Here is a 144,179-nt window from a genome sequence, read left to right as displayed (position 1 = left end):
TAAGAATATGTATTATGATTGCCAAGAGACTTAATGACACAGAAATTAACAACTATAGGTCATCATAATGCCCTCAATAATGAGAAAAGCCCCCGCATAGTCAGCTATAAAAGAGGGACGAAAGATACCAGAGGGAGAGTCCCCGACATGACAGCTGTTTAATAATTTAATTCAAACGAGTGAAAATAACGGTTTTAATAATGTACAAACAAAGACCGAAAAACGAATATGTAACACAGCAACAAATGACAATTCCACTGAATTACAGACTCCTGACCGCTATGTGATAATAACGGCAACCTTATAGTTTAACTTTTCACTTTTTGATGCGATAGGCATTTCAAAATGGTTGTCAGTAAAGGCAAAGTTTGTAGCGGAAAGAAATTCATCTTTTTTTTTTAGAATAATGAACACTATATGCAATCAAGCTTAATTAAAGTTATTCACTTGCACCTCAGACTTGCACATACTAGAACTTTGTTTATAATCAAGTCAAATGAGACCCAGTTGAATAGGGGAGCAATTCAAACTCCTTGGAGCCTCTAATTATGTTTGACATGTACAGATTTGTGTAAATTATGAAGTCCTGCATTTCCATTGCAAGTTCTGAATAAGATGAATTTAAGCTTTTCCCAATAAAGACTATGTTAAACTTTGTACTCATAGTGCTCAGACCCACGGATCTCTGTACCTTCATTTGTACACACTTGAATCTTAATGTACAGTAACTACTGAGGCTTGATGCAAATTATTACTGCATTGCTATTGTTGGTTCTTAATGAGATTCTTCAAGCGTCCTCCCCATTGAAGACCTATTAAAACTTTGTACCCCAAGTCCTTTTAACCACTGTTCCCCAGGGCAACTATTCCTACAAACTTAAGGGGAGGGTTAGGATCCCGCTAACATGTTTAACCCCGCCACATTCTTTATGTATGTGTATGTCCCAAGTCTTTAATTTACACATTTGTTTTTCGTTTATTTTTGTACATAAAATAGGCCGCTAGTTTTTTTCGTTTGAATTGTATTACATTTGTCATTTCGGGGACTTTTATAGCTGACTATGCGATATGGCTGTGATCATTGTTGAAGGCCGTACGGTGACCTTTAATTGTAAATTTCTGTGTCATTTGGTTTCTTGTTGAGAGTTGCGTTTTTGAACAAACCAGCGTATCCCAAGGCCTTGATAACCTCTGTAGGCCCCAAATAAGACGAAAAAAACATCAAAATTGGAGAGAAAACTGAAAAAAAATGGTTTCTAACCTCAGGGATATTAACCCTTGGCTATCTTAGATTTAATGCAATCAGTATGCATCAGCATCAGGGTACAGCTCATTTGCATATCATTTGCATATTTTTACAAATACTCGAAATTTAGACAATTTCTGATAACAATTCAGCATGCCAAGGGTTAATATCCCTGAGGTTAGAAACCATTTATTTTCAGTTTTCTCTCCAATTTTGATGTTTTTTCGTCTTATTTGGGGCCTACAGAGGTTATCAAGGCTTTGGGATACGCTGGTTTGTTAAAAAACGCAGCTCTCCACAAGAAACCAAATGACACAGAAATTAACAGTTATAGGTCACCGTACGGACTTCAACAATGATCACAGCCCATACCGCATAGTCAGCTATAAAAGGCCCCGAAATGACAAATGTAATACAATTCAAACGAGAAAAACTAGCGGCCTATTTTATGTACAAAAATAAACGAAAAACAAATATGTAAATTAAAGACTTGGGACAGACACATACATTAAGAATGTGGCGGGGTTAAACATGTTAGCGGGATCCCAATCCTCCCTCTAAGTTTGTAGGAATAGTTGCCCTGGGGAACAGTGGTTAAAAGAACTTGGGATGCAAAGTTTTAATAGGGCTTCAATAGGGAGGACGCTTGAAGAATCTCATTAAGAACCAACAATAGCAATGCAGTTATAATTTGCATCAAGCCTCAGTAGTACATTAAGATTCAAGTGTGTACAAATGAAGGTACAGAGATCCGTGGGTCTGAGCACTATGAGTCCAAAGTTTAACATAGTCTTTATTGGACAAAGCTTAAAATTCATCTTATTCATAACCTGCAATGCCAAACATAATTAGAGGCTCCAGGGAGCTTGAATTGCTCCCCTATTCAACTGGGTCTCATTTGACTTGATTATAAATAAAGTTCTAGTATGTGCAAGTCTGAGGTGCTAGTGAATAACTTTAATTAAGCTTGATTGCATAAAGTGTTCAATATTCTCAAAAAAAAGATGAATTTGTTTACGCTACAAACTTTGCCTTTACTGGCGACCATTTTGAAATTCCTATCGAATCAAAAAGTGAAAAGTTAACCTATAAGGTTGTCGTTATTATCAGATAGCGGTCAGGAGTCTGTAATTCAGTGGTTGTCATTTGTTGCTGGGTTACATATTCGTGTTTCGGTCTTTGTTTATCCATTATTAAAACCGTTATTTTCACTCGTTTGAATTAAATTGTTAAACAGCTGTCATTTCGGGGACTCTCCCTCTGGTATCTTTCGTCCCTCTTTTATAGCTGACTATGCGGGGGCTTTTCTCATTATTGAAGGCATTATGATGACCTTTAGTTGTTAATTTCTGTGTCATTTAGTCTCTTGGCAATCATAATACATATTCTTTTATATATATAGCGATGTCGTTATTACGACATAGCTATGTCGTAATTACGACATAGTGATGTCGTAATTACGACTTGTTATGTCGAAATTACGACATAGCGATGTCGTTATAACGACATGCTATGTCGAAATTACGACATAGTGATGTCGTTATTACGACATGTTACGACATAATTCTTTTTTTTTGAATGGCCCTTATCGGCTTCCGTATATTTTGCTTTCCATTCATATAATTTTACATTTTGAAAACAACTTCGAAACAAGCCAGTTTCACATGACTTACTAAACACACAGTTATAAATCAATACAGTTTACATAAATGTCGATCAGAGAAAAGGCGTGCCTAATAATTGTGAGTATCTTTTGATCAGATTGTCATACTGACATTGAATTTTGATCTGATGATTTCATAAAGGTTTAAAATATATGTATGAGACAAGCAGAAAATGTAGAAATGTAGAAATGAAACGAAAACATATTTTTTTCAACAAAATTTTTTTCAACAAAATTTTTTTTCAACAAGATTTTTTTTCAACAAGATTTTTTTCAACAAACATGTTTGTCTTTCTTTCTATCAATCTGTCAGTCACACTTGTGAGCGCGACGTTCACAGAAAAAAAATCATGGATGATTTGGAGAGATTTAATAAGTGATGGAAACATATGTTCTTAATTCTTCCATCTGACAAAGCACATAACATTCTTGAGCAACTGAGTTCAATTCTGTTTTTGGTAGCATTCGTGTCGCCCAACATTTAATTATATTTTTAGTGTTTTGTGGACTGCCATTTTATTTCTTGTCGTTTTCCATTTTGACCAAAGTGTTGTGTTTTAGTTGTTGTAGACATGAAAGAGTGTCCAGAGCACACTTTTGAAAATATTGCTATTATATTTTATTTTCATTTTTCTGTATTTTACTGATAAATGAACAAAGTTTTTTTGCAGTAATGAAATTTAGATACAGTGTAATTCTAAAGTTTTTCATACATCAATAACTCTGTCAAACCGTCTCATAAATTTAGGAAACTTAGACAAAAGTGATAAAAGTGCCAAAGTTTAGGATTACCAACACTGTTATTTGAAACAAATGTAAGTTCTACTGAAAAGAACTGTGTTTTTTTTTCTGTTTCCAAAACAATTTCATGAATAATTGTCAATGTTTAAAAAGTAAAATAACAAAAATACCGAACTCCGAGAAAGATTCAAAACGGAAAGTCCATAATCAAATGGCAAAATCAAAAGCTCAAACTCTTCAAACGAATGGATAACAACTGTCATATTCCTGACTTGGTACATATATTTTTTTATGTAGAAAATGGTGAATTAAACCTGGTTTTATAGTTAGCTTAACCTCTCACTTGTATGACAGTCGTATAAAATTTAAAGTCATTTCTCCATTGTATACGTACGTCCGCGTCAATAAATTCGCGTTTAATGCAAAGTTGATCTTAGATAAAAGTTGTTTTTTTTTCGTTTTGTGTACATTTTGGTAAAACAGTATTTAAGCATTGATGCATCTTTGGCTTTCACATTTTATTGGTTATTCCTGATGAAGATAAATCAAGAAATCGCTTTGAAAATAGCAGATGTATAATATGTTCAATTTTGTTCCATTTTGATTTACAACAGACAGGACTAAATGACAAAAGTGCAGCTTGTACGGATAAAAAGAAAAACTGACACGTGCTGTAGGAAATAATAAGAGATAATATGAACCAGAAAATTAAAAACTGCTCATAAGTTTGAAACTTGCTAAAATTCCTGAGTTATAAGAAGATTGAAAATTTTATAAAAATTACTTACCAAATTTACCTAAGACTTTTTTGAAACCTGAATGCATGTGTTTGCGAGTGTTCGAATGTGCGACATCACTAGGTCAGAAAAAGAATTCAAGGAACATCAATCATTCACCATTGATCGAATAAAGCTTTTCAAGTGATAAATCCAATTATGTTTGAACAAGGGTTTCTCTTTTTGCTTGCATCTTCAATACGCACGGTAACAGCTGGTTTCCCAATAACTCAAATGTCTTTTTTCAAATGCATTATAAAATTATTGTACTGCTTTAGCTTATTAATCGAATTCGAGGAACGTATAAAGGAATTTGCTGCTTAATTAACCTTGACTATTTGTTTTGGAACTTGTAAACTGCCAAATTATGTACCGTGTCTGCATCCACTCTGTGAGACCTGTATACATGTCTTTTTTGTTTCAACTGTAAAAGGCGAAAAAAAAAACTAGAGGGATTCGAGTGCCCAGTATGCGGAGGCATTGTATCGTGTGGATACAGTACGGAGAAACCTGAGGTGTGGTCTAGAAACTGACTTTAAAAACATTTGATTGACAGGAGGGCTATGAAGAAAGCAAAGAAAGTTTGCGATGCTTGTAGCAATTAGAACATCTCTCACAAAGCAGTTTCATGGTGCACTGTTTGTGTCGAAGCGTATAGTGGACCATGTGAAGTCATTCATGAAAGATTCAAAAGTACTCGGAACCACAAGTTAGTAGTCATTACAGATATAAATGTATGCTCCAAATATGTTTGCTTCTATTTCTTGCGATGAACATCTAGATAAGACTATCGAAATATACTGCAAGTCTCTCACAACAATGTTGTGCCGATTGTGTTACAGTACACCACAGAAAATTGAACACGTTGTTACGATAGATAAAGCTGTATCTGTGTGAAGGAATCCACAAAAGCAAAGGAGATTAGGAAGAATAAAAACGAAATAAGTGACAAACTAGAAGTAATTATTCAAACCCGAAAGCAAACTGTGATAAATTTCGAAAGATAAATAGATGTTGTGTTAGTAGAAATAACAAGTTTACAGTAGAAAATAAAGACAAAGTTAGATAAACAAGAAAATAAAACTTAAAAAAGAAGTAAGTACTAGGAAAAACATTTTGGTTTCTATTAACATTTCATTATAACGTTCCAGTATACGTATGTGAAATTGAATAAAACGAAATAAATAAGTTACTATATGTATGTAGATATTCAGCTCCTCAAGTATTTGAACCCTTACACATTCTTGTTTTTCAAAGTTTTTGGTTTTAGCATTCCTGGTAAAAATAAATAATGAAAAACACACGCACCAAATTTATAAAACAAAATTGTTATTTTTCTTTATTCAGTTCTTAATTTTTTTAAATTAATAAAATTCTACAAATAAAGAATTCAAGGAAACGAAAAGTATACACGTAAACTTGGTTTTAACTTTAGTACATTTTGTGCCTGTATTAAGTCATGTTATCTGTATATTGCGTTGATCGTTGCTGTTTATCTTTCTTTGTGAATATAAAAAAGGAAGATGTGGTATGGTTGCTAATGAGACAACTCTCCACGAGAGACCAAATGACACAGAAATCAACAGCTATAGGTCACCGTACGACCTTCAACAATGAGCGAAGCCGATACCGCATAGTCAGCTATAAAAGGCCCCGAAATCATAAATGTAAAACAATTCAAACGAGAAAACTAACGGCCTAATAAGTGTACAAAAAAAATGTAACACAGCAACAAACGACAAATACTGAATTACAGGCTCCTGACTTGGGACAGGCACATACATACAGAATGTGTCGGAAGTTAAATATGTTAGCGAGATCCCAACCCTTCCTTTCACCTGGGACAGTGATTTAACAGTACAGCATAACAACGAACTATAAAAATCAGTTGAAAAAGGCTTAACTCATCAGATGGATAGATAGAAGTACATAAAAGAAAAACACAGATTGGACGTGGGTGGAATCTTGTACATCCAAACAACAAAAAGACACTAAGTACAGATCTGAGTGTACTCGCACTTAATGACAGCTAGTTCAAAGCCAATAACAACTAATAAAACAATTCATGTATCTAAGACTAATTTATCAATCAGTACACATCCAACATCCCATGGATTTTGTGTAAAGACGCCATAAACAGTCAGCGAAAAACATGACTTTTGTGCAATGCCAAGATACAGGATCCATGAAAGTGCATATGTTTATAACAATAATGTTTAGTTTGCTTTTAATTTACTGATAACAAAATCAATATTAAATGTGGTAGGATTTTCAATGAGACACTTATCCACCAGAGACCAAGAAAGACAAAAACTAACGATAAACACAAGATCTAGATAGCCTTACTTGATACCGGCACAACATGTACTACAAAAGATATTTTGTATCTTTAGTTATATCAAAACTATTGATATGTTAACTTTGTGGTATTTTTTAACAGAGCAGCCATATTGTACCGCGATACGTCAGCTAATCCAATTACATTAACTAATGAACGAATCGAATGATATAACGGAGGTATAAGACAACTTGTTGACATTCGATTACTACTGTCGTTTTTAGCATATTCTTAGGTTGGTTTTTTCATTCACGTAAATTTGAAGCTCGTCCCACACCTCTTTTTATTTATATTGTGTAATGATTGGCGAAATTTCAGTTGTGGATTTTGATTGCTTACATATGAAAACACAATATGATTTGACCTGGAATTTGTCGGAATTTATGCGTTTTAAAAACCACTGATTTATAAAGTTGTAAATGTATGATTAAGGTTTGAATTTCTGTGTAGCACACATTTTCTCGGTTGTTATCAGATTTTTAATTGTTACTTTAAAACAAATTGCATAACTTATAAATACTTTTCTTGTTGAAGGTGTGATAAGGAAAAATGCACCATCACTTTTTCTTATAGATCTTTTACTTATTTTTACTATAGTTTTAATAGAAATGAGTTTTAATTTATTTTATAAATAAAAAGAATTTCACTGTCGTCATGTCACCCGAATTTATAAGTTAATTTTTAAAGAGATTATATAAAATACCAGAATTAGACAAAGAAATAAAATAGCTATAAATTGTCATTTTTCTACAAAAGATTTACAAAAGCTATAAATTAGAGTTTATTATATTATCTATTAGCGATAGCAAATATTATGTAACCTTTGACTATATGTTGGATTAGCGTGTCCGGATTAAGACCACGCTATCATAGATTTTAGCTCTTAGGTGACATGGGGCCAGTGACAGGGTTTATGAGATATTTTCCTTTGTGTATATAATTATTTTACCTAATTGGGCCTCACCTGGGAATGAAACAAAATTTGTATTTTATGAAATTGTGGTCACTTGAACATTGACCAGCAATTAATAAAGATCTATTATTTTACAAATTGGTAGAGGACTGACTCTTTCCTGTTACCTCGCTCTACTGTCTACATGCCATACAGAAACACAGCTGGTGCCAAGTCAACGACAGGGGCAACACCGTCCAATTATAACACAAGGGCCAAAGCACAAGTCGCAGAGGACATATACTCCACAGATCTAGAGGAAATTCTGGTAAACATAACCGAACAACAACCAGGTGACGATCAAACAGAGATTGTCAACATAACTGAACAGGAACCAGTAGCAAATAACCAGATAAATTTGCAAGACACAGAACAAGCAGAAGAAGAAATAGAAATAGAACCAGAAGCTGAACAACAGATAGTGCAAATTATTCCAATAGGTTTGACAAATAATACAAAACGAGTAATGTCACATATAAATTTAGCTCATTTTCATGATGAAACAAGCCAGGTTCCTGCCATTTGGTGGACCATGTTTGAAAATTACATTAAACTACAAAATTATCAGAATGAGGCAGCTTTAGCTGCATTTTCATTTCATGTGGAGGGACAAGCCTCAACATGGTATCATTCCTTACCTACAGAAACACGTGATGATCTGACAAATTTGAAAGCTGCTTTTCTGGACAGATTTAAACACCATAACACAAACAATGAGTTGTACCGCCTTAAACAACATCCGCATGAGACCGGGATACAGTACTTAACTAGAGTGCAAAACCTAGCAAGTGGTGCACAGAACATTAGTGAGCAGACAATTGTGGGTTTATGTAAAAATGGGCTTAACCCAGATATCAAACCGTTTGTGGTAGGGAAAGATCCCAAAACAATAAATGAATTAAGAGAAGCAATTTACCTTGCAACTAGTGTAGCAGAATGTAAAGCTAGTGATGTTAACACGAACAATACAAACATAACTACACAAAATGTTCAAAAATTAAATGTAGAAAGTGTAAACAATGTACATTCAATTAATGATTTATGTTCTTCTTTAGTAGAGGGTATTAGATCAGTTTTTAAAGAACAAGTGATGGCAGTGGGTGTACCTCATCATGATCAAAACAAGCCAAATTACAGTCAAAATTATAGAGGATCAAGGCAGCAGTCACTGACCAAATGCAAGTTTTGTGGTAAGTCACATGTATTTGATAGGAGAAAATGCCCAGCATACAATGTTGAATGTTTTTATTGTCACAAGTTTGGTCATTTTAAAGAGGTATGTGATAAGAAAGAATTTGATGAGCGAAAGGCAAATTCACAAAACTGGCAACCAAGACAACAATCTAATTCACAAAACTGGCAACCAAGACAATCTAATTATAGGGTAGATTATTGACACACAAAACAAAGGCAAGAGAGACAACACCAAAACAGAAATTTCAAAAACAGAAAAGAAACACATAAAAATGAAAATTTAAAATTACCAGAAATTGCACAGTTGTCAAAATTAAATGGCAATACAGTTCACGTTACAATAAAAGGTAACAACGTAAAAAGTTTGGTTGACACAGGAGCAGCTATTAGCTGCTGCTCAGTAAATTTACTCAAATCTTTAAACTTTGATCTTAAACAAATTCAGCGAACAAGAGTTCAAGATGCTGTAGGTGTTGGGGGTGAACACCATCCCATTTTAGGACTTATCCTTTTGCCTTTTACTATAGGAAATATTTCTTTTGTCTATCGTTTTCATGTCTTTTCCAAAATGCAACAAAGTATGATTTTAGGATTTGATTTTCTAACTGAAAATGGAGCAATCATTGATTGTCCCTCTAACACTCTGTTTATCCCAGAGCCAGACACTGATGAAAAACTTGTCCATTCTGTAGAGTTAAACAATGGATTAGCTCGCACAAAGAGACACATTCACATCAAAGGGTTACATCAAGTTGACATTCCAGTCAAAGTGTCCAATTTAAGAAACCAAACTGCTCTTTTAGAACCCTTGCACACATTACCAAGTCAATCATTAGCTGGGGCAAAGTCCATTGTTCAACTAGATGACACTGGCAATTCTTTCATGAGAGTGATGAATCCTACAGAAAAAACTATTCATTTGCCAGCTAACTTTGTTGTTGCTTCAGTTTCTGCAGTTGACTCTAAATCTATCATTTCTTTAACAGACACTCAAGTTGATAAGAAAACTCAGAATTCTAAATCTGATGATCAGTGTGACATCTTAGACTTTGATTTTAGTGACTCAGATCTGTCTGAAGATCAAAAAACTATTCTCCAAGCATTTCTTTCTAAAAATAGACGAGTTTTTGCCAAAGATCTTAGTGAACTAGGAAATACAAATCTATACAAACATACAATTGACACTGGTGATGCGCCACCAATACGAAAAAGGTTTTACAGACAATCTCCACCAGTTCTAGAAGAAATGAACAAACAAATTGACAAAATGCTTGAACACGGTATCATAGAAGAGTCCACCAGTGAATGGGCTGCACCTGTAGTCATGTGCAAAAAGAAATCGGGAGAACTAAGGTTCTGTTGTGATTTTCGCTCCCTTAATAAGGTGTCACGTCCCAAGTTTTTTCCTTTGCCTCGCATTGAGGATGTTCTTGACTCCTTAGGGCGCTCACAAGCGCAGATATTCACAACTTTAGATCTTTTGTCCGGATATTGGCAATGTCAGTTAGACCCAGCCACGGCTCATAAATCTGCTTTTGTCACTCCTAGTGGAGTTTATCAGTGGAAAAGGCTTCCTTTTGGTTTATCAGCAGCACCATCTTCTTTTCAACATCTTTTGACTCAGGTTCTTCATCGTCTCAATTACCAGATTGCTCTAGTCTATGTAGATGACATACTTGTCTTTAGCAGAACATTTGAAGAACATTTAAAACATCTTCAGCTTGTTTTTGACAGATTGAAAGCTGCAAATCTCACACTTAAACCAAGCAAATGTCAGTTTGCACGAAAAGAAGTCATTTATCTAGGCCATAAAGTTTCTAAGAAAGGTGTTGAAGTTGACAAATCTAAAATTGAAACTGTAGAATCTTTTCCTGTGCCTAAAACTGAAAAACAGGTCAGAAGTTTCTTAGGTCTCTGTAACTATTACAGAAAATTTGTTCAAGGGTATAGCCACATTGCAGGTCCATTGCATAATCTGACTAAGGACAATGTACCTTTTGAATGGACAGAGGATTGTCAAGTTGCTTTTGATAAACTCAAAAAGACTCTGATTTCATCTCCTATTCTTGCTTATCCTGACATGTCGAAAGACTTTATTCTTACCACTGATGCCAGCGGCACAGCTATTGGTTATTTTCTTGCTCAATTAGATTCTGAAGGCCAAGAGAAAGTTATAGCTTATGGTGGTCGAAGTTTAACGGAAGCAGAGAGGAAATGGTCAGCTAGTGAGCATGAATGTCTAGCTATATTGGAAGGTGTCAAAACATATCATGTTTACCTAGCATACAAACATTTTAAAGTGTATACAGATCACAATGCTCTAAAATTTCTGAACAACATCAAACAATCTACTGGTCGCTTGGCCAGATGGTCAGTTTTGTTACAAGGTTATGACATGGAAATTTTATACAGACAAGGTAAAACAAATGTTGTTGCTGATTGTCTTTCTAGACGTGAATATCCAGTCACAAAAGAATCTGATATTTCTGAACCTGAAGATGTCATTCCTTCAATTCATACTATTGACCAATCTGAAAATCCTTTTCTTGAAGTTACTTTTGTCTATTCTGATCAGCCTAAAAGCAAATCACCTTTAGTTGCAGAATTAACAACATCTGATATCATACCCATAGAAATAGGCAAACTTCAGAGTGAATGTCCAGATTTTAGTCTCATATATGAATATGTTAAAAACAACACACTACCAGATGACAAGAAAATAGCACAAAAGGTTGTCCTAGAGGCAAGCCAATATATCATGCAAGATGATGTCCTGTATCATCAGTACCAACCAAGACAAAAAGGTTTAAGAAAAATCAAAAGGTTCATTAAACAACTTGCATTGCCACGTACACTTAGAAATGATCTAATGAAGGCATACCATGATCACGGACACTTTGGTTTTGATCGGACATACCAGTCTATTCAAGAAAAGTACTATTTTCCACGCATGTACCAAGTAGTTACAGAATACATTAGAGGTTGTGAACCATGTCAAAAAGCAAAATATCCACCACATTCCAAAAGAGTTCCAATGACACCAATGCCAATTACAGATACATTTGCTCGATGGCACATGGACTTTATTGGTCCTTTTAAGAGAGAGACAAGCGAAGGACATCGCTTCATCTTGATCATAGTCGATTCCTTCAGTAAATGGGTAGAATGTTTTCCAGTTAAGTCAGAAAGTGCAGCAGAAATTGCCTCTGTATTACACAAGGAGATATTTACAAGATTTGGAAGCCCAGTTTCCATCTGTACAGATCGTGGTCAAGGATTCATGAGCAAGCTTGTTGCAGCAGTTAACCACATTTTTAATGTCAAACATTCCTTCACAAGCTCTTACCATCCTCAAACAAATTCAATTGCTGAGCGTACCAACAAAACCATCATACAATGCATTAGAACTGTCATTAATGAACAACAGTCAAATTGGCCAGAACTACTGCCTGGTATTCTAATGGCTTTTCGCATGACTCCATCTGCTTCTTCAGAGTACTCTCCATTCTATCTTGTTTTTAGCAAAGACATGAACCTTCCTTTTGATGTCAACCTTATCCCAAGGGAAGATCTTAACAAAAACCTGAAAACACATATTGATAATATATTGGACAACTTGAAAATAGCTAAGGCAATAGCTACAGAAAACTTAAACCATGCTCAACAAAAGCAGAAAACAAATTATGACAAACGTACAGAATTGCCAAAGTTTGAAGTAAACGACCAAGTTTTAGTATTTACTCCAAAAGTACCAGTTGGATATTCTTCCAAACTTTACAAGAAACAAGATGGACCATTCTACATTGTTGACAAAGGTTCGAATTACACATACAAATTGCGCAGATGTAGCGACCATAAATTACTCAAAAGTATGATCAATGCAAACAGGCTAAAACTATACCACCCACCTGATCACAGACAAAATTTAAACGCACCTCCCATGGATGTGCCTCGTCCAGATTTACCAATGCCAGTTCAGCCACAAGTACAACCTCAACAGGAGGCACAACAAGCACCTATTGTTGATGATGATGACAATGATGCAGATCCAAAGGATCAAAATGATGACCAGGAGTACCCAATAGAAAGAATTATTAGGTCAAGGACAATTGACGGTCAAAAACAATATTTAATAAAGTGGAAAGGTTACAGAGGACTTACATGGCAACTTGCCAAAGATTTAAGTGATGACATTATCAATAATTTCCATGCTACGAAAACACAACAGGGGAGAAGACGCAAACGCCCACAAAGGAATCCATGTTTTGTATAGCAATTTTGAAAATTTTTCTTACAATTGACTTTCATGAGATAGATTATTACATATATATATATAACTTTTACGGTAGTGGTTTTTACAATTTTACATATATATCTAAAACTTCATACATTGGTCACCTATCTATCTGTGAAACATTATATGAGGATGTTGGCATAACTGAACACTCTTACTATAAAATTCTTTCTTTGCTTTCTGTGTAATGTTTGTTAAAAATTATGAGCCTATGCTCATGTTACTTAGTGCTAAAAGAGGCATGCAACCTCTTACCCAACAAACATTTCACATTCTATCAATTTCCTTTTTCTTTGTTTTCTATAGGAGTTATAAGTCTTGCCAGGATTTTTATATGGTTGTGGATAATGATATATGTGTCAGCTGACAAGGTGCACCAGATACAGCGTATCAATTATGGAGTAGTGTTTGAGAGACAACCAAATTTACTTTCGGGTCGTGAAAATTGGCTTCACACTTTCAAGATTCCCCTTCCTAGCAAACAAACTGATGATCACTTTGAACAATGTGATATTACACATCAACATTGTTACATTTTAAACCAAGTCTTATCACAACTTACTGCAATTAGAACTCAAGTATCATCAAATGTGAATCACACAGTCGATGTTATTCATAAACTTATTCCACATATTGATATTGAAGACAAATCCAATACAGAATCTAGACTAAAGCGTGGACTATTTGACTTTATTGGTTCAATTTCCAAATCTTTATTTGGCACAGCAACTACTGAGGATGTAAATAGACTAGCAAAACATGTAAACATTTTAATCAGAAGAAATAATCAATTTGCAAAAGATATTACACATCACGATAAATTGTTATCATCATATATGTCAAAAACAAATAAGAGATTTGATAATATCATAGTTGGTATAAAAAACAATTATGAAGGTATTCAAAATATCACTAAAGAAACTGCAAAATTCATCTCACAATTTGAGAAACTAAGCATCAAATTGTCAAAATTTTTACTCAAACAAATGAATGAAACAGCTGAAATTAATAAGTATCTAGAAGAACTCAAAATAGCTGTCCATGAGTTAGTTAAAGGCAAATTATCACCATTTTTAATTTCACCACAAAATCTCAAACGTACAATTCAGCATATTCAATCTATCTTAAATGACAAATTCAAAGGTTTTTACTTAAATAATGTGAACCCATCATATTATTATTCACAAGCTAACATTTTATATACTAGACATCACAAAAATTTATTCATTAGCATCAAATTTCCAATTACTACATTTGTGAATCCACTCACTCTATACAAAATAAACTCATACCCTGTACCTATAAATACAACCAGCAATCACGCAACTCAATTATTAGATCTCCCACAGTACTTAGTAATCACATCTGATAACAGACAGTATGCAGAATTATCAGATGAATTTGTAAAAACATGTTCAGGAATAGATACACTGTACTGCACAAAAACTTTTCCTTTACTTTCATCTGTTTCACCAAGTTGTTCCTTTGCACTACTGTTCAATGACAAAGAAAGCGTACATTCAAATTGCAATTTCCGATTCCTTACAAATATCATACAGCCAGCAGTCAAAGAAATAACTGACACAAGTTTACTTATATACAAAACCAAAACACTTGCTTTTGACTGTCCATCAGGTCATAAAATTGAAAAAGGATGTTCCTTTTGTATTATACATGTTCCATGTCTTTGTTCTGTAAAAACAGATTCGTTATTTATACCTGCAAAAAAAGGATTGTGCGATAACAGTACAAATACAGTGACTATAGTACATCCAGTAAATTTAGCACTTATTCAACACTTTTTCTCATCAGAAACTTATAATTCGATATTAGGTGACACAACTTTTACAGACCCAGCAGACATTACACTTCCCAACCTTCATTTTTATAACCATACATTTAACTCAGTCATTGCACAAGACAATAATTTACACTTAAGCCTGAAAAGAATAGCAAAAGCAGCAAAAGCAGACAGAAAAATATTTACCTCATTGTCAGAACCATTACTTGATGGTGAAATTGATATCGACGATTCTTGGCCAAACACAAATGAGATGATCTCGCTAATATCTCTTGTGTTATCAATACTTTTGACGATTGCTTGCATTGCACTATTTAACAAAGTTCGTGCCTTGACAACAGCACTTATACTGTTACAAAAAGCTCCATCATCAGCTGCATTTGTGACACCACAAACACCACCAACATTTCATTACATGCAATCACCTATATCAACAACTCAAAATTATGATTCATTATTATCACCACAGTTAAATCAGTGGCCATCAATTGTGTTGGCAGCAATCACAATTATCTCATTTGTTGGAGTATTGCATTATTTATATAAACAAGTATGCACAAGACATCACACTAAAATCATACTTGAAATCAGCAATGGTTTAACATGCTTGACAATACCAGTTGTCAATTTACCATTATGTCCATCAGATTGGGATATTGCAACACCAAATAACATAACAAACATGAGAATATCTGGTACTTTTTATAAAAAACTACATGTTGAAATGTCAGGCTTAAGCATAGTAAATGTTCACACAAAACAACAAATCAAGGTACCTGACACGTTTACAGTCAATCCATTAAAGCAAAAATGTTGAGAAACATTTTTAAATCACCATTCACATCATACATTTTAGTTGTACACAACAATTTTTTCAAGGTTGTTTATTGATTGCCATAGTAATGTGAATTGCCTCAATATGAACACTGGTACGATACAATTCTTTCACAGATATACCTATTTATTCAAATTTTACATTGTGTGACATAAAACATTAATATTTGAATTGTATGCGTGTATGCTGAAAAAGGGCACAATATCCTATTGTATTCATGTGACTTGTTGCAAATATGTATTTCAGAAGTGTATGTTGACTTGATCCCAGAGGGAAACTTTTAGATATTTGGATTTTTTTACTTTATTTCTTATGTTCTTTGAGGACAAAGAATCTTTAATGACGGGGATATTTGTGATAAGGAAAAATGCACCATCACTTTTTCTTATAGATCTTTTACTTATTTTTACTATAGTTTTAATAGAAATGAGTTTTAATTTATTTTATAAATAAAAAGAATTTCACTGTCGTCATGTCACCCGAATTTATAAGTTAATTTTTAAAGAGATTATATAAAATACCAGAATTAGACAAAGAAATAAAATAGCTATAAATTGTCATTTTTCTACAAAAGATTTACAAAAGCTATAAATTAGAGTTTATTATATTATCTATTAGCGATAGCAAATATTATGTAACCTTTGACTATATGTTGGATTAGCATGTCCGGATTAAGACCACGCTATCATAGATTTTAGCTCTTAGGTGACATGGGGCCAGTGACAGGGTTTATGAGATATTTTCCTTTGTGTATATAATTATTTTACCTAATTGGGCCTCACCTGGGAATGAAACAAAATTTGTATTTTATGAAATTGTGGTCACTTGAACATTGACCAGCAATTAATAAAGATCTATTATTTTCCAAAGAATTGGTTTTTCATTCCAGGTGAGTGTAACTTTAAGTTTTATAAGTTGATATTTTTAAATGAATATTTTCATGTTTTATGCATTGATATTTTAAATGATAATTCTCTAGATGTTAAGATATTAGAAACTAAAAAGGGTATAGTTGCAGTCGTAACAGCTTATTTGAAGTTAAAAGTATTTTTACAATTACAGAATTTTCTAATGTAAATAGTCATGTTTTAGAGACAAAGTCTTTATGTTTCCTATTATTGAATTTAGCATTTTTTATCCTTCTTTTTAATAATTAGATAATTGCAATGTTTAAATAACGCGACTTTGTCACATATTTTGATATTTCATAATGTTTAAGTATTTGAAAGAAAAGACTTACTTATTTTAGTCATTTGCTTTATCGTGTAAATATTCTTTAGCGTCGGTATTTTTATTGAGTTATTTAGTAGTTAATTTGAATCTGATCATAAAGCGCAAGTAGTTATGGTACGTTTCATTCCATTTTTTATGTTGAAAAACAGAGCGATATTAAGCTGTATTTAACAGAGTTATCTCCACTTTTAAGAATAAAATAAACACTGCGTCAAATGCAAAATTATTAAGAATGTGCATTTTATTCACTATGAAGGCTCAAAGGTAACAACCAGAGTTGTGTATATTGATTTAGTAATTAAGACAGTTTAAGTATGCATTCGAATCATGTATAAATGGTTGTTTTAAAGTCAGAACTAGAAATGAAAATAAAGCGCAATTCTCTCCTTGTAGCCATATACATTTTTATTGTTCAGATTTCATTGTTGTATATAAGTATAATGTTTTATACTCTTGTGTTTAAATTAATAATGTTCTGTTTACACTTCATTAATTTAACTTAGTTCTAAAGTAAATTATTTGGTTACCATGGCAACACTTATCAAAATTCAAAAAGAGGCCCTTGTCTCACTCATGTTGACATTATTTGGCATCAGCACATTAATTTAATTGAGCTAGTTAGCTCCCCCATTTTATCTTTATTGTTTTACAATGCGAATATATATGTTCCATCTTTATATTATTATGCATTCAGTTTAAATAATTAATGTTATTTCAATTATATATGTATGAACTTATTATGTATTGTTTATCATGTATGCACTTGAACATTGACCAGCAATTAATAAAGATCTATTATTTTACAAAGAATTGGTTTTTCATTCCAGCTATTATAGCCATATACCAACAAACAAACCAAAACGAACTATTCCACGTTCACAAAGGCCCTACGATGACACATTATAGTTGCTTACATGCATGCCATTATTTTGACTCTTTTGGATATTTTCTCATTGTCAATCATACTACATCTCCTTGTTATTTAGAGGCGTCGGTTGGTAGTGGTCGTTTTCGTCTATTGTTGTTACGCGAGTGCTAACGCCATCGCAAAAAAGAAAGACGACGAAAAGAAAAACAAACAAGAAAATAAATAATGTGGTAGGATTGTAAATGAGACACTTATCCACCAGAGACCAAGAAAGACAAAAACCAACGATAAACACAAGATCTAGATAGCCTTACTTCATACAGGCACAACATGTACTACAGAAGATATTTTGTATCTCTGGTATTTAGGCCAGATTAAAAAAAACATCCAATTCTCAAGGCCACTTTTAAAGCTTCGTGAATCTACTCATTTGTTCATATGTCTATTAAACGCTACGTTTGCAGTAGACATTTTTACGCAAAAGTAGCTCTGCGCAATATTGCACTGCCCATTCAAATATATATAACAAAACTATAAAAGGCGTAGAATGAACACGACGACGATGTATTTGTCCCTTCAACGACCTTAACGCAAACAAATCTCGACGTGAAAATAACCTGATAAACAGTATCTCATATTGTTTGTTCTGATAAAATTGTTGTGTAAATGTATATGTAATAATGTGTAAACTGATTTATAGAAATGACAGTGCAGTTAAACTATCATGACTGATTGTCGTAATTCTCAACAATAGTGCAATAGAATATATAAGTATGTATATTTTCAAATTGTTTATTTTAATCAATATGATCACTGTCTGAAGACCTAAATACTGATTATTTCATAAAGACTAGATTTTTTTCATTAGTTATTATTGGCTTTTGACTAGCTGTCAGTAACTGCGAGTACTCTCAGATCTATACTTTGTGTCTTTTTTGTTGTTAGAGATATATAAATATCCTGCCACGTCTGGTCTGTGTTTTGTTTGATGTTATTCTTCTTTGTATCGATCTAATGAGTCAAGCCCTTTTCAACTGTTGTTTATACTTTGTTCTTCTGTGCTGTAAAACCACTGTCCCAGGTTGAGGGGAGGGTTGAGCGCTCACCAACATTTTTAACCCCGCCACATTCTTTATATTCCTGTCCCAAATCAGGAGCCTGAAGTTCAGTGGTTGTCTTTGGTTCGTGTCATTTTTGTTTTCCGTAAATTGTTTTGTTATAAATAATGCCGTTAGTTTTCTCAACTGAATTGTTTCATATTTTTCATGTTGGTGCCTTTTATAGCCGACTATACGGTATGGGTTTTTTCTAATTGTTGAAGGCCGTACGGTTGCCTTTAATTGCTTACATCCACTTCTTTTGAACTCTTGTGGATAGTTGTCTTATTGGCAATCATACCACATCTCCTTCTGTAAATTGCCATCATCCGTCATTTGAGCAGAAAAGTCACATAATGTCAATTTACTTCAAATCACAACCCGTCTTTCAACGCGATCTATATATTGTCATCACCTGGTGTCTTGAATGAATCAATTGATTAATATTTTTTCTAATTAACACCACGTTCCTCAGGTCATTATAATATCATATGGGTCCGTTTAGTATTATTGTCATAGACCAGCTGATATCTTTGATAAGGTTTTTTTAAAGGCGGCAAAGGGCGCGAAAGTGCCAGAGGAACCAATCAAAAAACTTTTGATGAACCGTCTTACATACATTGCAGTTCATGCATGCAAAGCCATTTTATCATTCACAAAACCGTATTTGAACTCAAACCGAGCAGTCATATGGTACTCCGATCCGTCAGCTAATCCAATTACTAGTACCTAAACCATCGAACGATATAACAAAGGTATAGGACAACTTGTTGACATTCGATTACTATTGTCGTTTTTAGCATATTCTTGGGTTGGTTTTTTCATTCACGTAAATTTGAAGCTCGTCCCACACCTCTTTTTATTTATATTGCGTAATGATTGGCAAAATTTTAGTTGTGGATTTTGTTTTCTTACATATGAAAACACAATATGATTTGACCTGGAATTTGTCAGAATTTATGCGTTTGAAAAACCACTGATTTATAAAGTTGTATATGTATGATTAAGGTTTGAATTTCTGTGTAGTACACATTTTCTCGGTTGTTGTCAGATTTTTAATTGTTTCTGTTAAACAAATTGCACAACTTTCAAATACTTTTTTTTTATTGTTGAAGGCCCTATGATGACACATTATAGTTGCTTAAGTGCACGTCATTAGTTTTGACTCTGGTTGATATTTGTCTCATTGTTAATCATACTACATCTCCTTTACAGAGGTATCACGCTTACTTCTAATGTTTAAAAAGTATATGCAAAAATTTTGGAAGAATCTGTAATGTCCCATTTGGAAGAAAATAATATTTTAGGCGAGGTCCAGGGAGCATTTCGAAAAAACAGAAGAACCGAGGACCATATTTTTACACTGCAAGGTATTTGTTCTATTCGTAAAGCTAAAAAAACATAAAACGTTTCTCGCTTTCCTAGACCTGTCCAAGGCTTTTGATAGAGTCTGGCGAGATGGCCTTTTCTATCTATAATTGTGGAAAAATGGCATTCAAGGCAAGTGCTGAAAATTGCTCAAATCTCTTTATAGCAATGTATCAAATAAAGTCTTGATTGATGCTAGTGAAACAGGTTTCTTCGACCAAGAACTTGGCTTGAAACAAGGCTGTGTTTTGTCTCCAACATTTTTTTCTGTTTTAATGAATGACCTCATAGGTATGCTTGAAACCAGTAATTTGGGCGTCGAGCTCTCTTCACAAATTTTGAACTGTTTGATGTTTGCTGATGATATGGTTCTTATCGGGAAGTCAAAGAAGGAACTGCAGTGTCTGCTAGATATAACAGCAAAATTTGCATCAAAGTGGAATTTAAAGTTTAACCCAAACAAATCTAAGATTATGATAGTAGGCAAACGCTGAGATAAAACTAAGAAATGGTACCTAGGAAACGAGCATTTGGACGAGACTAATGAATATAAATATCTTGGAGTTTATTTTACCCGCTCTTTGACCTTTGCTTACCATATCAATCATTTCTTAAAAGATATTTTCGAGCGCAAACTGAATTATATGACTTAGCTACTTAATGAGCATGCACGGATCTTTTAATCGCATATCTTTTAGGGATGCTCTCTGGAACTCGGTCATCCGACCGTCTCTAGCACACGGATATGCCGTATGGCTACCGTCATCTGCTTCAAGTCAACAAATACTTGAAACATGGCAATATAAAACGGCGAAACTGATTTTTAATACTAAGATGAATATCCCAAAAGCTGCCCTTTTCCTAGACTTGGGATGGGAGCCTATAAACGTTTTTCTTGATAGACAAAGGGTGTCTTATTTTGCTAGGATTCAAGGTCTTGGCACACGTACATTGTGTCGACTTGTATTTGAAGAACTTAAGTCCCTAACGTTTCAAAGGGGGTGGAATTATCCGCAACATATGATAAATTTATTTAATATGGTTGGTCTGGATCACTTTTACAACTCGAATGTTAACTCTAATATATTTAAACAGTTTCTTAGAAGGTTTGTTCGTAGAAGGGAATATCAAGAAATAAATGATAAAAGCAGTCTAGATATTTTCTCCAAATTTAATTTTGCACAAGGAAGGCAACCCTATCTGTCGAACTTGCTGGACTTTAAGTCTGCAAGACTAAAATTGTTAACACGTACAAATTGTTTACCTGTGAACCAAGTCTTGTATAGGATGAATCTTAGCGAGAGTCACACTTGCCAAATATGTTTATGTAATTCTGACGAGTCTATTGAACATTGCCTTCTAGAGTGTTCTGATATAAATGAATATCTAAGTTTTACTTTCCCGGGCCTCTGCTTCACAGAGTTATCGTCCTACGATAAAATACAAATACTTATTGGTGATTATTTTTATCAGATTGATCCTTACATCAGTAATACTTTGGACAGTTTAAGTAAGAAAATGTTGAGCGAAATGCACACTCAGAGATCTTTGGTTTTGGAACCTAAACTTTAAATGTTTTTTGTTTATGTAATATGTTTACGTAACTCTTAGTTTAGTTCATATTTTAATATTGTACATAATGTGTATTTTTCTTATGTAAGATGTCTTATTTTATAATGTACCAATTTTTAGCTCTGAAAATGACATATGAGTGTCCCCCGTTGTAAAGGGGTAGTTTCTAAATAAATAAATATATATATGTATTGATTTATGTAAGTACTCAGATGAATATTAAACCCTGCCCAGTATGTTTGGAAATTTCTGTTATCCATTTTCGTTCTATTATTATGTCCGAGAATTTTCCGTTAATTTAAGTTTCTGATCATCAATCAAATGTGTTGAATTTATTAAATTTTTGCATAAATATGAGAAAACATTTATACGATATAGCGGGGATTAATTGCTCTTTATGTTTTTGACAAGAATTGGCTTTTTCATTTTTTAGATAAAAAGAGATGGAACAGTGGACGTTGATACAAGAGGTAAAAGAAAACTTGAAGTTATGTTAAAATGTCTGAGAAAACCGTGGAAATCACAAACAAAACTAAACAGAAATAATATAATGTATAAATAAACTGTTTTTGCATTTTATCAATATTCATGTACACACTAATTATAGCAAATAGGGAAATAAATAGAACAAATATGTTCCCACTTCAGATTTTTAATAACTCAACTTGAAAATAGATAGCTTTATCCTTGATAAGTAAAGTATTTTCATTGAATAATTCGTCAATTGTGTTCATCAGATAAGTGTAGACGGAATCAAACACACCTCCAATCGCATTGCTTCATGTAATAACATGTATACGGACCCACACGCTATAAAATGGAACCTATTATTTTACAGAACAATAAACATGGCCTTACAGTTTGGACGACGTCTGTTTTTATCGTAGGAAATATAGCAGGTGGTGGCGTATTAGCCCTACCAAAAGCTGTTGAAGATACAGGTAATATATTATTGAATTACAGTTTATAAGAGTTTTTGGAAGTTTAAGACAAAAATTGCGTTTTTATCTTGTCAATTCATAAATAGTCCACAAGAAAAATGAATTAAAAGATACCGTTAACCCACCCTAATCTTTATCCTGAAATTGTAGTCTGTATTCCATTGTTATCAACGGAATTTATTTGCAAAAAATCTAAATCAATAATTTTTAGATAGAGGAGTAATAAAAACATTCCTTAATACCTCGTCAGTTAGTCTCTGGCTGACAGCAGTCTCATTGGCAACTGTACCATATCTTGTCATTTCTATAAATAAATATTTGTTAATTCTAAGAAATCTTTAGACCATTTATCTAACTCATAAAATTTTTTAACCATCATCTAATCTTTTGATGAGTTTTTCTAAGACATCAATTTTACATGTTTTTGGAATAATTTGTTTCATGTATATTATTTTCTATTTACATAATGATTTTCAGTATAATATTATACAGGTTGGATCGGGTTCATTTTGATTATTGTCTTTGGAATATTTTCTACATACACTGCCACATTAATTGGTGAATCGTGGGTAATCATTCAAGAACGGTATCCAGAATATCGATCACATGTGCCAGATCCTTATCCAGTAATTGGGGAGAAAGCATATGGCAGAAGAGGAAGGTAATATTGTTATATAGGTAAATTTTAACTAAAATCTATATACTAGTATACGGATTACTACATGTAATTAAAGGGTAGTATAATATTCTTCATTAAAGTCCACACATCTCAAACAAGGATATTTGTACATTTTAGATATATCATGTTAAATAGCAACATTCATACAGCGCCTGCATAGTGAGCATATATCTCCCGGGGTATGCAGATTTGTCGTTTCCGAACAGGTTTTTTTTTTGCCGGAAAATTGCAACATACTAGAATTTATTGAACCAAATGTTCTTATTTTTAAAGTTTGGGTCATCTCTTCTCAAGTTTGACAGACCCAAAATTAATTTGACCATTATGATTGATTGATTGATTGTTGGTTGCTTAACGTCCAGTGGCAAATATTTCATGCATATTCAGGACGAGAACAAATTAACAATAAATACAATAGGTAGGTTCTGTAATAGGGGCTTCCGGGATTAAGGTCGGAGAAATTTAGACTGCCACAGGAAATGAGGGTATATTGGATAGGACAGAAATTTAGCCTTGCAACAGGCCACCTACGGACCCCTCAAAGAGTTGTTGCAAGGGTTCTTAACGTGCAAAGAGCGTGGCACTCTCTTTACACGAGGCATCGGATTTAACGTCCCCATTCTGACCGGACGTGACTGCGAACTTGTACATCCCGCACAGCCAAACGGACGCCCCACTTTAGCGAGGGTTTTACCGCCGGTCGGAGGAAGACCAATGGTGACCATATTTCTATTCCCCAGTCACCCTTGGGGGTTTGACCATTATGTAATATCTTGTCACAGAGGGCCATGGGTACGTTCCAATTGTCGTAGCCAGAATTCCGTCCTCTTACCGAATACGACTTAAATGACATCAAAAATAAAATCAACAGACGCAAAATAGAGCAGACAAAACCTTAAAAACTAATCTTTAGTATTATAATAATTAACTCATGGCATGATGCTAATAAACAAGAAATTGCCCAAGCGCTCATTAAAATGATTTGTTTATAAACCTTCACAAGGAAATTATTCAAAAATATTCAGGTCGAGATCATATTAAATTTTTTAAAATTATTAGAACCCTGTTTTGTACGTTCGGATAAGCTGATATGCTTATCTGCTAACTTTCAAAGATAAATTTCTCCAGGAATAAGATCAACCCTATAAAACACTTTATTCTATGTCGTCAAACGTCTGCTATTATTCGAAGCTTGACAAAAAGCCAACAGACTACATGTACTTTGCTTTTCGTTTTAGTTTGACGCAACCTTTGAATTTTTTTTTAATTTGTTTATAAATGTTGTTCAACTTCGTAATTCATTTTTGGCCTTTTAGCTGTTTAGATTCGAGCGCTACTAGTTAAGTATATGCGTACGAAACGCGCGTCTGGTGTTGTGAATTATTAGCGCAGTATCATTGGTGATTCCCGCGCCTTTTGCAATTACGATGCCACGGGAATATCGACATGATTTCAAGCATATGCGAACCATATGTGTAAGAGAATAATTTTGAGTTATCTGTTTTATTATCCAATTATTATAGAAACATTGTGAACGTTGTGATGAACATCTACAACTATGGCAGTGCTGTGGTATATATGGTGTTAGCTGCTGGAAACATCGAGACGTTGTTGGCAAAAGTGACAAAAGATATATCTTTGTGCTATTGGCTAATCATATTAGCCGGAGTCCTAGCACCACTTATATGTTTTGGAACACCAACAGATTTCTGGTAAAATAATATTTATGTTTAGTATTATTAACTGATTTTTAGTGCAATAGGTAGATTGTTTAATCAAGAAAGGGACAGCCATGACGCACTATTTTATGATTCCTTGTTAAAAAGATATACACTCGAAACCAACTGTTTGACCCCACCACCTCCACCAAACAAAAAAAAAAAAGAAAATGTAAGTTTTATATTAATCTAAACATACTGTGAAGGGAACTACGAAACTATTTCCGTGATGTTTTTCTCCACGAAATGCTACTAGTAATTAATTTTCATTTTTTATGGAATTCACTAAACAACCATTATTGCATCCTTTTATTACAGGCCGATAGGCGTGGGAGCCACGTTTACCACCGGTATAGCGTGTATTTTGATAATTATCCAGTCACTAAACGACAAGGACCAACACAAGCCTGTTTCCCATTCAACTACAGACCCGCTTAAGTTTTCTACATCATTCGGAACAATGGTGTTTGCTGTTAGTGGTCATTCGGTACTGCCTACCATAATAAATGACATGAAGAAAAAGGAAGATTTCAAAAAAGCAGCTTTCCTTGGATATGCAAGTAAATTTGTAAGCTTTGTTATCTCCATGGTAAATAGTTCGAGCTTTAGTGGTGATCTATCGGATAAGGCACTTACCATAGTAAATTAAACCGTTTTCATTTTAAATTTTCAAATTTGGTCAAGCTATCAGCTAGAAAATTTATAAGACAGATGATGTATACATATTGACGTAGTGTTAGAAAAGCCAATCCACTGTTTTATAATGTATAATCCCGTGGCTTTTAACGGGAATAACATGGCGGTTGTTACTAATGAAGCAGATCCGAATATCCATCCACAGCATCACCGCGGGTTAAAGAGTGGTTGGTTTGTGTCGCTTTGTCTTAGTTTTCTGTTTGTTATGCTAACTGTCGTTTCTATTTGTTCAAAGATGTTCTCTGATTTTGTCTTTAACACATTGTTTTCGATTTCCCCCTTGTGTTACATGTATATAAGTGTTGGGTGTTAGTGGGTGTAAAATAATTTGCTTCCCAAAGTTTGGTGAAGAAAGTTTGATCTGTCATTAGAAGGGGTGAATCTTCAAACTAGCTTGTTTGATTAAAAGTAACTGCGATTGGTACATTATTTTTCACGCTTTATTATTAATTTTTTTCAATTATCATGAAATCTCGTATCGACAATGTTGTACATTATGCTTTACATGCGGTAAATTTCTACAACGACAATCTCAAAGAAGAAAGAAAAAAAATCAAACATCTTATTTACTTTTTATATGTGAAAACTGAGGCAGTTGTTCGAGGGAATTTCTTTTCTAATTCTGACCCATTTCCCAAATCGGGGGTGTTTAGTGAATTCAACTACCCATTAAACATACCTCAGTGTTGCAAATTTGCTAAATATGATCCTGTGAAGCGTTAAAAAAGAGGGACGAAAGATACCAGAGGGACAGTCAAACTCATAGATCGAAAACAAACTGACAACGCCAAGGCCAAAAATAAAAAGACAAACAGACAAATAATAGTACAGATGGCACAACATAGAAAACTAAAGACTAGGCAACACGAACCCCACAAAAAACTGGGGGTGATCTCAGGTGCTCTTGCTTTCGCCTTTTTGGAGCATTTAAATCTTATGGTATTTAGCCAAAATCATGGCATTTTTTTCCCCATTAAACATACCTCAGTGTTGCAAATTTGCTAAATATGATCTTGTGAAGCGTACTCCGGAAGGGTAAGCAGATCCTGCTCCACATGTGGCACCCGTCGTGTTGCTTATGTTATTACAAATCCGGTAAATAGTCTAATTCGGTAGGTCACATTCGTGAAAAGGGAAGGGTATTGTAGTTAATCGTCTATTTGCAGTTGTGTTAATGATGTATATGCCAACAGCAGTTGTAGGATACATGGTGTATGGAGAGAATCTCAATGAAAATATTATAAAGAGTGTGTCAGCTGGTCCATGTGCCTATACGGTAGAGGTTTTGGTTACGTTACACTTGTTGTTGGGTTTCATTATCTTGATGAACCCTGTCTGTCAACAGTTAGAAGCTAAACTTGGAGTTTCACCAGGTACGTATACAGTTATCTCCATAGATCATGATTATTTTTTATATATGTAGTTTACAAATGTGCATGTCTTAAGCGGAAGAGAATGGATATGGTATATGAGGTAATAACACAGAATTACTCGGAAAAAAAATAGAGAGAGAACATTTTCATTGCTGTTCTTCATCTCAAAGCCACAGTGAGGCATTTGATATTTGTTGTGGCATTGACTCCATTTCAAGCTTGAAAAAGAAGGTATGCTTACACGCATTCAGTCAAATCAGTGTTTTCGTGAGATTAGATTTAGATGCTGACATGTGCTGTAAGAAAAATATGAATCAACTACAATAAAATATTGAAAAAAAACTAATAACCTGATAGGAAAAAAATACATCTGTATAAAAGGTAATTCAGCAAGGAAATGTAATTTTAACCGACATCGTTAATTTTAAAGTGAAAACAAATAATACTTTTATTCTTTTGTGCAAAAGAGAATAGCATCAAGCAAGTTTTGGTGCCATAACGTCAATATAACAAAACATTTTGCCATTTTTTTTAACTTTTAGCATTCACCTGGAAAAGATGCGTGGTCAGACCTTTAATTGTCATATCAGTATTGTTCATTGCCGAGTCTATACCACATTTTGGTTCGATTTTATCACTTGTTGGTGGTTTGACAACAACACTTCTATCGTATGTCTTTCCATGCATATTTTATACGAAACTATGCAAGAATGATCACGTAACTGAGAGAAATACAATTAAGAGTAAAACTGACATACAAAAACAATCGGAATCACAATCGCTATTGGAAAGTATAGATAACACAGGCTCATGGCAAATAAGAGAACAGTCCAGCACTCCTATAGAAGACGCAGCATTAGTGGGAAGAAGAGAACATTCCATCACTCCAGTTGATGTTCGACGAGCTATTTTGCATAATACAAGGAATTCTTCTGAAATGTGAGTATTGTAAAAAAACAATGAATATATATCATGTATATGTAAAAGAAAATTACGCAAAGTCGACATTTATGTAAAAATTTCGAAATGAATATAAAGAGAAGTAAATTTTGCAAAAGCAGGTTAATCTTAAAAGAGAATTGAATATAACTGCTATGATTGGCATAGTCATAAAACTGGCTAACTGCCAATTTTGTAAATTTCTTGACAATTGAATTATACATGAAACTAAAAAAAAATTACCTTTAATTTAACCCGATATCGGAAAATTCAAACTCAAAAAGCTTGTTCAGAAATAGGAAATAAAGAGAAAATAGATTTTCCGAAGAACCAACGTAAACTTATTAATAAATTTACCTCTAATCTCGTTCAATCAATCTAATCCAAATCATATTGATTTCACTTATACAATTTTGATTTTCATATCAGATGTTGTAAAATCTTGATTTTCATACTTGTCGTTCGGAAATCGTAATTTTATTTCATAAAAACTGTGAATTTTATCAGATACATAAAAATAGTGTAATATGATACAATTAACTATTTTCAAGTTGTGCTTCTACTGTTGAAAAGAATAGTTTTGATAAACGTCAATGAGACAGCTACACATCGATACTAGTAACAAAAAGAAATCTAGAGTTCTTAGACTATATGTACATGTACAGTCTTCTTTCAGGAATCTTAATATATAGTCTTTCAGCCTTGGCTTTCATACGAGCCAACCCCATAAAAATTACAACTAGCGCAATATATCTTCAATTGATTAAGAAATGCAAAGCACTTTTATACTGAAGCTGTGCTTTACATTTTACGGTAACCGTATTGATAATTATTGTTATATTAGAGAATATCTTGAATGTTGTACTTTACTTCTATATATCAAAACTGATATAGTTTCTAATATTTTCGAGAAATAAGTCAACATATCCCTTGCAGTGTAAAACTTACATGTACATGTATCATTTGTTAGATATTTAGACGCAGGTGCACATGCGCATTGCATAAATAATTTCATAAATATCCGAGAGATTGTCCATTTATAAGTTCCTCTTACCTTAAGGCGACAAAACAATTATTTGATACGAAGAAATTGCAACAGCAAAGAATTTGCGTAGATATATCTTGCAAAAAGTCTGATTAATACTTAACGTTTTAAAGCAAATAGTCTTTCTCTTTCAGATATATTCCACTGTGGCAGAGAGTTTTCAGTTTAGAGATTATATTTATTGGAATCATAGGTGGCGTTGCGGCGACTGTGTCTGCCATTATTGCCATAGCTAGTCCAAATAGTTTATCTGTACCGTGCTATGTTCATCTACAAGGAACGTAAAGATTGGCAATAGATAATGTTTAATTGCATACAATGCAAATTTTTCAGTGTTTTAAACATCTTTAATAAAGTGTAAAAAATATCATGATAAATGTGGTGAACAATGGTACCCTTTTCGTAGTGGACGATTTATTTTGAATGCTTTTGTAAAATTGTCAAAGGATACATTTTTTTTAATTAACAAAAAGTTTGTTTATAGATAACCTTCGATAATTTGTATCCACATGTAATCTGTTTTAAGTTTATACGTGTTTTACATGTTTTTATACGTATTTTACTGTCTAACTTGTTGACTCTGAACAATCTTAATAGATGTTATTTATTAGATCTTGACTTAAAGTATTATTATAATAGACACTTGTTTACTATCTGAAGTTTTTGATAGGTATATAGTTTTGCTACGTGTTGAAGGTCTCACTGTGACTTTGAGCTGAAGAACAGCAAGAAAAGCGCAGTTCCTTTTCTTGTTGTGCTATTTGCTGTGTATGTACTGATTTTGTGTCATGGAGGATACCCCATATCCTTTCTTTTCTAGTAACACTGTTATATTTAGAATCATTAGGAATCAGAATCACGAGTATATAAAAACAAATTAATCGATGACATGATTTTCAGTGCGCACAACACGTGTGTCTGGGATGACATGTATCCAGTACGCTCGAGACACGTGTGTCTAGAATAACTTCCATTCGATACACTCGAGACACATGTTCCTTAAATAACCTTTATCCGGTACGCTCGAGACACATGTTCCTTAAATAACCTTTATCCGGTACGCTCGAGACACGTGCGTCTGGAATAACTTTCATTCGATACCCTTGGGACACGTGTGTATGGAATAACTTTCATTCGATACACTCGAGACGCCTGTGTCTGGAATACGATTCATCAGGTTCCCTTGACTCGATACCAAACGAAAGTTTTAAAAGCTTAAAAATATACAAGAGTGCAGATAATGTCTCGCCTGTTTATATGATCATAATTGAAATTTATGTTGAAAGTCTTCAACGTATACTACAAGTATCACACAACCTTAACAAGGTCAGAAGAACCCTATCAGACGAACATGTACACCTTATAATCATTCCATACACAAAATAAAGTTGACCTATTGTTTACCGTATATCTGAGAAATAGACCCAACCACAAAAAACAACGATGACCAATATACCATTTAAAAGTAGGTTAAGGTCAGATTAACATTGGCAGGCAAACATGTAAAACTTTACATTCATTCCATACACAAGTATAGTTGATAAATTGTTTATAGTATCTTAAACTTAACCTTGAACACTGATCCATGAAATAAGCTCAAGGTCAAGCGAACCCTGCTTAGCGTAAATACACGAACATGTATTACCCTTGCAGTGATCTTATAATGAGTGAGAAAAAAGCATTTCGTAAGCAGTTGATGAACCGTGAAAATTAGGCCAGGGACGGTAGTCATTTTACAGACAGAAACTTCATAACATAAGGCATCTGTTGTTTCCCCGGTTTCTAACATCTTAAAAATAAAGCTTTATACAAATATATTTATGCCACCTACTGCTGAGCATCACTCTTTCTCTAATGTTCATGCTTTTTTCACATGTCTCGATCGGTGTGAGAAATACATTTCTCATCTCTAGAGAAAACTTTGTTCTCGGCAGATGATTGGTCGAAATTTCAATTATGACGTCAAATTTTCTTGATTTCATCTTCATTTTCTATTGTGACGTCATGGAAAAAAGGCGACTATGCCTGATGACGTCACATATAAAGAACATGTAAATTAGAGAAACAGATTCCATCGCTATATCTCGTGTATTACGATATTTCTCCGCTCTCAACAGTTAAATTGTAAATATTAAAAAAAAAATCGTCAAGCCTCGCGTTTTAAATTTTAAAATTTAACTGTTGAGAGTGGAGGAATATCGTTACACACTTGATGCAGTGGTGGAATCTATATTTTTTGCATTAAACAAAGCGATGAATTTAAACGTGTTTGATCATAAATGGAAAACGAACAAAACAGAGCGTAAACGTTGAGTGTCAAATTGCTCTGAGGGAGTTGCAATCATGCAATTAAAAAAAATTACTTTATCGACTAGAAGTTTACGGACAAAATACTTCACATGTGTATCTCAATTAAGTGATGCCAATAGAGAAAAGTAAAATCACAAAAATACCGAACTCTGGGGAAAATTCAAAACGGAAAGTCGCTAATCAAATGGCAAAATCAAAAAACACACTTCTTTGAGTTAAGCTTTTTTTTTCTTCAGTATGAAGTAATACAGTTCTTTCATCGGTATTTAATCCTTTGTAGTTTGAACAGAATAAAATGAAAAACTCATCAAAGATACCAGGCTTATATTTTTTCTTATTTCTTGTTTTCTTAACGTCCAGTGGAAAACATCTGAGGGTTAGAACAGATTAAACAATAGATCAATGAGGTAAGAAAAATATTTTTGGTCGATTAAAAGAGAGGCGAATGATACCACAGGGACATTCAATCTCATAAGAACGACATTTTGGGATATCAACTATATTGACCTTTGTACAAGTTGTGATTAAAAGCACAACATCTTCTTTCATTCATACCAATCAATGGCCGGGATCTATTGATACCTGATTGCTTAATGCCCAGTGACAAATATTTCATGCATGTTGTGGATGACCAATCTGATTGAGAGTATTTGCCATTAAACTTAATGTTAAGTTCTTTTAAAATTCAAATAATTTGATGCTTGAGAGGTACGAAAAAAATTTCAGAATGAAACAAAAAAAAATAATACTCCTCCCCTCAAAGTTAAATGGTTTTCTTTTACATAGATATATTTTCTCATTTTCTATTATTCAGTAATGTTTTCCTTGACATGATTATGATATATATATGAAATAAAATCCACATGCGGCAATTAAAGTTAGTATAAAAAACGTTACTGATTAAATGGTTATTTTTATAATTTAGTTGTGTCAGAAATTAAATGACATTTAGTACATTTATATACATATATATATCGTTGATTATTTATTTTGATATAAATTGATCATGCAAATAAAGTTGTTCGTAATATATAGACATTGTGTAATGTTATATACAGTTATATAGTCAAGGGTGACTGACTTTTACACAAAGAGAAGTAAAGGGTATATTGGTAAGTATGTTTTTATACTATATTCAATGTAAAAAAAAATAATGTTGACGTGGGATAGATACGTACAATTTGCACAGACACAAATCTAAAAGAACTTGAATATTCACAGCCGAGAGATTCGAATGGTTTTTTACTTCGTCAAAAGGAATGACAACTAGAAAATGGAGTAATAACGAAACTATAACATATACATGTAGGTAAGCTGTCACTGAGAAATATGAAATATTTCAATATAAATTGTTGATAGAAACAAATATATTCCTTTTTTTTTATAATTTTGATGTTTGTTTGTTCGTTTTTTTTAAATTTATTTTAAAGGCATTAACACGAGGAGCTTTGTATATATACAATTACTGTACCTTATTCTAAAAATACTTAGAATAACAGGTAGTTAAACAGGGAAGTGTAATAAACACGATAAAATAGTAAAGTTACGACTCCGTCTAGTACAGTTCAGACTCGGTCTTGTACAGTGTATACTCTTTCTAGTACAACTTATAATCGGTCTAGTTCAGTTTAGATTCTTACTTGTACAGCTTCTCGGTTTTAATTTATGTTAAGACTCATGTACAAGAAAAATTAAGGCTCGGTCTGGAATATCTAAAGCTCAGTCTAGTACTGAATAGACTTGCTCTAGTAGAGTTAAGACTCTAGATCTGTTGGGTACGGTTCAGTTCTGGTCGATTTCAAACAATTGGAGAAGTTATCTGAAAATCTTGTTCTAGCATTATTTCCTCCGGGTTTGTACTAACATGAGAAAAACGACGGGTGCCACATGTGGAGCAGAATCTGATCACCCTTCCGGAGCTCCTGAGATCACCCCCAGGTTTTGGTGGGGTTCGTCATGTTCGTGTTGCCCAGTCTTTAGTTTTCTGTGTTGTGTTTTATGTACTGTTGTTTGTCTGTTTGTCCTTTTTTGCCATGGCGTTGTTAGTTTATTTTCGACTTACGAGTTTGAATGTCCCTTTGGTATCTTTCTCCTCTCTTTTAAAATTAATTACTACTGGTTTTTTTTATTCAGGGCGAATGGAAACCGAAAATATTATAAGTATAGGATCAAGTCAATTTGTTCGTGAATTTTGAAGTTTGGTTGCTGTCTATTCTTATGTATATTCCATAGTTCCTTTTATATATAACGATAAAATTGAGAATGGAAATGGGGAATGTGTCAAAGAGACAACAACCCGACCACAGAACAGACAACAGCAGAAGGCCACCAACAGGTCTTCAATGCAGCGAGAAATTCCCGCACCCGGAGGCGTCCTTCAGCTGGCCCCTAAACAAATATATATACTAGTTCAGTGATAATGAACGCCATTCTAAACTCCAAATTGTACACAAGAAACTAAAATTAAAAATAATACAAGACTAACAAAGGCTAGAGGCTCCTGACTTGGGACAGGCGCAAAAATGCGGCGGGGTTAAACATGTTTATGAGATCTCAACCCTCCCCCTATACCTCTAGCCAATGTAGAAAAGTAAACGCATAACAATACGCACATTAAAATTCAGTTCAAGAGAAGTCCGAGTCTGATGTCAGAAGATGTAACCAAAGAAAATAAACAAAATGACAATAATACATAAATAACAACAGACTACTAGCAGTTAACTGACATGCCAGCTCCAGACTTCAATTAAACTGATTGAAAGATTATGTCTTCATCATATGAATATCAGGCACAATCCTTCCCGTTAGGGGTTTAGTATCATACCATCATAACATATATGAGAAGAACATAACCCGTGTCATGCCAACAACTGGTTTTTAAATAAATGTGTTTAGTGCCGATGCAAAGACCCTATAAGTGAATCAATATTAACGCCAAAATATGCAATCTTTAATGACCTGACAACAGTATCGTAACTATATCCCTTCTTAATAAGCCTATTTAAAGGTTTTGTTAGTTTCAGAGGTAAATACTGACATTTTTGTGCTTTATAAAGAATATTTCCATAAAAAATTGGATGTGAAATACCTGAACGTATAAGAAGTCTGCATGTTGAGCTATATTTACGAATGATGTCCTTATACCGATGATAAAATTTAGTAAATGTTTTGACTAGTTTGTGATATCGAAAACCCTGGTGTAATAATTTTTCAGTAATACATAAATTTCTCTCGTTAAAATCTAAAACATTGTTACATACACGAGCGAATCGTACAAGTTGAGATATAAAACCGTAAGATGGTGACAAGGGAACGTCACCATCTAAAAATGGATAATTAACGATAGGAAATGAAAAATCATCTCTTTTATCATATATTTTAGTATTAAGCTTTCCGTTAATGATATAGATATCAAGATCGAGGAAAGGGCAGTGGTCATTGTTAGTATTAGCTTTATTTAAAGTAAGTTCAACAGGATAAATTTCTTTAGTATACATACTGAAGTCGTCATTATTGAGAGCCAAAATATCATCCAAATATCTAAAAGTATTATTAAATTTGTGTATCAGATGTTGTTTCGATGGGTCTTTACTGATTTTTGTCATAAATTGTAACTCATAGCAATACAAAAAAAGGTCCGCAATAAGTGGTGCACAGTTAGTCCCCATTGGAATTCCGATAACCTGACGATATACGGAATCTCCAAAGCGAACAAAAATGTTATCTAGTAAAAATTCAAGGGCATATATAGTATCAAAGCATGTCCAATTGACATAGTTTTTTTGTTTATTGCTACTAAAAAATGACCTAAAAGAGTTTGAACATATATATTCACATTCTGACTTTTTAAATGCCCATTTAATTAGGTGTGTGAATTTTTTCTTAATGAGAATGTGAGGCAATGTGGTATATAGGGTAGAAAAATCAAAACTTTGAACAGATTCAAAATCACCAATATATGCATGCAATTTATCAAGTACTTCCAACGAGTTCTTGACACTCCAAAAGTAATTAATTCCACTATTTTCGAAGGCCTTATTTGAACAATTTATTATCAGAATTTTTGATTGTACCAAGTGTACTGGTAAGAAGAATAGACAATTTAGTAGTGGAACAATGGCTTGAAGACGAAATGAATCTATATTTTGTAAGGTGTTTTGTGTAGCTTCGGAAGCCAATACATAGTTGGGACTTTCATTGTATTTGGTTCTGCTTGTAAAGCGGTAGCTAAAAGTTTATGTTTGTTACAGATGTCGTTTTCTGAAAATGGAGTCAGTTGGAATGTTGGTGAATTGGTGATTTCTTTTTTCAGAACCTCAATGTAAAATTTACGTCAAACAATAATAATATTATTAGCAGCTTTATCGGCCGGGACAAAAACAAATTCCTTGGCTAGTTCTTTTAGTTTATGTTTGATACGAGAAATAGGTTTATTGTGGTTATTGTTAAGAGTAAAATGTTCTTTAAAATGTTGAATACGTATATCAACTATATTCATTACTGATTTAAAAAAAGAGTCCAAAGATTTTTTGTCAGCTTTTTCCCGTTTTATCCATTTCAAACAGTAAGTATGGAGTGAGTCGTGGATGATATTACGACACTCATTCCAATTAATAATTGACGGGGGACGATATTTAGGTCCTTTACTGAGGAATGATTTTAACTCTCGGTCTTGAACGATGTTAAGATCTCCTGTTATAACATGGGAAATGGGTCCATAAATGTATTCGGAATTACTGCAATTACATGAAGTAGGTGTATTTTCACTGATATTAACATCTTTACACAATTGGCTATAATTAAACACAAATTTCCGGGTAGATTTCTTGTAAATATAACAAATAAGAGGGAGCTAAGTATTATCAAAATATCAGGGAATTTGTTCTTTAACAGAATGGTCGTTAAAATACCGGCAATATTTACAAAATCAAAACCTTTATTGACATACTGGTTGAGAAAATGCAATCCAATCAAAGGCCAAAATCACAAATAAATAACACAAAAAAAAAACCAAAAAAAAAACTAACGTTAACAAATTGACCTTAGAAAATTCCTGGTCTAAGTCCAAAAGGGGGATATCAACAAAACGTTTAGCAGGAGTGTTTTTATCGAATAAATATATTTTAATGATATACATGTGGCTGAGAATTTAATTTGCTATTTAGTGTATTCATTTTGATATACATTTTTTTCAAAATTTGCCGAAGTTACTGTTCAAGGGGAGATAACAAAAGGTTTTTTTTATCAACTTTTGTCGATGAACGCAAGGCCGTATCTAGGCATATTATTTTAGTGAGGCAAAACTGATCGCCACGAAAAAAATTAGGTGGGGGGTCTTGGATAAATGGTGTAAAATCCTGCATTTCCAGAGAGCTTGACATCGTTGGATAGATTGAAGATGTCATGGTTTGATTTCAAACCGTTACAATGCAGACAGAGCCATAATATCACTTTTCAGTTTTAAGCCTTGCAACGGATATATTGGAATCTACTTTGCCATTTCACATTCAGGAATATCGGATAATCATAACTTTGTCATCTGGATTCAGAGATATGGGGTGTAAACCCTATGCCACTTTATGTTGTTTTAGGAATATTATTTTGGTTCTTCTTTTTGCCAAAAGCTACCTTTTTATGTTATGGATACGAGAAATCGAATATAACAATACCGTTTTATGTTATTCTAGGATTTTTTTTTTATGGACACGGGGAAATTGGACTGAAGTTTTCGCCGTTTTTAGATTATTTCTGGAAAGAGTCAGTGGTAAGATATTTTAGATCAACAATCGCATAACGAGGGGGTAGGAAGGGGTCCGATCCCGAAATTCCTAATTGAAAGACACGAAATCCCGGTCCCAAATTATTAAACACGAAATCCCGTTTTCAAGGTCCTACCGTTTCTCAATAATGTCAAAATTGGATTATGGGATGTTCTTTCAAATTTTAAGAACGCATAAAGTTTGGGAAAACGGGGAAATGAATACTCAGACAGGACTGCTCCCATGTGGTACCCCAGTACTTGATTTGTCAGTCTATTTATATTTTGGATTAGTTCCAATGAATATATATTCAATACTGGAACCCTTAACACCTGTTGTGATCACAAATAACATCCAATAGTTTTCCATCCTCACCTTCGGTATTGCTTTTCCTTTTTCTGCAAGAGCCTGTTTTTAACAGAGACCCATGATGATTAGCGGTTACTAGGTTAATGTAATCGAGAAACATCAAGCGGTGACTGAGAGTTATATGCGGGAAGAATAATTTATAAGGAACGATGTCAAGTTGTAGGAATCAAGGTTGAGACAGAAAAACAAATGATGAAAAACAAAACTGATGTTCAGTGGTTGTCATTTGTTTATGTGGTTCATAAGTGTTTCTCGTTTCTCGTATTTTATATAGATTAGACCGTTGGTTTTCCTGTTGGAATTGTTTTCCACTAGTCATTTTTGGGGCCTTTTATAGCTTGCTGTTCGGTGTGAGCCAAGGCTGCGTGTTGAAGGCATTAACCTATAATGGTTTACTTTTACAAATTGTGACTTGGATGGAGAGTTGTCTCATTGGCACTCATACCACATCTTCTTATATCTAACAAATGACTATATTTCGTATTTGATTACCATAAACAAATACACAAAAAAAAATATTTCACTGTCGAAATTTTAGTGAGGCAATTGCCTCACTTGCCTCAATGGTAGTTACGGCCTTGGAAAGTTCCTATAATTTGTACTTCCTGTCACATATCAGTATTCATTATTATATACTATAATTATTGCACCTTTGTTTACCATGTTGTTCTAGTGTAAATACGTTTACGCTTTTATTGTTTGTTAAAATGTTGTACTAACATACCCCATGTGAAATAAAATGTCTTATGTCTTATATGAAAATTAAAATAAGTTTCTCTCTCTCTCTCTCTCTCTCTCTCTCTCTATATATATATATATATATTGCATACATAATCAGTTTTGATGTAATACAACTTAACCATATGTAACGTTCGTGACAATCAATCAAAATATTCGACAATATTTTTGCAAACCACTCATCGTCTCACCACTAAAAAGGTCAGTGACAGATATACATGGAAAATAATTTATATATTACATCACAATTCTTTCTTTAGTCAATCTCCGTGTGCAAGATATAAACAGTTTCGTCATTTGTCTAGATTACCGTTGAGTATGATTTTCGAGTCTTTTGATCGGTAAGGCATGCACGGGAAATGCCTTCTTTTTAGTGTACCTAACGGAATTCATTTTATTTTCACTAAAGGTTTTCTGTCTGTATTTTAGTTTATTTCTAAGGCCACACCAATTTGATTTGTAGTTCTTCGGACAAAAGCTCCAAAAAATATGGGGCGAGCGAGCGAAATGTTTTTGATTGTATTTTTTTCTTGAAAATGAGTTTTTTTGAGGCGGGTGCTCTTCAAGTGAAGCGGGCGGTATATTTTTTTTTTTTAATTGTGCGATTTGGAATTTATGTTCATGTTAAAACTGGGTGACTTCATAGAAAAAGGAGGAGACACATGCTCTTGTGCATATAATTTGATGTATTGGTGCCTGTAGCATACCAAACTTTCTTGTTTGGCTGTGGTTTTGTTAATTTTGATTATTTTCGTCAATTAGCTTTTTCTGCGTGAATTTTTAGTTTAAATTCATACATGTGTATATATTAATGAAGCATATCATATGCAGTTTAACAAGAGGGATTATGTTAGTTAGGTAAATGACATATGTTGAATAAAATTAAAATATGTGTATGTATCCCAAAAAGTGCCCCTGAAAAATATTAAATATTTTTTTATATAGTTGTTTTCATTATATGGTAATGATTGTTTATTGGCTGCTTGACATCCAATTGGAACTATTTATCCATACTAAGGATCAACATAATGAATGAGGTGAATATTTCAACAACATCCTGAGTAAGATAGTTATATTGCTATTGTGACGATATGGGCCTCGTCTTTTAACTTTAGTTTTTGTAGTTTGGGAACGAGCTCATAAGAAATACGTCTTACATCAACGACATTTATTACCCGAGAGAGAGAGTTAACAAAAAGTCGTTTCCGGACATCACTTATACAATTCCGTATAAGCATAGGAAACTGAATTACACATATAATATATATATATATATAAATATATAACACTATGCATGTAGATCTCAATGTATTAAAATATTCCCTTACAATACCTGTCACCACATTTGCATGCATTATCATGACTGACCAAAATACTCTTTCCTTTTGCCCCTAAAACCTGCAATGTATTTTAAACTCTTTAGCTTGACTAGAAGTGGTTTGACCAATTACACATCCCTAATTATCATGAGCATACCAATAACAATTCCACCACTTTGGTCTCGAACGTTGGAACTCTTAAATTTTTCCTTACAAAAGAGGTCTGATTGCATGTCAATAGACTAACAAGGGGATATGAAGTTTTCATCGAAATAAGATAAATCTGTGATTTTTAAAAAATTCATGTAAGTTTAAAATTAATTTCATCCAAGATAGATAATATGTCTATGTCTGTTGAAACAATGATCGGTGATGACGATGGTTATTACAAATATTGATGTGGTCGTGGTCATCTAAGGAAAGATTTTTATTTTTTGTCTCCTAGAACAGGTCTTCATAGGTAAAACGAGATGCATTTCGGATAACTGTGTATTCAATAACTACTTGTCCACGGCAATTCAGCTGACACAACTTCATGTTGGCATCCCGATTTTTGACCTTTTATTTACAAATCGATTTATCACACGTGCGTTTGAATCGATCGGAGCAATATAAGCACAAGAAAAACTAACTCGAATAATTCAAGCCCTTTTCGTGTCCGATTTTCTCCCACACGAGCCTTCGTAGATCAGCGGAATATAACGACTGAATTATTCGGGTTAAAGAAAAACGTCTATGTGAAAAAAAAATTTCAAGGAGAAACTAATTTTGGAGCGGCATGCGGCCCAAAAATTTGCGGAAGCGGTAATTATTTTTTTTTATTGAAAAGTCAATTTTCTCCAAAACAGGAGCGGGAAAATCCAAAGAACTATTAATCAAATTGGTGTGGCCTAATGGTATTCTTTTTTCCTATTTAACATGTGGTTTTCCTAAGTTTGTTTTTCTTTGGAACTTCTTCGTGTTCTATTCCGTTTACTCCTTATATTTATCAAACGGCAGTTGTTTCCCTTTTATTTAAGTGTTGCAATTTTATTCTATACTCTACGTTTGAAAATGATATGAATTTGGTCAATTTGGGGTCGAGGTCAAGACGGCAGTACATCAGCAACGCACAAAAAACATCAAGTAGTCTGCATACTAATTTCTAGGCTAATGCGTGATGCCTAATCACTTTATATAACTTCTCAACATATTTCAAGGAGTTAATCTGCGGGTGTCACATGTGCGGCAGGATCTGCCTACCCCTCCGGAGCACTTGAGATCACACCCGATGTTTGATGGGGTTCGTGTTGCTCAGTCTCTAGTTTTCTGTTGTGTTTTGTATACTGTTATAAGTCTTTTGATCGTTTTTCTTTTCTTGCCATGACATTGTCAGTATATTTTCGACTTACGAGTTTATATATTCTTTTGGTATCTTTCGGCTCTCTTTTATTTTCTGTATCTCTGCATTTTTGTAATTTTATTGAAGTGAAATATCCCAAAGAAAGAGGATTCGTTCAGTATACATAGAATTGTACGAAATGTAAGCATAAGAATTACATCTTTTGGAAGAAAATCACCCTGATGTGTATGTACCACGTAAAAGACTCTCGTATTTGCTCCTTTCTTCCTAAAATATTCCTGATTTGTTCTTTAAAAAATATTGCTTATCCCATGCAATTTTTTATATCTAAATAAAGGTTGGGTATACTTAAATCTGGTTACTTTATTTATGATATAGATATCTGGGTGCAGAGAGTTTCAAAGTATCAGATAAAATCAAAGTTATCTACTATTAAAATTAGATTTATTATCTATAATGTTTAGTATATTGTAGACGTGTGAAATATGTACGATAAGTCATGTGATTTGGATTCAGATGACATGTGATATAAAAACTGAAGGTAAGAACAATAAATTATTCGAGTAATTTACATTTACACTTACATACCTTAGTCATGTTAGTTTTAAAACAGTATGAAAAAACCGTAATTTCGATTGTACAACGTGTGACTCATGTATAAATCAAATATTCTCTATATTTGCCAGGGGGTATTATAATAACTTTTGCACAACTGCGTTCACAATAACAGAATAAAAACAGAAACAATAAAAAACGAAACGAAACGAAACAAAAATAATTTTAAACAAATCAAGAATAAAACGAACAAAAAATTTAACGAAACAAAACGAAACAAGTCAATATATTCTGAAAAAGTAGAGCTTATGCCATAACTTAAAATGATGAACTTTATAAATCCACATGTTTCCGTAATCCTCTAGTTTTGAGAGTGCATTTTAAAATGTTGATTTTATTTTACAGATACTCCATATAAAATGAAACCTACTTAAGAAACTTAACCGAAATTTACACAAATTTGTGATGTCATCTGATGTTTCTTATGAGATCAATCAGGTAACTAGTTCTTCGTAACTTACCTATTTTTACATTCTTATAAATAAAATGGATTTGATATGTAAAACATTTACATCAAACATAGAACACACACTATTAAATAAATGTAACTTTCCTCATTTTCCAACATCGAATAGATCTTTGGCGCGGTGTTACAAGTTGAATGAAAGCTGTATAAAATGTCTAAAACGAACGATTTTTTAGATTGGGTTGTAACCCATTGTAAAAAACTACATTTTAACAAACCAAATCTCAACTGGGTCAAAGGTGACAGTCCGTAATGACTGTAGAAGATCATGGTTAAGTAATTGAGAAAACAACAAGATTGCTTCCTTTTTCAAAAAGAGTAAAAAAAAAAAAAACAGGTACTAAATGTAGCATTTATAGATCGTACAAACACATGTTAAATTTGAAGGATACTCTATTATGATTTTTATATGTTGAAGCCGACTCATGGGTTGACAATATGGAGTACCTCTGTATTTATCGTTGGTGAGATAGCAGGATCTGGTGTCCTAGCATTACCGAAAGCAGTCGACAGTTCAGGTTAGTCATAAATATGAAATAGCAACCTATTTCGAAAGTAAAAGGTTTCCAAACTAATATTATGACTTACTTTTTAAATCACTATGGGAAATTCTTGTCAAAATTCACAAAATATTTACAGCATTTTATCGAAGGAAAATGTAGTTCAAGTCTATCTACATACAATTTCTTTTGTCTTTTTTTTTATATTGAGTGCTCTGTTAGTTTTATTAAGAAAAGAAAAAAAATTCGCCGCTACCGCTGCCGTCTCCAAAACAGATAATTGCACCACTCTTCGTTTCATAGAAAACACTCATGTCAAACTTTATAGGACCAACTTTGCTTCTGTTATTTCCACATGACTCCAATGTTCGTAGTCCTTCCAAGGATTTTTTCCTGGTCCTACATTTCATATAATTTCCATTATATTTTTCCTTAACTGAAGATTTATTTTTTATGTATCTAGGATGGATTGGTCTGGTATTAATAGTTGTATGCGCCATCGCCTCGGCGTATACTGGTGCCATATTAGGAAGAGCTTGGCTGATAGTCCAAAGTAGAAATCCCCAGTACCAGTCACATGTTGTTGATCCTTATCCAATCATAGGCGAGCAAGCATTCGGAAAATTTGGAAGGTATTTTTATTAGACAATTCATCGCGTATTGCCCTCTGATTTGTCAAGGGAATGTTGTTGTTTTTTTAAACAGAAGGTGGTGTCAAACGCAATATGTACACATATTATTTGGAATATTTTCGGTGTTTAAAAGATCTCTCTTATAACCTTTTCACAATAGTTTTTTCAGTCAGGAACAGGAACATATTTCTTTGGATTGGTGTTTGACGTCATGAAAAAGTTGTGTAAATTATTTTTTTTATGTGGATTAACTTCCGACTGCAAACTCGTCGTGGGGATCATTTTTATCACGTTCACAGGTGGCTTTTGAGATATATATATATTTATTTTTCCGTATAACTATATTTTCATTAAATGCTTTTTGCAGTTTGTAGTAAATAGTTATTCCAAAATTCTCTATTCTCCTTGGACATCTTGTTTTTCATTCCCTCACATTTAACTGTAAAAAAGAGGTAAATTTGTCTCTCACTTTTAAAAGATAGGCAATCAAATTTGCTGCTCACATTGGACGAAATCTCCATTTTTGATAGAATTTAAAGATAAATGTGGGTAAATACTGTTGTAAATAATGAGAACGGAACATTAATTTAAAGAGATATTAAAGATACAATCTGAAAGTCACTTCACTAAGAAATACATCTATGAAAACAAACTTCCTGGCATGTCAGTAACTGCTAGTAGTCTGTTGTTATTTATGTATTATTGTCATTTTGTTTATTTTCTTTTGTATTCTATTCTGACATCGGACTCGGACTTCTCTTATACTGAGTTTTACTGTGCGTACTGTTGTGCGTTTGTTTTTTCTACATTGGCTAGAGGTATAGGGGGAGGGTTGAGATCTCAAAAAACATGTTTAACCCCGCCGCATTTTTGCGCCTGTCCCAAGTCAGGAGCCTCTGGCCTTTGTGAGTCTTGTATCATTTTTAATTTTAGTTTCCTGTGTATAATTTGGAGTTTAGTATGACGTCCATTATCACTGAACTAGTATACTTATTTGTTTAGGGGCCATCTGAAGGACGCCTCCGGGTGCGGGAGTTTCTCGCTGCATTGAAGACCCATTGGTGGCCTTCGGCTGTTGTCTGCTCTATGGTAGGGTTGTTGTCTCTTTGACACATTCCCCATTTCCATTCTCAATTTTACTCCTTTAGTTTATATATACAACTCGTCTCCGCCTAAAACCGGATGAATTCGGTTTCTCTGGATAGATAATCAGTTTACCGCCTTTTGATATATATTTTTTTTTTATATTCATTATCCATTATGTTACATTGTACCTAGTGTCCATTTTATATTGGTAATTATATATTATCTTTTTATTTACATGTGTCTGTTATGAATATATTTATCGTGTTCTATTTACCCTATTTCGTATGTTTATAGTATATCTAATTTTATTGTAGATATTTAGTTTCGTTTTCTATAAATTTCACCCTGTTTGGTGTGTCTGTAGTATTTCTGATTCTGGCAGCCGAGAATCTACAAGATCTGATCAGTCATGCCACAAAAGAAGTATCGTTCTGTTACTTTATAATCATACTAGCAGTGGTATTGATGCCTGTTGTGTGTCTGGGAACACCAAAAGATTTCTGGTATGTAAGGCAACGCTAAAATACGCCGTTTTAAAATCTAAAGATTTATGGGTAATTTTATTGTTCTGACACCAAAACGAAATTAATGTCTTGCTATTGGTTAAATGCTAAATTGTACTAGTTTTTTTTTCTCTGAGAGTGAGAAATTTAGAGAATGAGCAGCAGAAACTCCACAATAACTTGAAGATGAGCTCATGCACTCCGGAAGGGAATGCATTAACTTAGTTATACAACCAATTTGTTTTGAAATGTACAATCACTTTATTTTGGATCCGCACTATATTTGATCATTTTCTTCTTTCGGAATCGATATACAGAAAGTAAACTAACAGATGTGTTTGCCTCTTGAAAATCAACAGAATTTAGCAATAAATTGGTGTAATTAATAAATCGAAAGGATGTACAATATATTTGTATCTTTTCCTTAAGATATCTAAGGATATAAAATAAATTAAAAAATATTGATATATTGAATAATATTTGCTCAACGTCCGGCGGTAAATGTTACATGTGTAGTCCTTTGGACGATACCATATTCGTGAGATATGCATATACCCTGCTTGATACTAGACAGACACTGTTCGTATTATTTGGAACTTAATTATAGTATCCGACATTTCTTTCCAAATGAAATATAATTTTGAAGTCATAAAACATCACAAATTTGATACAACGAGACATGCTAATTGATAAGACAATACATCTCAACGCTCCAGGAGCAGGATATCTGCTTGTTTTTATATCTTGAAAATATTTATTTGCTATTATTACACAATTGATACTTGAAACTCCACTATCATAAAATTGACAATGAATCAAGATCGAGTAAAAATAGGAAACCAAGAAACGATCTTCAATAATAGAAATGTTAAGGCTCTAGAGAAGTTGCTTGTTTACCAAATGTCCACAAGTAGCTTAGTAAAAACTTGTAGAAAATACAAACAAAAAAATCAATACCCATATCGAAACGATCTTGAAAATCGATCCAAAGTGAGCGAAAGAGAAAACACGTTGTCCCCTCGTTACCGAAGCTAGACGATTTCTCCCCAGTTTAGTTTTATATATTATACTTCATGCCATCCGAACATTTTGCTTTTAGCTGGTCAATAATTATGAGAGATCTTGTATTTTAGGCCAATAGCAGTTGGAGCAACATTAGCCACAGGATTGGCATGTATCTTATTGCTAGCAAGAATCATTCAAGACAAAGACAAGCACGGAACGACAGTAGAACACTCAAAACAAGAATTCACTTCATTTTTCACAGCTTTTGGCACAATAGTGTTTGCATTTGGTGGACATCCAGCTTTTCCTACATTTCAAGCGGATATGAGAAATAAGGCAGACTTTAAATGGGCTGTGTTGCTCGGATACATGAGTAGGTTGTTAGGTTATAAAATTTCGAATGTGACAAATAAAAAAATATATACTATAAAATCAAAAAGGCAATGATAATTATGCATATTGCTCAAATAACTATAAAAGGCGATCTTGGTAAATAAAGAGATGTATGTTTTAAATGGCCAATACTATACATTTATCGATGGTATTTGTATAGTAGAAAAGTCGATTCCAGGAAATATAGATATATTCTATGCATGATAACAAAATAATTGAATTTTATTTATTTTTGATAAATTATTTCAAATAGAATAGAGGATGGAAATGGGGAATTGGAAATGGGGAATGTGTCAAAGAGACAACAACCCAACCAAAGAGCAAAACAAACCAAAAAGACAGCCCAAGGCCACCAATGGGTCTTCAATGCATTGAAAAAATCGCGCAACGACTGATTGCATTCGATTGAACTAGGGATTTTCATTCGAAAGACATTCTACATAATAGAAAACACATGATTTGCAGTGGCAATAATTACAATGTGATTTTAATGTAATAATCGCATTCTTCTTCTGTGTTTACAGTTGTCTTGGCAATGTATCTTCCAACATCGACGTCTGCGTTTTTCATCTATGGCAACACAGTAAAGGATAACATTTTACTAACAACTACAGACGGTCCTATCACCTACATTGTTCAGACTCTTATAACGCTTCATCTGTTATTTGGATTTGTGATAGTCATCAACCCATTTTGTCAGGAAATAGAGTCAAAATTTGGAGTTCCAACAGGTAGGAAAAACCTCCAATTATGATGAGTATTGCTTTTTGCCTAACGTTCCGTGGCAAGTATTTCATGAACATTCAGGACGCTGGATTCTTTTTTTTTATCAGTGCAGATTGGAGAATATTGAATTTATTCGGTGTCTTACTTGACGTAACTTTAATACAGCAATGTATTCTGATCTCGCTGGCAATATTTTGGTCTACTAGTATTTATTTTACAGTGGCTGTCTTTTTTATGAAGATTTTGATGCAAAATTTTGATGCAAAATATTAAAAAAGAGTTATACATGTATCTTCATTGGCGACATATGAAATCTTCTATTTCATTTAATGATTGCTTTACAAACCAAACGTGGTGATTGAACTTTTAAAATTATATGAAAAACTGAGGGAAAATTTACAGTTCCTATGGGAAAAATCAGGACATCATTAATTGCTAGCAGTTATGATATAAAACCAAGAAATGCTAAGTCTTTTAATTATGTTTTATTTGAGGTTATTGCTTTTTGGGCTCAATTTGATTTGAATATTTAAAGTAATTTAACACATTTATGAATCTTATCAAGCGCTATAGATAGGTACAGTATAAATAAATAACAAAATATGTTGGTACATGTTAGGCGATCATGTTAGGTAATTAAAACAATATGTGAAAATTCACATTCAAGTGTTGTAACTATTTCCCCAGTGGGTTTTATGATCTTTTATTGTTTTTTTTTTGTCTTTTTTGTCCGTTTCAGAATTCACATGGAAACGATGTGTTGCTAGGCCAGTGATGGTGCTATGTGCATTGTTTGTAGCAGAATCAATACCACGTTTTGGCGCCATTTTAGCATTAGTTGGTGGTTCAACAACAACTCTATTAGCCTACATTTGTCCTTCAGTATTTTACCTTAAACTTTGTCGGAAACCACGTGATGACACAGCGCCATTTGTCAGAGATGAATTCATTGAAAACGAAGAAAGTCTTCAAAAGCTTGACACGGACTTTATGTAAATATATTTCACTAAGATAAAGAAGTTTATATATGATAAATACATACTTTGAAAATATCAATATAATGAATATTATCAAGATTTCGATGTCAAATTTTGAAAATATTGAAAGAGCAAAAAAGTCTAAAATCTGTATTTTTGCGGGTTTAAACTCTTTTTTTTTTACTTTTCATGCCTCTCCTGATGTAAGGTCCCTTTATATTATTCTTTGTATAACGCTGCAAGAATAAAATTGGCTGTAATTGGCAAAATATTGAATAGAAGAGATCCTAGTTTTATAGCAGGAACATTAGAGGTCCAAAACGTTACCAATTGGGATTACCGATTGATTAGCATATAATGTTGATTCCTTTTCTCAATTTGAGAAAGACTGTTGTTTTCTAGTTGACCACGACCCTCCCCAACTTTTATGCCAAAGTTATTTATAAAAATAAGAAGATGTGGTATAATTGCCAATGAGACCACTCTCTTGTTTACTTTAATTAGTAATATTGTGTGTGGAACAATGTCAAATGCTTAACCGTGAAATTACCTTCAGGTTGGGGTTCGATATTTTGTTAATTTCTGTTAATACATTTTTTACTGAAGTCTAGAACTAGTAGATGAACTAGTTGGTGTTTTTGTCGAGGTATCGTGCAATCTCTTTTATTGTAACGTTTAGTTGTAATTTGCGGAAACTTCCCAATCGAAATCCATCTTCAAAATTAGAAAGTGTGGGATTTTGACAGAAATGCTGTAATATGGGGCATGTACTAGCCAATAGGCTTGCAAAGTTTTTGATGAATGTTTGTTTTATTTATCATCATACTTTTTAGATATACAATTTTTCGGGAAATCGAATGCTCCTCCGATACAATTTTAAGGGAAATCGTATGTTTCTTAATGATGATTTAGGAAAAATTCTGTAAATGCATGAAAAAGCGGAAAGGTTCTTGTAGAGTTTTGTTTAACAGTTCTGTCTTCATCCGCTATGACGTCTGAAATACTAGTGTTAAAATCTGCCAATGTACCTTTTGGTTATGTCTTGCTGTTCTAGAGTGTATTTAATGAACGATCTTAAGTGTTCTAATGCTTGTTTTGTGGATTATGAAATCCGCTTGTGTACAAGGGCTTATTACTTTCAACCTGTATTTTGTGTATGCAATCTTCGGTGGACAAAATGTTCAAAAAAATTCAGGAACAATGCAAAGAAGAAAAAAGTACGTCTTAATTTTGATGTGAAAAAATTGAGGATTACTTTTTTCCCCTTAGCCCCTTAAAATCAAATGGTTGCTTTCCAAATACTAATGAATATTCATGTTTATATTTTTCAGAGAGGTACCATTATGGGAGAAAATTTTAAACTATGAGATTATATTTATCGGATTAATAGCAGGAATAGCTTCGACAGCATCCGCCATTAAAGACATAGCAAGTCCGTCGAGTTTTACAGTGCCATGTTACGTCAACCCGAACAAAGCAGCATAATTACAAGATCGGCAAATATCGGCAGATTCCGTAACCCTACAACAAACACTACCAAGATGTGCTGAACGAATAATTACTGTGGACATGTTCATATATCTGTGATGCATATTTGTGAATGTTTATGTTTGGAAAATATTATATTTAAAAATTGTCATTTTAGAAATGACATCGGTGCCAAGATTTTATACCTGAATTAAAAAATGTAAAAATCATATTTACAGATTCAAGCTAAATTAGCATAAAGTTAGAACTTTTAAAGAGTATTATCAAAAACTGATAAATTAAATATTTCGAACGTTATTTTTTTCATTCGACATTTGTTGATTTTTAATGCGTTTTTGTGATGTTAATTGGTTATAAACTATACTATCATTGCATTTCGTGTCGTTTAATTAAATAATTATTTTGTTCCTTACATGTTTCGTAAAAAAAATCGACATATTTCTCAAGTCTTAATTTTTTTGTATTTTTTTTCTTAGGGTTATTGCGCTTATATTGGTTCTTATTTTACCTACCTTTTAAAAGTTATATCGTCTTGTTTACAAACTGAGAGTGAAATGTTTCTATTATACTGCATTACAAAGATGAAACCACATCTTTCAAACCTTCGGAATGCTATGTATGACTAAAACTGCAAGTGATTGCATAAAAAAAAGACGAATGAGTAAAAAGCAATCTTTTGTGATTTATTGTAACATTTGTAGGTTGTACATGAAAATAAGATTAAATTATTAACTAAAGTCCAATATAAATATATTTTTAACTGTTCTGATCATACTCTACGGTAGATAACTCGCGTTCATTACAAATATTTAACAACCCTTTCTTTGGAAGATGTCTAATTACTCCGTCATCCAAGATGAGCAAACACTTTTGAAATAGCAGACTTTATAAAAATATAGAATTTCTATTTTCTTATTTTGAAGTTCGTTAATTCGTTGCTAGATATTTACGACTTTTAGCGAATGAATAAAAATAGTATATAACCGCATACACATCTCCAATGGACATCTTTACCATAAGCCGTAAGCTAAACCGAAACTGAAATCGAAACCAAGGTTTAATAATGCAACTCTTATCTGAATTAAATGAATTTAATGAAAAAAATTTGTGTGCTTTCGGCAAAACAACTTTCAGGAAGTTATTGAACGTTTCATATTTTCTTATCTATCTACTTTTTTTTCACTTCACTTCAGGTAGATGTTGTTTATATCCATTTCCATTCTCAATTTTACATCCTATGTTTTGCTGTTGGCAATTTCCGTTTTGGCATGATAGGTGATGGCGTAAATAGACTTTCTGGTTTATTCATATACTCAACTGTAAAAATGCGTAAGAATAGGTATGGGCTTCGATCATTGCTGAAGGCCGTATGTTGACATATAGTTACTTAAATCTACGTCATTTGGTCTCTTAGACTAGTAGATAGTTGTCTCATAGGCCATGATACCATATCTGAGATGCATTGAATTATTGTGTTTATGTACATACCAGTGACATCAGTGTCATTGCTTAGAGATGTTTTACCTCCGAATATTAAACAACGCATATCGATATATCAACATTTCAATTGTTATTTTAAAAGACATACATTGTAATTGTATTTTTTTTTTAATTCATGATGAACATAGTGTTGAATTCCAATCTAATTAAAAGCATAATAAAAATGAAATTCTGTAGAGATGTGTCCATACAAATACTTTAATCAAAAATAAATCCCAAGAAGAAAACGGCAGCATAAGGCACAGACAGCATACACATACGTTGTGCTGACAGAACAATTTGGAAAACTGTTACAGAGAATAATTGTTCACAAAAAAACTTCATACTTGCGACCCCCTCGGTCCGATTATTACGGACATCATTCATAGTATTGAGACTTTTAGTAGATACTTTTCTAGTAATTTCTTCTTTGGAATTCAATGTTTTGTTGCTTACGATTTTCTGCATCTTGCACATATCTTTGACTATATATCTAGAACTTTATAGAAATGCAGAAGTTGCTTTTCAGATTTATTATGAAATAATGTAAGGATGGATTTAAAATATAAATGCTTTTTTTATTAACAAAAAAAAATATTTAGGTTTTGGTGAGGTCAAGTTATGTTTAATTAATATCTATGGGTGGACAGTTCTGTAGTGTATCTAGGTTTTGGTGAGGCCAAGTTATGTTTAATTAATATCTATTGGTGGACAGTTCTGTAGTGTATCTAAACACTTACAGTTTTGTCGATGAATGCATATGTAATGCTCTGTGTCTGATATTGATATATATTTCTCAATGAAGAACAATTTTTGTATTACTTATGGAATTATCTTTAAAACCAAAAATGTATTTTGATACCTTACTTAATCATCGTGAATTTAACTGTTTTTGGAGGGCATCAGAAAACGTGACCTCTCAATCTGTCTTTCGAATGAAAAGAAAATTATATTTTTATATAAATTTCGACCCATCCTGCAAAGCGTTTTCATGATTTCAGCTTGTTTTTATGAGTTTTAAGGTAGATTTTATTTGCATGGTATCAAATTTACAGATAGTAGTACTCCATAAATTTCACGACATTATGATTGTAAAATCATACCTACATGTTAACATGCATTAAAAACTTACGGATTATTTTTTATTTCTGATAAGCATAACCTAAAGTGACACAAAGACTATAACATTAATAGTAACATGAATGGTACTTTTTCCTTTGGTTCTCGATTGAGTTAAATTCTGTTATTTTTAAAAGAATGCTGAATGATTTTTTAGTTATTGCACTCTCCGGTCCCGCCATGTATAGTCCAGGAAATATAAGAAAAACCCTGCACAATGTGGTAAAAGCATCAAACTTGGTATATAAGCTCCTAATACCATTCTAAGCAAATTAAGATATGGAGCCAACCTGAAAAAATCAACTTCCGGTTTTTTCCAAGATGGCGGACAAAATTGCAAAAATTCTAAGCTAAATATCAAAGAAACCATACACAAGGTGGTAAAACAATGAAACTTTATATATTATCTCTTTAGACCCTTCTTAACAAATAAAGATATGAAACCAATATGAAAAACTATCAACTTCCGGTTTTTTCTAAGATGGTGGCTGAAATAAAAAAAAAAAAAAATAAAACAAGTCAATAGGACGTTGCAATATTTTCAAAAAAAATATATCAGATGAGTACAATTGAAAGTAATATATATACAGTAACTGTTATATGCAATAACACGTTCGTTCATCTTGTTTGTGTCGGTAAACCCTATACTCTGCAGTCCATCAGGCACAATCTCCACCACACTTGCCTAAAGCTGTATTCTGAAGGGCGGATTTGAAACCCTTGCATTGTCCTCGACAACCTTTCTTGCATCCACAGTGAACAAATACCTGTAGTGAAGAGGTTGCCACTGTCAATATTGTCCAGAACGGGTTCTTACATGCCGTTGTCTTGCTTCTTCCAACCATACAAGTCTGGGGATGGAAGAACAGGCTGTAAAAGCAAACACTATATCCAAATCAATCCAGCTTGGTACACAGAACGTTTGGCATGTTGGTAAAGTGCCTCTCGTGTTGGTGGTACAGACTTGATTGATCTACCTTTATGTGGAGTATTTTTCTAGCTTCATTTACACTGTTGGATTCACTTGTTCGATGGTACAAAATAACAACTTATCACTCCAGCAATGGTAGAATTGAATCAGGCATATTGTACTTGGTTGGTCTGTCATCTGTCTAAAAGCAGCTGATACCTCGGGGAAAGTATTCCTTGTATCCCATGCTGTTTTCTTTCCTCGTCCTGCAAATGAAGATACAATGTCACAACCTGTAAAGGCGTGGAATATTGGTAAAAGCAGGGATTGAAGAGGACCCAAAGATTGTGCAATATGATGAATAGGAATGTAACGGAAATGTTTCCCGGTTGAAAATGCTATCCATATCTCATCAGCTTCTGTGTCCTTAAATACAGATATAGCGATCATAATTAGGTCTGTATCCACAGTTTTAATGCTGATCTTTTTAAAACCATCCCTGACTGCATCTGCAACGTGAATCATAACTATTGTATCTGCTTCTTCGTGTTTGCACGGTTGCAGTTTTGACTTTTCTATGTGTGCCTGATTTGAAATCCCATTCGTTCCAACTGTACAGATAACGTTCTTTTCAGTATTTGCTACTTCTGCCAACTTTTCCGATAGAAACTGAAACAGCTCCCTTTTATTCTCATCAACTCGTAGAACGTCATACCAATTCTAAGGGATATTTGTTTAAGCTTGAACTCGCCTTCGAATTCCCTTCCCTCTCTTTTCTCTGATTGCACTTTTGAGGCTGTTTTCTACATATGTGTCCCATACTACATCAACGCGTCCAACATCGCTATTTCTGTTTACTATGTAGGGAACAAACAATTTTACTGCATAAAAGAAATAGCATTGGTCCAACCTGACGCTTTCAGCCTATCGCCAATAGTTTTTTTAAAATGGCCATCTCGATATGAAGACCTTCAAACAAAATGAAGAGTTTATCTTCGCCGTAACCAGAAGAATCCGCCATCATGAATCAAAATGGGACCATACGTCAGTGTGATAAGTCAGATCTATCAAAAAAATGTCTTAAGCCGTTAATATCTAAAACAATAGTTAACCCTCAAGTGAATGCAACAATAATTGACGGTGCAGCAGTAGTCAATATGCTCAAGCCTGGTGCAGCATATCATTTCATGATTATGCGATAAAAGTGTTCTTCACTACATAGTAAACCGAAATAGCGATGTTGGACGCGTTGATGTAGTATGGGACACATATGTAGAAAACAGCCTCAAAAGTGCAACCAGAGAAAATAGAGGGAAGGGAATTCGAAGGCGAGTTCAAGCTCAAACAAATATCCCTAAGAACTGGCATGGCTTTCTACGGGTTGATGAGAATAAAAGGGAGCTGTTTCAGTTTCTATCGAAAAAGGTTGACAGAAGCAGCAAATACTGAAAAGAAAGTTATCTGTACAGTTGGAGAGAATTTAATTTCAATCCAGGCACACATAGACAAGTCCTAACTAAAACCGTGCAAACACGAAGAAACTGTTACAAGAGTTATGCTTTACGTTGCAGATGCATTTAGGGACGGTTTTAAAAAGATCAGCATTAAAACTGTGGATACAGACGTAATTGTGATCGCTTTATCTGTATTTAAGGACACAGAAGCTGATGAGTGAGATATGGATAACATTTGCAACCGGGAAACATTTCCATTACATTCCTATTCATGATATTGCACAATCTTTGGGTCCTCTTGAATCCCTGCTTTTACCAATATTCCACGCCTTTACAGGTTGCGACATTGTATCTTCATTTGCAGGACGAGAAAAGAAACAGCATGGGATACATGGAATACTTTCCCCGAGATATCAGCTGCTTTTAGACAGATGGCAGACCAACCAAGGACAATATGCGGTGATTCAATTCTACCATTGCTGGAGCAATATGTTGTTCTTTTTGTACCATCGGATAAGTGAATCAAACAGTGTAAATGAAGCTAGAAAAGTGCTCTTTGCACATAAAGGTAGATCAATCGAGTTTGTACCACCAAAACGAGAGGCATTTTCCCCACATGCAAAACGTTCTGTGTACCAAGCTGGATTGATATGGAAACAGTGTTTGCTTTTACAGCCTGTTCTTCAATCCCCAGACTTGTATGGTTGGAAAAAGCAAGACAACGGCATGTAAGAACCCGTTCTAGACAATATTGGCAGAGGCAACCCCTTCACTACAGGAGCTTGTTCACTGTGGCAGCAAGAAAGGTTGTCGAAGACAATGCAAAGGTTTCAAATCCGCCCTTCAGAATACAGCTTTAGGCAAGTGTGGTGGAGATTGTGCCTGATGGACTGCAGCGAGTATAGGGTTTACCGACACAAACAAGATGAATGAACGTGTTATTGCATATAACAGCTACTGTATATATATATATTACTTTCAATTGTACTCATCTGATATATTTTTTTTGTAAATATTGCAACGTCCTATTGACTTGTTTTATTTTTTTTTTGTTATTTCAGCCGCCATCTTACAAAAAACCGGAAGTTGATAGTTTTTTATATTGGTTTCATATCTTTATATGTTTAGAAGGGTCTAAAGAGATAATATACAAAGTTTCATTGTTTTACCATCTTGTGAACGGTTTCTTTAATATTTAGTTTAGAATTTTTGCAATTTTGTCCGCCATCTTGGAAAAAACCGGAAGTTGTTTTTTTCAGGTTGGCTCCATATCTTATTTTGCTTAGAATGGTGCTAGGAGCGTATATACCAAGTTTGATGCTTTTACCACATTTTGCAGAATTCTGATGAAAAATTGGACATAGCTGCTTGACTAGTATCGCTTGTCACAGGAAAAGCAAATAATAGGAGGAGCTTAGACCAGTGCTCTGACTTCCATCTCAGAAGTTGTTATTTCACTCTCTAGCTCCGCCGCCTTGGTCAATAAACAATGACTGAAATCAATGACGACCATAAAATGTCCTAATAAATTTAAACAAAAAGCATACACAACAATATATCAAAAATAAATTCGGGAAGGGGTGTTACCCCTAACTCTAGCAAAACTTGTAAACCTAACCCTAAATTAAAAATCATTCCCTATACTTGAAACAATTGAATGCCCGAAGAGAGCTACAAAAAGGAATAACATGGTCTATAAACGAAGAGGCGATAGTGATAAATTGGTGGATATTTGTTTTTATCGTGTCAAATATAGATATTCCAAAAAAAAAATTCACTGGATTTTTAGTCGTCTCAATTTGTGACGGTATATCTCCGTGAATTAAGCAAGCTTATAATATCTATCTCTGGACCTTACGCAATCAACAGCCCATCTATTAATTGATAATTTTCACGGTGTTGGGAAAGGCAGAATACTTTCACAATAAGTTTAAACAACGTTTCTTTCTTTTACCTCTTCTAAAACTACACGTTCCTATTGGGTTTGAAAGCAGGCAGCATGGTTTACATCTATATACCAAGATTTTGCATCCATCCCCTCAAGAATTTTCGCCCGGGAGGGGGCACTTCAATAACACATAAATCGCTCCCTGGTCTTTAAACAATAATGAAAGTATCACGGCAACAATTATTTTACATGTACATCTAACATTAAATCAAATCCTACTAAAAAAACCGATCTATGAGTTCATTTTCTTGTTGGTCTCATTGGGGTCTAAGCGTGACCCGGGATAGCCGATTTTTTGTAAGCGTGACACGTGAAAGTCAAATTATTGTGACGTGAAAACGGGAAATGAAGTCTAGCGGGACACGGGAAATGAAGTCTAGCGGGACTCGGGAAATTACAAAAAAATGAGAATTGCTTACGTACATAGTGTAAGCGGGATACGGGAATCTGACAAAACAGTAAGCGGGATCCGGGATCAGAACCCCCCAATGAGACCCCCTTTCTGAAAATAAGAGACGTTTTGTCATAGAAAGCGCCACTACTTGAGTGACATATTTAACTCGTGAAAAGTACAGTTAAGTTTAACCTTTGACATGTGTTATCGGCCATTAATGTTACAAATCATATGGCCACGCCTGATACTGATTAACATATTTAATCCACTCAAAGCTATGCTTTTCATGAATTAAATACGTTAATTCGTAAAAGGCGTGCTATATATATATATATATAACTTAACGTTCATTCTTAAAATGATAGGAATGTTTGAAAGTAAGAAAATCTCCTAATAACCTTTATTCCTTAATCGACTGAATAAGCAAAATGTAGAAGAATATCGATAGATATGGTCATAAAAATTTTCATTAATAAAAGTTATGTCGTATTTATAAAACATAACTTGTACGTTTACGCTATGTTGATGTGTGATGTAATCTGCTACATTATTAACATGTGTTACACAACAATAACAGAAAATTATCCCGTATTAACAAAGTTTACACTATGTTTATTACTGATGTAATCTGCTACTTTGTTAACATGTGTTACACAACAATTACAGTAAAAACCAGCAATAAAATGAAAATAACATTGTATGAATAGTGCGTCCGAACTGTTTCTTGATTTACCTTCACCAAGAACGCACAAACTCAACACTTTGGAAGCGAACAAAACTCAACACTTTGGAAGCGAACAAAACCCAACACTTTGGAAGCGAACAAAACCCAACACTTCGGAAGCGAACAAAGCCCAACACTTCGGAAGCGAACAAAACCCAACACTTTGGAAGCGAACAAAGCCCAACACTTTGAAAGCGAACAAAACCCAACACTTTGGAAGCGAACAAAGCCCAAAACTTTGGAAGCGAACAAAACCCAACACTTTGGAAGCGAACAAAGCCCAACACTTTTGAAGCGAAGATGTATAAATACCTAAATACGCGGGAAGCTATATGACCAAGGATCTCTAAAAAGAATAGCCAACTTCATTTTAAGTTGATGAGTCAAAGTTTTGAATACGAAATGCGAATCTGGAGTGCAAAATTATAAGCAAGGTTGCGTTCAATATCGTAGCAGCCAGTATAACCGCTTTGTCTTAGATATCTATTTGTTTTGAACGATATGCTACTAGCTAGGCTATCCAATTGACATCGTTGATAATAACCTATCCGACGCTATTTTGGATTCTCTAGATAGCATGAATTGTTTGGGCTATCTAGATCTATTTAGCGTCTAGGCTATACGTTCAGTAGTCGATCTACATAGCCCTAAGTAGCAGCTATGATATTGAACACACCCCAGGCAACTTTGATGAGTTTTATTAGCATAAAAAAGTTGGTTTACTGTTGGAATTTTAATTTTCGACTGATATTTGCAATTCTAAATGTAAGATTGATTTAAACCTGTGTTATGGTTGATATAATATATCCTTTGTATTATTCACGCGAATTGGCATATCAATAACACAAGGTATTTTTTTATCAATAAACACATTTTTCCATTAATGAAAAAAAAACTTCACTTTCCTAACAATACCATTGCATTTTATCATATTTTGAAGACTTCTTCCATATCAGAAAATTATTTTAAGCACGATTAAAAGGGTAGCATTAACGTTCTGTTTCGTTTAATGATACTCCTATTTCATCAAATCATTGATTATGAAATAAAGTTGTACAAAATATATAATTGCAAACAGTACTTTATATAGATATGTAAAACATATTTGCAAGTAAACCTTTTGACACTATTCTCAAAGAAAATGGAACTTGTAAAATAATAATATTGAATAAAACAAAAGCAACACTTTTCTATATATTAGAATACTAACTCCAAAGTTGTTTAACTTACAATACAGCAATTTGTTCATTTAAATTGTGTCATGTTTATATTCCTGACTACAACAGAAGAGGAGCATGACATAATCAATGTCTGTCCGTCCGTCCGTCCCTTAACAAGTTATGGTTTTGGTATATGATAGGCTAAAGAAGCCGAATATATCAAGCGGGCGTTTAAAACTCATAGGTCGAAAAAATAAACTAAGCCATTAAAAAAAAAGAACAAAAAGATGACGAAAAGACAATCAAATTGAAAAAAAAACTGAATATTTCTGGTTTACGATAGTTTATGGTCCTAATAACCTAAACTTTGTACACATGACAAAGTCATCTCTTTATTTTATGTTCAAAGGAAAAGGAGGGATTTGACCAAGACTCCATGGATCACTGAATACGAAAGAAAAGAATATGAGGTGGACTTGCTGTGATATAGACACATATTCTTGTTTTCAACTGTTGTATTTTCGTATATAGTTTTTTTCTTTTCATTATGGTATCTGTCCTTTTTTCTCTTCTCTATGGTATGTGTACTTTTTTCTTTTAACTATGGTATGTCTCCTTTTTTTTCTTTTCACTGTGGCATTTGTCCTTTTTTCTTTTCACTATGGTATGTGTCCTTTTTTCTTTTCACTATGGTATGTCTCCTTTTTTTTCTTTTCACTATGGTATGTAGAAATAAGAAGATGTGGTATGTGTGCCAATGAGACAACTCTCCATCCAAGTCACAATGTGTAAAAAGTAAACAATTATAGGTCAAACTACGGCCTTCAACAAGGAGCCTTGGCTCACACCGAACAGCAAATTATAAAGGGCACCAAAATGACTAGTGTAAAACAATTCAAACAGGAAAACCAACGATCTAATTTATATAAAAAACGAAAAACAAGAAACACTTACGAACTACACCAACAAACGACAACCACTGAACAACAGGCTCCTGACTTAGGACATGTGCATACAAATGAAGCGGGTTTAAACGTTTTAACAGGCGTCAACCTTCACCCTAACCAGAAACAGTAGTGTAACACTATGGTATATGTCCTTTTTTCTTTTTGCTGTAGTATGTGTCCTTGTTTTCTTTTCACTGTGATATTTGAAATTTTTTGTTTTCACTGTGGTATGTCTCCTTTTTTTACTTTTCACTATGGTATGTTTCCTTTTTTTTACTTTTCACTATGGTATGTTTCCTTGTTTTTTTTACTTTTCACTATGGTATGTCTCCTTTTTTTTACTTTTCACTATGGTATGTCTCTTTTTTTTACTTTTCACTATGGTATGTTTCCTTTTTTTCTTTTCAGTATGGTATGTGTCCTTTTCTTTTCACTGTGGTATGTCTGTTTTTTTTCACTATGGTATGTGTCCTTTTCTTTTCACAATGGTATGTGTCTTTTTTCTTCTTTTCACAATGGCATGTGTCCTTTTTTCTTTTCACTATGGTATGTCTCCTTTTTTTTTTCAGTATCTATGGTATGTCTCATCTTTTTTCTTTTCACTACAGTATGTTTCCTTTTTCTTTTCACTGTGGTATGTCTTTTTTTTTCTTTTCACTATGGTAAGTCTCCTTTTTTCACTAAGGTATGTATTTTTTTTTTCACTATGGTATTTTTCTTTTATTTTCTTGTCACTATGGTATGTCTCCTTTTATTCTTTTCTCTATGGTAGGTGTCCTTTTTTCTTTTCACTAGTGTATGTCTCCTTTTTTTCTTTTCAACATGGTATGTCTCTTTTTTTTTTTCTTCTTTTCACTATGGTATGTCTCCTTTTTTTCTTTTGACCATGGCATGTCTTCTTCTTTTTTCTTTTCACCATGGCATGTCTCCTTTTTCTTCTCATCATGGCATGTCTTTTTTTTCACCATGGTATGTTTCCTTTTTTTTCTATTCACCATGCCATACCTCCTTTTTTCACAATGGCATATCTCCTTTTTTGATTTTTAATTTAACTACCCCATTCTGACTGGACGTGATTGCGTATCTATAGGTCGTCCCACCGTCTGTATCACTCAGCTCATCTGTTTATCAAATTACATATCACGGCTTTGTGACGTCAAATACGTTGACCTGGCCTAAATAAATTTGACCCGGACATATCACTAACGTCATAATGAATGAACCGACGTTGATAAGTTTGACCCGAACTTATCAAGTCATCTTCGAATTCTCCAGTGAAACAAAGAAAACACTTGTTTCTATCATGCAAAACTCACAAATACAATCCGATAAATCAGTTTTCAACATATTTATATTTTAAAATATCAGCTGCTCAACATAATATGAAGCCTTTTTTTAACTAGTTCGCTGATCTCACTCAACAAAAAGCTTCATATTGTTACTCTCAGCTGATATTTTACAATATCAATATGCAAACAACTTTATAATTGGTATTTATTCATCCCACAAAGAGAAACACTCACCACTGTGAAAAGGTTTTTACTGTCGGTCGGAGAAGTCCAAGGGACCAAAGTCTATACCCACAGTCACATCAAGCGTTTCATTGATTTCCGATATTTTGGAATTAATTCAATCGAAGGAAATAAATAGTGTACGTCAATGAGATAGTAACCCAACGACAAAAATACCAAAAAGACATGCAGCTAGACGCCAATATACAGTCTTCTTCAGATGTTGAAATAGGTCATGTTATAAATCTGCCCTAGTCTTCTTAACAAGTTATGTAAATTAAACAGAAGCTATTAAAGATATGACATCTACGTAACAAATTAAAATTTTTTTTTAAAAAAAATTGAATACGACAACCATTGACGAGGTTGATAATTAGTGACAAGTACATGGATCTTTTGAAAGGTAAATCTAGCTTTCTGAGATCATAACTCCCTACCCCTTTTTAATCTTTAGAATTTAGGAGTAAGAAAAGACTGGTTGGTTCGGAATACTTTTCCCAGGTAGAGTGCAACAGAAATTTACCTTGTGATCTATAACAGTGTCGGTCTGATACAAAGCAAGATATATGTTCACATCTCATTTGCATGTTATCCTCCAGAATATGCATAATATTTTCCGCTGGACATATAGCAAACATCAATCAATAAATCAATCGTTCATTTGAAACGTAAGAATAATTTATATGATGCCAATTTCTGCGCACGACATGTGCTTCTCAAATAACATTTATTGTATATTGTATATCGATCCTTCGAATAAAACTGTTCCTAAAGGATATCATTTTAATAGTTAAATCTTTGAATATTGTTTTGATCCATACTAGCATTGATTTTGTTTTTGATGAAGAATTAAACTAAATTTGTTTATGATATATAATGATGAAAACTTATGGTCCTCCATTCTGTTGATATTATGTACTCATATTTTGGTATTGCTCAATGTCACATTTTTCTCATACTGTGTACGGCGTCTTTACGCCTAATCCGTTTTATTATAAGCTTTGAACTAGCTTTCAGTAACTGCGAGTACTTTTAGGAAGGTACTTGTGTGTCTTTTCTCATTTGTTAGATGTTTTTTGGGTTTCATGTCGATCTGATGATTCAAGCCATTTCCAACGAATACAGTTTGTCTTATGTTGTGCTGTTACACCAGTGTCTCCTCGGTTAATGAGATAGCATTATGTGCTCATAAACATTTTTAATCCCGTCATTTTATATCTGTGTCTGCCCCAAGTCAGGAGCCTGTAATTCAGTGGTTATTGGTGGTTGCTGTAGTAAAAAAATCCACAGCATTCAGTTGCAAAATGCAACAGGTTGATAACGTACACATCAATCATCGTTTTGTATCCACAACATGATTATATGTTATTAGTTTTGTTTTCTTTTGTTCAATCATTCATTTGTACATTTCTTAACGAATTAAAAGTGATGATACAGAACTTTTAAATAAGAAAAGGAGGGATGGTATAATGAGGCCACTTTTTGGGGTCATTCGTATATATTTGCATGAGCGCTCCAAACTGTTTGCAGATAATAGAAACTACAAAACCTATATAGTCTTATTATGACATTTTGTCAATAGATTAACAGATACAGAGGTCTTTACAAAAAGCTACTTTGTCTATTAAAAGAGGTTTGTCTTTGAGTAACATTTCTTTTCGTGTGAAATGGATATTTAAGGTCAAATACGTCAATTTAAAATTGAATATGACGTCATTGCGACATCACAACTTCTTAATATAATAAAAGCAGGAAAGGTCTTTTTTATTGTAAGTGGAGAGTGTTGACGACGGTGTATTCGTCGTCCTTCGCGATCCGGAATGTATTGTCCAGAAAGAAAACATAGAAAAATCTATGAACATGATGAAGTAGATAAACCAGAGTGCAATATGGAAGTATAACTCGACGATTACGATCGATATCTTACTTCGACTGTTTTCTACTCTTTGGTCGGGTTGTTGACTTTTTGACACATTCCCCGTTTCCATTCTCAAATTTAATTGAAAATGACAGAGAGAAATGAGGACGTCAGACAAACTGATAAAGATATGGTGATAAAACTATTTTTGAAATTCTTTTATTTTCCGTCAATAAATATTGTGTGTTAGTTTTTTCATTATGCCATTTGAGATACTCAAAATCAGATATTAGTCTTTTTTATTAGACTCGAAAAAGGAATAAACTTTATATGTTTAAAGTTTTAAAAACTCTATGCAAATAACCTTGAACGAAGAAAGGTTGTTTGCTTCGGATTAGATTTTTTAACGCATCAAAAATAAGTTCTGACATTTAAATATGGGTCGGGTATCAGGTACTTTCCTTTAGGAAAATTGTTCGTTAGGTATTTGTTACATGACTCAATTTATGTACTCAAATTCCAATAGAAGTCTTATTTTCCACACCCGAAAAAGGGTTAACCTTAATATTTTTAAAGTGTGAAAAAGTTCATGTAAATACTTGGACGAAGAAATACTTCTTTCTTCTGTATTTTTTTCGCGTAAAAAAATCGATTGTCAACGAATTGTAGTGTCTTAAAAATAACATGTCATGTCAATATGGTCGAGATTCCTGTATGAAAATTGTGCTTTATGTTTTGTTTACATGACTCACTTGTAGATACAGAAAATCCTTAAGCCTAATCTTTTTTAAAAACTCTAAATGGTTAACCTTCATATTTTAAAAAATGTTGAAAAAGTGTCAAGTATATGATATGCGACTCTTTGATATTCTTGTAGGGTTTGACAACTTTTAGATTCTGACAATGGGAGTGAATAAATACAGGGAAAATTAGCCCTATCTCAAAATGGTTCGTTGCCATGGTTATACTCGTCAAACAAGAAATTTCTTTTTCTTTTTCTTAAAACCGTTAACCTTAGTATTTTTAGGTCACGTTTACTTTTAAATTAGTACTAGTAATTAGGCACAATTAATAAGAGCCTTATTAGCCATTCTCCTTTTACTGTTCTGCATTCGTTTTTATATTGTCACGATTTTAAACTCGTGCAATGACAGTAAATTCATTGTACGTAATAAGGCATTATCAACAGATTTCTAAAAATAGATTTCGTGTTTTCCAAAAGTCTTGAAGTAATGATTACGTGTCTCGGTTTGCAATCTTTTAATAGATACCTTGTATCCATAGCCGTGCTGACAGCAATATCTGTAAGTTTTTCATAATGTTTTTTTAATACATAAATCTTTCATGTTCATAGTTTTTTTTATGTTTAAGTGAAAACAGAGTATGTATCATTTTGTTTTGATCTGAACACACAATAATCATGGTTTGCTTCAATATTTTATAAAAATGTGAACGTAGCTGCATCTACATTCAATTGGCAGAAGACTTTTCGTGTATTGATGGTGGATATATCAACCAAATAGGTGCAGGACATATTTGGTTATTAACTGCATCGCATTGATTATCATAAAGTAAACAATATCATTTAGTGACGTAATCGAAAAAAAACAGGGGATAATCTGATACTATTTTAAGACAGATCAATGTATATAAATGTACATATCTTAACATAAATATTTTGATTAGTCAAACATGTCTTTTATGACCCCGCCGGTGCGGAGGGGGCATTAAGTTTTACCTACGTCTGTCCGTCCTAACGTTTGTCCGTCCGTACGTCCCAAAATTAGTGTCCGTTCCTAACTTTAGTTTGCCTCTACCAAATGTTATGAATCTTATACATAATGCTTATTACTACCTAAAACAGATCAAGGTTGAGTTTGGGTGGCGTCACTTTCACCGTTCTCTAGTTATGTCCCTTTATAAATAGAAACATTGCTAAATTTGCCGTTTCTATAACTATAACTTTAGTTTGTCTCAAACAAATGTTATGAACCTTATACACATTGCTTATTACCACCAAACAATGATCAAGTTCGTATTTGGGTGGCGTCACTTTCACTGTTCTGGAGTTGTGTCCCTTTGTAAATTAAAAAAAGCAGAATTTGTAATATACAAGCGGGGGCATTTTGTCCCATAGACACATTCTTCATTTAATTCTTTTTAATTAGGAGGTCTGATATATCTTTCTGTGTTATTTCACAGCTAAATCAGTCTTGCAATGAAAAAAAGAGGTCTGGTCGTGCAAGTACTCTGTACGGGAAATGATTTCATTATGATGTTTATCTAATTTGAATTCTGTGTTATCTAATGCCTTAATCTTTTAAATCAATGATATTGCCGTGTTGATACTTTTATACACATTGTGGTCCTATTGATTCAATATAATTGAACGATTTTTGTTTGTTTAGTGTCAAGCGGAAATATTTCATATGAAATGAAGAGATTAGTTCCCCTACAGAGTACTGTCATTGCATGATTGCCAAGGACACGTTGATGTAAATCTATAGGTCACGACAACATCTACGGTTATCAACAATCAGCAAAACCCATACCGTTTTCAGATATAAGGGTCCCGACATGCATATTTACCACGAGATACGTCATTGAGACAGATACCTATCGAAACAAATAACATATAGACATCTAAAGAGCAACATACTGTCGTCAGCAATGGAAATTTCATTATGAAAATCGCTCGAAGACTCAAAATACGAATGAATCAATTAAAAAGAAATTATCAAAGATTTACATTTAGCACTATATTAATATCAAAACACCATTACAAGTACAGGCAAATATAATGACAATATATCGTATCAAAAATACTAGTGGATGCTTAAAGAAAGCTTACAATATTGTACCCACTTATTATCATGCATTTCAAGCAATCTTGCACTCTAATATCGGTAAAAAATGTACATCTTAGAAAATGTCATGCAGCAACGGCATATGCAATACTGGCAGACACAATCTTGTGCAGTACGCATGACAAAATGTACAAAATTCCAATGAAGAAAAAAAAAGAACAAACAATTTAGTACTCCAACAAACTATCTCTCATCCCTCAACCCATGAATAAGCAGTATAATTTATAACATTCTAAAATAAGCCTGTTAAACAAAATTGAAATATTTGAAGTTTTTCTAGGCGTTATACATTTAGGATCAACTTAGGGACACCGTGCCAATAATAGCTGTCGTCAATTGCATATAAATATTTGTAGCTTCCGAACAAGTAGAACAAGTAATAGCGTTTTTAAAAAGCTGCACCAATAAAATGTGTTGGAATGCATAACAAAACCAGCACTTAGAAAAGAGCTAACACATTTTGAGATTTTGTTTTTTGTTGCGATCTATAATATAGAAACTTCTGAAAAGCTGGTAGTTTCTTAATCAACTGTTTATCATTTTGATATAGACTTTGTATCTATAAGTATATGTATTGGTTTTTTCTATTGGTTCATTTTTTCTCTCCTTCAAATATTAACGGAAACATCCATTGCTCCACGAAATCAACTTGTGTGTATAAATGTTAAAATAAAATAATGATGTACTTATGGAAAGCAATTTGTTTATCCTATACCCATCCCCCAAAAAACACTACATTCAGTATGAAGAAAGAAAATTACAATCACTATATGATTAATAACAAATGACCTGAAAAGACATCTTCACCATAGCAGATTTTATAACTCCATAGTTATTTGCTTTAGACGATATTTACCGTAATTTTATATTTTTATACAATTTTCGTAGCAATAGACAGTTCCCATCATTATGACGATAATATTTGCTGATATTTTTATGATGATAGTTATTTTTTTCAATGTTTACTGCAACGTTTTTGTCCATCATGTAGCTGATATTAATCTTGAAACCAAAATTCCTTCTGTCGATTTGCGACGAACTGCTTCCTGTTGCTAATGCAAGTATTTGGGACTATTTCGTTGATGAAAACGATGATTATCGCCAGTGATAATGATTATGATTTTACTGTACAAAATCTTATTCCTTTCTTTACGGATCTAGGACTGTCTGCTCTATTACCACAGACTGATACAAATAGAGGACAAACAAATATCAATGGTTATTCCCTAGCAGTTGTAACGTCAGTAATGTATGTGGTTGTCGGAAAGAGGGATTTTGAAAATGATCCATGGAACAATAATTTTATTTTGTCAATTTAATTCTACCCCAGATTTATGAGCAACGACGAAACCAGCATAGAACTTGATAATAAAATTCAACGACGTGAATAAACCACGCCCACTTAGATGGAATGAATCCGTTACGATAGCTGATTGGTCTACCAGACAAAGCGATGAGGATAATTTTAGAACATTGAAAAACAAAATTAAAGCAATGACTGAAGCACTGTTTATGACTGAAAAAAATTATGTACTTGTCCATTGCAGTAACTAGTTTGTAAATTTTACCAGAACAGGCTTTACAGTCATAAACATTTCAAGTACGACTATCGTACTCTGACTCAAAATCAACAAATCAAAATATTGAATTTATTTATAAATAATGATTGATTTGTGAGTTTTCAATCACGTATATATTGCTCAACAATACGATATCAACATAAACCTGACAATCAAAAGCAAAATTGACATTCAAACTTATAAGAAATAAATAAAGTCTATGCACAAACGTTTGTTCAAACATAAAAAAAAAAAATGAAACAATTTCTTTCAGTTATAAAATTTTACTGAGTACGCGGAGTACAAAATTTGTGATCGAAACATTAAATTCAATATTTTGATGTGTTACCATACCATAACATTAACAATAACACGTCACTATGTTTGTGTTGTTTATGTTCAGACGTTTATTTGTTTACTTCTTTTTTATAATTCGGAACATTAAGATTAGAAAAAAGAAAAAGGAATAAGTATACTAATAACAAGACAACTTTTTTACTCCTTGTATTAAATATCATACAATATTATACATTTATAAGATAAAATTTATTTTAGTTATTCACAAGACATTAGACTGTCAGATTTCAGTATTTTTAAAATGTGTCGTACATATTTGAATGGACGCTTTAAACCTTTTGCATGTTGAAACTTATATATCCTCATTTTGATAGTATAGTCAATATTTAATTGAATATTAAAAGATTAGCAAAGGCCATACTCACAAAGATTACACCTTTCTGTCTGCGAGTTACATCTTTTTTGATAACTTATTTTATGAAAATCTATTTTACTTGTGATTGATAAGCAAATGAGTGAGCTGATCATGGATTTCATGTATTTTTGTAGGAATTTGTAGAAAGGAGAAGTGGGGCATATGTCAATGAGACAGTAACCCAAAACATTTACTTCAAAAATATAGCTAGTTTCTCGTTTCTCGTTTTTTATATAAATTAGATCATTGGTTTTCCTGTTTGAATGGTTTTACACTAGTCATTTTTGGGGCCCTTATAGCTTGTTGTTCGGTGTGAGCCAAGGCTCCGTGTTGAATGCCGTACTTTAACCTATAATGGTTTACTTTTACAAATTGTGACTTGGATGGAGAGTTGTCTCATTGGCACTCATACCACATCTTCTTATATCTACTTAATATAGTGTCTTTTACAATGGACAGATGTCTTCATAATATTCTATGTGCTAAATCTTCCCGAGTTTAAACTAGTTATGGATACATTTTTTTAAATCAAAGATTTAATATGAACACAAAATTCGACAAAAAAAGTATTTAGATATGACTATCATTCTGATATCATAACCCCTTCCCCTTTTTTGTTTCTAGCATTCAGGAGTAAGAGGAGACTGTTTTCGGGTCAAAAGAAATTCTCTAGGTAAAGTGCAGTAGAAATTTACGTTGTGATCTATATTCTTTCTAAATTTACCGTGTCGGTCTAATAAAGAGCATGGTATATTCACATCTCATTTCATCCCCCAGAATATGCATGTAATATTTTCTGCTGGACGTTAAGCAGACATCAATTAATAAAGCAATCTTTTATTTTTGCTTACACGACATGTGCTTCTCAAATAAACTTCATTGGGTATGCTCGATTTCAAACGGTACGAAATTAAAAAAAGAACTTAAAAAAGACTATCCATGTAAACTCAGTGATCCTTCGAATAAACCTATTCCCAAAGGATACTATTTCAATAGCAATATCTTTGAACATTGTTTTCAGCGGTACTTACATTGATTTTTGTTTTTTATACACTAAATCTTTTAATATGTATTGCTACAAATATTCATGAAATATTATGGTCCTACATTCTGTCGATATTATGTATTCATAGCTTGGCATTGCACAAGGTCATACTTTTGTCTGACTGTTTATGGCGTCTTTACACTAAATCACTTGGATATGTTCTGAGTGATACATATTTGCGCTTTAAACAAAATAAGTAGTTCTCATCAATGATTCAATACTTCAAAAAAAAAAATTTGTAAAATAACAATAAGATATATATTATGTATATCACACGCGAATGGACGAAATCTTATTTGTTGCTAATCGAAATCGTCCAGGGGACCAAAAAGGAATGCATTAAAAATTAAAAGAAACAACTTTTTTTAGCAAAATATTGTTTATCTTTTATCTAACAAAAAAGCTGCTACATAAAGAAAAAATGCCTTTTCCATTCCGAGGTAGCTGCTACACACAATGGCCAAATAAGTATCATTTTCCTGTGTTCGATGGACATTTTATATCTTTATTTACTGTTACACATTTGGAATCACTCAGGGGTTCACAAATACCTAAAATTGAATAAAATGAGGTTTTTCATAACAAATATTACATTATTATGTAACCGCGATATTATTTCATATACCTTGTATTTCACCTAGCCTTTAATTTTGTATTAAACTATCTATCAAACTTAATTTCCCTTACAAACACTACTACAATTATCACCAGGTCAATAGTTAGTGCTTTGGTACTGACATGATTTATAAAATGCCTCTCTTTGAATCTCCTATGACAAATTTATACATTATTTAGAAACTAAGATTCCAACTACCTTAGTCAACTTTTACCCTAGATGAATTTAAATAACCTTTGTTTTCTCTCTCTGTTGATCATTAAGTTCTTCACGTGTTCGGGTACTTAAACATACTTGACTTTTAAATTGTATTTGGGTCTGAGGGTTGCTGGAATAGAAAAAAGAAGAAAAGTGTTTCGAATGCACCAATTGAATTATAAAGTGATTTATTTTCATTTCCTAAAATGTATTTTATATAGCATACAAAAACGCCTGTTTTGTCGAGGACTACTCAGAACTATTCCTGTGGCTATTGTGGAACAAGGTCAATAAAAGTGAAATATTCCTTGTCCTACTTACCTGGGTGACTAGACGCATCAGCACTAGGAGTTTCGCCTTTTTTCCACGTGCAGTCCGGGTCTCCAAGTTCTTGTCCATTCGTACGACCATCTTGGTCTGAATCTGTTTGACACAGTTCCTTCGTCCATTTGAATCCAGCGGCCTTAAAGTCCTGTAAATTTCCATACAGCAATTTAAAGATAACTCTGATTAGTCGATCAAGAAACAAAGCAGGGTAGTTTATATCGTTTCCAAGTCAAAAGTTTATTCAAAATGAATGTTCTAAAAATTTAAAAGAATACTGTGGATTAATTATTGTTCATAGGGTAACAAAGTTCGTTGATTTCGTGGGCATAGGTAAACCTTGAATTTAAAGATTCAACAAAATATAAATTTTACTTAGATTGTTTGCATGCTTTTGCAAAACCACGAAACCAAATATAAGTGAAAATACATGTTTATGCCCCACCTAGGGACATTATGTTTTTCGGTCTGTGCATCCGTTTGTTCGTTCGTCCGTCCGTCTGTCCCGCTTCAGGTTAAAGTTTTTGGTTAAAGTTGTTGGTTAAAGTTTTTGGTCAAGGTAGTTGAAACAATCAACTTGAAACTTAGTACACGTATTTCCTATGATACCGGTATAATCTTTCTAATTTTAATGCCAAATTAAAGTTTTGACCCCAATTTCATGGTCCATTGAACAACGAAAATGATAGTGCGAGTAGGGCATCCGTGTACTATGGACACATTCTTGTTTTTCATCAATCAACAATAATTGGAACACACGAAAATACACAGAATGCGATATTCATATCATAAACAGCAGTTATAGAGAGATTTTCAGCTCGATAATCAAAATGGTAAGGGAAATCATGCACAAGTACTACTGAATATTAGAGCATTGTATCGTCTATCTCTGTTTAAAGAGACATATCAACACTTTGTCAATGTCAGAAAATTTACATTGATCTAAATCTAATACATCTGGAATAAAAAAAAACGGTGAAAATCGAACAATGATCCTCTGAGTCAGACCATTTGCCATTTAGGGTTAGAGGCAGATCCTCCAAAAAATGCCAATGAAAAATGTTTATGGCACTAGGCAGGTGTGCAGCGGTATTTAATAACATGTTTACTGTTTAATAGTATACAAATGCAAAATATCTGCAGAACTGTAATCCGTACGTTAATTTTTAATCTTTATATTTGATATATACAAATATAAAAGAAATGTGGCATCATTGCCAATGCGACAACTATCCATCATCAAACAAAAAACTAGGATGTAGATATAAGATCTATATTCGTTTACATTAATATCCGTAAAACAGAAAATTATAAGAAGAATGAATGTTTTACCAGTCCAAATTGACATCTTGTCCCTCCTCCTGGTTCCTTGTCGTGTCCTACTCCTCTCCATATCTGATCAGTCCGTCCATTACAAGGATCCGGTACCTTGTTTCCGTTGGGAATATTATTTTTAAACCCTGGAAATCCAAAACCAACGGTTGCCAAGACTAGATATACAATTCCTCTGAACATGACCGCTCTTTTTTAGTATTTCAAAAATATCGATATGAATTTCGCAAGATATGACATGGAATAATTGATCCTTTATCTGGGCTTATGTAAAATAACTACAGTAAAATCTGAGTTAATCGAAACTTTTTGTTATTTAATTTTTTTAGTTATATACATAAAAGTTTAGTCTAAAGAGATACTATCTTCATATACGATCCCGTCTACTTTTTTATATTTTGACATCACATAATGCGACTTATCAATTATTTTTATTTATATAAACAACACGAGTGTTACTAGTGGAGCAGGATCTGTTTACACTTCGGAAGATTATCATCGGTTTTGATTTTTGGTTCGTATTGCTGGTGTTTGTCTTTTCGTTGTTTTTTATTTTGCATGAATCTGTTTTTCTCCGACTTATTATAATGAATGTACCCTTTCCTTTTTATCATATTTTGTACAACTGGTTCCTTTTCTTCTGGCATAAGTTTAAGCCCAATTTCGATTAATTTAGAATGAATATATATATGTAGAAAGTGTTATACCATCAAATCATAGTACGTCACATCCTGTTTCATACAAAAAAAGGGTCGAACAAAATATTCCCTTGGATTTGACAGTTGTAGGAAGCTAACCCAATGATTCATTGCTGAAAAAATTTTCTATTTCTAAAATATATCCTGAGTTTTTCAAAGCACCATTTTGGAGTTTCTATGATATATTTTTGAAACTTGAAGTTACATGGTTACTACAGCTTGTAAACAGGAAAAAGGGGCGAACATTCGATTGGTTAACTTCCAGTCATGTTGTTATCTTATATGCTAAGAAATGTATGTGAAATTTCTGTAGTACTGGACAGGATAAAATTTCATTCATGCTTAGTATTTCCGTATTTTGTTGGCGTTTTTTTTTTGTAGCAGTTTATGTTGTTCTGTTGTTTTCCTCTTATAGTTGATGTGTTTCCCTCGGTTTTTGGTTTTTGACCTGGATTTGTTTTCGCTTAATTCATTTACGACTATTGAACAGCGGTATACTACTGTTGCCTTTATTTGAAACAAGATAAATTCTGCATAATTTTTTGAAAAGTGTCACTTTAACATAGCCTATTAGTGGAAATAAATGGTGAAAAGGGGAAGCTTCACATGCACAAATGACCTTGTAAGTATTCATGCTATGTCGCCGAAGTATTGAAAACAAGAAATATTCTTTATTGGGCTATAAAAGAAAACTTTTCCTCTGAGTCAGTAATTCTCAATGCATTTCAACAGAATCATGGGTGTTACAATGTAAGTTTTTCTCCTGTATATTGACTTTCAATAACACTTTAATAACATTAGGGAAAAAAGTTGTGCTTTATGCTTAATCAGATGCATAAAAATAACACTGTGAATTATTTTCTATAGTTAAAAAAATATCCTTGTACCCACCGTGCTCATGTACACAAAACCAATCTGGGTTTATCTGCAAACAACTTCATGGTGAAATTTTTATTCTAAAAATGCATAATTAAAATTCATTTATTTTTCCTTAGTGTTGGTTCGGTCAATCCGCATTGCACGATTAGAGTGATAAATTTTTCTCTGATTGCTTCTGAATCAGTGAATTTTATATTTTACCTTGCTGGTCCATTTCAATTGGTCCTGTTTAATTTCTACTCAGTATTTTTTTCTTTCAAATCTTTATCTTTGTATTGTCATTCTTCTTATCAGTTTTCTGAACAGGTTGTAATTTTTATTAAGTTGACGCATCGATCGACTTAAATTTATAATTCTTGAAATACTCGTCCACCCAGCATTATTTAAATATATTTTTTTTTATTCAGAACTTTCTCTCCCGTGTATTTTCTTTAGGTCAAGAAAACCATCAACATTTTTAGGATTACTTTCCGGCGCATGTCTGTGTGAGGTTGCTTTAAAGTGAAGTATATTTTTTTCCTTTAATTGTAAACTTTATAAATTTTATTTAACTTTTAATTTGTACATTTTGTATATAAATATATTTTTTTCATATTAAGATAAAAACAATAGGCTCATTTAATTTAGGTGTCAGAATGTTTTAATGAGGACTTCATGAATGAGTGCATCCTTAAAGTTGTCTGTGAGGTTTGGTTGGAATTTCCAGGTGGCTATTTATTCCAATCTTTGAGTGAATTTAAAACTGTCTTTGTTATATTGAAGTTGCCTGTATGTTTATTGATGGGTAGATCTTGTTTTAGACGGTCTTTTTATGAGTATATCTTGCGATGGTATTGCAATTTCATTGTTTATGAATTTTTGAAACGTTTGAAGGGCTGATTTTTAACCTGCGTTCTTGTAAGGCTTGCCAGTTTAGATTATGTAGCATTTCAGATACACTGTTGGTGTTGGGACATCTGTTGCAAGTATATCGTGCATCATGCAGCTCTTCTTTGCACTTGTTCAAATCTGTATATATTTTCTGAGGTGTGTGGATCCCAGACTGTGCAGCAATATTCTAAATATTGGTCTTGCTATAGTTGATAAGCTCTGTCCTTTACCACTTTTGATTTAATCTCTTAATGATAAGAATTGATTTGCTTTTGCTGCTGATTGTTGTATATATTTGTTTCATTTGAATTCTGAAGAAAGTGTAATGCCTAGATATTTTGTTGATTGGACTTGTTCTAAGATATGGCCATGCATGTTGTAATAAAAATGCATTTGTTTTTTCTTATTTTAGACTTCAAGGATGTTACATTTGTCTGAGTGGAATGACATGAGTCAGTCTTTCTCCCATTTTATAGATGATTCTATATTTTCTTGAAGCTTAAGAGAATCGTTTTGGCAGGTAATAGTACGGTAGATAATGCTGTCGTCTGCAAAGAATCATCTTATTTGGCTGTTTGTTTTATATATATGTAGTCAGGTAAGTCGATAGATAAGAAGTATTGGTCCTAGTACTGTGCCCTGAGGAACGCCTGATGTTACTGAAATTTCTTTCTTCAGATGTTGTGTTTCCGAGAAGGACTGTTTGAGTTCTGTTGGATAGGAATGATTAAATCCATTGAATTGCCTTATCTGAACTTGAGTAGTGTTATTTCATTCAAATTGACGATTAATAAAACGTTTGAACTACGTTGATTCTACGATTGATTAACCCATATAATGACGGTTCAAAAATTTAATATCGGGCATGATTCGCTTCGTTTATTTCCAAGAAAGGTCCAAACATATTTAAGGTCCATCTTTGATATGTTTTGTGTTACTAGTATCCCCTTTTTTTCACCTTCCAATCAGAACTATTTGGGTAAAGTTATTTTCCGACCTCGATTGTTGATGTACATGTTGTCCGTGAAAGATAAAAAAGTAGAATTACAAAAATACCGAACTCCAAGGAAAATTCCAAACGGAATTATCAAATGGCAAAATTAAAAGCTCATACACATCAAACGAATGGAAAACACTTGGCATATTCCTGACTTGGTAAGGCCTTTCCGTGTGTAGAAAAATGTGGATTAGACCTAGTTTTATAGCTAGCTAAACCTCTCACTTATATGCCAGTCGCATATTAATCCATTATCTTAACGACAATGTGTAAACAAAGAGACATAATAGGGAAAATGTCACAATAGGGGTACAGCAGTCGACATTGTGTTATAATCATAATCACTATAAAAACAAACAAATATGTCAACAAAGAACGATATACCAGTATGTTATTCCATATTTTATTGATGTATGAGTTGAAATCGATCTCCTTTTCCCAAACCAAATTAACAAAACTTGTATGTTCCTTTAAAATAATATAAACGGTACCAATTTTTTGCACCAGATGCGCATTTCGACAAGCAATGTCTTTTCAGTGATGTTCGAGGCCAAAATATTTTAAAATCATAAGCTTACACAATTTAATCCTTGTATTTATGATAAGTATAATGGTACGTCAACCTCATTTCTTCAGTGAGGATCGGATAAAGGCTGTTGTCAGTTATTTTCGACTTATGAGTTTGAATGTCTGAGTTTGGTATATTTCGCCTCTCTTTGTGATGGTGATGATGATGGATGGCTGCTAAACGTCCAGTGGCAAATTAGTATGCATATTCAGGACCAGAACATGTTTATGTAATATGAACCCTGCTTTGTACTTAACCGACACACTGAGCCGGATGTTAACGTCCTAGTTCACAAGGTAACAGTCCACGAGGAGACATGTCACCTTACCCGGACACATTATTCTGACTCCAAGCCAACCAGTCTTTGCTCTTACTCCTTAATGCCGCGTGTTTAGCGCAGAAGCAGCAAATACCAATTTTTAAGTCTTTGGTTTGAACCGGCCGTGGTTCGAACCCACGACCTCCCGAACTCGAGACGAACACACTACCACGAGACCACCGTTCTCTATTTTTGAAGTCCAAATTGTAGATCATTAGTAAGTTTTGTGATTCAACGCAAAACGTACTTCACAAGGTTATGATGCAAAATGGTCAAAAGTAAAATCACAAAAATACTGTACTCTGAGAAAAATTCAAAAAGGAAAGTCCCCAATCAAATGGCAAAATCAATAACAACAAACACATCAAACGAATGGATAACAACTGTCATATTCTTGACTTGGTACAGGCATTTTCTTATTTAGAAAATGGTGGGTTGAACCTGGTTTTATAGCTAGCTAAACCTCTCACTTGTATGCCAGTCGCATCAAATTTCATTATATTGACAACGATGCGTGAACAAAACAAACAGACACAATAGGTAAAAATGTCAAAAATAGAGGTACAGCAGTCAACATTGTGTTATCATCTTGATCACTATAAAAACAAACAAATGTAACAAAGAAGCACAAAAAGGCATACATCAAATTTAATATCCTCATTTTGCTTATATTATACGATTTTATTTATCTATGTAAAATCCACCCATAAAGGATGGAAGCTTTTAAGTAGTGGCGTAAAATCGCGCGTTTGAAATTCGCACAGGTAGACTTTAAAATAATTTTGTCGTTCAAAGTATGACAGGATACATAAATACAGAGTCACGTAAAATGGATATAACAAAAAAACAGACTTAACAGTAAAAGTAATATTAATAAATAAAATAAAATAATTGTGTGGTACAAAGTTTGACGATATACATAAGTGCAGAGTCACGTAAAATGTATATCACAAAAAAACAGACTCAGCAGTAAAAGTAATATTAATAAATAAAATAATTTTGTCGTTCAATTATGACGGGATACATAAGCACAGAGTCACGTCAAATGGATATCTCAAAAAACTAGACTTAACAGTAAAAGTAATAATAATAAAGATGAATAAAAGAATATTATAACACGTTATTAAGATGATAAACAACGTCAGTACGCAAAATCTATACTTCAAGACCATCGTGTATTATTTGTGAAGTTGATACGGAATATTTATCAACAAGTTCTTGGTACCTTCCTATGAACTTTTTTAGAAAAAGGACGAGACGTTCTTTGACATACCCCTGGTTCATCAACTTTCTGCTCAGACACTGGTGACGTTTTACAAAGTCTGAGTAGGAGCTGCAAGCTCTTGAATACCGACTAACTTGGGAAATGTATATCCCATATGCAGGTGAAGTTGGTATATTGCTACTAAGGTGGGGGAAATTGATAATTTCAAAATTAAAATCGTCTCGTTTATCATAGATTCTGGTACTGAGATGACTGTGTATGTTAAATTCGAGGTATAAGTTTAAAAATAAGGCGGAGGAAGCCGTGTCTGTTGTTTCTTTAATTTCTAGTTCTGGTGGAAATATTAATGGAACCCAATCAGAAAAGTTCGGATTGTTAATGGAAAGAACATCATCAATATATCTGAAAGTGAAATTATATAACCTGGCTTCTTTGATCTTCTTGTTTATGACAAATGTCTGAAGGAACTCCGATTCATATGAAAACAAGAAGAGGTCGGCAAGGAGAGGCGCACAGTTCGTTCCCATAGGAATGACGACAATTTGTTGAAAAAGTCTACCTCCAAATTCAACAAATATGTTGTCAATAAGAAACTCCAGCATACTGATCACTTTTTCCTCTGTGTAGCATGTTTTACCCTTTTGTTCACTATTAACAAAATATGCCTTATGGTATCCCAAAGTAATAAATTTATAGCGTATGCTACCATTTTTATGATGAAAAGCATTGTGGATTATTTCTTTTAGACGGGTTTTCAATTTCACATGGGGAATGATGGTATACAAGGTTGAAAAATCAAAAGTTTTGATAGAACTAATTTCAGAAAAAGACCGAGATTTAAAATTATCCAGAAGTTCTTTAGAGTTTTTAAGAATCCACATATGGTTAATACCACTACGCGAGTAAACAGTTTCACAGTATTTCTGAAGACCCTCTTTCACTGCGGACAGAATTTTAGTCAATTTAATGGACAATTCTTTAGTGGAACATGCAGATGAGCCGGCAATGTACCGTTGTTTGTACGGAAGTTTGTGAAGTTTAGGTATCCAATACAAACAAGGTATGTCCTCCGATTTGTTGTTCAATGCAATGTTCATTGAAGCCATGAAGGACTTATGATACGCCAAAATCTCATCCTTGTCAAATGATATGTTTTTGTGTGTGGGATTACCTGAGTGCTCATTTATTCCTAATTCTTTTACAAGACACTCGTAGTGATACGATTTACATATAAAGACAATATTATTTGAAGCTTTGTCCACAGGAACAACAACATACTTATCTTGAAGAGATGATAGACATTTCACAGCCTCTTTGTCTCTGAAAACGGACTTTGGTCGATCATTCACACAGTTTTTCAACTTATGAATTCAACGTTTTATCAGAGACCTGATTGTTTTGACCCATTCTAACAAAGTGTCTAGTTGAACTTCTTCTCGTTTAGCCCATGCTCTGGCGTAGTCCTCAATGGAATCCATAATTATTTTGAAGTTATGGTTCCAATTGATGTGTTGGGGTTCTCTAAACTTAGGACCATGAAAAATCATCTTTCGGAGATTTTCATTGTGAATTATGTTTAGATCCCCAGTAATAACATGGCCAGAGGGGCTGTAATTGTAAGGCGAGTGGGAACAGTCATATGTCAGAGGCTTTTTTAGGTATTGTTTTAAATGAAGGTCATGTAATGCTTGTTTATAGTTAAATATTTTGGGTGCAATGGTTTTGGTGTAACTGTAGGATACAATAGGAACAGACTGATTTTGAAAATAAATAGGAATTTTAGATGTTACCTCCTTGTGATGTAGAACGTTGCTGATGTTGATTGCATCAATTCCTCTATTGGTAAAGTAAACAGGAAGGAATTTCCTCTTTTCCTCATGTAAAGGTTTCGATCTTACTGGTTTAAAAAGACGGAAAAGAGCTACATCACAAATTATACTGACAAGTCTGTATATTGGAGAATATGTATTTATGCATACTTTGTCAAGTGCATAATCTGTCAAACATTTTAGAAAATTAACAGGCAGTGAAAATAGAATAGTTCTAATGTAATGTAACCCTAGCGGATGATGAAGATGAGAAAGAAGGTCATCAAAGCTCCTAGAGGGTGATCTAGATTTGGAAGACTTTTTTACATTAGGCCGATGGTAACGTGTTTGCCCATGACTACGTTGGTTTCGTAAGGTAGTGTTAAATAAACTCATTACATTAACATCACTGCAGGCTGGACTTGACAAATTTCCTACTCCTTTGACATTATCATTGCAACCATATGGCATTGCAGTAACTAGTTCCCTTATCCAGAAATTTTCTCTATCTTTTCGGAAAGGAGTACTAAGTACCGGGCTATTTGTGTGGTGATAAATTTTCTCGATGATGCGTACTTTTAGATATGTTTTTGAATGTCTTTTTATTATCGTTCGCCTCTCTTCTGTTATGTTTCGAATCTCTAAATATGTGCCGCAAGCATCGCTGAAGAGACATTGCGCATCTATTGCAGTAAATTTTGTATATTCAATGTCATTTCTGTCATTTCTGTTGAGTGTGACTTTGGAATAGCATGACGGGTGGTGGAGGTAAAGCATGAGGTAGTTACACTTTCGATGCATCAAACGTTTTAGAATATTAAGGAATATGGATATAGTGAATTTCATTGTTAGTACTAAAAAAAAAAAAAAATAATGTCAAGTCAATGGTTGAAGTTCTTTGTTTTGACGTTTTTAACTAATCACACAACATTTTGGTATACGCTTTTAAAAATAAAGCCGGGAATTAGATTCTGAAACTTTATACTGCAATTTAATCTTTTTTCTTCAAATTCAAATTAAGACAACTCCAGCAAGGTACTAGTAACAGATCTCTCAAATGGAATATATTTGTACGTAACCTAAGGTGAACGCTCCCAGACAAAGTTAAAAATTTCAGTTGTTTTGTTTGTTTATGTCTCTATCAAATATGATGCTGGTCAAAGCTTCACGTTTGAGTGAGTGAGTGAGGGTGTGGATGGGGGTCTTCAGAATAGAAAATAATGGGCAAAAAATATAAGGAATAGAGAATAATGGACAAAAGGTATAAGAATTCAGAAATGAAGAACCACTATCTAGACCCTCGTGAATAAACCTGATGCATGATATTCCAAGATCCATTTGTCGAACGTATTGCAATTGGTATAACCACATTGTTTATGTGACTGTCACTAGTCAGGATCGTCAGTGGTTGTCGTTTGTGTTGTCTGTTAGGTATATGTTTTGTCCCCCGCATAACGCGTAGCGGAGAACATGGAAATACCGGGCATCCGTCCGTTCATGTGTCCGTCCGGTCTTGTTAGCGCTCTCACGGGTAGTATTCTTGCCAGATTTTTATAAAACTTATACTATAGTTTATATATCAGCAATATCTCGGACAAGTTCTAAAATGGTGGACGATCGACTTTTCTAAAAGAGTTCTGCATCTTGGAAATATTAAATTTATGGAAAATGACCTCGTTAGCGCTCTCACGGGTACAATTCTTGCCAGAGTTTTATGAAACTTATACTATAGGTTAATATTAGTAATATCTCGGACAAGTTCTATTGTGGTGGACGATCGACTTTTTTAAAAGAGTTATGCCCCTTGGAAATATTAAATTTATTGAAAATGACCTCGTTAGCGCTCTCACGGGAACAATTCTTGCCAGAGTTTTATAAAACTTATACTATAGGTTAATATCAGTAATATCTCGGACAAGTTCTATTATTGTGGACGATCGACTTTTTTAAAAAGAGTTATGCCCCTTGGAAATAATAAATTTATGGAAATGGCCTCGTGAGCGCTCTCACGGGTACAATTCTTGCCAGATTTATATAAAACTTATACTATAGGTTAATATCAGCAATATCTCGGTCAAGTTCTATTATGGTTGACGATCGACTTTTTTTAAAGGGTTATGTCCCTTGCAAATATAAAATAAGTGCAACGCCGGGGACATTGGAACTCTGTTCTTTTATTTTATTGTTATTATCGCTGACGGTACAGTATTGACATTTTTGAAGGTAGTACGGTTACCCTTAGTTTCTTACATCCACGTCACATGGGTTCTGGTTGATAGTTGTCTCAATGGCAATCATACAACATCCTTATTTTCATAACGTACGTTTATTTTTTTGGTATTATCGATAAGGACGTTTCCTTTTGATATTAATTCAATGTAGATTAGAGTAAGCAATGAAAGTTGTTAATGGAAATTTCATTTATTAATATCTCCCAAATTATATACAATTTGTAAAAAAAGTAGTTAAGATAAAATGTCAAACGGAAGAGAAGCATAAATGATAAAAAAGTTATAATGCATTATGACAGATGTGACATTTTGTGAATTAAAAGCAATGACATAAAATAAAGGACATTTTCTAAACGGTTGGTTTAGCCAAAACACAGAATGTTTGTGTGTCCGTTGTTGGGAATCTCGTTTCAGTTCGTCTTAGTTTGAGGTTTTGGGTTATCAGCCTTTGCTAATAGACAATCTAAATATAAACTAAATGTCTTTGTGTGACGTTATCTTCATGAGGATTTAGAATCTTTGTTTCAGTGTTATTATAAAAACCGGTTTTCAGCGTGTAATGAAAAGATCTGATACTATTGTTAAATTTATGAATATGCTATAAAGGAAATCTAAAATTAACTCAACTCACACACAAGGACATCATTTAAAAGTGAAAAAAAATTATAACAATGCTACAGGTCGTAAATTGTTGTCAATTTTGAGGAATTTCTTCTTTTCAGTATATTATAAGTTATTCTTAAATTAACTCAGCTAACAAACATTGACGTCATTCAAAAGTGAAACAAAATGCATATTTAAATGTTACCAGTTATTGAATTTTGAAATGAAAAGATCTAATACTATTTTGAAATTGATCAAGATCAAGGTGTTATAAAGGAATGCTAAAATCAACTCAACTGACAAACAAGGAAATCATTTAAAAATGAAAAAAATTACAATGCTACAGTCGTAGAACCTTGTCAGTTTTGAGGACATTTTCCAGTTTATTATAAGGTTATTCTTAAATAATCTCAATTTACAAACATAGACGTCATTTCATAGGGAAAGAAAATGCATATTAAAATGTTCCCAGTTGTTGAATTTTGTCAATTTTGGAAACATTTGCCATTCTGGGGTAAAGTTCTGAAGGCACCGAAAGGTCAGAATAAACATGTATATATAAAGAAGTGTGAACTAAAATTTTGTTTAACTTATCAAAATGTCCATGTGTCTTTTCCTGGTCATGAAATTTGTCTGTTGTTGTCGTCTTATGTCAGGACTTAATGTTTTGTGTTTTTTGGAGAATTCAGTACTGATTGCAATTACCAGATAGCTTTTATTTATCCCTTTTAATGAGTTTCATGATAAGGGTCGATTATGAAGTGAACCTGATTTGTAGAAACCCATCGTACTGTATGTTGACCTCCAGATGCTTTTTGTTGGTTATGGGTTTTAAGGGGGATGCGGTTGACAATAAGGATTCGTTTATTCATAGGTATAAGTTTTCGTGCTTCATAAAAAATAGTATTTTCCTGAATACTTAATTTCTTTGTTTTGACAAATTCTGCATACAAGCCTGTAAAAAAATTATTTTTTTTCGTTGACTAGTTAGATTTATGCTTCGCATATAACGATGAAATCCTCGAAAATTAGTATCCTACGAATAACGGAGGATCAAAAGTATTTGTGTCGTTAGTTTGTACTCTCACTAACATATAATCTCGCATCTGCGTTTTTCATATTCAACCTAAGCTTCAATTAAATATCAACATAATCTGATTATGAAGGTAAGATGCCATCACCAAAATACTAAAAACATGCCAATTCCGTTTTTTAGGAAGTTAGTCTTGCTCAGTCTTAAGTTTTCTGTGTTGTGCTTTGTATACTGTTATTTGTCTTTTTCGACGGTTTTTTTTGTGGGTTATTTTGCCATGGCATTCTCAGTTTGTTTTCGACTCATGAGTTTGAATATTCCTTTTGTATCTTTCACCTCTTTTTTTTATCATGAGATCAAATATTAGTTAATTAGCAAAAACAGAATGAACAAAAAACCGATGTCTAAGGTTAATTCGAAAGCGGAGAAGTCCATAAAAATGACAAAATCAAACGTTCGACTGTATCAACTAACGGAACGAACGGAAAACAACTGTCTTGGTACCGGCATTCCCGAGAAAAAAATGATGGGTTAAACCTGGTTTTATAGTTAGCCAAACTTCATACTTATAATAGTTGTTTACAGTTCCGTTATACTGACACAATTAGGTGAGCAAATAGACCATGATAAGTCTTTGTACAGTAGCAAACACATTCAAAATCGCACGAAATTCTAAACGGAGAGAACCAAGTTATAGCTCCAGCAATTCATATATAAACATTAACAAAAACACAATTTGTGGAAGTTTCAATGCCTGGATCATGACAATCTGGTAATATGTGAGATTGACATTAGAGGAAGTTCAGTATGTATGACAAAGTTAAAATGTGTAAATGTTTTAAGTTATTAATTCTTTTTACTGCTGTCAAGGATTAGTTAAATTATTGTTTTATTCACATGCTCTACGAAATTGTCGATACAAATATATATATAAATTTATCATAAATATCGCAACAATATATATATCTACGTGTTTATCCATTTGAAATTCATTCTAATGTAATCTTTTATTGGCGTTATTTATTATTTTCATCAATGACGTCGGAATTTTCAGAGTATTCTTTCCCAATTGATGCCGTCAAAGATGTCACACAGGCGCAAACGACACCGTCGTGATTTTTAAATGTTCTGTTTGACAGAATTTCATCATGATGCTCCAAAATGGAGATACCAGTACGGTATTTGAAAAATTTTCGCTATCCATGGTAGAATAATGCTAACAATTTTGTTGAAAATAAAACATTATTGTTTTTATGAACAGTTTTTTTCATTATTGTTGGGTACTCTTTACTGTTGACGAGTACTTAAGATATGTATTATGTACAAACATGCAAGTATTGTTCAGGATAGTTAATTGTGATCTTAAAACTTGTTTGTAAATCCGCTGGGCATATACGATATTTGCCTGGAGTATCAAAGTGTTAGGATGTTGAAAATTAAAGAAAAAGAACTTCAAATTTTCAAATAATGTTATCATTGGGATGGTAAAAAAAGGGAAGACTCCCATCTCATTCCATTAGACTAGAAAGCTGGAATAAAATTTGCAAAGCATCAAATAATGACATGTGTATTTCTAAAAAAAACATTTTAGTTTAAAACAAGTGCTTTATATTAAAGAAATATATTTTGGCACATTTAAGATCCAGCTTAGAATATCCGCAAAATGTTTAGGATCAAATTATCTCCTGACAAAATTTCACGTTAAGATTTATTTCCATAATTTGCTGAGAAAAAGACAATTTTTTTCGAACAAGCTTTTAAAAGTTTATAGATCACCAACATTTAAAAAAAAGATAATTATAAACACTATTTTTCTACGCTTTTTGTTGGTATTATTAGAGTTACCTTCTCTTGGGAAAATCTGTTTGGTTGGAACTTGTTTTAATTGACATTTTGATTTAGTTCTCAAACAAAATACAAGACAGTAATAAATGAGCTTGCTTATATAAGCAACTAAGAAATTGCGAAAGATATTTGCGATTTCAAGAGTTAATCAATACTAGTTATCAAGTATGATCTTGAGTTCGAATAGCGTGAATAAAGAAAGCGTACATATTTTTCCTAGACTAAAGATCCAAATGCTTGACTTGTACATAGAGTTGTATATTTGAAATGAGTATCCCTTACACGGAAAATATTGGGTATCGCTGCTTTGTACTAGACCCGCACGCTTAACAGGATAATTAACGCTAAAGTTCACAAGGAAAACATCCGCATGCATAAATCTCGCCCTAATTGTACACATTATTTTACTCCGAGTCGACCAGTCTTTAATCTTACTCTGAAATGCCGCTTAGCGAGAAACCAGCAAAATCAAGGTTTCAGAACCTTTACCTTCATCCAACCGCGATCAAAACAAAAGACCACTCACATTAGTGGCAAGTTACCACTAGACCACCTTAATGGTTTCCAAAGTTTGGAAACCAGGAGTAATTAGAATTAAAATCATGAAACAAAAAGGCCTTAAAAAATAGCCAAAATAATATAAGGTCAACTTTACCTGTTTTAAGGCATAGATTACCTTAGCCGTATTTGGCACAACTTTTTTTAAATTTTGGATCCTCAATGCTCTTCAACTTTGTACTTGTTTGGCTTTATAACTATTTTGATATGAGCGTCACTGATGAGTCTTATGTAGACGAAACGCGCATCTGGCGTACTAAATTATAATCCTGGTACCTTTGATAACTATTATAACAGTAAAGTCATTTTTCAATATACAATTGTATACGTTAGAACCAAACGAAAATTACCATGTGGGCACATATAAAATGTCTAAAAAATAATTTCAATAATTATAGTGATATTATTCGTCTGAAGCACGTGATATCCCTTGTATCTAGTCATTTCGTACCATTGCCATTTGGTACGCAAAATTACCATTTCGTACCATGAATTTGTCATTTCGTACCATGAATATAAACCATTTCGTACCATAAGAACCATTTCGTACCATAAGAAACATTTCGTACCATATGGAAAAAATGCTTTACCATTTTGTACCATATGGAAAAAATGCCTTATGTGTAATACCACCATTGATTTTCTCATATTAGTCTTTGTTAAATTTGCACTTTTCAAAAAATTGTGAAGAATTTATCTTTGTTTCAAATAAAGAAATACTTGGCATGAGTAAAGTTTTATCCAGTCCAGTACTTTGGACAAAATTTCACATAACATTTCATTGCATATAAGAAAATAACCATCACTGGAAGTTAACCAATCAAATTTTCACCCCTTTTCTTCCTTTGTACAAGCTTTAGTAAGTTTCCAAAATATTCTATAGAAACACCAAATAAAAAAATGGTGCTTTGAAACACCCAAGATATATCTTCATGACTCAGAAATTTTTTACTGCAATGAAATGTAGGATTAATTTCTTGCAACTGTCAAATTCAAGGGAATATTTTTTTTCGACCCTTTTTCGTAATAGGTATAAAACCACTAATTCATAGCCCCATTGCTTTCTATGTTAAATTCTGCAATTTCAAGCATAAATGGCTACTTTGTCTTAAGTTCAAATAAAGTGGCAGTTATTTCATGTCAAAACTGTACCTTATGCTGACTTGTGCTGAAAAAATCAACAATTGCATATTAGAGCGTATTGGTTCTGATCTGAACAACAGGCCAAATGAGCCCTCCTATTAAAATTTCATATACTTCTTTATTATTTAAATAAAACTTTCAACACGGGTTCTACAGTGATCATAAGTCCCCAACCTTTCATTTGATACTAAAACTACCCAAATATTCCAACTATTGACAAAGTAACAGCTATGCGTATTTTGTTTAAAATATGTACTACTTTCTTGTATGTTCTTTCCGACCGGGCCTGAATTAGTGGTTCTATACCTGCAACCAGATGTGACGTAGTATGATTTGGTGGTATTACACCTTTACCATTTTGTACCGTAATGAAAAAAAATGCTTTATCATTTGCAATTAAAGGACTAATCATTAGTTTAATTTGAGTGCCTTTTAGGTATACAATTTAGTGCAGTTAAAATACTTATCCCTTTTTTATTTTGAGTACAGTCCATGTGCAGTTTCAATTTAGTACAATTTGTTATTGATCTTTCAATTGTTATTGTTATGTATATATGTACAAAAATAAATAATGAAATAAAATCTGTTTCTTTATTTTAATTGATATTCCTTGTTTGCGGTTACGAGAGTTATCGTTCGTTGTCGGAGTTGTCTTTCTTGTTATCAGGTGTCCAACCATTTCCGGAATTAAGACAATGGGGAAACCTAATATTGTGCTATTAAAGACTGTCACAATAAGTCCGGAGACAAAGGGAGATTTGATAGAACTGTTAAACTTCATAGACTACCAAAAGAAGGAATCGTACGATCGGCGTGTCTACGTGCAATTAGTTGGAAAGACTTTAAACCATCAACATACACCTCAGTGTGTTCAGATCATTTTCCGAGAGGAGAAGGACGTACAACCCTTCATCAAGTACCAAGTCTTCACCTCCCACAAAAATTAGTCATAGAAGGCAAATCTAGGAACACAAAAAACAGTCTAGGATCCACCAGTTTTTCGGAAACCGAGTCAATGTTGCAACCATCCATTTCAAATTCCGACCAGCCTAAGCCTTGTTGTTCTATAGATGTGATTGAGCAAAACCATTCGTAAGTTGTAAATAACATAAAACGGTTCCTATTTTATTGCACCAGATGCATATTTCAACAAATAATGTCTCTTCAGTGATGCTCGAGACCAAAATATTTAAAAACAAAATAGTTAAGCACCTCCGGGTGCAGGATTTTCTCGCTTCATTGACGACCTATTGGTGGCCTTCGGCTGTTTTCTGCTCTTTGGTCGGGTTATTGTCTCTTTGACATATTTCCTATTTCCAATCTCAATTTTGATAATATTTAAAATGTTGAATATCAAATCAAATCAAAGCAAGTAAAAAAAGTCATAGCATTACCTTATTTTTCTTTAAATCAAAATTTATTTGTTCAAAATTGGTGGTTGACATTATTGGCTGTGAACTGTTTTTCTATGTTCCTAATCTCAAAATGTAGAGTTACATGGGGTAACATGGCACTTATACAACATCTTGTTATTTATAATTATATTACTGTGAACCTTTTTGTACAAAACCTATCAAATGACCCATCGTTACGCATCAATCAATGTTATACATGTCCATGCATCCACTTAAACACAAAATAACCAAAGTCCTTGATGCATAAAATGTGGGTCAAAAGTGACCTTATTTATAGTGCACCATTGCACTAGTCTACCCAAGAGTGATCCACTGGTACAAAATCACTGTTTATATAATACAATAAATGTACATCTAGTGAATGTGATATCCACCTGAACATACAATTCAACCAATTTGCATTGAATGTAAATGTATGTCAAAATGACCTTATTGATAGTGAATCATAGTACACTGTTTCTTTATCATTGCAAGACCATTTCTTGTAACTGAGATATCCACATAAAGATACAATTTTAACAAATTTAGGACATACACGTACACCATATACGTTTTGTACATTGCATTTTGTACATTGTACATGTAGACAAACAAGGGTCAATCTATGCACCCTCTTCCTGATAGGGGATTAAAATCAATTGAACAAAAATATGTCTACATATCACATAAACATATGGGTTCATCCATATTCTTGTTTATATCCACTTTAATAAATTGTATTGAATATTTCAGGTACTCAAAAACTCCAGTGAGGCAGACACTTTGTAAATCTGGAACAGAAAGTGAAAATATGCCATTATCAACAACTTCATGTACACATTATGACCAAATAACTCAAACCCATACACCAACTGCTGAATTATCAGTTCAGGTCACAAGACCAGAAATTATAATAGATGACATAGCTTCATCAGATGAGGAGGTATTGTTTTATACAGGTTTACCATGCTACCAGGCATTTATAGCTTTTTTTTGATACTCTCATAGCTGCAGGGGCTAATCGAATGAATGTAGATGATGAAATAATGATGCAAGAAAAGTCTTATAGGAAGTTACGGTTGATTGATGAGTTTTTCATGGTAATGGTGAGACTTCGTTTAGGTTTATTGTTAAATGATTTGCAATATAGGTTTAAGATTTCAATAGGAGGAGTTTCCAGAATTTTTAATTCATGGATAAGCCTAATGGCAACATGCCTTAAAACAATTGTGTTCTTGCCGCCTCTTCAAACACTTCAACAGAAAGTACCTGATTGCTTTAAAAACTTTAGTGACACAAGAATTGTTCTCGACTGTACACAAATATTTATAGAAACTCCATCAGCATTAGAAAATAAATCACTGACTTATTATAGCTATAAATTCCAAAATACTTTTAAAGCACTAGTAGGTGTAAGCATGACAGGAGCTGTTGTTTTCTTATCAATTTTATGGGGCGGCTCAGCATCTGATGTTCATATTACAAAAAACAAGGGTTTCATTCACATACAGTTAGATTTTTAAAAAAGGAGTTAAATTGTATTGTCCGCCATTTATGTCCTCTAAAAGGAATCAGTTTTCGAAATCTGAAGTTGAATGAACAAGGAGGAAAGCATCTGCCAGAATTCATGTGGAAAGAAAAATGGAACAGATCAAGAACTTTCGCATCTTACAAGGAATATTACCCATCAGTTTGAGTTCAAAGTCAGATGCCATATTTTTTTGTGTGTTCTGCTTTTACTGTTTTATTGCCTCCACTTGTGAAGTGATTGCATGCCATAGTAATTGAATAATGTTATGCCAATTTTACAAGCACTTGCTTTTTATAATGCCTTTATTCATTGTTGAAGGCGTTCTCTTAATGAGATTTTGTATTTAAGTGTTTTGGGATCATTTTCTCATGCAATATATTTAAATAAATGAAGCCTGTGGTAAATGTATATGAGACAATGTCTCAACAATATGTCATGGTAAAAATAGATAAAAGAAAAGGATTACAATGCTATTTGTTGTTCCTCATCTTAATTTAACAATTATTCAAGATGTGGTATGAGTACAATGAGACAACTTTCTATTGAAAACACAATGTCGTTTATGTAAGCAATTATAGGTCACAGTACGGCCTTCAACGACGCGAAACCTTGGCTCACTCCTAACAGGAAGCTATAAACTGCCCTAAAAATGACCAGTGTGAAACAATTAAAATGGGAAAATCAACAGCCTAATTTATGTAAAATATAACAGCAACTGAACAACAGGCTTCGACTTAGAACAGGTACAAGATGCAGCAGGGTTTCATATTTTTAAATCTAATACCAATCTTCTCCCTAACCTGAGACAGGAGTGAACATAATGGACACACTATAAAGATTAAAGGAAAAAGGCTTCTCATTTGATGGACACAATGTAAACCAAAAAAAACAAAAACAAAATAAGTTATATCCATGACTGTATTGACACAATAAGTAAGACTTTATCAATTAGCAAATAACTGCTACATGTAGGCCTTTTCTGTATATAAAAAGATTTGTTGGATTGTAAACATTTATTCCGGGATCCATATCACAATGTTTTCCATGTAAACAATTGACCAGAAGTGACATCAGTGTTCATTGTTGAAGACTACTAGGTGTACTTTAAATGATATTGTGTATTTTGCTGTGTTGTTGGATTATTGTGGCGGTCTCGTGGTTAATCATACACGTCTCAGTTTTTCCAATAGACAAATGACAAAATGTGCATGATACCTGAAGGAAAAATTTAGTTTGGTTTCATTTCAGAAAAAAAAGGGTTTGGAATAGATGATTGATTGACTGACTGAATGGGATTGCATGCCTCTTTCGGCAGTGGTCAGTTTTACCGGTGTACTTTATAACTTTATTGTAAGTATACCAACACTGCATTGGAATGGGAATATACAAAGCAAATAATAATAAAGGCTAAAAATGTCAGAAAATAATTTTTTATGTCATTTACTGACAAAACACAACATTTTCATATAATTCAATGTAACAAAAGATGTAAAAATATAAAATTTCAACAAACATGACAAACAACAATGATAATATGAATACTAGTATTAACAAGAAAAAATGCAGGACTGATATATTCACACTTGTATCTATAAAATATGTAAACAAAATAGCAAAAAGCACCTAAACATTACTTAGGGAGCAACCATTTAACTTTAAGGGAGAGTTATGGTTTTTTGTTTGAGTCAGAATTTTTTTTTTGCGCAAATCGCGAACAAATTTTTTTATTTTTAGTTTTTCGACGCTATCAATCAAACTATTTTATTTCAAAATTTAACACTATAAGGTATGGGAAAATCTGGATTCAGAATATTTGTTTTTGTCATCTGCTTGACCACAAAATATTTTTTTATCAAATTGGGGATCAGAACATTTTTTTTAGGAAAAACCATAACCCCCCCCCCCCCTGAAGTTAAATGGTCGTTCCCGTAACCTGAGATCATAAACATGACTAGTTATACTTTAGGGGATTCTTTTTAAGGATTTTAAAAAAAATGAGATGGTGCAATAAAACCCTTATTTGGCCCAAATATTAGTACAAATTTAAAAGTTACAATACATAATCTTTACTTTGTCAAAACTACACTAAGGTACAGGGTGTTCAGAAAATAAAAAACAAATTTCACATTTAACGAGTTACCATGGCAACACACTATAACAAAATGTGTATACTTTGTAAAATATTTTGATTTTCCTTGTTTTACGTCAACTTTGAAGTGGAATGAAATAGAGTTTAAATGAAGGCAAAACCAATGATGTTAAAAAAATGAGGAATTTATATTGTATTGACAAGAGATGTGTTTTCCAGACCTTACCTTCATTTTATCAAACATTATATATGTATATATATATATATGTGTATTTCCTAGAAATTATTTCTTTAAAAATTCATGTCATTATGATATTCTGCGATAACTCAAAATGGAAAGACTGTCATGACTTATGAAAAATAAGGCCAAATAAAATTGTATTTAGATTGTCATCCTTCTACCACTAGAAATATAAGGGAGAGTAAGGAAAACATACAGCTGGTTTCTTAAATGAAAGATTAATGTGCAATTGTTTTAAAATGGAAACTAAATTATCATTTTGCCACTCAGAAAACAGGAGAGGGAGGGGATGAGGAAATAAAAATTAAATTTTATTTAGCCGTACTACATGTTACTTGTTATATTACTAGAAATGTCACTCAAATCAATCATCAACACACTCATGACTCTCATATTTACAAATTCCCATTTGTCCTTGTATTTGGGAAAAAATACTTGTGTGAATTTTTCAATTGTATATTGTTTTGTTCGTCAATTTCACAGAAAAAGTCTTTGCTCAAACATGCCTCTCTGATTGTTTTCATTCTCCATTTCCATGGACATTTGATCTCAAGTACACATTTTTGTTCACCAAACTTTGTGCAATTTTTAACAAGTCCATTAGGACTATCACCAAGAAATATAAATGTGTCACATAAGAATATACCACATTATTTCACAAAAATCTTTTCACCATATTTTAATCTCCTGTGAACAATATATTTCTTTCTTGCTATGGGTTCATGTTTTCTTCCCCAAATTAATGGTGCCACATTGATTAGCTTATCCGGCTTAGAAAAAGATTGCATTAACTTTTCAACATATGCCTTCTTGCAAGCAACAATCTGATGAAAATTTGAACTTGTTATTCTGAATTCTCTTGTTTCAAACCAAAGTGGATTTTCAGACTGACCTACTGTTATGTTTTCTATTTCATCAATTACAATTTGGGGAATATTCCCAAATTTGTCAAGCAGTATGGTTTCATTCATTGGTGGTTCTTTTTGAACAATCGACATAATGTCTATGTAGTTGTCAGATTCATAGTGTAAATATTCGGATGTTTCAACTTCTTCAAAATTAATTACATTTATGTCACTATTAATGTCATAAACTTCATAACTTGGGGCAACTAAATAAAAAAATGCTGGAGTATAATTCAAATTTCCTAATTTAGCTGTTAATAATGATAAAAAATCCTGACTTTAGTCAGTAATGGAATTTTCACAGTAAATTTATTTTTCTTTTCTTTTACACAAGGTTCATTTCCACCATATTTCAACTTTTTGAAAGACATGTTTAGTACTTCTTGTGGATCCCTTAAAGAGTTATGACCAATAGAAATAGGCAAACAATTTCCACAGGAAAAATAATCAATGTTTCATGTACATGTATCTCACAAGTTGATGAAAACATTCATGCGAAATTTGCATAATGTAAAGTGAAATTGTTGAACAAAAATATAGTCTGACCATTGATCTCAACTCATTTCTGTTAACCAAGCACGAGAATGCTTACTATTACTTGAGTGACCCCTTAAAATGCACCGACCCCCTCAGCTGATAAATAATGACTGTTCCCTAACATTGGTTAATCAAGTCACTTACATGTATTACATTTACATACTTCTTTTATATTTTTCATAAATTTATCTGTTCATATTTGACTTCATTTCGTCAGTGTAAACTTGACACTATAATCACTCTGGTAATGTCACTTTGGTTTGAGTGTAATTTTGTGTTTGGCCTGTCAGTGTCACCTGTTTACTATATATTTTTAAAAGGAAATTTGAAGTTTAGGTATGGAGACAGGGATAGTTTAATAAAAAGAAAGCCTTATTGTCATTATTGTGTAACTGTTGAAAACTTATAATGAAAGTGTTAAAATAAAAAAATATATCCATGCATACCCATCTGGACAACTACAATTGGCTTTGAAAACTACAACAGGTGTTTTCTTTGAAATTAAAATCCATTGTTTATATGGTCCCTGTTGTTTCATGGAAGGATAACACTTTGATCTAATGTAACAACTTTCACACTCATCGTCTATACTGTTAATCATTAAGTAATGGACATAGTTCACTTTAAAAAAGTTATATCCACGGATGAACTGGCGATAACATAACATTTGCTCATTGCCGCCAGTTCTGTGACTGCTGTAGATGAGAAAAGATTCTGCATCTTGGTGGGAAACAAGTGGCAGCAAAGCCAGATCACTAGTCCAGCCAGAGTTAAGTTCATTATAAAGGGGAATATCAACATTGTCATTATTGTTAGAGTGTTGAGAAACAAGAACTGACGACAGAGACGCAGTCAAACCATTGTTGGTTTGATTAGTTTCAAAGGCTCTTCGTGCAAGTTCGTCCTTGTTCCCAGATATATTTGCACCGCTTGATCGAAGGAATAATATTAAATCACTTTTTTTCAAAGTTAAAAAGTCCTCGACAGTAGTTTTTTTCATTTATATCTGCTATTTTCATTAGTTTACTGATTCTTTACACATGTTACAGAAGAGAAGGAAGTGATGCACCTTCACGCAAGAATGATAACTCCGATTACGACCGATAACTCTGTATATCGAAAGTCGGGAATTCATGAAATAAATGAATAAAAGAACATGTGAAGTATACACCATTTAGACAGTAATTACATCCAATCAATCATATGACAAAGAATAGGGTATCGAAAGTTTGAACTAAATTCGGGTTCTTTTCTCATCTCAAATCAAGGAATTTCCTGTACACACATTCTATCAAATGGTAGGCAATTGAACATAGGAAAACTTACCTTCAGAACTAAATTGTGAATACATATAAAGATAGCATACACGGGTACGAAATGGTAAACATTATAATCTCCCATATGGTACGAGAATTGTAAACATTATAATCTTCCATATGGTAGGAAAAGGTATACATTATAATCTTCCATATGGTACGAAATGATCATGTTACCAAATGGTTATGGTACGAAATGGTTTTTGTTATGGTACGAAATGGGTGGTACGAAATGGTTATGGTAAGAAATAACTATGATTCATATCCCTTATGTTTTTTTTGTAATGTTTTGTGCATTAACCCAGGAATTGTTTTTTCTAGTGTTTGTTAAAGTTACTTAAGCATTTTTCACGCTTAAGGAGGGTTTTTTTACATTCAACGTGAGAGATTGAGATACTTGTGTAGCACTTCGGACGCATGAAATGTATAACGTGTTGCTTCATATTTTACAGCACTTGGTCGATACCTCTGCTGGTGGACTACCAGTCCCCGAGGGTATCATCAGCTCAGTAGTCAGTACTTCGGTACTGACATGCTTTATAACAAACCTTTCTTAAATGGTCCGTTAATAAATTTTGAAATTATATGAAACTAAGGTTTCAGCTCCCTCAAATTGACCATAGATAAATTTGGCTATTTATAGCTTTTCAACTGTTTAGATTATTATACATTCTTTGCTTTCAAAAATTCGGCTTTGCGCGTTCCTGGTGAAGGCAATACAGACAAATGCTTCGGACGCATGACATTTATAACGTGTTGTTTTCGTTTTTTGTGTTATTGACGTCATACAACTATTACTAGTACACTGTGGCATCATATATTTTCTCTTGTGACGTAAAATTTTTCGAGAAAGTATGGATTTTAAGTAATCGCAGACAAAAAACCGTGAGATGTATTGTTAAGGTATCTGATGAAATAAAAGCCTAAGATTATATGTTTTAATTTCACAAAGGGTGTTAAACGACAAGAAAATGTTGAACCTCAATAAAAATGTAAATTTTCATTGTATGTTTGTTTTACTTTTTTCGTTTAGTTTTCAAGACAAATAGATGAGGCTGAATGAAGTTAAGTAAGGGAAGGAGCTAGGAGGCATTCTATTGGACTTTTGGGACATCACATTTATCCTAGAGAATATCACATATAACCTGTTGGAAGAGTAACAATGCCTGTAAATCGATTATCACCAGTCTATGATACAGTTGACAGAAATAGTAGGGTTCATGCTGCACAAATTAATGTTTTAAAATATTTAATTTCCCTTACTGTTTTTAGTATTGTACCATTTTTGGTTTATCACGATTTCAATTCAATAGAAGACTTGAACTTAGCAATAATTTTTTGTCAGATCATATCAGTGTCCTTTTCAATGTTGGTACCAGTGAAAATGAAATTAATTTTTTGTTACATATTACCAATTGTTATTGTTCCGTTTGAATTTGAATACTTAAAAACTGAAAACTTAAAGGCGTCTTATTTTGGCAAAACCTGTGATCACTACAAAGACTTTACACTTTTACTTTTGCCAATGTTTTCGTCACTCAGTGTATATTATGCGTGGTATGTAGTTAGATTTCTTTTAATTCTATTTCAAAAATGGTCATTTTATCGTAAGAAAATAAGCATTGTTGGATATGTGGTTTTGTTTTTTGTAAATGCAGTGATCCTTTCTTATTTTCTATATTTAGTAACTTTTTACATTTTCCCTGGATACTTATCTTTCCTTGTACGCTCCGACGTGGATAATTTCACAATATCTGTAGAGGTTTCGGATATTTTCCGGACAAATGATTATGTTTTGAAACCTCTACAACCTTTTGAAAGAACTCTTTCCTGGAAAATAAACCATGAAGATAGCAGCCATACTTGGACATCTACAGGATGTGATGCAACATTCGATGGGGATAAACTTCCAGTATGTAGAGGCATTTATTATAGAGTTGAGGGTGAAGATGTTGACATCATCTGTCAAATTAATAACACTAATGGACTAGTTAAAGTGAATGAGGGATACGAAACTAACTTCATAAGTTTTTTGGTCTTTAATCATTTCGAATGGAATCTTGGTAAAGGCTTACCGACTAGTTCGGTGAATGCATCCGCCAAAATAAAATCTATCAATATATCAGAACTGACACTTCAAATCATTGACTTAACAGCTGAGAATTTTAACCATGAAATAACTTTGTGGGGACTTTTTAAAAAAAGCACAGACGGAATATTAAAAGTAAAGTTCGGATCATTCATTTTAAAAAAGCAAAAGAAAATATTTAAGTATATTCATGTACCTCAAGGGCATATTGTATCTTTAACTGCAATTCCATTTTATAGTCTTTGGGACAATTTTGATCATTTGGTATTCCATAATATATCAAGGTTTGCAGAGGAGGATATAACCGGTGATAATAAAGCCACATGTTCTGACATTGACAAGGGCTGCGGACCGATGATACACGCGTTGTTTAATATAAGTAAGATAGAAAATATATTCAATGAAAACACGTTTTCTAATGACATTACGTTAAATTCTATCTACGTTTCTACTCGTCTAAACGAAAGTGGGAAACACACTGCAAAGTCATACACATGCGTCTGCGAAAATAGTTATGGCCAACATACCTATAGTATTCTGAGGAACCACTATAACGCTTCAAGCAAAAAGTCATATATGTCTGAGATTAAATTACCATATACGTTTGTCATCCTACCAAGGGGACTCACGCATTATGCGGCGAATAAGTATAAAGAATTACAAAAATATGTCAGAAAAGCAATAAATGAAGAGAACAATAACTGGAAAGATCCTTGGAAATATTTTGCCGATGATCTACGTTTTTATAATGGCATTAATAACCAATTGCAAAAAGTCATTATATTGATAATTTTGATTGAAATTCCTATGATTATAGGGATTTTGATCAAAGTTTACTGCATCGTTTGTGTCCATCATTTGGATAAGACAATATTAAAACCGAAATCCCCCCTTGTGATTTGCGCCGAATTGCATACATGTATTTCTCAGACGAATATTGGTAACTTTGTTGTTGATGAAAACGTTACACATGACATTATGATTATCGCCAGTGATAATAACTATGATTTTGTTGTAAAAAATCTATTTCCTTTCTTCAAGAATCTAGGACTTTCCGTTCTATTTCCACAAACTGATATTAATGGCGGACAATCCAACATTAATGGCTATTCTCAAGCTGTTGTTTCGTCAGTTATGTATGCGGTTGTCGCAACTACGGAATTTGAAAATGATCCATGGAGTAATAATTTTATTTTGTCTGATTTAATTCTACCCCAGATGTATGAGCAACGACGAAACCATCACAGAATCTTGATAATAAAATTCAACGATGTGAACATCCCACGCCCACTTAGATGGAATGAATACGTTACGATAGCTGATTGGTCAACCAGACAAAGTGATGAGGATAATTTAAGAACATTGAGAAACAAATTTAAATTAATGACTGAAGCTCTTTTAATGACTGAAAATAATGTATGAATATGGAACTCCAAAACTATCTTAGTATGTATATTTTCATTATATGATGTGCTTTTGCCTTTATATGATGTGCTTTTACCTTTGTTTGACGTGCACTTGTTTTTATATGGTATCCAGTTGAAAAATATCCTTATATGATGTGCAAATATTCTTATATGATGTCAAAAATACTTATAAGATTCCGAATATACTTCAAAAATACTTATATGATGTGCAAAGATCCTTATATGAAGTGCAAATGTACTTATATCAAGGTCAAATATCCTTATATGTGTAAATATACTTATATGATGTGCAAATATACTTATATGATGTGCAAATATCCTTATATGATGTGCAAATATATTTATATGAAATTAAAATATTCTTATATGATGGGCATTTTCCTTGATATCATGTGAAAACATTCTAGTATGTGCTTGTAACGTGTTATGTGGTTTTTATATATGATATGCACTTGTCTTTATATGATGTGCATACACCTTTACATGGTGTACAGTTAATATTATATGATGTGCAAATATCCTGATATGATGTGCAAATGTACTTATATAATGAGCAAATATCCTTATATGATATGTAAGTATACGTATATGGTGTGCATAGCTCCTTAAATGATGTGCAAATATACTTATATAGCCGACTATACGGTATGGGTTTTTCTCATTGTTGAAGGACGTACGTTGCCTATAATTGCTAACATCCACTCTATTTGAACTTTAATGGATAGTTGTCTCATTGGCAATCATACCTCATCTCCTTATTTTTATATGCAAATATACTTTAGATGTGCAAATGTTTTTATATGATGTGCATTTTCCCTTATATTATGTGCAAACATCTTTATATGATGTGGTTGTGTCAATATATTACGTGCTTGTAACATTATATGATGTGGTTCGATTTATTTCATTATGATGTCAAAACATCCTTATATGATGTGCTTTCATTGTTGTTATAGTCAATAAACATGATTACGATTAAAACGATTACTGTCTACGTCAAAACTGGTTCCAATCTGATTCTCCGGAATTACTATCAACCATGCTAATATCTGTAGCTATCGTTTTGTTCCGATTTTAAAAGAGATAAACCTAGGCACGTTGGAACTTCGTTTTAAAAATTAGAAATTCACTCCTGATATTGTTGGACAACTGTCAAAATATGAATTGCAAAGTTTAGGTTTAATCGAAGGGTCTACAATAATGAACATACCGTCAAAGTGATTAAATTGTGGGTCCTCGTCTTTGTACTGAGCACCTGGAGTTCATGGAGGGAAGGAGGGGCATTTATATTTTTTTTAATTGTTTGTTTCCAAATTTCTTGACAAGACATTATTTATTTCAGAAGGGAAGCGAGATAATAGTGTGTTTCTGAAAATGAGGGGAAAATAAAACAACAATGAAATAAAAAAAATAATCTTGTTATTGAAAAGAAAAGTTTATTTTCTATCAAAGTCGAAAAAAATATTCGTCCTGAGCCCAAAAAAGATGCTCCCGCCCACAAAAGATGAATAGTCGGTGTCTTACTGAACATAAAAAATTGCATTCATTTATTATTTACGGAGCCCTGTTGGTCTCATACAGATAGAAAGTTGAGTTATTTTTTTCTTTAAAGTGAAGCACTAAACAGGGGCTTATTTAGGCAGGGGCTTGGCGGGCGTGCGCCCCCCTAAAATTTGCAAAGCATGGGTTGTCTTCATCTTAATAAAGAATATTTCGATAATTTTACCTCCGCTCAGCGAAAATTTAAGTTCCCCCCCTCCCCTTACCTAAAATCCTGGATCCGCCCCTGCTAGAGATGTGAAGTCTAGCGCTCCAGATGTTAAGTCCAGCGCTGTAGATATAATGTCCAGCATGGTAAATTTAAATCTAGTTCCGATTAGTTGAAAATAATACCACCAGAGTCATTCTTAAAATTTGACCGGTCAGTTTAAAACTAGAGGCTCTAAAGAGCCTGTGCCGCTCACCTAGGTCAATGTGCATCTTTAACTATGGGCTTTCCTCCACATTATTCACTACATTTGGGGCCTTTTATAGTTTATTATGCGGTATGGGTTTTGCTCATTGTTGAAGGCCGTACGGTGAACTATAGTTGTTAACTTCTATGTCATTTGGTCTGTGGTGGAGAGGTGTCACATTGGCAACTCTACCACATATTCGTATTTTTATATAGAATAGAATTCATGAAAAAAAACTCTTTTTTTTTTATCTTTTATTGCTGAAACAAGACGAAAAAGGTAAACAATCGTCTTTTATTGGTAATCACTCTTATACAGATTCTACGTTTCAATTGATATTTTATAGTGTGTCTTCCTATGTTGTGATGTTACTCTATTGTTTCAGGTTAGGGTGAAGGTTGGCGCCTGTTAAAACGTTTAAACCCGCTGCATTTGTTTGCACCTGTCTTAAGTCAGGAACCTGTTGTTCAATGCTTGTCTTTTGTTGATGTGGTTCATAAGTTTCTCGTTTCTCGTTTTTTATATAGATTAGACCATTGGTTTTCCTGTTTGAATGGTTTTACACTAGTTAATTTTTTGGGCCCTTTATAGTTTACTGTTCGGTGTGAGCCAAGGCTCCGTGTTGAAGGCCGTACTTTGACCTATAATGGTTTACTTTTACAAATTGTGACTTGGATGGAGAGTTGTCTCTTTGGCACTCATACCACATCTTCTTATATCTATCTACGAACGATTTCGGCAAAATTATACTTATTTATAAATCTCGCTTGCTGATCAATTTTGATATTTAAAATATTATTTATCTACTATACTGTAAGATAATAGTCAAAGTTGAAAAAAAGAAAAATTCGTTTTTAAAGGGAAATAACTCCTATAAGAATTCGTTTTATGTGAAAAGACAATATGTAAATCTTCTTGTCTTGACGTTTCTGCCCCTGTCAGATTTTCTCTAGTCATAGCAGTTTTTTGTCGGTCATGTTGGTTAGCAGGTGAGGTCATCGGACATATTTTCAAACTAGATCTCCCAATTGTGATTGTGGCTTAGTTTGGTTAAATTCGGTTTCAGAAAAGAAGATTTTTGTAAAAGCATAACAGACGACGACAGTCTTTTACCAGGTTTAAACCAGGTCTAATCCACCATTTTCTATGTATGAAAATTCCTGTACCAAATCAGGAATGTGACAGTTGTTGTCCATTCGTTTGATGTGTTTGAGCTCTAGATTTTGCCATTTGATTAGGGACTTTTCGTTTTGAATTTTCCTCGGAGTTCGGTATTTTTGTTATTTTACTTTTTTTGTAGATGAAACGCGCATCTGGCGTACAAAATTTCAACCCTTGTATCTATGATGAGCTTATTGACGGACGACGGACACCAAATGATAAGAAAAGCTCACCTGACTCAAATGATCAAGTGAACTTTTCTCGTCATTTGGTGTCCGTGGTCCGTCAAAAAGCTCATCACAGATAAAAATCCTGTTCACTGAAACTACAAAGCAATATGTTTGGAAACTCTACATGATTGATGATAAGGATACCCATTTCAACGATTACCATTTACTATTGATAGGTTGCAAATAGTAGTCACAGTGGCACATAGTTTCCATTGAAATGCAACGGGATATAGTATTATTAAACCACTTTTCCATTAAAAAAAATGTTCTAAATGTCAAGATCTATACCTACATGTACTTCCGATTTCCGCCAAATTTTATTCATGCCATGAATCCTTGTAGGAGTAATTGGCTTTAAATAATTGTTTTTGGGTAGAACAGTTGAAATGGTAACCAATACACGATCTACAGCATTACCCAAATATATAGCCCTAGCTTTTCATATTGATTTTGGATAAAGACTCGAGTATCCCATTTTGAATTTTTAAAAACATTTATACGGGTAAAAATAATGTTTTGTAAATATTTGTCCCTCCAAGCATACCAAAATTGTGAACCCTTGAAATTAAAAAAACATTTTTCTCGAAAAAGGTTCAGTATGGGGAGACTCACTTTGCAGCAGCGGCAGCGGCTTTTAATCTTTTATGCCTTTATCTTGAAAACTACAAAAAAAGTAAAATAACAAAAATACTGAACTCCAAGGAAAATTCGAAAAGGAAAGTCCCTTATCAAATGGCAAAATCAAAAGCTCAAATACATCAAACGAATGGAAAACAACTGTCATATTTCTGAATTGGTACGGGCATAAAGAATAAAAAAAGAGTGTAATGATAACAGTCTGAATATGCGCTGTAGTGAGAGTCCAATTTTGGCAATTTGTGCTCTTATGAGTTTTGTTGTTTTATTAAAACAAATTAATGTCTTTCGAGCCAAAACATTACATCATTTGTTACTCTAGGGGGAGCTTAGGGTGTGGGCACCTGATTACGCCTTATCAGGTCATAAAGGAAAATTATTCATCTAAAGACATGTTAAAAATGTCAAACCTCACTCCCAGATATTATCTTAAACCATTGATAAATATGATCAATCATGTGCTTTACGGTTAATCATGTAAGGAAACAGCTATTAATATTATAAGTGTTTTTTGTTTACTATATAAAAAGGAGTATAATCATAAAAGCTTCGAAAAAAACCTGCAAAAACTTAGACTAAACCATTAATCTCTGATATTGTCGTTCTTCGTGTCAAAAAAACAAAAACAAACAGAAGATGGTCACGACATACACGAAACAAATATGGAATTAAAGATTGAAGCCAAAAATGGAGACAAAAGAGATAGATATGTCACTCGAATCAAGTGTTAAATAATCAGATACTGATTTAGTGTATTCACCAAATAAGCTATAATATTTGCATGCTTGAAATACAAAATCGCTTAAATTTTGTAAACAAATTTTGATGTCCCCATTTGAAGTATTAAAATACTCCCTTTTAATTCTCAACAATGTTCAAGCCCCCCGTTAAGTTACTCCCCACCCCCAATTCCGGTTACAAAATGACCGGTCCCTCACATGAGTTATTGCCCTTCCAATGTGTTTTTTTTCTAACATCTTCAGAAAAGTAATATATAAAGAGAAATTTAAACAGCTAAAATGATGATCAGCAAAGGCAAAATAACAAAAAGTTACATACTTGAAATTTTTGTTTCAACTTCTTATATAAGAAAGTGCCTATAAATAAAAGAGACATTGTCAATGTAAACAGACTATTATTTTGACTTCCCTTCTAAATCAAGAAATGTCTTTTTAATAAATTTGTAAACACACATTTAAAAAAAAACATGCCCCTCCGCTCCCCCAAAAAGAAAATGAACGGTCGATACCGTAGCCCTGTTTACAGTTCGATGCCTCGCTTCTGGAGGTGTCTATATGAGCGGCTTCCCATGAAACCTTTTATGTTGCAGGTATCCGGTTACTGGCTAGTCGAATCTGAAAAATGAATGAGCTCAAACACATTAAAAAGATGCGCGCAAATGTAATGCACCGAGTTGAAGGTCATCCGGTATAATTATGCATGATTAGAAAATGTTACAGCTATTGTTATGAAATACTTTTAAACATGACTGTGATTTAATTGGTATAGAAAAAATAATGAAATAAAGTGACAATTCAGACAGAGGGAATAAACATAACGGTATAGTGTTCTTTTGCACTAAAAGTTGTTTTTTAAAATATATTTTCGCTACAGCCGGGAATCTAGTTCCTTTGATAATGGATCGAAATCTTCTTCCAAAATGTTTGAAACGTTGACTTTTGTTAAATTGTACTATCTCATTCTTTCTATCAGTTGCACTTTCGGAAGCTAATACGAGGTTGGTGTTTCTATATGAGAAAGAGTTAACTGGCATTAAAACAATTATTGCAGAATATCATCTGGTAGATCAAATATTTGAACTCCAGGTGCTCAGTACACAGTCGGGGACCCATCATGATTTATTCACCTTAACCGTATGTTCATTATGGTAGAACTTTCGGTTAAACCTATTTGCTGTTCATATCTTGTCAATTTCACCAAAATATAAGGTGTGATTTTTTTTCATTTTTAAAACAAGGTACTAACGTTCCGAGGTTTATCTCTTTTAAAATCTGAACCAAACGATAGCTTCAGATTTTAGCCGGGTTAATGGTAACAAGTGCATGTTTATCTCGGACAGTTAATGATGTCTTTACACTTAATCCATTGGATGTTGGATGTGTACTGATTGATATTTTAGTCTAAGATACATGATTTTTTTATTAGTTGTTATTGGCTTTAAACTAGCTGTCAGTAACTGCCAGTACTCTAAGATCTGTACTTGGTGTCTTTTTTTGTTTTTAGGGATAAGGTATGGATAAATACCCTGCCATTTCCGGTCTGTGTTTTTGTTTGATGATTTTTTGCTTTGTATCGATCAAATGGCTTTAAACTAGCTGTCAGTAACTGCCAGTACTCTAAGATCTGTACTTGGTGTCTTTTTTTGTTTTTAGGGATAAGGTATGGATAAATACCCTGCCATTTCCGGTCTGTGTTTTTGTTTGATGATTTTTTGCTTTGTATCGATCAAATGAGTTAAGCCTTTTTCAACTGATTTGTATAGTTTATTCTTATGTTGTGTTGTTACACCACTGTCCCAGGTTAAAGGAGGGTTGAGCGCTCACAAACATGTTAAACCCCGCCACATTCTTTATGTGCCTGTCCCAAGTCAGAAGCCAGTGGTTCAGTGGTTGTCGTTGGTTCATGTCTGTCATATTTGTTTTTCGTAAGTTGCTTTGTTATAAACTAGGTCGTTAGTTTTCTCAATTAAATTGTATCATATTTTTTCATGTCGGTGCCTTTTATAGCCGACTATACAGTATGGGTTTTTTTCATTGTTGAAGACCGTAGAGTTGCCTATAATTGCTTACATCCACTTCATTTGAACTTTGGTGGATAGTTGTCTCATTGGGAATCATACCACATCTCCTTGTTTTATGTACTAGTAAGACAGTTTTTTCGTTCCGTATTGTGAACTTGTCAGTTGTAGTTATTAGCTGTAATTATACTTGTACAGAATTATAAGAAATGAGAATTATCCAAAAATGATCCTATCAATCAGAACACCAAAGTCGGTACATGTATCATTATTTTAGGTTTAAACACAGTCACGTTTATTCATATCTTATTCATACTCATTATTGACAAGCTCGTGTGGCGGTATTTTTTTCAATTTTAACTTTCCGTAGCTGAAGGATTGTTTGACAATGTATCAATAGCTGAAATAAGTGTAAAAAATAATTAAGCGGACCATAGGTTTCCGCCTTTTGTGATGTAACTAGTTTGAAAAAGATATGGGGTATACGTCAATGAGACAGTAACCCAACGACACAAACACCACTACTTGTGTGCAAATGAATCAGAAGCTATTAAGTAGCTAACATTTACATAACAAAACACATTAAGATATTACATACGAAAACCACTGACGAGGTTGATAATTGGTAAAAAAGTAAAATAACAAACAAACCGAACTCCGAGAAAAATTCAAATGGCAAAATCCAAAGCTCAAACACATCAAACGGATGGATAACAACTGTCATATTCCTGACTTGGTACAGGCATTTTCTTATGTAGAAAATGGTGGATTGAACAAGGTTTTTTTTTTATCTTTATTATTATAACAAGGTTTTATAGCTAGCTAAACCTTTCACTTGCATTACAGTCCCATAAAATTCCATCATATTCACAACAATGTGTGAACAAAACAAACAGACATAATACTAGATTAAAATGTCAAAAATAAGGGTACAGCAATCAGCATTGTGTTATGATCTCAATCACTATAAAAACAAACAAATATGTAAAACAAAGAAAAACAAGAAAGTTACATGGATCTTTTTTAAGGTTTACATAGTTTTCTGAGATATTCACCCCTGTCCCTTTCAAAAATCTAGCATTTATGAGTAAGAGCCGGAATAATAAAAAGCATGGTTTGTAATCTTTTAGAATTATTGACCATATTTCAACTTTTTACATTGACGTTGTAACACTTTAAACATGTAAAGGTTATTCCTTTTTCGAGTCTAATAAAAAAGACTACTATATGATTTTAAGTAGCTCAAATGGAGTTAGGAAAAAACTAACACACAATATTTATTCGAAGGAAAATGTAAGAATTCCAAAAATAGTTTTGTACACCATCGCTTTATAATTTTGTCTTTCCTTCTCATTTCTCTCTGTCATTTTCAAAGTGTGTTTCCAAGAACGGATAAGATATCGATCGTAATCGTAGACGGTAGAGGTATATACTTCCATATCGCACTTTGGTTTATCTACTTCATTATGTTCATAGACTTTTCTATGTTTTCTTTCTGGACAAGACATACTTCCGGATCGCGAAGGACGATGAATACACCGTCGTCAACACTCTCCACTTGCAATAGAATAAAGACGTTTCCTGCTTTGATTGTATAAAGAAGTTGTGATGTCGTAATGATGTCATATTTATTTTGAAATTGACGTATTTGACCTTAAATATCAATTTTATTCCAAAAGAGATCTTTTTAACGACAAAAGCCAAGTATCTTTTTATAAAGGTCTCTGTCTCTGTTACTTTAATTGACAAAATGCCATGATAAGGCTATATAAGTTTTGTAGTTCCCATTATCTGCAAACAGCTTGGAGCGCTCATGCACATATGTACGAATGACCCCCAAAAAGTGGCCTGATTATACAATCTCCTTTTCTTATCTAAGAGTTCCGAATCATATATTTCAATTCGTTAAGAAATGTAAAAATGGATGATTGAACAAGAGAAAATAAAAATAATCATGTTGTGGAAACAAAACGATGATTTATTTGTACGTTTTAAACCTGTTGCATTTTGCAACTGAATGCTATGTTTTTTTACTACTGCAACCACCAACAACCACTGAATTACAGGCTCCTGACTTGGGGCAGGCACAAATATAAAATGACGGGATTTAAAATGTTTATGAGCACTTAATCCTCTCTCATAAACTGAGACAGTGGTGTAACAGCACAACATAAAGCAAACTGTATTCGTTGGAAATAGCTTGACTCATCAGATCGAAATGAAACACGAAAACCAACTAAAAGAAAAGACACAAAAGTATCTATATAAAAAGTACTCGCAGTTACTGAAAACTAGTTCAAAGCTTACTATAACTAATACATAGATCACCTAAAGTATCAATCAGTTTACATGCAACTTTATTAGACGTAAAGACGCCGTAAACAGTCTGAGAAAAGTATGACTTTGAGCAATGCCAAAATATGAGTACATAATATCGACAGAATGTAGAACCATAAGTGTTCATAATTATATATAATAAATTTAATTTTAATTCATCAAAAACAAAATCAATGCTATTATGGATAAAAACTGTATTCAATGATTTAACTATTGAAATGATATCCTTTAGGAACCGATTTATTCGAAGAATCAATGAGTTTACATGGATAATCTTTTGAATTTCGTTACGTTTGAATCGAGCTTCTCCAATAAAGGTTACTTGAGAAGCACATGTCGTGTGAATAGAAATCAGCATCATAAATAATTATGCTTATATACCCAATAGAATATTGATTTATTGATTGATGTCTGCTGAACGTCCAGCAGAAAATATGACAAACAAAATATGATGATGTGGTACGATTGCCAATCAGACAACTCTCCACCAGAGACCAAATGACATAGAAGTCCACAACTATTAGTCGCCGTATGGCTTTCAAAAATGAGCAAAACCCATACCGCATAGTCAGCTATACAAGGTCCCGAAATGACGTGTTACCCAATTCAAACGAGAAAACTAATGGCCTGATTTATGTACAAAAGTATGAACGAAAAACAAATGTGATAAACAGTAACAGACGCCAACCACTGAATTACAGGCTCATGACTTGGGACAGTCACATACAGTATGTGGTGTGCCTAAACAACAACCACTAAATTACTGGCTTATGACTTGGGACAGTCACATACAGTATGTGGTGAGCCTAAACAACAACCACTGAATAACAGGCTCCTGATTTCTGACTGGCAGATACAGTATGTGGTGACTGTGGTAAAGTTAAACGAGAACCACTGAATTACAGGCTCCTGACTTGGGACAGTCACATACAGTATGTGGTGAGGTTGAACAACAACCACTGAATTACAGGTTCCTGGTTTCGGACTGGCAGATACAGTATGAGGTGACTGTGGTAAAGTTAAACGAGAACCACTGAATTACAGGCTCTTGACTTTGGACAGGCACATACAGTATGTGGTGAGGTTAAACAACAACCACTGAATTACAGGCTCTTGACTTTTGACTTTGGATGTGGCGGGGTTGAACTAGTTTGCTGGCGTCAATGACTGTGACTGTGGTATAGGAATATGGTTAATAATTCTACAAGATGACAAACCATGCTTTGTATTATCTTGTTCTTACTCATAAATGCTACATTTTAAAAGGGACAGGGGTGAAGATCTCAGAAAACTATGTAAACCTCTAAAACGATCAATGTAACTTTCACCAATTATCAACCTCGTCAGTGATTGTCGTATGTAACATCTTAATTTGTTTTTTGTGTAAATGTTAGCTACTTAATAGCTTCTCTTTCATTTCCACACAACTTGTTAAGAAGACAGGGAAAGATTTGAATTATGACATATTTAGATTTTTGTTGAAGACTGTATATTGACCTCTAGTTGTACGTCTAGTGGTGTTTGTGTCGTTGGGTTACTGTCTCATTGACGTATACCCCATATCTTTTTCAAACTAGTTACATCACAAAAGGCGGAAGTCTATGGTCCGCTTAATCATTTTTTACACTTATTTCAGCTATTGATACATTGTCAAACAATCCTTCAGCTACGGAAAGTTAAAATTGAAAAAAATACCGCCATACGATCTTGTCAATAAAGAGTATGAATAAGATATGAATAAACGTGACTGTGTTTAAACCTAAAATAATGATACATGTACCGACTTTGGTGTTCTGATTGATAGGATCTTATTTGTATAATTCTAATTTCTTATTATTCTATTCCAGTATAAGTTATAGCTAATTACTACAATTGACATGTTCATAATATGGAACGCCCAAACTGTCTTACAAAAAAAAAAGGTGTGATATGATTGCCAATGCGACAAATGTCAACCAAAGTTCAAATGAAGTGGATGTAAGCAATTATAGACGGTCTTTAACAATGAGAAAAACCCATACCGTATAGTCGGATATAAAAGGCTCCGACATGAAAAATATGATACAATTTAATTGAGAAAACTAACGACCTAGTTTATAACAAAGCAACTTACGAAAAACAAATATGACAGAAATGAACCAACGGCAACCACTGAACTACCGGCTTCTGACTTGGGACAGGCACATAAAGAATATGGCGGGGTTAAATGTGTTTGTGAGCGTTCAACCCTCCTTTAACCTGGGACAGCGGTCTAACAGCACAACATAAGAATAAACTATACAAATCAGTTGAAAAAGGCTTAACTCATCAGATCGATACAAAGCAGAAAAACATCAAATACAGACCGGACGTGGTAGGGTATTTATCCATCCCTTATCCCGAAAAAACAAAAAAAGACAACAAGTACAGATCATAGAGTACTTGCAGTTACTGATAGTTAGTTCAAAGCCAATGACATCTAAAAAAAATAAGGTATCTAAAACTAAAATATCAATTATTATTATCATTATTATTATTACCATAACAATTACACGTCACTATATTTGTTTTGCTTATGTTCAGACGTTAATTTGTTCACTTCGTTTCCTCTTTGTTATGATTCGGAACATTTACAATTAGAAAAGGAGTAAGTGTACTAGTAACGAGGCTTGACCTCTTGTATTAGTATAGATATCATACAATATTATTTATTTATAAAATAACATTTATTAGATATTCACGAGATGTTAGACTGTCATATTTGTATGAACGCTTTTCACCTTTTGCATTTTAAATTGAAAACTGCAAATTTTAGATAGCCTCATTTTGATGGTTTGTTAATATTCAATTGAATATCAGAAGATAAGCAAAAGACATAAAAACAAAGATTCCATGCTTCTGTCTTATACAAATATTTTTTGCGAGTTACATCTTTTCTGTAAGGCCTGCTCTAATAACCAATTTCATCAAAATCTATATTACTTGTGACTAATAAGCAAATGAGTAGCTGATCATGGATTTTGGGTATTTTGATATGTAATTGTTGAAAGGAGACGTGTGGAATGTGTCAATGCCACAGTACCGGTAAAGCAAAAACTTTTAAAAAAAAAACAGCGAGAGCTTTATATAATAGTCTTTTACAATAGACAGATGTCTTCATGAGTTGCCATGTTCTAAAGCTTCCCTAGACGAGGTTGCTAATTAGGGAAAGGTTCATTGATCTTTTAAACGTTTAATCTAGCCATTTGTAATCTTCAGCATTTAGGATTAAGAAAAGACTGGTCGGTTCGGAATAATTTTCCCGGGTAAGATTCAGTAGAAATTTACGTTGTGATCTATAATCTTTAAAAAATTTGACCTTGTCGTTACAAAACATAGTATATGTTTACATCTCATTTACATGTTATCCTCCACAATATACATGTAATATTTTCTGCTTGACGTTCAGCATACATCAATCAATACATCAATCTTTTATTAGTTTTGCAAGCATAAATTTTATAATGCCGATTTCAAACATGGAATATGTTTACATCTCATTAACATGCTATCCTCCAAAATATGCATGTAATAGTTTCTGCTTGATGTTCAGCAGACATCAATCAATAAATTAATCTTTTATTTGTTTTGCATGTATAAGTTTTATTATGCAGATGTTTGTGCACACGACAAGTGTTTCTCAAATAACCTTCAAATTGTTGTTTTGCGATTACTGTGACATTGACATATACCACACATCTCCTTCCAACAATTTCCTACCAAAATACCGGAAATCAAAATACCTCACCAGTCGACTGGTAATAAATTGTTCAAATAAGGCCTTTGAAAAGAGTGGAATTCATTTTGATTTTTCTACCCTATATACCACTTTGCCTCATAATCTCATTAAGAAAAAAATCACACATCTAATTAAATGGGCATTGTAACTTGGATGGAGAGTTGTCTCATTGGCACTCATACCACATCTTCCTATATCTATTTAAAAAGTAAGAATTGACATGTATATGTTCAAACTCTTTTAGGTATTTTTTTAGTAACACCAAACAAAAGAACTATGTCAATTGGACCTGCTTTGATACTATAACTGCACTTGAATTTTTACTAGAAAACATTTTTGTTCGCTATTGAGATTCCGTATAACGTCAAATTATCGGAATTCTAATGGGGACTAACTGTGCACATCTTATTGCAGACCTGTTTCTGTATTGTTATGAGTTACAATTTATGAATAAATTCAGCAAAGACCCATCCAGACAACATCTGCTATAAACATTTAATAACACTTTTAGATATTTGTATGATATATTGGGTCTCAACAATGACGACTTCAGTATGTACACTAAAGTGATTTATCCTGCAGAACTGACTATAAATAAAGCTAATACTAACAATGAACACTGCCCTTTCCTGAATCTTGATATCTATATCTTTAACGGGAAGCTTAATACGAAAATTTACGATAAAAGAGATGATTTTTCATTTCCTATTGTTAAGTATCCATTTTTAGATGGTAACGTTCCCTTGTCACCATCTTATGGTGTTTATATATCTCAACTTGTTCGATTCGCTCGTGTATGTAACAACGTATTTGACTTTAACGAAAGAAATCTATGTATTACTGAAACATTATTACACCAGGGTTTTCGATATCACAAACTAGTCAAAACATTTACTAATTTTTATCATCGGTACAAGGACATCATTCGTAAATATATATCAACAAGCAGACATCCTATACGTTCAGGTATTTCACATCCAATCTTTTATGATAATATTCTATACAAAGCACAAAAATGTCGTCATTCACCTCAAAAGCTAACTAAACCTTTAAACAGACTTATTCAGAAGGGATATAGTGACGATACTGTTGTCAGGTCATTAAAAATTGCATATTTTGGAATTGATTTACTCATAGGGTCTTTGCACCGGAAATAAACAAATTTATACTAAAACCAGTCGTTGGCATGATACGGATTATATTCTTCTCGTATAATTTATGATGGTATGATACTAAACCCCTAATAAGAGGGATTGTGCTTAATTTTCATATGATGATGACATATTGTTTCAATCAGTTTATTTGAGGTCTGGAGCTGGCATGTCAGTAACTGTTAGTAGTCCTTTGTTAATTTATGTATCATTGTTATTTGCTTAGTTTCTTCTGTTGCCTATTCTGACATCGGATTCGGGCTTCTTTTTAACTGAGTTTTACTGTACGTATTGCTGTATGTTTGTTAATTCTACATTGGCTAGAGGTATAGGGGAGGGTTGAGATCTCATTAAACATGTTTAACCCCGCCGCATTTTTAAGCCTGTCTCAAGTCAGGAGCCTCTGGCCTTTGTATGTTTTGTATGTTGTTTTTTTTAATTATAGTTCATTTATTTGTTGCGGAGTTAAGTGTGACGTCCATTTTCACTGAACTAGTACACATTTTTGTTTAGGAGCATGCTAAAGCTCGCCTACGGGTGCGGGATGTTCTCGCTGTGTTGAAGACCCATTGGTGTCTTGGGCTGTTTTCTGCTCTTTGGTCGGGTTGTTATCTTTTTGACACATTCCTCATTTCCATTCTCAATTTTATTCATTGGGTTAGCTCGATTCGAAACGTTACGACATTCAAAAGAACTCGATGTACACTCACGGTTCTTTCGAATAAACATCTTCCTAAAGGATATCATTTAATGAAACTTAATCATAATCCGTTGCATGATTGATACTTTAGCCTGATTTATTTATTAGTTGAAATAAGCTCTGAACTAGCTTTCAGTAACTGCGAGTAATTTAAGTTAGGTACTTTGTGGTTTTTTTTTTACTGTTGATAGTTGTTTTTTTTCCAGCTTTATTTCGATGTGATGAAGCCAAGCGATTTCCAACAGGTTATACAGCTCGTCTTATGTTATGCTATTACACCACTGTCCCCGTTTATGAGAGGATTGAGGGCACATAAACATGTTTAATCCCGCCATATCATATTCGTGCCTGCCCCAAGTAAGGAGGCTGTAATTCAGTGGTTTTGGTTGGTTGCTGTCTGTTATGTTTGTTTTTTCCTTTATTGTTTAGTCATAAATCAAGTCGTTTGGTTTTTCTTCGTTTGAATTGCTGTACGTGCATATAATATAATTCAAGTAAAATCATGTCAGTACATAATGGGGAACTTGCAGTCAATATACAAACAGTTTAAATATGCACAGTTTTACCAAAAAAAATTCAGCACAATTTGCGTGTTTAAAAAAATAAGTATTTCTCATCAGTGATACCATACTACAAAAAAATTTTCTGTGTGAAGTTTTGTCGATTAATGTATCCTCGTCACTTTCCTCTGGCTCTGGTTTGCATCTCTTCGACTTATAGTTTGTTACGGTCCCTATGGTATCTCCGTACTTTTTACTGAAAAGCAAAAGCTTTCTCCGCGGTAACATGTTATTAAATGTTTAGAAAGTGTATTTTGAGTTAAGAGATGCAGGAACCATCATGACACAGCACCCTGCACTGATGTCTTTAGTTACAGACATGGGGTAATTGAAATATGTAACTGTAATTGACCGTAATGAATCAAAATTCTCAAGTAATTGAATGTAATGTGTACTTGAACATTTTTTCAATTACAAGTAATTGAAAGTATTGAATTACATAGCGAAAATTGTCTGTAATTGACAATTACTTTTGAAAATAGTCGCTTTAGGTCTAATTTGTTGTTACTATAAAGCAATGTATGATAGAAACTTATGAACATTTCATAGAATAAATGCATGTTTTAAATATCTTATCTTAATTTTTCATTTCAAAAGTAATTGAAGTAATTAAATGCATTTGCCACGTATTTGGAAAGAAATTAATTACACTGGTAAAAAAAAGTCTATGTAATATGTAATTTAATCGAAGATTTTGTAATTGAAATTGAATTTAATTAATTACTTTTAAAAGTAATTGACCCCATATCTTTGGTTAATGATTCGGTACTGACATGACATAACCTATTTTTCTAGAATTTCCCTTTGATGAATTTAGAAATTACTTAGAAACTAAGTTTCGAACTCCATCGGGCAAAGTTGATCTGAGATGAATCGTACAGATTTTACAATTACATGTATTCTTATCCCTGCCTTTCTGTTGTTTAGGCGTTCCTGATGAACCCAAAAGAGCGCTTCAAAACGCACGAAATTTATAAAGTGCTATTACCTTTTAAAGTAAATACAACTGTTTTATGCTTTCAAATCTAAAAGTTATTTACTACTAGTATACGGCGAAAATGTAAGGTACAATTAAATTTTCTAATTCTGTCTAGGTCTTATACAATAAAGCAAATAGCCATGTTATTTATTAATCGAAATGGGGAGAAAATATGTAATTACAATGTAAATTTGTTTAAAGGTTCCTATTAGTATTAATTTATAAAACAAACATTACTGTGACATAAATATACATCTTATTAAAATCTATTGTGCAGAAATTGTCACAAAAAAATAACAAAATTTTAAGGTTTCATGGATTCAAATTTGCAATACTGTTTTATATTTTCCATATGTCGCATGTTATGGCACTTCTTTGTATTTCACAAAGGTTTTGAATGTTGAGGTTTTTTTTTATATGAATGAAAAATACCCCAAATTTCACTAAAAGTTTATCATTTCATTTTGTTTATTAGGCTTTTTTTATATTAACTACAGCTTATTGGGTGCAAATCTTCAATTATTTAAGGATCGTAACTCATAGAGATTTACAATAAGTGTATAACTTCGAACCAACTCTGTATAGGAAAAAGAATGAGACTAGAATCGATTGATTATTCTTAACACCCACTGGCAATTATCTCTTGCATATTTTAGACGATGAACCATTAACAATTAACAGATAGGTCCTGCAAGGTAAATCGACAGGAATTAAGATCGGAAAAATTTCACCTACAACTGGAAAATGACGGTATGTTTGAAAGAGGCAGAAATTGATCTTTGCAACAGACCAACAACGGACCCCTAAAAGTGTTGTTGCAAGATTTTTTACGTTCATAGAGCTTGGCTCTCTCTCAAAACAAGGAATTGGATTTACGTCCCCATTCGGACCGGGCATGACTGCGTATATCCCAAACAGCCAAACGGACGTCCACTGTTACAAGGGTTTCACTACCGGAGAAGTCTATGTGAACACATTTCTATACTCCAGTCACCCTTGCGTGAGGAAATATTAAAGTGGATCATAGATTTCATATGTTTTGGTATGACCTAGTAAGTTGGAAGGAGATGTTATGTATACGGCAATACGATAGTAAATAAACAAAACAAATATCAAAGATATAGCTAGAGGCCAATATACCGTCTTCACTATATGCCATGTTCTAAATCTTCCCAAGTTTTAACAAGTTGTGAATAAATTAAACAGAAGCTATCAAAGATCTGAAATGAACATAACAAAACAAAAACGTATAAGACAACCACTGACAAGGTTCATATAAGGTACATGAATATTTTGAGATTAAACTATTTTTTTTATGTGATCTTATACCCTATCCCTTTTTTAATTCCTAGCATTTCGGAGCAGGAGTAGACAGTTCGGTTTGGACTAATTTTTCCGGCAAGAGTGCAGCAGAAAATTACCGTTTAGCATTTGACCGTGTCGGACTAGTACAAAGCATGGTATATTCACATTCCATTAACATGTTATCGTATATACCTAAATATACATGCAATATTTTTCCGCTGAACGTTCAATAAATCAATCATTTGTTATGTATGCATAGTTCTAATGATGCCGATTTCTGCGTACACGACACATGCTTCCGAATAATATTCATTGATTCCAACGTTACCAAATTTAAAAAGAACTATCCATGAAAATTCTCTGATCCTTCGAATAATGTTATTCTAAAGCATGGTTTTGATAATAAGATCTTTGAAAAAAAAAATTTGGTACTTGCATTGATTGTGTTCTTGATAAATGAAAACTAAATATGTCTTGCTATATATTTATAGAAATAAAAGAAGAATGTGTCTGAGGACACGAAAGCCCTCGCTCAAGCTTTGCAAATTTCCAAGTTAAATTGAGGCATAACTCTAGAACAGTAAATGACTCAATACCAAAATTCGAACTCTATCTGAATGTTGTAGTTCTTAGTATTGTGTAGGAGTTTCATAAAATTTGAATAAGACAATCTTAAGTTAGAGTGTGGAAACGGAAAAATGCAATTTTTCCAAGTTACAATGTAAAAAAGGTCATAATTCTAGAACGGTAAATGACTAACTGCCTAAATTCGAATTCTGTCTTCTAGTTTTTGTTCTTATCATTGTGTATGAGTTTCATATAATTAACATGAGGTAAACTTACGTTAGAGTGCGGAGACGAAATTTGGACGGACGGACGGACGGAAAGACGGACGATCAAGGGTAACACTTAATGTCCCCGTTGCCTACAAGGGGAGCATAAACATTATGGTCCTAAATTCAGTCGATATCGTGTGTGTACTCATATCTTGGCATCGCACAAGGTCGTGCTTTTCTCATGACTGTTTATGGCGTCATTCCGATAAATCCGTTGCATGCGTACTAATTGATACTTTAGCCTGGGTAAAATGATGTAATAAGCTTTGAACTGGCTTTCACTTACAACGAGTACTTAAGGTACTTAGTGTCTTTTCTCTTCAGTTAGATGTTTTTCGCGCTTCATGTCGATAGGATGAGTCAAGCCATTCCTTACTGTTTAAACAGTTCGTCTTATGTTGTGTTGTTACACCACTGTCCCGGGTTAGGAGAGGGTAGATGGCTTATATACATATTTAATCCCGCCATAATATATATATGCCTGGCCATTGTTAGGAGCCTGCAGCTCATTGGTTTATTGCTGTCTGTTATATTTGTTTTTTCGTTTATTGTTTGGGCAAAAATCAGGCCGTCTGTTTTTGTTAGTTTACCTAAACATATCAATATTAAATTAAAATCATGTCAGTACATAAAGGGAACTTGTAGTCTATCACAAGCAAATGTATGCTATTTTTATTTATAGTTTATGTAAAAAGAATGCATAAGAAAATTTAAAAACAAGTTTTCGGCAAAAAAATGCTTACTTTTTTTATTTAACAAAAAGGCTGCGTTGCAAATAAATATTGGCTCTTCTATTCCGAGATAATTCTTACACACAATGACCAAATATGCATCATTTTCCTGTGTTCCATGGACATTTTATATCTTTATTTACTGTTTCACATTTGGAATCATTCAGGGGTTCACAAATACCTAAAATGAAATGATAGAAAAAAAATGAGTAAAATAATAATTATTGAATTATTATGTAACCACGATGTTATTTCATTTACCTTGTATTATACCCAGCCTTAAATTTTGTATTAAAATATCTATCAAATAGTAACTTCTTTTCCCCTTACAAACACTACTACAATTATCACCAGGCCAATGGTCAGTGCCTCGGTACTAACATGATTTATAAAATGCCTCTCTTTGAATCTCCGATGATAAATTTAGAAATTATTTAGAAACTAAGATTCCAACAACCTTAGCCAACTTTGACCTTCAATGAATTTAAATAAACTTTTTTTTTCTGTGTTGATCATCAAGTTCTTCACGTGCTCGGGTACTTAAACATACAGGTTAACTCCAAACTATCCTACTGCCTGTCGATACTTTTATTTTGGCATTGCACAAGTCATGTCTTCTTTGACTGTCCATAACGTTCAAACACTAAATCCCTGGCTGCGTTTTAGTTGATTTTAGTCTCTGATGCATGATTTTTTATTATTAATTGCTTTTGGCTTTTAACTAGCTTTAAGTAACTGCGAGTACTCTCAAATCGTACTTTTGTGTTAATTTGACCTGTTGATACAATTTGTAATTTTTTTGTAATTTAATGTTTACTAATTTTGTGTTATATCTAGTCTCACTATTTTTAATATGTACCACCTTTGATATGTGTGTTGTATGACGATAAATTTTCACTTGTGTTCTCGTACTAGGAACAACAAAATTATTTATCTTTTTAAAAATTATTTCCGTACTCCATGTATTATTATTATTATTACAACAAAATTATTTTTATTTACCTTTGTACGTTATTTTATTTGGCGGCATTTTGTCCAAGTTATGGTTGTCTTTTTGATATTGGTTAACATCTGATCTCCTTGTTTTTTTCATTTTGTATTTACATTGTGTCATAGATCATATTTATTCGTTCAGTGTATGTTCATTTGTTTTTGTTTATATGACTTTTGATTTAGCTTAGCCATTTTAATTGATATTTTATAGTGTGTCTTTCTATTTTGTGATGTTACACTATTGTTTTTGGTAGGGTTAAGGTTGGCGCATATTAAAACGTTTAAACCCGTTGCATTTGTTTGAACCTGTCCTAAGTCAGGAACCTGATGTTCAGTTCTCGTTTTTTATATAGATTAGACCATTGGTTTTCCTGTTTGAATGGTTTTACACTAGTTAATTTTTTGGGCCCTTTATAGCTTACTGTTCGGTGTGAGCAAAGGCTCCGTGTTGAAGACCGTGCTTTGACCTATAATGGTTTACTTTTACAAATTGTGACTTAGATGGAGAGTTGTGTCATTGGCACTCATACCACATCTTCTTATATCTATTGACTTTCAAATTGTTTTTGGGTCTGAGGGTTCCTGGAGTAGGTAAAAGAAACAAGCTTTTTCGGATGCAACAAGTGAATTATAAAGTGCTATTTTCATTTTTTAACATGTATTCTACATAGCATAAACAAATACCTGTTTTGTAGAGGACTACTCAGCAACATTTCCAGTGGCTTTAGTGCAACATGTTCAATAAACGTGAAATGTTTCCTGTCCTACTTACCTGGGTGACCAGATGCAGCCCCACTAGGAGTTCCGCCTTTTATCCACGTGCAGTCTGGGTCTCCAAGTTCTTGTCCATTTGTACGACCATCTTGGTCTGAATCTGTTTGACACAGTTCCTTTGTCCATTTAAATCCAGCGGTCTTAAAGTCCTGTAAATTTCCATACAGTAATTCAAAATTAATTGAATACACAGAATACGATATTTATATCATACACAGCAGTTATAGAGAGATTTTCAGCTCGATAATCAAAATGGTAAGGAAAAACATGCACAAGTAGTACTTAATATTAGAGCATTGTATTTTATGTCACTGTTTAAAGAGACATATTAACACTAAGTCGATGTCAGTAAATTTACATTGATTAAATCTAATGTCTCTGGAATAACAAACTGTAAAAATCGAACAACGATCCTCTGAGTCAGACCATTTGGTCATTAAGGGTTTGTGGTAGATCCTCCAAAAAAAGCCAATGAAAAATGTTTATGGCACAAGGTCGGTACGCAACGGTATTCAATAACATGTTTGCTGTTTAGTAGTATGCAAAAGCAAAATGTATGCAGAACTGTAACCCGTACGTTTTCATTTATCAGACGAGAATTGTGCACTTTCCCATTATTTTTTTTTCTTAATTTTGGTATTTGTTTTGTATACAAATATAAAAGAAATGTGGTATCATTGCCAATGAGACAATTATCCATCATCAAACAAAACACGATGATGTAGACAAAGGATCTATTTTCGTTTACCTTAATATCCGTAAAGCGGATGTGCAGCGGTATTCCATAACATGTTTGCTGTTTAGCAGTAAACAAAACCAAAATGTCTACAGAACTACAGGCCTTTTTTTTTGTTTCATTTTTTAGACGAAAATTATAAACTTTTCAATTATTTAACGGATATCCGAAAATAAATTCAATTATTTTTACATCTCAATGTTTCATTGATATACAAATATAAATGAGATGTGATATCATTACCAATATACATCAAAGATAAAACGAGGATGTAGATATATATGACCTATTTTCGTTTGCATTGATATCAATAATTGATTATGATTAGAAAATACTAGTAATAAGAAGATTTTTTTACCAGTCCAAATTGATTTCGAGCCCCTCCTCCTGGTTCCTTGTCGTGTCCTACTCCTCGCCATATCTGATCAGTCTGTCCGTTGCAAGGATCTGGTACTAAATTTCCGTTTGGAATATTATTTCTAAACCATGGAAATCCAAAAACAACGGTTACCAAGACTAGATATACAATTCCTCTGAACATGACCACTCTATCGTATTATTTTAAAATATCGAAGTTTCACAAGAAATCACATGTAATGATTGATCCTTTATCTGGGCTTATGTAAAGTACATGTAACTACAGTAAAACCTAAGTTAATCTAACTTTTTTGTTACTAAATTTGTTTATTTATATATATAAAAGTTTGGTTTGAGGAGATACTATCTTCATATACTATCCCGTCCGCTTTTTGTAGATTTTGAAATCACCGAATGCAACCTACCACGACGAGTGCTACTAATGGAACAGGATCTGTGTACCCTTCGGAAGATTATCATCGGTTTTGATTTGGGTTCGTGTTGCTCGTGTTTTTTTTCGTCGTTTTTTATTTTGCAAGAATTTTTCTGTAATTTTCTCCGACTTATTATAATGAATGTTCCCTTTCCTCTCTTTTATATAATGTACAACTGGTTCCTTTTCTTCTGGCATAAGTTTAAGCCCAATTTCGATTAATTTAAAATGAATACATATGAAGAAGGTGTTATACCACCAAATCATAGAACGTCATATCAGGTTTCATACGAAAAAGGGTCGAAAAAAATATTCCCTTGGATTTGACAGTTGTAGGAAGTAAACCCTGCTTTTACATAAACATATATCCTGGGTGTTTCAAAGCACCATTCTTTTTTTATTTGGTGTTTCTATAAAATATTTTGGAAACTTGAGGTTATATGGTTACTAAAGCATGTAAATAGGAAAAAGGGGTGAACATATGATTGGTTAACTTCCAGTGATGTATATGTGATGAAATGTATGTGAAATGTTGTCTGCCTTACCGGACAGGATAAAACTTCCCTTATGCCAAGTATTTCTGTATTTGAAACAAAAATAATTTCTGCAAATTTTTTGAAGTACCAATTTAATAAAGACTAAAAGGGGAAAATCAATGGTGGCATTACCCCTAGAAATAAGATTATATATGATTGTTAACTATCCACCAAAGACCGGGCACGGGTGTAAATAACTACAGAAATGTAACACTTGCTAAATGATCATTTTATTTCACCATGACGCAAAATCATAGTTCACAAGTATTATATCTACAATATGCATATAATGAAGGTAACATAAGACCGGTAGCCAGCTAATGTTTGAGCAATACTAATAAATGATAATTACATTCGAATAATCTTAATAGGGACAACATCAAAGGATCGATTTAGGATACAATTCATAATTCACACAGTTTTTTTGATAATCCCCCCCAACCTCTCTGAAAATCTGAGAAGTTAAAATTAATTGACCCGTAAAGACATATGCGTACAGAGTATATTTTTCACAATGCATTTCAACAGGATCATGGGTGTTACAATGTAAGTTTTGTTTTTCTTCTGTGTATTGTATATTGACTTGCAGTAACACTTGAATAACATCAGGGGGAAAAGTTGTGCTTTATGCATAATCAGATGCATAAAAATAACACTGTGAATTATTTCCAATAGTTTAAAAAAAATATCCTTGTATCCACCGTGCTTATGTACACAAAACAAATCTAGGTTTATCTGCAAACGACTTCATGGTATAATATTTATCCTAAAAATGCATAATTAAAATTCATTTATCTTTTATTTGTTTTCTATGACTATAAGCATTTACTTTTCCTTAGTGCTGGTTCAGTTAATCCGCTTGAACGGTTAGAGTGATACATTTGTTTTCATTGGTGTAGTGACTTTTACAATTTAACGTAGCTGGTCCATTTCAACTGGTCCTGTTTAATTTCTACTCAGTAAAGTTTTCCTTTCAAATCATTAATCTTCCTACCGTCATTCTTATTATCCGTTTTCTCTGAACAGGTCATAGTTTTTATTAAGTTGACGCGTCGTTCGACTTAAAGTTATAATTCTTGAAATACCCATCCACCCAGCTCTATTGTAATGATATTTTTTATTCAGAACTTTTTCTCCAGTATGTCATCTTTAGGTAACCATCAACATTTTGAGGATTACTTTCTGGCGCATGCCTGTGTGAGGTTGCTTTAAAGTTAATTACAATTTTTCTTTTATTTATAAACTTTACAAGTTTTATTTAACTTTAAATATGTACAGTTTATATATATATATTATTTTTTTTCATATTAAGAAACAAACAATAGGCACATTTAGTTTAGTTGAGAGAATGCTAGTAGTCCTTTGTTCATTCATGCCAGGCAATGGGCTAAACGCGAGAGAGAAGACGTAGATACTCTTTCCGAATGGATTAAGGCTGTGAGGTCGTTGATACAAATCCGAATTAAGAAACTAAATGGGCATATCAATACCCACGCTACATAAATTTTTAAAGACCCAAATGTTGCAAAACACTTGTCCTACCTCCATGACAAATATGTTGTTGTCCCCGCAGATAAAGCCCCAAACAACATCGTTTTTGTGTGTAAATATCATTACATAAACTGCTTGATAAATGAATTAGGTATTCACAATTCACTTGGAAACTCAACATATACCCTCACGACACTTACCAAAGAGGAAATCCTGGATAATCATAGGTCTGTTCTATGTTCCTTTGGAATTTCAACCAAAGATGAAGAACTGGATCTTCCATCACTGTATTGGATACTTAAACTACATAAGTATCCTTACAAACAACGGTATATTGCTGGGTCTTCCAAGTGCTCCACGAAACCTCTTTCTAAATTATTAACATCTATTTTTTCAGCAATCAAAGCCGGGCTCCAAAGTTATTGTGAAACTGCCTATTTTAGAGGTGACGTGAATCAGATGTGGATACTAAAAAATTCGAAAGATCTTTTAGAGCACATACAATCTAAGACTCTCTCATCTTGCAATAGTATTAAAACATTTGACTTTTCTACACTTTACACAAGTATTCCCCATTCCAAACTAAAAGACAAATTGAAAGAGTTGGCATTACTTTGTTTCATTAAAAAGAATGGCGAACGTAGATACAAGTATCTTGTCTTGGGGAGGGATAAATCCTACTTTGCAAAGAATCACTCTGATTCAAACAAAAAATTCTCTGAAACTGACATTATCAAGATGCTTGATTTCTTGATTGACAACATATTTGTTACGTTTGGAGGACGTGTTTTTCAACAGACTGTCGGAAATCCAATGGGAATCAATTGTGCCCCTCTTCTTGTCGACTTGTTTCTTTATTATTATGAGGCTGACTGCATACAGGAACTTCTAAGGAAGAAAGATAAAAAGTTAGCAATATCCTTTAACTCTACGTTCCGCTATATAGATGATGTTCTCTCACTAAATAATACAAAATTTGGTGACTATGTTGAACGAATCTTTCCCATCGAACTAGAGATAAAGGATACTACAGATACAGTTAAGTCTGCCTCATATCTTGACTTACATCTAGAAATTGACAATGAGGGTCGGTTGTAAACAAAACTTTACGACAAAAGAGATGATTTCAGCTTCCCAATTGTGAACTTTCCATTTCTATGTAGCAACATTCCAGCAGCGCCTGCATACGGAGTATATATCTCCCAATTGATACGATATTCCCGGGCTTGTGTTTCCTATCATGATTTCCTTGATAGAGGATTGCTGCTCACAAAGAAGCTATTAAGCCAAGAGTTCCAAATGGTGAAGTTGAAATCATCCCTTCATAAATTTTACGGACGCCATCACGAGTTGGTTGACCGTTATGGAATAACCGTTTCACAGATGATATCGGATATGTTCCTTATGTCGTAACTACAATACCCTTCCCTTTTCACGAATGTGACTTACCGAATTAGACTATTTACCGGATTTGTAATAACATAAGCAACACGACGGGTGCCACATGTGGAGCAGGATCTGCTTACCCTTCCAGAGCACCTGAGATCACCCCCAGTTTTTGGTGGGGTTCGTGTTGCTTAGTCTTTAGTTTTCTATGTTGTGTCATCTGTACTATTATTTGTCTGTTTGTCTTTTTATTTTTGGCCATGGCGTTGTCAGTTTGTTTTCGATCTATGAGTTTGACTGTCCCTCTGGTATCTTTCGTCCCTCTTTTATGTATCATTGTCATTTTGCTTAGTTTCTTTTGTTACCTATTATGACATCGGACTCGGACTTCTTTTAAACTGAATTTTTACTGTGCGTATTGCTATGTGTTTCTTTATTCTACATTGGCTAGAGGTATAGGGGGAGGGTTGAGATCTCACAAAACATGTTTAACCCCGCCGCATTTTTGCGCCTGTCCCAAGTCAGGAGCCTCTGGCCTTTGTTAGTCTTGTATGTTTTTTAATTTTAGTTCATTTATATGTTTTGGAGTTTAGTGTGACGTCCATTTTCACTGAACTAGTACACAATTTTATTTAGGGGCCAGCTGAGGACCACCTAAGTTACCTGTATGTTTGTTGGTAGGTAGATCTTGTTTTAGACTGGCTTTTTATGAGTATATCTTGCGATGGTATTGCAATTTCATTGTTTATTTATTTGTGGAACGTTTGAAGTTTGGTTTTTAACTGCGTTCTTGTAAGATAATTCTATTCACATTTCATCTACTCTTGCATAAACTGGGAAACAAACTATAAACTCATACGCATGCGTTTGCAAAAATTATTATGGCCAACATACTTTCAGTGCTATGACTAGACACTACAACGCTTCAAGTAATAAGTCGTATTTATCTGAGATACATTTACCATATACGTTTGTCATCCTACCAAGGGGACTCACGCATTTTGCGGCGAATAAGTATAAAGAATTGCAAAAAGACATCAGAAAAGCAATAAATGAAGGGAAAAATGATTAGAGGGATCCTTGGCGATATTTTGCCGATGATCTACGTTTTGATAATTTCATTACTAACCAAGTGCAAAAAGTGTTTTTTATTAGGATAATTTTGGTTGAAAGTACTATAATTATAGGGATATTTATCAAGGTTTACTGCAAAGATTGTGTCCAGTATTTTGCTAAGATAATATTAAAACCGAAATTTCCCCGTGAATGTATTTCTCAGGCAAATATTGGGAACTTTGTTGTTGATGAAAATGTAATACATGACATTATGATTAGCAGTGATGATAACTATGATTTTGTAGTGAAAAATCTATACTTTCCATTTTATTTCAACAGACTGATATTCACGGCGGACAATCAAATATTAATGGCTACTCTCAAGCAGTTGTTTCGTCAGTAATATATTTGGTTGTCGCAACTACCGATTTTGAAAATGATCCATGGAGCAATAATTCTATTTTGTCCGATTTAATTCTACCCAAGATGTATGAGCAACGACGAAACCATCACAGAATCTTGATAATAAAATCCAACGATGTGATCATCCCACGCACACTCAGATGGAATGAATACGTTACGATAGCTGATTGGTCTACCAGACAAAGCGATGAGGATAATTTAAGAACATTGAGAAATAAGTTTAAATTTATGACTGAAGCTCTGTTAATGAATGAAAATAATGTATGAATTTGTCCATTGTAGTAATTAGTTTGCAATTTATACCGGAACAATATAAGAAAATATTAAGTTAAATCCAAATCATAAAATGTACTTACCAAAACAACAAACCTGGCCTTACAGTCATAAACATTTCAAGTGCGATTATCGTACTGAAATCAAAATATAGAATTTGATGCTTCGATCACAAATTTTGTACTCCGAGTACTGACTAAAGTTTTATGTCTGAAAGGCCTGGTTTTGTTTTTACTATTTTATTTTTGAAAACACGTTTATGCACAGCCTTTATTTATTTTATATAGGTTTGAATGTCGATATTGCTTTTCATTGTCAATTTTTAAGTTTATGTTGATATCGTATTGTTCGGCAATGTACACGTGACTGAAAACTCACAAATGAATCATTATCTATTATTATTATTACCATAACAGTACACGTCACTGTTTGTATTGTTTATGTTCAGACGTTCATTTGTTCACTTCTTTGTTATGATTCGAAACATTTAGATTAGAAAAGGAAAAAGAATAAGTATACTAGGAACAAGACAGCTGTTTGACCCCTTGTATTAAATATCATACAATATCATACATTAGAAAATAAAATTTTATTAGATATTCACGAGGTATTAGACTGTCAGATTTAAGAATTTTTGTAATGTGTCGTACATATTTGCATAAACGCTTTAAACCTTTAACATTTTTAAAGGAAAACTGTAAAATTTAAATAGCCTCATTCTGATAATTAATCAATATTTAATTGAATATTAAAAGATTATCAAAGGCCATAACCACAAAGATTTCATCCTTCTGTCTTAAACAAATATTTTTTTGCGAGTTACATCTTGTTAGCCTGCGCTAGTAACTTATTTTATCAAAATTTATATTACTTGTGATTGATTAGCAAATGAGTTAGCTGATCATGGATTTCAGGTATTTTTGTATGAGTTTGTGGGAAGGAGATGTGGCCATCATGTGGGGTATATGTAAATGAGATAGTAACTGAAAACTTTAACTTCAAAAATACAGCTTGGGCTTAATATAAAGTCTTTAATAATAGACAGATGACTTCATAATATGCCATGTTCTAAATCTTCCCGAGTTTAAATTAGTTATGAATAAGTTTTATAAATCGAAGATTTGGTATGAACACAAACTTCGCCAAAAAAAACAACAACAAAAAACACATAAAGATATGACATACGACAACCACTGACGAGGTTGCTAATTAGAGACTGTTACATTTATCTTTTGAAAGATAAATCTAGCTTTCTGAGATCATAACCCCATGCCCCTTTTACATTGTAATCTGTAGCATTTTGGAGTAAGAAAAGTCACGCAAATGGAAGGAATTTTATGTAAAGCTTATATAAACCGTCCTGTGGAACGATAAGGAAAGCATTAAAAATAAAAATAAATGTTTATATATATTTTATCTAACAAAAAGCTACTATGCAAAGAAATATTGGCTCTTCCATTCCGAGGTAGCTGCTACACACAATGACCAAATAGGCACCATTTTCCTGTGTTCGATGGACATTTTATATCTTTATTTACTGTTGCACATTTGGAATCACTCAGTGGTTCACAAATACCTAAAATGTAATAAATAAAAGAGTTTTTTTTTTTCGTAATAAATATTGCATTATTATGGAACGCCGATGTTATTTTATTGACCTTTATTTACTTCCAGCCTTTAGTCCCACATGTTTTCATCAAGGTCAATAGTCAGTACTTCGATATTGATATGATTTATAACATACCTGTCTTTGAATCTCCGTTGATAAAGTAAAAAAATATTTAGAAACCAAAACTTTATCTCCCTTTAATTTAGAAAAAAAATACAATAGATGAATTTCGCAAACGTTTTTATTTTTTGTTGGTAATTAAGTTCTTCTCATGTTCGGGTAATTGACTTTCAAATTAGTTTTGGGACTGAGAGGTCCTGAAATTGGTAAAAGCAGAAAAGCTTCGGATGCACCAAATAAATCACAGTGTTATTTTTATTACCTAAGATGTATTCTATATAGCATACAAAAATGCCTGTTTTGTCGAAAACTTCTTTCTAATATTTCATGTGGCTAATGACTATAGTGCAATAAGGTCAATAAACGTGAACTGTTCCCTGTCCTCCTTACCTGGGTGACCAGATGCAGCGGCACTAGGAGTTCCACCTTTTGTCCACGTACAATCAGGGTCTCCAAGTTCTTGACCATTTGTACGACCATCTTGGTCTGAATCTTTTTGACACAAATCTTTTGTCCATTTAAATCCAGCGGCCTTAAAGTCCTGCATGGTTAAGAACAACAGTTTAAAGATAATTCAGATCAGACGATCAACAACCAAAGCTGGGTTTTTATATCGTTTCCAATAGAAAATTTTCATATTAACAACTAATCAAGCTAACAATCGGTGCAACTCGGGGAAACATTAACTGTTTTATGTTTTCTATACACGACAAAATTTGCAAAACAGTTAATTTTTCCCTAGATTGCACCGATTGTAAGCTAGCTGTTGCTTCTTCTATTTGTTCTTACTTTACCGAATACTAGAATGATCTGCCACAAAGAAGGTAGTCTGTCGACAAATTAGTCAAAATTCGGTAATATAAAAATTGACTATTCAAAAGCTAATATTAGAAATAAATGTGCTAAAAAAAATTAACAAATATGCGATACACAATTACAGAGAGATTTTCATGTCGCTTATCAAAATGGTAGGGGAAAGCATGTGCAATTTATACTGAATATTAGATCATTGTATTACATGTTTTTGATTAAAGCAAAAAAAAAATTACTAGAAGTCAATTTCGGTCAATTTATATTGATTAAGTTTAATACGTCTAAAATTACAAACTGTGAAAATCGAACAAGGATCCTCAGACCTTTTTGTCATTTATAGAAATTTGAGGCAGATCCGCCAAAAACGCTTATGAAACATATTTACAGCGGAAAAGCGGATGTGCAGCGGTATTCCATAACATGTTTGCTGTTTAGCAGTAAACAAAACCAAAATGTCTACAGAACTACAGGCCTTTTTTTTTGTTTCATTTTTTAGACGAAAATTATAAACTTTTCAATTATTTAACGGATATCCGAAAATAAATTCAATTATTTTTACATCTCAATGTTTCATTGATATACAAATATAAATGAGATGTGATATCATTACCAATATACATCAAAGATAAAACGAGGATGTAGATATATATGACCTATTTTCGTTTGCATTAATATCAATAATTGATTATGATTAGAAAATACTAGTAATAAGAAGATTTTTTTACCAGTCCAAATTGATTTCGAGCCCCTCCTCCTGGTTCCTTGTCGTGTCCTACTCCTCGCCATATCTGATCAGTCTGTCCGTTGCAAGGATCTGGTACTTTGTTTCCGTTTGGAATATCATTTCTAAACCATGGAAATCCAAAAACAACTGCTACCAAGGCTAGATATACAGTTCCTCTGAACATGACCGCTCTATCGTAGTATTTCAAAAATATCGAAGTGAGTTTGTCTCTCTTTGCAAGAAATCACATGGAATGATTGAGCCTTTATCTGGGCTTATGTAAAGTAACTACAGTGAAATCTAAGTCAATCGAACCTTTTTGTGCCTAAATTTTGTTTAGTTATATAAAATAAAATTGAGAATGGAAATGGGGAATGTGACAAAGAGACAACAACCCGACCAAACAGCAGAAAACAGCCGAAGGCCACCAATGGGTCTTCAATAAAAGTTTGGTTTAAAGAGATACTAGCTTCGTACACTATCCCGTCCGCTTTTTCTAGATTTTGACATCACCGAATGCGACTTATCATAGATTTTTAATTACAATAAGCAACACGACGAGTGCCACTAGTGGAGCAGGATCTGTGTTTCCTTCGGAAGATCATCCTCGGTTTTTTATTTGGGTTCGTGTTTCTAAGTCTTTAGTTATTTGTTAGTGTTTGTAGACTTTTATTTGTCTTTTTGTCGTTTCTCTTTTTTGACAAGGTATTGTTGGTTTTTCTTCGACTTATGATATTTGATTATCCCCCTTTGCCCTTAGCCCTTGGTATATTTCTCCTCTTTTTTATACTGTGTACAACTGGTACCCTGTCTTCTGTTGACCATTTCGATTCATTTAGATAAATATAGAGAAAGAAATAAGATCCTGTATATGATTGTAAGCTATCCACCAAAGACCAGAGGATATAGGTGTAAACAATAACAGAGATGTCACACTTATTTTATGATTATTGAAAAGTGAATGAAACGGGGAATGTGTCACAGAAAATTGGCTACCAACGGGTCTTTTATGCAGCGGCTACCCCTAAACAATAATGCATACTAGTTCAGTCAAATCCCATACACGGAGGCGTGCTTCAGCTGGCCCCTAAAATATAATGCATACCAGTTACGTAAGTCAAAAATATTGTCTTAATATGATGAGGCGGAATTAGATTCACAAATATTGTATCTAGAATAGGCATACTATGAGGGAAGACATCGATTTTGTACTGGAATGTTTGTGCAACGAAAGTAATAAAAGATAATTATATTCGAGTATTGTTTAAAGAGACAACATTAAAAGTTCGATGTTGGATAAAAAAATCTTAATTCACATTTTTTTTTTCAAAGACCAACTCGCCCCTTTCTTAACCTAATTTGGTAAATATGATTACCCCTACAGGCGTTGAGAGTATATACTTTTCAAAATGCGTTTCAAAAGAATCATGTGTGTTATTTTTCACCTATGATTATGTTTTTTTTTCTTCTATAAATTGAGTTAATTTCGACATCAAATTCATAATATTTGGAGGAAGAATCGTGAATTATAATAAGTTACATTAACAGAATACTGAATTATTATATTATTGTAATAGTGTCCATGTGCACCAAAACAAACTGTGATTGTCTATAATATACGATTGCATGTAATTCAAATTGACGGATAGTTTTTATTTGCTAGAAATATCCGAATATATGTTAGGCCAAACTTTGATATGAAATTATTCTACCCAAAAATCGATGTCAGAAAAAAATGTTGTATGAGTGCCAATGGGACAACTCTCCATCCAAGTCACAATGTATAAAAAGTAAGCAATTATAGGTTAAAGTACGGCCTTCAACAAGGAGCCTTGGCTCAGACCGAACTGTGATCCATTCATTCTGAAGGACTCGAAAGTCTGAGGATTATATTACATACAACATCTCCTTATAGTTTTGTAAGTAGATGTAGCCTCTAGATACAAATGTAGCCAAGGTTTTGGGTATCTGTTGCTAGTATGTAGATAAATCGACATGTGGAGTATAGTATGTCAACGAGACAACAACCAATCGGCAAAAATATATATATATATAAATAATATAGCAACTATCCAAGATGTTCTATCATCACCAACGTCTTCTAAGGACAAAATCATTGGACATAACTAAATACCATAGTGTGGTCATGCGCCAAGTCAGACTATTTATTCCTTAATTAATGATGTTTTTTCGGTTGTGTTTTTGAATTTTTTTTATACTGATATTTTTAAAGCGCTGCATTGCTAGTTGGTAACTACATTTTCTTTATGCGGATAGAAAAAAAGCAGGAAGAAACTAAAGGAGGTGATAAAAAAAATGTCATCATAACAATTTTCATGTTAATTACTTCGCAAAAAATCTGATTATGTACAAGTGAAATATGAAAGAACCCCATCAAACTCTATCGGGTTTTGTTAACAGTCTGATTAGGTCTGTACAGGTTTAACTGTATATTCTCTGCTCTCATTCCTTTGACCTTTTGTTTGTTCTAATTTCATGGACATTCGCTGTTATCTTATTAAATTCTTTATTTCCGTAGATGTCACAATCTGGGTTTTATTTAAGTACATCTATACGAAGTTATGCAAGAAATTAAGAATTATAGAGTCTATATATTGTTAAGATAAAGCATGATCTTCAGAAGAATAATAACTATGCATTGGCATCTAAAACCTATAGATTGAAAATTTTAACAAATGTATTCCATATTTGGTGGATGCATGGGGTGCAATGTAACCCCTTTTCCAAAATCCAAATGACAAGCCCTATCTGTCCTTAAAAATGGAGGAAAGTTATTCTGATGACATCCTTGCCTATGTTATACCACATTTGGTGGATGAATGGGATGGTATCCAGCTCCGTTTCCCAAACAGAAATAAGAAAACTTGTATGTTCCTTTATAAGCGAAAGAACGGTTACTCGTAAACACTTGTACACTTTAAAAAAATAACTGATATAAGCTTCAGAAACAATTCTTAAGACAAACAAATGTTAAAAAAAAAAAGAACATTGCTGATTTTACTGGAGGACACATCCAGTGCGTCCATATGTGAAAGCGGATGGCTTATCTACCACATTTTCTTGAAGAAGACAATGTATTTACCATAAACTGAACACCTGTTGTGTTCACTTTTCGCTACACCAACCTTCGAGGCGGATGTTAAGATGGAATGTCGGACCAGTTTAATATTTACCATTTGTCGAAATACAGTCAAACTATCATTTATAAATATTCTTTAAATCTTATAATTAACCCATGTATAACCTTATACGCCATTAATCAATGTTAAGATTGACAGGAAAGACCCTTTATTATGACTCGATAGACTTAATATTTTTATTATTGATAACATTTTGTATATTTCAATTTTACTTTGTGTTGTTTCGTGAACCAATAGATTGAGCAGTCTTGCCAAATTTTTAAGGAAATCTTCACCAACACACAACAGTACTAACACAATGCTCTTACATGATACATGTAACATAGCACACATACCATGCCATGCCCAGTGTATGTATCATTTCTATGTATAAAAGCAAAATAACTGCTTTAGTCTATAATGTAACTAACTACTTGAATTGGTTATGAAAACAGAGAATAAAAATCAAGTCATCAACGAAACAATAACCCAACAATAATAAGCGTGTTATGCATTGTCAATCCCTCAGAATTGATTAAGATTCAAATAGAAAACAACTAAGAAGATGTGGTATGGTTGTCAATGTGATAACTATCAACCAGACTTCAAATGTCGTGATAGTAAGCAAGTATAGTTCATCGTACGGCCTTCAACAAATAGCAAAACCAATACTACATATAGTCGTACTAGGTTTGATTTTGTTATATTTTTTCATTTTTTATTTCTGTTTTGGTTTCGATGATTTATGTCAGTAGGGGTTAACAAAAAAAAGTGTAATTTACCATCTCAAAAATATAGACAGTCCTAACTTACATTATTATACTTCATGTCAAAATGCCAGATTTTGATTGGTTAATACGAGGGCGACAATTTACTCTATCCTGTGGTAAATACTCTATTACCCTTCACGGAGACGCTTGATCAAGTGTGCACTTTATTAATACGGATGGTTGTTATATATATGTACAAGACGTCATAGTTTATTACTTTGAATTTGAAATTTAATAGACAGTAATAACAGAACCTTCAGTATAATAAATTAAATAACACATATCTGAGAGGGTGATAGAGCAGATTGTTACCCCTCGAAAAGACATTGTTAACCTTGGCTTCGCCTCAGTTGACAATGTTACGGGGTAACAATCTGCTCTATCACCCTCTCAGCTATGTGTTATTTATATAATGTTTCTACCTTCTAAGGCTACTGTGAGCCAGTTTTGTGACACAATGTGAATGATGTGCTCTTTTTACACTGAGGGGGTCTCGAATACTTAAAATCCATCCCTTTGATATTGCAAAACTTGACACATTCCTAAAGCTTCTGTCTAACCAACCAATGTGATTCTGAAGGATTTGTTGAATACACTGGATAATCTTGTTTCATAAATACGGATTAGGAAATGTATCTTTAAAACCTATTTATAGCAGTATGTACTAACCTACCATGATATTTCGTGTTTGTACTCTTAAAAATAGATGCGTTCTTAAGATTTTACACGTTTATGAAAGTGATATTTATGAAGGTTATAAACATTTGCTTCTTATCACGAAGACAATTTTACAGTGTGTTGCATTGTAACTGTCTTACGACAAGGCAAGGTCAAACATGCTCAATTGAGTGGGTTTTCTAAAATAAAACAAATTATGATGTGACATTGATTTTCATTTTTTTTTATGTTTAACTTATCAAAGATACAGGGTTATTATTTAGTACGCCTCACGCGTGTAAGACACTCGAATCAAAACAGTTAGAAGGCCAAATCAAATACGATATTGCAGCGCATTGATTGACACAATTCCAAAAAATGTGCAAAATCTATCTTAGGCCGCCATCTATTCTTAGAGGTAGAACACCGAAATGTATCGAATGATTTTAACCTTTTATGAACAGTGAATTTACAGAAAATGACCGTATCAATATTTAAAGCCATCACGTACAGCAGCACTGATTATTGTGCTCCTAATACCCTAGCGGAAGAAACGTTCGCCAGCAGTGGCATAGATCTAGTGGTAGTATAAACTCTTCAGTGGGGCTCGAATGAAAACAGGTAGAAGGTCAAATTGTAGAGCATTTGAAAACCAAAAATTCGAAAAATGTGTGCCTTATAAATCTTAAATAATCGTTTCAGTCCATATAGAAATACGAAGATGTGGTATGATTACCAATGAGATAACTCTCCGTCAGATACCAAGAAGATGTGGTATGATTGCCAATCAGAGACTAATTGAAGTACAGGTTGTCGTACGGCCTTTAACAATAAATGTAAAACAATTCAAATGAGAAAATTGACGGCCTGACTTATGAACAAAACAATAAAACGAAAAAAACAGATATGATATACAACAACAAACGTTTCAGTTAATACCATATGTATGGAACGCCAAAACTGTCTTATTATGTCCATTTGCCATTATATGATGTGATTTTACCTTTATATCATGTGCATTTGTCAATTTATGATGTGTACAAACCTTTATATGGTGTCCAGTTGACAGTATATGATGTGCAAATATACTTATATGATGTGCAAATATCTTTATATGATGTGCAAATATCTTTATAAATATGATATGTTTCAAATCAAACCCTACTTCAACAAGGTTAATATGAGGATGAATGGCCGAAATTATCACTTCATAAGTTTTACAATCATGAATTGGTTGACCGTTTCAGTGTCCCTGTTTCTCAACTTACCTGTCACATTATAACTCTGTCATAAATCCACAAGGATAATTATGTAAATTGTACATTTTTACATCGTGAAGTCATGTTTATGTAAATTTTACATTTGTACCTGGTGAAGTCATGTTTATGTAAATTGTACATTTGTACCTGGTGAAGTCATGTTTATGTAAATTGTACATGTTTACCTGGTGAAGTCATGTTTATGTAAATTGTACATGTTTACCTGGTGAAGTCATGTTTATGTAAATTGTACATGTTTACCTGGTGAAGTCATGTTTATGTAAATTGTACATTTTTATCTGGTGAAGTCATGTTTATGTAAATTGTACATGTTTACCTGGTGAAGTCATGTTTATGTAAATTGTACATGTTTACCTGGTGAAGTCATGTTTATGTAAGGTGAAGTCATGTTTATGTAAATTTTACATTTTTACCTGGTGAAGTCATGTTTATGTAAATTTTACATTTTTACCTGGTGAAGTCATGTTTATGTAAATTTTACATTTTTACCTGGTGAAGTCATGTTTATGTAAATGTTTGGGTTAGAGAGTTCCTGGTGAAGGTAAATTCAGATAAGAACTTCAGACGCACGAAATTTTTAAAATCTTATTTACATCTTTGAAACTTACCAATCGGTGTCATAGCCCTTTCAACGTTACCACATTTGGAGCAGGATCTACTTGCCCTTCCGGAGCACCTCAGATCCCCACGGTTATTAGTGGGGTTTGTGTTGTTCAGTCTTTATTTTTTTTATTCTGTTTTGTATACTGTTGTGGGTCTTTTTGTCGTTTTTCGTTTTTTGCCATGGTTGATTTTGAAATAAGGAGATATGGTATGATTGCCAATGAGACAACTATCCACCAAATTTTAAATGAAGTGGATGTAAAAATTATACGCAACCGTACTGCCTTCAACAATGAGAAAACCCCATACCGTATAGTCGGTTATAAAAGGTCCCGACATGAAAAATATGAAACAATTCAATTGAGAAATCTAACGGCCTTATTTATTACGAAACAATTTACGAAAAACAAATATGACAGACATGAAACAACGACAACCACTGTATTACAGGCTCTTGACTTGGTACAGACACATGAAGAATATGGCGGGGTTAAACATATGTTTGAAGCCCCAACCTTCCCCCTAACCTGGGACAGTGGTGTAACAGTACAGCATAAGAACAAACAATCAAATCAGTTCAAAAGGGCTTAACTCATTAGATCAATACAAAGCAGAAAAAATCTAGCAAAAACACAGACGTGACGTGGCAGGGTATTTATACATCCCTAAGTTTGTTTTCGACTTATGAGTGTGAATGTCCCTTAAGTATCTTTCGCATTTCTTCTATAATATTTAGAATTTTCGAATATGTGCCGCGAGTATCACTTTGCGCATCTGGTGCATTAATATTGGTACCCTTAATGTTATTTCTATTGAGTGTGCCTTTGGAATAGTATGACGGGTGATGGAGGCAAAGCAGGATATGGTTACCCTGTCGATGCACCTGATCACACTCCGTTTGGAGTTCATGCGATTCTGCTCCTACATTTTTTTGTTACATACCTGATTTATACTATGCGAGTTTCGCCGTTTTAGAATATAAAGGAATATGGATACATTGAATTTCATTGCTCGTACTCCAAAAATGAAAATAACGTAACATCAATGGTTGAATTTCCATTGTTTATGTCCTTTTTAAACCAATCACAACGTTTTGGTGTATACATATTCGAATGAGTTTCACAAAAAAACTTACGACTAAAATTGATTGCAAGTATACTAAATTGTGTAAGATTTACGATCAACTTAATTTAGGCGTAAGATTTTTTTTTTGTGAAAAATATAGCCCGTAATTGAGATTCTGAAAAGTCGAATTGTTGGAATACCTGTTTATATTACATCACAAAAGAGATGGCTTTCAAACTAAGTGCCAGTCTTTGTAAGAAAGGCAATTTAGAAATGTATCAAAACATGACCTAACCATCCTATTTTGAAGTTATCCTCATCCTGAAATAGTAGGTCTTTCGTTTCTGTGTGTCTGGTTATTCGAGTAATCTCTTAATTGTTTATTTCTAGTGCGTTTCAACCAAATTATATCTTGAAATACGAGAACAGAAAAAAGGAAAAGAATGTTATATTCATTTTGTCATGTCGGGGCCTTTAATAGCTGAGTAAACGGTATGGGTTTTACTCATTGTTGAAGGTCGTACAGTGACCTTTTGTTGCTTGTATCCACCTTATTTGACCCTTGTGGATAGTAGTCACCATTGCAATCATACCACATATTTATATGATAATAAAATTGAGAATGGAAATGGGGAATGTGTCAAAGAGACAACAACCCGACCATAGAGCAGACAACAGCCGAAGGCCACCAATGGGTCTTCAATGCAGCGAGAAACTCCCGCACCCGGAGGCGTCCTTCAGCTGGCCCCTAAACAAATATGTATACTACTTCAGTGATAATGGACGTCATACTAAATTCCAAATTATACACAGGAAACTAAAATTAAAAATGGTACAAGACTAACAAAGGACAGAGGCTCCTGACTTGGGACAGGCGCAAAAATGCGGCGGGGTTAAACATGTTTTTTGAGATCTCAACCCTCCCCCTATACCTCTAGCCAATGTAGAAAAAACAAAAACAAAAATAAGACTATGTTGGTATTATCAATGAGGACGTTTCCTGTTTTTGGTTTTCATTTATACATTGCAGTAACTACATTACTGTAGTTAATAGACCAAAGATGACTGACGAAATAGTATCATAATCTGTCCAGTTCTGAAACCGGATCTGACCTCTAGTCAATACTAAGGATACTGCGTGTGCATCGATGTATACCTTACTGAAGACTGACATCACTTTGGATTATAATTGGAACATTGAATACGTCTGCGCGCGCTTTACTACGTGCCAGCTTTTCTGAAAGATATCTTGGTCTTGTACATTGCTATTTCTGATTCCTTTTCGACAGTTTCGACTCTTTACATATTTTATGATATACAATTAGTGTAGATTAGAGTTAGCAATGAAAGTCATTAAATATTGAAATTTCTTTTATTTTTTCAAAACTATTTACAGTTTGTAAACGAATAAATGTTGTAAATGATAAAATGACAAATGGAAAACATGCATAAATGATAATATTTTATAATGACAGATGTGACATTTTGTTAATAAAAGCAATGACATTAAATAAATGACATTTTGTAGAATAGTCATATTGCACATGGTTGGTGTAGCCGAAACACAGAATGTTTACGTGTCCGTTGTTAGGAATCCCTTTCCAGTTCGTCTTAGTTAGATACCTGATTATCGGCCAAATTTTGGGTTTGGATGGTTACAATATATACCCAAATTCTTTATTAAACATTTTGCACTACTCATTGGTTCGCATATTCCTACAACAAGAAAACAAAATTAAACATATATAGAAAGAAGGAGGTGTGATATGTTTAAGGAGCTACCATTTGATTTTTAGGGGGGGGGGGAGGGGGGCTACGATGAAATTTGAAAAAAAAAGAGTTTTGAGTAAAAAAAAAGGCAGGATGACAATTTATGTAAAAAAGTCAGGATAAACTAATAAAAAAGGCAAGACCGAATAGAGTGAAAAATAAATAGGCAGGACAGAGATTACAACTAAAAAAAAAATGCAGGACAAAATTTTTCACCCTAGTCCCCAAAAAAATCAAATGGTAGCTCCCTTAGAATAGAAAAAGAAAATATATGGGGTATCCATCCATAACATAAAATCAATCCATGCACAGCAACAACAAAAAAAAAACACACACACATAAAGCAAAGGAAAAGCGCTTTTATTGTCCTTTATTAAGGAATAGCAGTCCTTTCCCGTACAAACGTCATAAATGCAGCGACCTAGCACAGACAAAATATTGCGTTTATTTGCAATGTAACGTGTGTCACATCTAATTTTGAACATCAAAACTTTTATTGTTTTTGTTCATTATCTGTAATTTACCGATAAATCTAAAATCTAGGTTGCCCCGAGCATACCGGATGTTAGATAATTATTCCAAAAAGACGTGGTATGCACATGGAAAATACGTCATACGTTTTTACACAAAAGTGTTAATATAATGACGGTAAGTAAGATGAAAATAAACGGAAAATGAATAAACCATCAATGGTTCACTATCCATATCAAGATCAACATCAATACATTGCAGTCTTAGTCACTAAATTTCTCGAGATTGAACGATATTGAACATTGTTTTGTTGTTCGAAGTTGTTTAACAACTTTTCTACTTTGAATCAAACTTAAAGGAACATATATGTCAGGCTATTATATAAAGAAACGGACAAAACAACATGAAAATATGACAAAAACGAAGTTCCTACTACAATCCTACTACAATCATTCCTCATCTCCTTATCTTTATATTCCTAGTACAAGTGATTTTATAGACTGTCGATTCTTGCCGTTGGGTGGGTGTCACATTGACGAATACAACACATCTTTTTTATTCATGCATAAAAAATCATTCAGTTTACCTTTAAAGTGCATGTATGGCGGACCGTACAACAACATGTACTGCAGGGCTGATATGCATAAAACTACTTAAGTTAAGATTTGTTCCGAACGGACGGATTTTTCTACATGTCCTACGTTCAATTAGTACTACGATTGGATATCTTAACTTAAGTGGTTTTATGCATATCAGCCCTGATCTCTAATTAAAAACATCAATGGCGCATTTAAACACTGTGTACAATTCTTATGACAAACTGACCTGGATGTCCAGTTGCGTTAAATATCACTGGGTGTGTTGCTTCCATGTACCATTCACATTTTGGATCTCCTAATTCTTCTCCGTTGGTTTTGCCGTCACCATCAGAATCCATTTCACAAAGGTTAACAGTCCATCTTAAACCAGCTTGGAAAAAGTCCTAAATACAAAAACAGTTTGTATAATTGTATGTTTTTCTCTTCCCTTTTACATAGATCGAGTTAAAAAAAAACAGGAATCGAGTTACTGAAAAAAGCAGGAATTTTTCCTTGCATCAGGAACATATATATTGTTAGATATACTGTTCCCAACTTAGATCGAGTTGAATAAAAACAAGACTTTTCCTTAGATCGAGTTAAAAAAAAACAAGAATTTTTCCTTAGATCGAGTTAAATAAAAACAGGATTTTTTCCTTAGATCGAGTTAAAAAAAACAGGAATTAAAAAAAAAATTCCTTAGATCGAGATAAAAATAAAACAGGTGAGGGAGAGTAGTCAAAACTTGTTTAATTTCGTCACATCTCAATTGTCTATCTAATGTTATGAACCACGTCAGTATTTGTCTCAGTTATAGTTTTGTCAGTGTCCTTTAAGGAATTAGCAAATCTTTGACAGATATTTTGTTTAAGACATTTATCCATTGTTAAAGATCGTAATATGTTGACCAGTAAATGTATTTCCTTTTTTATTGTTGTTGTTTTGTAGTCGTATAAAAACATATATCGTCCTATCCAATTAAAGTTTGTCAAATTTTCATTTTTTTGTAAAAAGTTTAAACTTCCTAAGAAGGATAATTAAAACCCCATAGATTAATGAACAGCAGTGTATAGTTAGTATCAAGCAATACTGACAACTTTCTGGAATATTTCTATATTTGATTAACATGTTTATTAGAAATTTTTCTTCGGAATAAAGTAATATAAAAAAACGAATAAACAAAATAAAAACATCTCAATAGTTTGAATATAAATATGATTTTAAAGTATGCAACGACGAACATAGTATATGAAAAGTCTTTGAATAAAATGAAAACGACACGACTGTTGGTCAGTTTTTTGTTGCTTTAAAATGTTCAGTGGCAAATAGTTCATAAATACTATTGACGAAAAGATGCCACACTCGATAGATACAACACTCCTACACAATAGAAGAAGTACAAGACGGTCACCATAAAAGTATTTTCATTTTTATCTTAAAAAATTGTCATTTTGCTCCTAGACTTAAAAAAAACCCACACAAATCAATTAAATGATCACCTTACCTGACCAAATATATTACGGTTTCCTCCTCCTACTTCTCTTAGATGTCCAACACCTAGCCATGTTCCTTTGTTACAGGGGTTCGGAACACGGTTGCCATTCGGAATCCTTCCCTGGAACCAGGGAAATCCATATACCAAAGAAAACAATGAAACAGAAATCAATATTTGTTGCATATTGCAAAGTTTGAACATTTGACGTTTACAATCAGGTTATTTTATTCACGTTGAGAGAGTTGTATACCAAAATTTCAGAAAGGGTTCTTATTTATATACCAAGCGTAGTGGGCGGGCTTTTTAATCCAATAAACACGTCTTTAAGAGGGACACCCAAGAATTTTCATTCCCACCTTTTAAAACTTCAGTTGATAACATTTGAATACATTAAGTTTGTTTATTTGTTTAAGAAATACAGGCCGAAATACCCCATGTGCAGTTTGTCTTTTCGTGAGTACGTGTAAATAGCCACTGCGAAGGGTTTGTAATCGATAGGACATTGATGTATACAACTAATTTGCATGATTTCGTTTTGACTCCTTAAGTCAAGATAACTTTATTATAATGTTATATGGTAGCTAGGCCTTATCCTTAAAAGGTGCATTTTATAATAATATCTTATAATCTGTATTTTTTAGAATAATTATTAATAATCCTTTTATCTATTTTTTATTAATTTATTCTTATTCTTTTTATATATCTTATCATTCTTGTTATTATTATCAAATTGCAATCAAGACATACATTATAAAAGAATAAAGCGCAAAGAATTCGGAAACTTTTAACTTATGAACGAATTGAAACAAATAATTTCAATTTTTTATACTTTAAATTAAAAAAACACTAAAACTACTGCCAAAAAAGTAATGTACTTTTATGACATTTTTTTCATAATGGATCTGCGATTCTTAAAAATCTTAGCTCGATTAAAAAATACAAAAAAATATTTATTATAGCATTAATTGAAACCATTTTAATTACTATAATGGTATTCTTTAAAACACGTCGTTCAACGCACGTATACAACAGAGAATTCGTTCAATTTGAAATTCAGATTTTTTTTTTAAGTTTGTAAGTTGGAATGAAACTTAAAATCAACACAAGATATAGTTACGATTCGAATAAACTTAATTGTCCACCGGTTACTTTTGGTCGTTTTCTGTTGTGACGGTAAAATTAATACGGAAATTGTTTTATTTCATGCAAAGAAGGACAGTACGTAGATGTAATATATTTAAATTCTAGAAATAATGCTGCCTTTCATTCTAATATCGGCCGCAGTACTTCTGAGGTGATTTCATACAGAAAAGTCATTGACAGTGCAGAACGAAATGACCTTGTGTAATGCTCAAAATAAATATGTACAGAATTTCGATAAATAAAAAAATATAAAGAAACATTTAATTAATGTTTCCAACTATGGTGTTATGAACAGATATATCATGTTAAGGAGGGGTATTTTCGAAAAATACCAGTCGAGAGAATGTTAAATTTCGCGAGCCGTAAGGCGAGGGAAATTCATTCTCGACTGGTATTTTTCGCAAATACCCCTCAAGAACATGCTATATCTGTTTAATTACACCGAATGTTAACGTTCAAAAACGCATTGATGATCGTTTCCCCAAATAATACCAGACACAGATTTAAGAGTAACAGTATAAATCAAACCATTAAGGAATCATAGTCGAATAAGCCACGGGGGGTTACTTCCTATTATTGGGTATACGGGGATGTGCCAAAAATATGGGTCATTATTTTGCGAGATTTTATATAAAAATGACCCTCCTTCTTAATGACGTCCTATATTATAATACATTTACGTTTGATAACTGTATATTGATTTGGGGTATGATCTACATATCATATATAAATCTTACATTATTAATGGTCAATTATTATATTGAATTAAATCAATTCATTTGAAACTTCACCTTTCAAATAAGTTCCCAAAATGAACCCTGGATGTCAATTCATATATACAAACTTAAGGGTAGCTGTATATTTATGAATTATGAGTGATGATATAGATTAAGTGCTTATATAAGCACGGGTCATATTTTTAAATATTGTATATATTTTATTAAGTATAGGTCATTCTTTCGTAAATATTTATATAACTATAGGTACTGAATTTCAGTGAATGTTATATTAAAATGGGTACGCTTTTAGGCAAAAATGGCACATCCCTATCAAAAAAATATCGAGGTAACCCCCCCCCCCCCTCCCCCCCCCCCCTGGAATAAGCAATAAAAAAAGATTGAATTGTCAGTTCCTAAACTTATTTGCCTTTTAGATACTATTATCATGCAAAGCTTCGTATATATAATACAATTATATTTTAAGTTGCAATTGGAATTGCTATTAATTACTATTATGATATATTTCTGTATGAATTCGTGATAAAATTTAGTTAATGGTTTCACTTAGGGTTATTTTAAATGATCTTCATTTGATAAAATTGTCTTATCATTATCATTTTAGTTTTCCTAAACATATTTTTTAACTTGTCTGTTTTCAAAACGAATATTTCTTTTTTGCTTAAAGGTTACCTTACAAGGTCACACAAAAACGCTATAAAAAAAAATTTATGACAATCAAACCGATTTTAATCATTCTTTATCTTAGTCACCAACCCTTCATATTTGTGAAAGTATATGTGGGAGCATGTTGTTTTTTTTTCACGGGAAGACATTTTTTTCAACGTTAATCAAAAACAAATTTTGCAACAAACAATTTTTCAACTCCTCTTATGAAAGTTTGTTTTCTCCAGACATTTAGAATCGAGCAACGTATTTCAATAATTGTGTTATTCTCGAAATTAATGGTCGATTCCTTATTTTAAGAGAATTGCCAACAACCAGTGGCTACGTGTGGGTATCCTCAATACTCCGTAAATACCTTAACCAATTATCTACCTTACAAGTCTTACATAGCTAATTATCTGCCTTACAAGACTTACATAGCTTTGCTATTACGATTTTAGTAAATAGTTACTTAATATGATAATATAATGAGGTTTTTAAAAATGCGTTACACTTGATCGTTTGTTTACTCCTAGATGTCTTAAATGTTTAAATGTGTTGCTGAATTGGTGCCTCGTCGAAGTATACCACGGGCCCACATTTGCATCATTGATACGATAGTATGTTATACTACCATTGGCGGGTCTAGGGGTGTTCTGGGGGTTGGAACCCCCCTTTTTTGTTGTTTTTTATATTTTTTTTTATTTTTATTTTTTTTAATTATGTGAACGTTTCATTGTTTTCCGAGGTTTGGACTCCCCCTTTTCAAAATGGCTGGATCCGCGGCTGACTAATGATAATTTGCTAAGACTAAAGGATAAAGTAACATTTTCAATTTAATGACATTTCCTTTGCATATTTACCTCGTAAACCGATCAATTTCAAGGTCAAATTTTAGGACCAAATACTATCATTGAATTTCGGGGGGTCTGGGTTACTAAAACC

The 144,179-nt window shown here is 33.2% G+C and overlaps 6 protein-coding genes across 15 annotated transcripts; 4 read left to right on the top strand and 2 right to left on the bottom strand.

Moving 5' to 3' along the window:
* Nucleotides 1–7,812: 7,812 nt before the first annotated feature.
* LOC127726516 (uncharacterized) lies at nucleotides 7,813–17,883 on the top strand. The gene is made up of 2 exons (XM_052233883.1): nucleotides 7,813–8,906; nucleotides 13,511–17,883. Exons 1-2 carry the CDS (start codon nucleotides 7,862–7,864, stop codon nucleotides 15,820–15,822), a joined length of 3,357 nt encoding a protein of 1,118 aa, XP_052089843.1. The 5' UTR covers nucleotides 7,813–7,861; the 3' UTR covers nucleotides 15,823–17,883.
* A 4,897-nt stretch (nucleotides 17,884–22,780) lies between these two features.
* Nucleotides 22,781–29,981, top strand: LOC127726531 (uncharacterized). Of its 2 annotated transcripts, none has more exons than XR_007993559.1 (7): nucleotides 22,781–22,919; nucleotides 23,412–23,580; nucleotides 25,122–25,310; nucleotides 25,635–25,884; nucleotides 27,179–27,385; nucleotides 27,928–28,324; nucleotides 29,504–29,981. XR_007993559.1 is itself a non-coding variant. In XM_052233913.1 (7 exons), the coding sequence occupies exons 1-7, from the start codon at nucleotides 22,796–22,798 to the stop codon at nucleotides 29,652–29,654; spliced, it is 1,479 nt and encodes a 492-aa protein (XP_052089873.1). In that variant the 5' UTR covers nucleotides 22,781–22,795; the 3' UTR covers nucleotides 29,655–29,981. The 2 variants fall into 2 exon arrangements, 1 of the variants encoding a protein (XP_052089873.1); XM_052233913.1 differs by having other exon boundaries at nucleotides 25,635–25,876.
* Nucleotides 29,982–32,652: 2,671 nt separating this feature from the next.
* On the top strand, nucleotides 32,653–51,273 carry LOC127726532 (uncharacterized). Of its 6 annotated transcripts, none has more exons than XM_052233915.1 (10): nucleotides 32,653–32,791; nucleotides 41,681–41,747; nucleotides 42,167–42,259; nucleotides 42,706–42,805; nucleotides 43,251–43,419; nucleotides 44,820–45,008; nucleotides 46,142–46,386; nucleotides 46,931–47,137; nucleotides 47,872–48,124; nucleotides 49,441–51,273. In XM_052233915.1, exons 3-10 carry the CDS (start codon nucleotides 42,227–42,229, stop codon nucleotides 49,592–49,594), a joined length of 1,350 nt encoding a protein of 449 aa, XP_052089875.1. In that variant the 5' UTR covers nucleotides 32,653–32,791; nucleotides 41,681–41,747; nucleotides 42,167–42,226; the 3' UTR covers nucleotides 49,595–51,273. The 6 variants fall into 6 exon arrangements, with proteins under 6 accessions (XP_052089875.1, XP_052089876.1, XP_052089877.1 ...); XM_052233916.1 differs by having other exon boundaries at nucleotides 32,755–32,791; nucleotides 41,671–41,747; XM_052233917.1 differs by lacking the exon at nucleotides 32,653–32,791 and adding an exon at nucleotides 32,822–32,984.
* Nucleotides 51,274–69,708: 18,435 nt separating this feature from the next.
* LOC127726543 (temptin-like) lies at nucleotides 69,709–129,111 on the bottom strand. Of its 4 annotated transcripts, none has more exons than XM_052233935.1 (3): nucleotides 71,755–71,943; nucleotides 70,420–70,570; nucleotides 69,709–69,835 (listed from the first exon to the last, which is right to left on the bottom strand). In XM_052233935.1, the coding sequence occupies exons 1-3, from the start codon at nucleotides 71,935–71,937 to the stop codon at nucleotides 69,756–69,758; spliced, it is 414 nt and encodes a 137-aa protein (XP_052089895.1). In that variant the 5' UTR covers nucleotides 71,938–71,943; the 3' UTR covers nucleotides 69,709–69,755. The 4 variants fall into 4 exon arrangements, with proteins under 4 accessions (XP_052089895.1, XP_052089896.1, XP_052089894.1 ...); XM_052233936.1 differs by lacking the exons at nucleotides 70,420–70,570; nucleotides 71,755–71,943 and adding exons at nucleotides 118,922–119,072; nucleotides 128,882–129,111 and having other exon boundaries at nucleotides 69,725–69,835; XM_052233934.1 differs by lacking the exons at nucleotides 69,709–69,835; nucleotides 70,420–70,570; nucleotides 71,755–71,943 and adding exons at nucleotides 117,144–117,337; nucleotides 118,922–119,072; nucleotides 120,018–120,236.
* LOC127726520 (uncharacterized) lies at nucleotides 90,708–98,265 on the top strand. The gene is made up of 2 exons (XM_052233896.1): nucleotides 90,708–90,806; nucleotides 95,578–98,265. Exon 2 carries the CDS (start codon nucleotides 95,707–95,709, stop codon nucleotides 98,053–98,055), a length of 2,349 nt encoding a protein of 782 aa, XP_052089856.1. The 5' UTR covers nucleotides 90,708–90,806; nucleotides 95,578–95,706; the 3' UTR covers nucleotides 98,056–98,265.
* Nucleotides 129,112–137,773: 8,662 nt separating the features above from the next.
* Nucleotides 137,774–140,936, bottom strand: LOC127726544 (temptin-like). The gene is made up of 3 exons (XM_052233937.1): nucleotides 140,719–140,936; nucleotides 139,462–139,618; nucleotides 137,774–138,111 (listed from the first exon to the last, which is right to left on the bottom strand). The coding sequence occupies exons 1-3, from the start codon at nucleotides 140,908–140,910 to the stop codon at nucleotides 138,023–138,025; spliced, it is 438 nt and encodes a 145-aa protein (XP_052089897.1). The 5' UTR covers nucleotides 140,911–140,936; the 3' UTR covers nucleotides 137,774–138,022.
* Nucleotides 140,937–144,179: the final 3,243 nt, after the last annotated feature.

This window comes from Mytilus californianus, unplaced genomic scaffold (genome assembly GCF_021869535.1).
Source record: "Mytilus californianus isolate M0D057914Y unplaced genomic scaffold, xbMytCali1.0.p SCAF_18, whole genome shotgun sequence".
Taxonomy (NCBI): domain Eukaryota; kingdom Metazoa; phylum Mollusca; class Bivalvia; order Mytilida; family Mytilidae; genus Mytilus; species Mytilus californianus.
Note: the sequence above shows the minus strand (reverse complement) of the source record. Positions and strands in the feature narration are given on the sequence as shown.

Coding starts and splice junctions, on each gene's coding strand:
- LOC127726531 (XM_052233913.1), top strand. CDS start 22,796: ATGGAACCTATTATTTTACAGAACAATAAACATGGCCTTACAGTTTGG. Junction 25,311..25,634: donor GGAACACCAACAGATTTCTG/GTAAAATAATAT, acceptor CTTTTATTACAG/GCCGATAGGCGTGGGAGCCA. Junction 27,386..27,927: donor TAAACTTGGAGTTTCACCAG/GTACGTATACAG, acceptor TTTAACTTTTAG/CATTCACCTGGAAAAGATGC.
- LOC127726532 (XM_052233915.1), top strand. CDS start 42,227: ATGTCATCTGATGTTTCTTATGAGATCAATCAG. Junction 42,260..42,705: donor TTTCTTATGAGATCAATCAG/GTAACTAGTTCT, acceptor TATATGTTGAAG/CCGACTCATGGGTTGACAAT. Junction 47,138..47,871: donor AAAATTTGGAGTTCCAACAG/GTAGGAAAAACC, acceptor TGTCCGTTTCAG/AATTCACATGGAAACGATGT.
- LOC127726544 (XM_052233937.1), bottom strand. CDS start 140,910: ATGTTCAAACTTTGCAATATGCAACAAATATTGATTTCTGTTTCATTG. Junction 139,619..140,718: donor ACCGTAATATATTTGGTCAG/GTAAGGTGATCA, acceptor TTTTGTATTTAG/GACTTTTTCCAAGCTGGTTT. Junction 138,112..139,461: donor TAACGCAACTGGACATCCAG/GTCAGTTTGTCA, acceptor TTCTTGTTGTAG/GAATATGCGAACCAATGAGT.
- LOC127726516 (XM_052233883.1), top strand. CDS start 7,862: ATGCCATACAGAAACACAGCTGGTGCCAAGTCAACGACAGGGGCAACA. Junction 8,907..13,510: donor GACCAAATGCAAGTTTTGTG/GTAAGTCACATG, acceptor TGTTTTCTATAG/GAGTTATAAGTCTTGCCAGG.
- LOC127726543 (XM_052233933.1), bottom strand. CDS start 129,064: ATGTTCAGAGGAACTGTATATCTAGCCTTGGTAGCAGTTGTTTTTGGA. Junction 127,885..128,881: donor CTCGAAATCAATTTGGACTG/GTAAAAAAATCT, acceptor TTAACCATGCAG/GACTTTAAGGCCGCTGGATT. Junction 127,191..127,733: donor CGCTGCATCTGGTCACCCAG/GTAAGGAGGACA, acceptor ATTACATTTTAG/GTATTTGTGAACCACTGAGT.
- LOC127726520 (XM_052233896.1), top strand. CDS start 95,707: ATGCCTGTAAATCGATTATCACCAGTCTATGATACAGTTGACAGAAAT.